The sequence below is a fragment of the Lithobates pipiens genome, unplaced genomic scaffold (genome assembly GCF_037356315.1).
Source record: "Lithobates pipiens isolate NorthernLeopardFrog02 unplaced genomic scaffold, aLitPip1_a1.2 Scaffold_83, whole genome shotgun sequence".
NCBI lineage: Eukaryota > Metazoa > Chordata > Amphibia > Anura > Ranidae > Lithobates > Lithobates pipiens.
In genome coordinates this window covers 805806-949984 of record NW_027507907.1, presented here as the reverse complement: position 1 = coordinate 949984, position 144179 = coordinate 805806, and the positions used below count along the sequence as shown (strand labels likewise).

At 47.1% G+C, this 144179-nt stretch overlaps 1 protein-coding gene, 1 long non-coding RNA gene, 4 other non-coding genes and 19 pseudogenes across 9 annotated transcripts in view; 1 reads left to right on the top strand and 24 right to left on the bottom strand.

The window, feature by feature from the left end:
• LOC143973507 (uncharacterized) overlaps nt 1–1303 on the bottom strand; it is a 3167-nt gene extending 1864 nt beyond the window's left edge. The window contains exon 1 of the long non-coding RNA XR_013272066.1: nt 1240–1303. This is a non-coding gene — a long non-coding RNA (uncharacterized LOC143973507). The remainder of the gene's footprint in view (nt 1–1239) is intronic.
• A 27264-nt stretch (nt 1304–28567) lies between these two features.
• LOC143973506 (uncharacterized) lies at nt 28568–135707 on the bottom strand. 4 transcript variants are annotated; one of them, XM_077474425.1, is made up of 9 exons: nt 135412–135707; nt 119396–119579; nt 118222–118323; nt 117558–117765; nt 113706–113836; nt 66038–66203; nt 59638–59898; nt 51212–51479; nt 28568–29066 (listed from the first exon to the last, which is right to left on the bottom strand). In XM_077474425.1, the coding sequence occupies exons 1-9, from the start codon at nt 135498–135500 to the stop codon at nt 28952–28954; spliced, it is 1524 nt and encodes a 507-aa protein (XP_077330551.1). In that variant the 5' UTR covers nt 135501–135707; the 3' UTR covers nt 28568–28951. The 4 variants fall into 4 exon arrangements, 2 of the variants coding, with proteins under 2 accessions (XP_077330551.1, XP_077330552.1); XR_013272064.1 differs by lacking the exon at nt 28568–29066 and adding an exon at nt 53021–53170 and having other exon boundaries at nt 51333–51479; XR_013272065.1 differs by lacking the exon at nt 28568–29066 and adding an exon at nt 53021–53170 and having other exon boundaries at nt 51333–51479; nt 59806–59898; nt 135412–135706.
• Nucleotides 67469–67587, bottom strand: LOC143973543 (5S ribosomal RNA). The gene has a single exon (XR_013272078.1). It is a non-coding gene; the product is annotated as a 5S ribosomal RNA (ribosomal RNA).
• LOC143973528 (5S ribosomal RNA) lies at nt 67697–67815 on the bottom strand. The gene has a single exon (XR_013272072.1). It is a non-coding gene; the product is annotated as a 5S ribosomal RNA (ribosomal RNA).
• LOC143973555 (5S ribosomal RNA) lies at nt 67925–68043 on the bottom strand. The gene has a single exon (XR_013272080.1). It is a non-coding gene; the product is annotated as a 5S ribosomal RNA (ribosomal RNA).
• Nucleotides 68153–68271, bottom strand: LOC143973570 (5S ribosomal RNA; annotated as a pseudogene).
• On the bottom strand, nt 68381–68499 carry LOC143973553 (5S ribosomal RNA; annotated as a pseudogene).
• On the bottom strand, nt 68609–68727 carry LOC143973544 (5S ribosomal RNA; annotated as a pseudogene).
• LOC143973579 (5S ribosomal RNA) lies at nt 68837–68955 on the bottom strand (annotated as a pseudogene).
• LOC143973542 (5S ribosomal RNA) lies at nt 69065–69183 on the bottom strand (annotated as a pseudogene).
• LOC143973577 (5S ribosomal RNA) lies at nt 69521–69639 on the bottom strand (annotated as a pseudogene).
• On the bottom strand, nt 69749–69867 carry LOC143973578 (5S ribosomal RNA; annotated as a pseudogene).
• Nucleotides 69977–70095, bottom strand: LOC143973558 (5S ribosomal RNA; annotated as a pseudogene).
• On the bottom strand, nt 70422–70540 carry LOC143973557 (5S ribosomal RNA; annotated as a pseudogene).
• On the bottom strand, nt 77206–77324 carry LOC143973576 (5S ribosomal RNA; annotated as a pseudogene).
• On the bottom strand, nt 77434–77552 carry LOC143973580 (5S ribosomal RNA). The gene has a single exon (XR_013272085.1). It is a non-coding gene; the product is annotated as a 5S ribosomal RNA (ribosomal RNA).
• Nucleotides 77879–77997, bottom strand: LOC143973556 (5S ribosomal RNA; annotated as a pseudogene).
• Nucleotides 78107–78225, bottom strand: LOC143973550 (5S ribosomal RNA; annotated as a pseudogene).
• On the bottom strand, nt 78335–78453 carry LOC143973572 (5S ribosomal RNA; annotated as a pseudogene).
• Nucleotides 78780–78898, bottom strand: LOC143973552 (5S ribosomal RNA; annotated as a pseudogene).
• On the bottom strand, nt 79442–79560 carry LOC143973581 (5S ribosomal RNA; annotated as a pseudogene).
• LOC143973545 (5S ribosomal RNA) lies at nt 79670–79788 on the bottom strand (annotated as a pseudogene).
• LOC143973536 (5S ribosomal RNA) lies at nt 80356–80474 on the bottom strand (annotated as a pseudogene).
• On the bottom strand, nt 80584–80702 carry LOC143973582 (5S ribosomal RNA; annotated as a pseudogene).
• On the top strand, nt 95547–112089 carry LOC143973505 (uncharacterized; annotated as a pseudogene).
• Nucleotides 135708–144179: the final 8472 nt, after the last annotated feature.

The following is a 144179-nucleotide window of genomic DNA, read 5'->3' as shown; positions in this document are numbered from 1 at the left end:
TTTTCAGTGTATACTGTGTGTGTGTGTGTGTATACTGTGTGGCCATAATCTATTACCTGGGGGCCCCATAATCTCCTATTGCCCGGGAGGCCCCTTAATCTCCTATTGCCCAGGGGCCCCTTAATCTCCTATTGCCCGGAGGGCCCCATAATCTCCTATTGCCCGGGGGCCACCTAAATCCCCTATTGCCTGGGGGCCCCATAATCTCCTATTACCCGGGGGCCCCATAATCTCCTATTGCCAGGGGGGCCGTTAATCTCCTATTGCCTGGGGGGGCCCTTAATCTCCTACTGCCTGAGGGCCCCATAAACTCCTATTGCCCGGGGGCCCCATAATCTTCTCCTATTGCCTGGGGGCCCCATAATCTCCTCCTATTGCCTGGGGGCCCCATAATCTCCTATTGATCGGGGTCCCCAAAATCTCCTATTGCCCGGGGGCCCCATGAGTTTTCAGTGTATACTGTGTGTGTGTGTTTATACTGTGTGGCCATATTCTATTACCTGGGGGCTCCATAATCTCCTATTGCCCGGGAGGCCCCTTAATCTCCTATTGCCCAGGGGCCACCTAAATCCCCTATTGCCTGGGGACCCCATAATCTCCTATTGCCTGGGGGCCCCATAATCTCCTATTGCCCGGGGGGCCCCATAATCTCCTATTGCCCGGGGACCCCATAATCTTCTCCTATTGCCGGGGGCCCCATAATCTTCTCCTATTGCCTGGGGGGCCCCGTAATCTCCTATTGCCCGGGGGGCCCATAATCTCCTATTGCCCGGGTGGGGGCCCATAATCTCATATTGCCTGGGGGCCCCATAATCTCCTATTGCCCAGAGGCCCCATAATCTTCTATTGCCGGGGCCCCATAATCTTCTCCTATTGCCTGGGGGCCCCATAATCTCCTATTGCCCGGGGGCCCCATGAGTTTTCAGTCTGCCCCTGGCACCAAGTGAGATTAATTACCACCTTAATCAGCCCCAGAACCCGTGTAATTAATATGTGTTCAGAGGGATGAGGTGGCAACCCTACCCTGGTTCATACCAGTGCTTCTAACAGAAGTGCGACCTGCACCAGAATGCCTCAAAACGCATGAAAACGCACCAAAGTGCACATTGTCCTAATGAAAATAAAATGTTTTTAAGTCTCAAAACCCCAAAAAATAAAAAGAGGAAAAAAAATGCCACTGGAACTCTTAAAAACGCATCACGAAAACCCAAAACCTATTGAAGACTTCTAGAAACTCACCGGAAAAGAGATGGGGAATCATCAAGAAGACGGTGACCCGGATGTTGATGGAGAAGGCCATGCCAAAGCAGAGGAAGAAGCCCATGGCGATGGTGGAGTAGATGCCGAAATAGATGTTGTAGCTCTCGTAGAAGATCACCAGATAGCCGTAGATGCTGGTGATGACCAAGCCCATCAGAAACGCAAAGAAGCTGGATAGGAATTTGGCCCACCGGCCCCTCTCCTTCAGCCCTCCGGCTCTTTGATAGGTGCGGCTCATTTTTTTGGTCAGCTGTGCCTGCTCTGTGATGTCACTAGTGGGAGGAACCAATCACTGCGCAGGGAGACAGAGAGACAAGGTTGCTATAGCAACAGTGGCAATCGGGAGCTCCGAATATGAATCTGGCGAAAAACAAAACAAAAACAAAAAACATTAATCCCCTTCCTGTCCACAACAAATCTTTTCACTTTTCAAACACTTGTTCAATTCTGCAATTTTTTAAATAGAAAATAATATATTATGAAGTGTTCACCACTCACTGTTATCTCACATGTATATTATTATTTATTATTATTATTATTATTATTAAGTGTTCTTATAAAGCAGGCATGTCCAAAGTCCGGCCCAGCGGTCCGGTTTTGAACGGCCCGGCCGGTGTGCTGGGATGAGGCTGTCAGATGAGAGATCCCGGCACTGAGTGGAGTGCGGAGGAGTGCGCTGTGCTCTCTGCTTCCCCCTACAGTGCAGTACCAGCTGAATGAGGAAGCCGGAAGGTAGAGTACTGTGCTACAAGCTACATTTGTTTTAAAACGGCTTTATTTATGTGTGTATGTATGTCTGTATGTATGTGCATGCATGTATGTCTGTATGTATGTGTGTGTGCGCATGTATGTCTCTATGTATGTATGTCTGTATGTGTGTGTGCATGTATGTCTCTATGTATGTCTGTATGTAGGTATGTCTGTATGCATGTATGTATTTCTGTATGTATGTCTGTATGTATGTGCATGCATGTATGTCTGTATGTATGTGTGTGTGCGCATGTATGTCTCTATGTATGTATGTCTGTATGTGTGTGTGCATGTATGTCTGTATGTAGGTATGTCTGTATGCATGTATGTATTTCTGTATGTATGTCTGTATGCCTGTATGTATGTGTGTGCACGTATGTCTGTATGTATGTGTGTGTACGTATATATGCCTGTACATGTATGTCTGTATGTCTGTCTGTGCATGCATGTCTGTATGTACGTGTATGCATGTGTCTGTATGTATGTGTGTGTGCACATGTGTCTGTATGTATGTGTCTGTGTGTGCATGTATGTATGTGTATGCATGTGTCTGCATGTATGTATGTGCATGTGTCTGTATGTATGTGTGTACATGTGTCTGTATGTATGTCTGTATATATGTGTGTGCATGTGTCTGCATGTATGTGTGTGCATGTGTCTGTATGTATGTCTGTATGTATGTGTGTGCATGTGTCTGTATGTATGTCTGTATGTATGTGTGTGCATGTGTCTGTATGTATGTCTGTATATATGTGTGTGCATGTGTCTGTATGTATGTATGTATGTGTATGTGTAATTCCTGCCTCAAGTGGGATTGGTTCAGTCCTGGCAAGGGTTCCCCAGAAAATTGGTTCCGGAGTAGTGTTATAAGTAGTGTGATAATTAGGGGGCGGGGCATGCGGTTATAGGTGTGGCATAGAAAAAGGTAAAAATGTGTGGCATAGAAAAAGGTAAAAATGTGGCATCGCGTGCAGCGGCAAAATATGGGCGTGGTCTATGTGAAATAGTGGGCGTGGCTTGCATGGGGCGTGGCTCAAAGGGGTGTGGTTAGAGTCTGAGATGAATGCGGGATGGAGAGGTAAAGGGGGGGTGGAGAGACAGCAGCCCCCCGATCCTACACCACAATAGCAATATGTGTTTTCCAGAGTTTGACAATCAGCAGATAAAGATACTCCAAATACCCGGTGTTAGGGCTTCAATCATCCTGGCGCCATGATTGTTATGGTGTCAGGATGACTGAAGCGCATTATTTCTATTATTACATTGTAATATAAAATGAAATCATTCAACTCACCATAATGCAGAATCAGTGGGAGCCCTGAGCGCGTCACTAGCCACGTTGCCTGCCACCAGATGCCATCAGGTTTCCCAATTGGAGTCTGTCCTTACATCAGGTGCCCCATCAGAGGTACAGTGCCTTGCGAAAGTATTCGGCCCCCTTGAACTTTTCAACCTTTTGCCACATTTCAGGCTTCAAACATAAAGATATAACATTTTTATTGTTTGTGAAGAATCACCAACAAGTGGGACACAATTGTGAAGTGGAATGAAATCTATTGGATTTTTGAAACTTTTTTAACTAATAAAAAAAAGAAAAGTGGGGCGTGCAAAATTATGCGGCCCCCTTGCGTTAATACTTTGTAGAGCCACCTTTTGCTGCAATTACAGCTGCAAGTCGCTTGGGGTATGTCTCTATCAGTTTTGCACAGCGAGAGACTGAAATTCTTGCCCATTCTTCCTTGCAAAACAGCTGGAGCTCAGTGAGGTTGGATGGAGAGCGTTTGTGAACAGCACTTTTCAGCTCTTTCCACAGATTCTCGATTGGATTCAGGTCTGGAATTTGACTTGGCCATTCTAACACCTGGATACGTTGATTTGTGAACCATTCCTTTGTAGATTTTGCTGTATGTTTGGGATCATTGTCTTGTTGGAAGATAAATCTCCGTCCCAGTTTCAGGTCTTTTGCAGACTCCAACAGGTTTTCATCCAGAATGGTCCTGTATTTGGCTGCATCCATCTTCCCCTCAATTGTAACCATCTTCCCTGTCCCTGCTTAAGAAAAGCAGGCCCAAACCATGATGCTGCCACCACCATGTGTGACAGTGGGGATGGTGTGTTGAGGGGGATGAGCTGTGTTGCTTTTACGCCAAACATATCGTTTTGCATTGTGGGCAAAAAGTTTGATGTTGGTTTCATCTGACCAGAGCACCTTCTTCCACATGTTTGGTGTGTCTCCCAGGTGGCTTGTGGCAAACTTTAGACGAGACTTTTTATGGATATCTTTGAGAAATGGCTTTCTTCTTGCCACTCTTCCATAAAGGCCAGATTTGTGCAGTGTACGACTGATTGTTGTCCTATGGACAGACTCTCCCACCTCAGCTGTAGTTCTCTGCAGTTCATCCAGAGTGATCATGGGCCTCTTGGCTGCATCTCTGATCAGTCTTCTCCTTGTCTGAGCTGAAAGTTTAGAGGGACGGCCAGGTCTTGGTGGTAGATTTGCAGTGGTCTGATACTCCTTCCATTTCAAAATGATCGCTTGCACAGTGCTCCTTGGGATTTTTAAAGCTTGGGAAATCTTTTTGTATCCAAATCCGGCTTTAAACTTCTCCACAACAGTATTACGGACCTGCCTGGTGTGTTCCTTGGTCTTCATGATGCTCTCTGCGCTTTCAACAGAACCCTGAGACTATTACAGAGCAGGTGCATTTATACAGAGACTTGATTACACACAGGTGGATTCTATTTATCACCATCAGTCATTTAGGACAACATTGGATCATTCAGAGATCCTCGCTGAACTTCTGGAGCGTTTGCTGCACTGAAAGCAAAGGGGCCAAATAATTTTGCACGCACCACTATTCAGTTTTTTATTTGCTAAAAAAGTTTTAAAATATCCAATAGATTTCGTTCCACTTCACAATTGTGTCCCACTTGTTGGTGATTCTTCACAAAAAAATAACATTTTATATCTTTATGTTTGAAGCCTGAAATGTGGCAAAAGGTTGAAAAGTTCAAGGGGGCCGAATACTTTCGCAAGGCACTGTACCTTCCTCTCATCTGTGTCCATCAGCGGAGCCCCTCCTTACATCTGGTGCCCCTCTGACATCCACAGACCGCCCCCCCCACATCCACAGACTGGCCCCCACATACTCCAGACTGGCCCCCACATCTCCAGACCGCCCCCCCACATCCATAGACTGGCCCCCACATCCACAGACTGGCCCCCACATACTGCACAGACTGGCCCCCACACCCTGCACAAACTGCCCCCCACATCCACAGACTGGCCCCCACATACGGCCCCCACATCTCCAGACTGGCCCCCACATACTGCACAGACTGGCCACCACATCTCCAGACTGACCCCCACATACTGGCCCCCAACATTCAGACTGGCCCCCGACATCCAAAGACCGGCCCCCACATACTGCACAGACTGGCCCCCGACATCCACAGACTGGCCCCCGACATACCACTGGCCCTCGACATACCACTGGCTCCTGACATCTACGGACTGGCCCCTGACATCCACAGACTGGCCCCCACATCCACAGACTGGCCCCCACATACTGCACAGACTGGCCCCCACATACTGCACAGACTGGCCCCCAACATTCAGACTGGCCCCCGACATCCACAGACAGGCCCCCGACATACCACTGGCCCCCGACATCCCCAGACTGGCCCCCGACATCCCCAGACTGGCCCCCACATCCACAGACTGGCCCCCACATCCACAGACTGGACCCCACATCTCCAGACTGGCCCCCACATCCACAGACTGGCCCCCACATACTGCACAGACTGGCCCCCAACATTCAGACTGGCCCCCGACATCCACAGACTGACCCCTACATACTGCACAGACTGGCCCCCGACATCCACAGACTGGCCCCCGACATCCACAGACTGGCCCCCGACATACTACTGGTCCCCGACATCCACGGACTGGCCCCCGACATCCCCAGACTGGCCCCCACATCTCCAGACTGCCCCCCACATCCACAGACTGGCCCCCGACATCCCCAGACTGGCCCCTAACATACCACTGGCCCCCCACATCCACAGACTGGCCCCCAACATACCGCTGGCCCCCGACATCCACAGACTGGCCCCCGACATGCCGTCGTTGCCGCGCGGAGACTTTGAACTGTGGCGCCGCCCACTGCACTTCACACACACACACACACACACACACACACACACACTGGCAGCGGGGGTGGGCGGCTTTCTCTATTGAAGACCAACTTCTGGTCTTCTTAAAAATGGCAGCCGCCACGGATCTCTAGCGGCTAGTGGTGAAAAATGGGAAATTTGAATTTCCCGGGACAAGCCGAATTTCCCGGGACAAAATTAATTTGGGACAGATGTCCTAATCCCGGGAATGTCCTGGGAAATTTGGGACCATTGGCAACTATGTTCCTACCTCAAGTGGGATTGGTTCAGTCCTGGCAAGGGTTCCCCAGAAAATTGGTTCCTGCCTCATCCATTTGTGGTAGGAACCAATTTTCTGGGAAACCCCTGCCAGGACTGGGGAGGATGCATTTGTATATAATTTTTCTATGCGTGGCGGAAAACGAACCCATCCCCACCGTGAAACATGGTGGTGGCAGCATCATGTGGTGGGGATTCCTTTCTTCAGCAGGGACAGGGAAGCTGGAAGTTGATGGGAAGATGGATGGCGCCAAATACAGGGCAATCTTGGAACAAAATCTGTTAAAATCTGCAAAAGACTTGAGACTGGGGTGGAGGTTCATTTTATGCCACCTCTCAGTGCCCACCAGTGCCACCTCATCAGTTGTTACTTGTCCTGGGGGGAGGGGAGATTTTCATGAACTTACAACATGGGGATTACAGACACTATAATATTTATTATAATGAGATCTCCCCGGATTTCTCCCCCACAACTCTCCTCCCTCCGCTTCCTCTGAGCCCGATCCGTGTCAAATATAACGCAAGAAATACAGAAATTCATAAAGCAGCGGTCTACTTTTACTGACCCCCCCCCCCCCCCCGATCCCTTAGGGTTGGGTGTAGGATTGGGATATAGAGGACTCTCTGCCAGTCACTGATTTTCTATGGCAGAAATCCCCACACTGCCCCCTATAGTGCTGGGAACATACTGCAGCTTTCTTCAAGCCAAACCCGAATATTTTCACGGCGCATGGCAATTTTTTTTGTAGTACACGCTATAGGATTGTAAAATACCTTGGGTTACCCAAAAAGAGTAGTAATGAAGTGTGCTACAGTGTACAGTTGCTATAGCCCAGGGGTGTCCAAACTTTTTTCAAAGAGGGCCAGATTTGATGAACATGCGCGATGGCCGACCATTTTGCCTGACATTCTTTGAATCATTAAAATTCGGTCTAAGTGTGCTCGTTCGAACACTAATACACGGCCCAACAAGAATTCTCTTGCCTTTTTGGCTGTGTGTGATGACGAGATGAGCTCAGGCGTGTTATTTGGGTATACTGTATTTATTGCCGAATAAGAGGGAAGTTTCAGGAAAAAACCTTAAAATTTTAAATAAAAAACTGTGAAGCAAAATAAGGGTCAGTGCCCATCTGCGTGCCCACCATTGCTGGGAATGCAGCCCCCAGGATTGCCAGCAATGCACCCACCATTGCAAGGAATGCACCCACCATTAGCCAGGAATCAGTGACGTAACTAGAACCTTCAGGGCCCCGATGCAAGAAACCATGAAGGGCCCCCCTGAACTCCAGTCAGAGCCCTTCCCTCCGAGTCCGGCGGTGTAACTCCAGGACGTGGTCACAGGTATGACCTTTGTGAGCCCTGTAGTTCCACCACTGGTATCAGTAGTTTTTTTTAATTATTTTTCTTTACATTTTTAGGTGCCCCATTGGGGGACTGTCCCTAGGCAGGATGGGGTCCCCGTCCCCAGAAGAGATGAGGTCCTTTTCTCCAGGGCAGATGAAGTTACTGCCCCCAGGTGAGAAGGGGTCCCTGTCCCCAGGGGAGATGGGGGTCCCTGTCCCCATGTGAGAAGGGGGTCCCTGTCCCCAGGGGGAGATGGAGGGGGTATGTAATGGTATGTGGGGGATGGGGTCCTCTCACTCACCATGACCAAGCTGTAGGCCGCGCACTCATCCATGTTGGCCTGGGCTCCATCCAGTGTGCTGGACGGGTGATCAGCATATCTCCCAGAAAGACCTTTCATCATCTCTGTATGACGGGGGAGGAGGGGGGCTGGCAGACAAGCCTGCAGTGTCCTCCGGGGAGCCGGCTCTCATAGAGCTGCACTGCATCTGTGTGCTTAAAGTTTGTTTACCCGGGAGAAGTATGCAGTGCAGTGTGGGCCGGACTCGGGGGGGGGGGCGGTACTCTGGCTGGGGAGAAAAGACATCGGACTGAGCGGCAATGCATGGAGCAGGAGAGGGGTACTCTGAGGAGCCGGCCGAGGACACAGGTCATGCGGGGAATGCACAACTAAAGAGCAGACAGTGCGATAGTCGAGCATGGAGCTCTGCTAGTCACCAGCCACCCGTGTGCATGGTGCACTGGTACCCCTAGCTGCCTATACGGCTTCCGGCCATATGTAGAGGAGGCTGCATGGGCCCCCTGCATCACTGGGCCCAGTTGCAGTCGCGACTGCTGCACCCCCTATAGTTGCGCCCCTGCCAGGAATGCAGCCAACATTAGCCAGGAATGCAGCCGCCATTAGCCAGGATTTCACTCACTATTAGCCAGGAATGCAGCCACCATTAGTCAGGAATGCAGCCACCATTAGCCAGGAATGTACTTACCATTGCCATCAGTGCAGCCTTGGAGGGGACATGGAGGGGGCTGGACGAGCGCCAAAGAACAGGAGAATCTCCTGTTTACACAGTGGCCTCTTTAAGAGAAAGTCCCGCCTCCTTTGATGGACAGAACAGTCGTCCAATGGAGGAGATGGGACTTCCTATTACAGAGGCTGCCGTGTAAACAGGAAATACTCCTGTGTGCATGGCACTCGTACAGCCTCCTATCTCCAATGCAGCCAGACTATATATCTTTTGTGGCCCCCGGCACTGGGAGATCATTGGGGGCCACAAAAGATATATATGTTTAGATTACCAGGCAGGCCATTCAGAACCGGACTGCGGGCGGCGATTGGCCCGCGGGCCGGACTTTGGACATGCCTGCTATAGCCAAATTGCATTAAAAGTGGGGGAACTTAAAGGGGCATGATTAAATAAAACAAAAGCATTTAGTGTACCCATGAAATATGATTCGATTAATAAAAGAAATGTCAGTGAAAATAGCCTACCTTAAAAGTGGACACTGTCAGCCAGTAGAGCAGTGGACGGTGTCAGTAGGGCAGTAAATGGTGTCAGTAGGGCAGTGGACAGTGTCAGTAGAGCAGTAAATGGTGTCAGTAGGGCAGTGGACAGTGTCAGTAAGGCAGTAAATGGTGACAGTAGGGCAGTAAATGGTGTCATTAGAGCAGTGGACAGTGTCAGTAGAACAGTAAATGGTGTCAGTAGAGCAGTGGACAGTGTCAGTAGAACAGTAAATGGTGTCAGTAGAGCAGTGGACAGTGTCAGTAGAACAGTAAATGGTGTCAGTAGGGCAGTAAATGGTGTCAGTAGGGCAGTAAATGGTGTCAGTAGAGCAGTGGACAGTGTCAGTAGAGCAGTAACTGGTGTCAGTAGGGCAGTGGACAGTAAAAAAAATAAAAAATAAAAGTGCAGCGCTTAACCTCTGAATATAAATGTGACTTATTAAGAAAATTTATAAATTTTAGTAAAAAACTTAAATAATGGGGATCTAAATATTGTGAATCTAAATAATGTGAAAATCATTTAGTGAAAAATGCTTTAAAAAATCAATCATCAAATAAAAGACATTTGTCTGTGACTCAGATGTCTAATAAATTTGAAAAACAAAAACCAAAAATCAAAAAGTCAAAAGATGTATAATGGTGCAACACAGTGTAGAAGATATCCCATGTGAATGTACAACAAAAGTGTAGTGGATCTTGTTTGTTCAAACAAAAATAGTGCTTGACCACGTGGACCCTTCACCTCTGTAAATCAATAGTGAATGGAGGCTTACCAGATCACCGGTCGGTATGCGCAGATACGGACACATAGACGTTTCGATGCGGAAAGCCGGAAAACGACCCACTACTTCGAATATCTTGTAATCACCGAATCAGCTCGGATCCTCTCGTAAGTCGGTCTGCGCGGATGCGAACACGTAGGAGTTTCGATACAGGAAGCCGGAAGACAACCCACTCCTTCGAATGCCTCGTAGTCACCAAATCAGCTCTGATCCTCTCATAAAAAATAAAAAATAAAGGAATGCTAAAGCACAAAGGGTGAGCGTGGGTAGCCACGCTCACCCTTTGTGCTTTAGCATTAGTTTATTTTTTATTTTTTTTCTAGCAATTTGTTCATTTTTAACGATACGTTTACTTTCGTACGACTCGGTGGAGTCATTTTTTAGCGCTTAAACCATTCGGTTGAATAAGAATAAATTTGTTCAAACCTTACTACACGATTTGGCGCACTTTATTTTTTGTTTTTTGGTGATATGATGCTTCGAGGCTTATGAGAGGATCAGAGCTGATTTGGTGACTACAAGGCATCCGAAGGAGTGGGTTGTCTTCCGGCTTCCTGTATCGAAACTCCTACGTGTTCGCATCCTGCGCAGACCGGCTTACGGGAGGATCCGAGCTGATTCGGTGATTACGAGATATTCGAAGTATTGGGTCGTTTTCCGGCTTTCCGCATCGAAACGTCTATGTGTCCGTATCTGCGCATACCGACCGGTGATCTGGTAAGCCTCCATTCACTATTGATTTACAGAGATGAAGGGTCCACGTGGTCAAGCACTATTTTTGTTTGAACAAACAAGATCCACTACACTTTTGTTGTACATTCACATGGGATATCTTCTACACTGTGTTGCACTATTGTACATCTTTTGACATTTTGATTTTTGGTTTTTGGTTTTCAAATTTATTGGACATCTGAGTCACAGACAAATGTTTTTTATTCGATGATTGATTTTTTAAAGCATTTTTCACTAAATGATTTTCACATTATTTAGATTCACAATATTTAGATCCCCATTATTTAAGTTTTTTACTAAAATTTATAAATTTTCTTAATAAGTCACATTTATATTCAGAGGCGCTGCACTTTTATTTTTTCTGTTTCGTTGTGCCCAGTATCCTGGTTATAGTGTTCAGCTGCTGATTTTTAATTACATTTTTTTACTAAGCGCAGATTTTCTACTTCTTTCTAGGGCAGTGGACAGTGTCAGTAGAGCAGAGGACGGTGTCAGTAGAGCAGTAAATGGTGTCAGTAGGGCAGTGGACAGTGTCAGTAGGGCAGTGGACGGTGTCAGTAGGGCAGTGGACGGTGTCAGTAGAGCAGTGGACGGTGTCAGTAGAGCAGTAAATGGTGTCAGTAGGGCAGTGGACAGTGTCAGTAGAGCAGTGGACGGTGTCAGTAGAGCAGTGGACGGTGTCAGTAGGTAAGAGGACGGTGTCAGTAGAGCAGATGACGGTGTCAGTAGGCCAGTGGACAGTGCCAGTAGAGCAGTAAATAGTGTCAGTAGGGCAGTGGACAGTGTCAGTAGAACAGTGGACAGTGTCAGTAGAACAGTAAATGGTGTCAGTAGGGCAGTGGACAGTGTCAGTAAGGCAGTAAATGGTGTCAGTAGGGCAGTAAATGGTGTCAGTAGAGCAGTGGACAGTGCCAGTAGAGCAGTGAATGGTGTCAGTAGGGCAGTGGACAGTGTCAGTAGAGCAGAGGATGGTGTCAGTAGGGCAGAGGACAGTGTCAGTAGGGCAGAGAATGGTGTCAGTAGGGCAGAGGACGGTGTCAGTAGGGCAGAGGACGGTGTCAGTAGAGCAGTAAACGTTGTCAGTAGGGCAGTAAACGGTGTCAGTAGGGCAGAAAGCGGTGTCAGTAGGGCAGAAAACGGTGTCAGTAGACCAGAGGATGGTGTCAGTAGGACAGTGGATGGTGTCAGCAGGGCAGAGGACGGTGTCAGCAGGGCAGAGGACGTTGTCACCTGGTGAGAACTGTATATATGGATGCTGTCTGGGGAGTGGAGAACAGTATATATGGGGGGACTGTATATATGGATAGTGTATGGAGGAGGGTGTATGTATAGTGTATGGTGGGGGGAGGGGTGTGTGTAAATGGTGTCAGTAGAGCATTGGACGGTGTCAGTAGAGCAGTAAACAGTGTCAGTAGGGCAGTAAATGGTGTCAGTAGGGCAGTAAATGGTGTCAGTAGGGCAGTAAATGGTGTCAGTAGGGCAGTGGACGGTGTCAGTAGGGCAGTGGACGGTGTCAGTAGGGCAGTGGACGGTGTCAGTAGGGCAATGGACGGTGTCAGTAGGGCAGAGGACGGTGTCAGTAGGGCAGTGGACGGTGTCAGTAGGGCAGAGGACGGTGTTAGTAGGGCAGAGGACGGTGTAGGGCAGAGGACGGTGTCAGTAGGGCAGTGGACGGTGTCAGTAGGGCAGAGGACGCTGTCAGTAGGGAAGAGGACGGTGTCAGTAGAACAGTGGACAGTGTCAGTAGAACAGTAAATGGTGTCAGTGGGGCAGTGGACAGTGTCAGTAAGGCAGTAAATGGTGTCAGTAGGGCAGTAAATGGTGTCAGTAGAGCAGTGGACAGTGCCAGTAGAGCAGTAAATGGTGTCAGTAGGGCAGTGGACAGTGTCAGTAGAGCAGAGGACGGTGTCAGTAGGGCACAGGACGGTGTCAGTAGAGCAGTAAACGGAGTCAGTAGGGCAGGAAACGGTGTCAGTAGGGCAGAAAGCGGTGTCAGTAGGGCAGAAAACAGTGTCAGTAGACCAGAGGATGGTGTCAGTAGGACAGTGGACGGTGTCAGTACGGCAGAGGACGGTGTCAGTACGGCAGAGGACGGTGTCACCTGGTGAGAACTGTATATATGGATGCTGTCTGGGGAGTGGAGAACAGTATATATGGGGGGACTGTATATATGGATAGTGTATGGAGGAGGGTGTATGTATAGTGTATGGTGGGGGGAGGGGTGTGTGTAAATGGTGTCAGTAGAGCAGTGGACGGTGTCAGTAGAGCAGTAAACAGTGTCAGTAGGGCAGTAAATGGTGTCAGTAGGGCAGTAAATGGTGTCAGTAGAGCAGTAAAGGTTATCAGTAGGGCAGTGGACGGTGTCAGTAGGGCAGTGGACGGTGTCAGTAGGGCAGTGGAAGCTGTCAGTAGGGCAGAGGACGGTGTCAGTAGGGCAGAGGATGGTGTCAGTAGGGCAGTGGACGGTGTCAGTAGGGCAGAGGACGCTGTCAGTAGGGCAGAGGACGGTGTTAGTAGGGCAGAGGACGGTGTAGGGCAGTGGACGGTGTCTGTAGGGCACTGGACGGTGTCAGTAGGGCAGTGGACGGTGTCAGTAGGGCAGAGGACGCTGTCAGTAGGGCAGAGGACGCTGTCAGTAGGGCAGAGGACGGTGTCAGTAGGGCAGTGGGCGGTGTCAGTAGGGCAGTGGACGGTGTCAGTAGGACAGAGGACAGTGTCAGTAGGGCAGTGGACGGTGTCAGTTGGGCAGTGAACGGTATCAGTAGGGCAGAGGACGGTGCTAGTAGGGCAGAGGACGGTGTCAGTAGGGCAGAGGACAGTGTCAGTAGAGCAGTGGACGGTGTCAGTAGGGCAGTGGATGGTGTCAGTAGAGCAGTGGATGGTGTCAGTAGAGCAGTGGATGTTGTCAGTAGAGCAGTGGACGGTGTCAGTAGGGCAGTGGACGGTGTCAGTAGGGCAGAGGACGTTGTCAGTAGGTCAGAAAATGGTGTCAGTAGGGCAGAAAATGTTGTCAGTAGGGCAGAGGACGGTGTCAGTAGGGCAGAGGACGGTGTCAGGGTGTCAGTAGAGCAGAGGATGGTGTCAGTAGAGCAGTAAATGGTGTCAGTAGGGTAGAAAATGGTGACAGTAGGGCAGAAAATGGTGTCAGTAGACCAGAGGACCGTGTCAGTAGGGCAGAGGACCGTGTCAGTAGAGCAGAGGACGGTGGCAGTAGGGTAGTGGACGGTGTCAGTAGAGCAGAGGACGGTGTCAGTAGGGCAGTAAATGGTGTCAGTAGAGCAGAGGACGGTGTCCGTAGGGCAGAGGACGTGTCAGTAGAGCAGAGGACGGTGTCAGTAGGGCAGTGGACGGTGTCAGTAGGGCAGAGGATGGTGTCAGTAGGGCAGAGGACGGTGTCAGTAGGGCAGTGGACGGTGTCAGTGGGGCAGAGGATGGTGTCAGTGGGGCAGAGGACGGTGTCAGTAGGGCAGTGGACGGTGTCAGTAGACCAGAGGACAGTGTCAGTAGGGCAGAGGACGGTGTCAGTAGAGCAGAGGACGGTGGCAGTAGGGCAGTGGACGGTATCAGTAGAGCAGAGGATGGTGGCAGTAGGGCAGTAAATGGTGTCAGTAGAGCAGAGGACGGTGTCCGTAGGGCAGAGGACGTGTCAGTAGAGCAGAGGACAGTGTCAGTAGGGCAGAGGACGGTGTCAGTAGGTCAGTGGACGGTGTCAGTAGGGCAGTGGACGGTGTCAGTAGGGCAGAGGACGGTGTCAGTAGGGCAGAGGACGGTGTCAGTAGAGCAGTAAATGGTGTCAGTAGGGCAGAGGACGGTGTCAGTAGGGCAGAGGACGGTGTCAGTAGGGCAGTAAATGGTGTCAGTAGGGCAGAGGACGGTGTCAGTAGGGCAGTGGACGGTGTCAGTAGGGCAGAGGACGGTGTCAGTAGGGCAGTGGACGGTGTCAGTAGGGCAGTGGACGGTGTCAGTAGGGCAGAGGACGGTGTCAGTAGGGCAGAGGATGGTGTAAGTAGGGCAGTGGACGGTGTCAGTAGGGCAGAGGACGGTGTCAGTAGGGCATAGGACGGTGTCAGTAGGGCAGAGGACGGTGTCAGTAGGGCAGAGGACGGTGTCAGTAGAGCAGTAAATGGTGTCGGTGGGGCATAGGATGGTGTCATTAGAGCAGTAAATGGTGTCAGTAGGGCAGAGGACGGTGTCAGTAGGGCAGTAAATGGTGTCAGTAGGGCAGAGGACGGTGTCAGTAGGGCAGTGGACGGTGTCAGTAGGTCAGTGGACGGTGTCAGTAGGGCAGTGGATGGTGTCAGTAGGGCAGAGGACGGTGTCAGTAGGGCAGAGGACGGTGTCAGTAGAGCAGTAAATGGTGTCAGTAGGGCAGAGGACGGTGTCAGTAGGGCAGAGGACGGTGTCAGTAGGGCAGTAAATGGTGTCAGTAGAGCAGTGGACGGTGTCAGTAGGGCAGTGGACGGTGTCAGTAGGGCAGAGGAAGGTGTCAGTAGGGCAGAGGAAGGTGTCAGTAGGGCAGTGGACGGTGTCAGTAGGGCAGAGGACGGTGTCAGTAGGGCAGTAAATGGTGTCAGTAGGGCAGAGGACGGTGTCAGTAGGGCAGTCAATGGTGTCAGGGCAGTCAATGGTGTTAGTAGGGCAGAGGACGGTGTCAGTAGAGCAGTAAATGGTGTCGGTGGGGCATAGGATGGTGTCATTAGAGCAGTAAATGGTGTCAGTAGGGCAGAGGACGGTGTCAGTAGGGCAGTAAATGGTGTCAGTAGGGCAGAGGACGGTGTCAGTAGGGCAGAGGACGGTGTCAGTAGGGCAGTGGACGGTGTCAGTAGGGCAGAGGACGGTGTCAGTAGGGCAGTGGACGGTGTCAGTAGGGCAGTGGACGGTGTCAGTAGGGCAGTGGACGGTGTCAGTAGGGCATAGGACGGTGTCAGTAGGGCATAGGACGGTGTCAGTAGGGCATAGGACGGTGTCAGTAGGGCAGTGGACGGTGTCAGTAGGGCAGAGGGGTGTGTGTATAGTGCAGGCATCACTAAATGGCGGACCGCAGTCCGGTTCCGGCCCCAGCAGCCATATTTCCGGACCGCAGCCTCACCAAATAGTGTGTCCTCTCCCCGCCGCCGACTCGCCTGCCTGCCTTGTGCTCCTATGTTCACAGCATGGCAGGTGCAGCGTGCACGGTCTGTCCCTTCAGTATCGGATCGCTGCCCTGCCCCCTCCTCACACTGCCTGTCTTATACACAAAAGATGAGAAGCGCAGCGGCTCTGCAAAGTGTTTGGCACTTTTTAAGTTAAGAAGCAGGTGATTGGTTGCTACGCAGCGGGGAGGTCTCAGCAATCAATCACTCACCTATAATGTGAAAAGTCCCACCCATTGTCCATGGCTGCCGTGCTTTCTGTTTTGTGTTATTAAGGTAGGGCTCTGTGGGGAGGGGAGAGTGCTGTGCAGGACAGGAGTCTGCTATCGATCGGATGGGGGTCTGTGATGGGGTGTCAGTCTCTAATGGGGTGTCAGTATTTGATATGGGGGCCAGTCTGTGATGGGGCCAGTCTGTGATGGGGTCAGTCTGTGATGGGGGCCAGTCTGTGATGGGGGTCAGTCTGTGATTGGGGTCAGTCTGTGATTGGGGTCAGTCTGTGACGGGGGTCAGTCTTTGATATGGGGGTCAGTCTGTGATGGGGGTCAGTCTGTGATGGGGGGTCAGTCTGTGATGGGGGGTCAGTCTGTGATGGGGGTCAGTCTGTGACGGGGGTCAGTCTTTGATATGGGGGTCAGTCTGTGATGGGGGTCAGTCTGTGATGGGGGGTCAGTCTGTGATGGGGGGTCAGTCTGTGATGGGGGGGTCAGTCTGTGACGGGGGTCAGTCTGTGACGGGGGTCAGTCTTTGATATGGGGGTCAGTCTGTGATGGGGGTCAGTCTGTGATGGGGGGTCAGTCTGTGATGGGGGGTCAGTCTGTGATGGGGGTCAGTCTGTGACGGGGGTCAGTCTTTGATATGGGGGTCAGTCTGTGATGGGGGTCAGTCTGTGATGGGGGTCAGTCTGTGATGGGGGGTCAGTCTGTGATGGGGGTCAGTCTGTGATGGGGCCAGTCTGTGATGGGGGTCAGTCTTTGATATGGGGTTCAGTCTGTGATGGGGGTCAGTCTGTGATGGGGGGTCAGTCTGTGATGGGGGGCCAGTCTGTGATGGGGGGCCAGTCTGTGATGGGGGCCTAGTCTGTGACGGGGGTCAGTCTTTGATATGGGGGTGAGTCTGTGATTGGGGTCAGTCTGTAATGAGGTCAGTCTGTGACGGGGGTCAGTCTGTGATATGGGGGTCAGTCTGTTACGGGGGTCAGTCTGTGATGCGGGGGTCAGTCTGTGATGGGGGGCCAGTCTGTGATGGGGGGGTCAGTCTGTGATGGGGGGGTCAGTCTGTGATGGGGGGCCAGTCTGTGATGGGGGTCAGTCTGTTACGGGGGCCAGTCTGTTACGGGGGCCAGTCTGTAATGAGGCCAGTCTGTGATGGGGGGCCAGTCTGTGATGGGGGTCAGTCTGTTATGGGGGCCAGTCTGTAATGAGGCCAGTCTGTGATGGGGGCCAGTCTGTAAAGGCGGGTGAGCCGATGAATGATGGGATAAGTCTGTGATGAGGGTCAGTTTTTTTATGGGGGGTTTGTGAATAAGGAGCCTGTGATGTGGAGGATATCATGTGGATTCATAGCACCAATATGACACTCGGACCCCCGCTAGAAGAACATTTTTGTGACCGGACCCCCGTGAAGTTTAATTCACTACCCCTGGTATAGTGTATGGTGGGGGAGTCTGCAGCACATCTACCCAGAGGCACTAGGAAAGGCCTGCTGAATGCGGATTATAAATGACGTATTTTTGGTGACTGAGCACCTTCTCCTCATCTTCTCACTGGGGGCCAGTCTGTGATGGGGGTCAGTCTGTTATGGGGGCCAGTCTGTAATGAGGCCAGTCTGTGATGGGGGGCCAGTCTGTGATGGAGGTCAGTCTGTAGTGAGGTCAGTCTGTGATGGGGGCCAGTCTGTGATGGGGGTCAGTCTGTAATGAGGTCAGTCTGTGATGGGGGGCCAGTCTGTGATGGGGGGCCAGTCTGTGATGGGGGTCAGTCTGTGATGCGGGGGTCAGTCTGTGATGCGGGGGTCAGTCTGTGATGGGGGGCCAGTCTGTGATGGGGGGCCAGTCTGTGATGGGGGTCTGTCTGTGATGGGGGGCCTGTCTGTAAAGGCGGGTCAGCCGATGAATGATGGGATAAGTCTGTGATGGGGGGCCAGTCTGTGATGGGGGCCAGTCTGTGATGGGGTCAGTCTGTGATGGGGGGTCAGTCTGTAATGAGGGGCCAGTCTGTGATGGGGGTCAGTCTGTAATGAGGTCAGTCTGTAATGAGGGGCCAGTCTGTGATGGGGGGCCAGTCTGTGATGGGGGTCAGTCTGTAATGGGCGTCAGTCTGTGACGGGGGTCAGTCTGTGATACGGGGGTCAGTCTGTGATACGGGGGCCAGTCTGTGACGGGGGGCCAGTCTGTTACTGGGGGGCCAGTCTGTTACTGGGGGGCCAGTCTGTGATGGGGGGCCTGTCTGTAAAGGCGGGTCAGCCGATGAATGATGGGATAAGTCTGTGATGAGGGTCAGTTTTTTTATGGGGGGGTTTGTGAATAAGGAGCCTGTGATGTGGAGGATATCATGTGGATTCATAGCACCAATATGACACTCGGACCCCCGCTAGAAGAAAATTTTTGTGACCGGACCCCCGTGAAGTTTAATTCACTACCCCGGTATAGTGTATGGTGGGGGAGTCTGCAGCACATCTACCCAGAGGCACTAGGAAAGGCCTGCTGAATGCGGATTATAAATGACGTATTTTTGGTGACTGAGCACCTTCTCCTCATCTTCTCACCACACATCACACTATAATATAGAGACATAGACCCCTCCTCCTCTGTACCTGGGCGAAGTTATTATGGAGAATTTCCATTCAAATCCTGGCCAACGCGATAGTTCCCCAAAATGGTCTCCTCCTACTACGCATTTGTCAGATTCTCGGGCGACGCATGCGTAGTAGAGCCCTGAAAAACTGGCCTCGTACGCAGTAGCGTTGCGAAAAACGGCTAGTGCGCATGCGTCGGATTTCCGGGCGACGCATGCGCAGTAGAGTCCTATCACAGCGTCCCCATCACATAGCGGCCGTTCAAAACTGCGCATGCGCAGTACGCATTACAACACATCACATACCACTCTCCGGAAATTGCCGAAAATAAACAGCTGATCATTCACGCATGCGCACTTCTCATTAAATCGCCTCACAACCACCCGCACGTTCACGAGGCTCGTACAATCTACAAAAGGGGCATGGTTTTGGGCGGTTATGCACGCTCCATTATGTAATGCACAGTGTGTAGGGCGGTGAAGAGGGCGGATACTACATGCTTTCTAACACTTCTAAGGGCCAGTGTGTGGGACGGTGAGAAACAAACGTGATGCATGCGCACTTCGCAACGGACACTTTCTGATAGCCTATGTGGGACGGTGGCAAACAAACGTGACGCATGCGCACTTCGTAACGGACACTTTCTGATAGCCATGCAGTGTGGTAGGTGATAAGGGCACATGACGCATTCGCAGTTCCAAACGGACACTTTCTGATAGCCATGCAGTGTGGGCGGTGATGAGGATGGGACTTCCTATTGTCTGTCTTTCTGTGGTGCGGTGAGAATCAAGAAAAACAAACGAATGCGGCGCATGCGTAATTCACACCGGACACTTTTCAATAGCCATAGTTTTTGACAAAAAAATAATAATAACGGCAGGGCCAGTGTGTGGGGCGGTTATAAGGGGGATGCTTCTATGTTCTTATAACAACCTGTCACTACACAACAATGCCTCCTGCTATTGAGTCATAATCCTATATTTTATGTTTTTAACATATTTCACATTTGTTCTAAATTATTATTGATTTTGTTATATATTCCCCTATGTGTGCCTATATAACAATGCGTCCTGCTATTTAATCCTAATCTTTCTTTTTTTTCTTTTTAATATTTGTTATTTATTCCCAATCTTTCATTTTTTTATATATTACCCTATATGTGCCTACCGTATTTATCGGCGTATAACACACACTTTTTTCCCCTTAAAATAGGGGGAAAATCATGGGTGCGTGTTATACGCCGATCCCCCCCGCCGACTGTGGAGCGCCGCCAACATTTACCGAGCTGAGCCCAGTGTACTGTGTACTCGGCTCCGCTCTCAGTCACGCCCAGTCCCGCCTCCTAGCCTTTACGTCCCACCATTGGCCCGGTGTTGTGTCCATCACAGGAGCCAGGACAAGGGACGGGGCGTTACTGCGAGCAGAGCCGAGTAGACGAGTACCCTCGGCTCGGCTCGGTCTATGTCGGCGGCGGGAGGAGCCGAAGATCTCGATGGCGGCGGCGGGAGGAGCCGAAGATGGCGGCGGCCGGGGCGGTAAATTTAAAACTAACCATACTGCAATTTTGTGTAGGGCTGCAGGGGGACAGTGTAGGGCTGCAGGGGGACAGTGTAGGGCTGCAGGGGGACAGTGTAGGGCTGCAGGGGGACAGTGGAAGGCTGCAGGGGGACAGTGGAAGGCTGCAGGGGGACAGTGGAAGGCTACATTGAAAGGCATTTAAAATGTAAGGTTTTTTCCTTAAACTTGGGGTGCGTGTTATACGCCCATAAATACGGTATATAAAAATGCGTCCTGCTATTTATTCATTATATTATCTATATACACACACACACACTACTGAAAACACATATCATTATCTGTAAACATACGTCACCTCATTACTAGGGGTGCAACGGATCAAAAAACTCATGGATGGGATCGTTCCTCGGATCGGAGTCACATATCGGATACATTTTCAGATCAGCAAATAATAATTGAATTTGCAAAAACCTGTGCAAATTCCACCAAAATATAGTCCCCACTGTAATAGCCACGTCATCTCCCCCACTGTAATATTGGCTGAAAATGGATGGGTATGGCTGTGTATTGCCTAGTATGGCTGGGTATTACCCAGTATTGCAGGGTATGGCAGGGTATTGGCTGAGTATGAAGGGATGTCTGTGAGACTGCAATTGTCACAGAGCAGCGCTGTGGGCACTACAGATGCATCTCACAGCACTGCTGCCATCCGATTTCTACCCTCCTCTGTACAGAGAGGAGAGAGAGGAACCAACGTCATCATGACGCTAGTTTTTTTTTTAACAGGTGTTCGCTCCGTCATTTGATGGAGCAATCACATTCTAAATGCCGACAGGTGCACTAAGATGCCCGGCCCGCTCCAGAACTAGGCCGAAGCTGCAGCCTTTCCTAAGGCCAAGACCGCATAGCGCTCCAAAGAATCACGGTGTGTGTGTGTGCCGATCCAAACGTGGTGACCCGTTTGGATCATGGATCAGTGCCGATCCGTTGCACCCTACTCATTACTCAGGTTCACACATGTAGGCTTGGCCTCAAACTTTTGAACCAGGCCTCCAGGCCTATTTACCACCAGTGCATCACTCAATCCATAACCTACCATGCCATGCCCCTAAACATGCCCTAAAAAAACACATGAAACATCCCGGAAATGTCTTATGCACAAGAAATTTACAATCATATTGTGACGGGAGGGCACACGGAACCCAGAAGTCCTTGTCTAAGTCACCCTGTGCCATCCTGGTACTGATTACCTCCGGAGATGTACTGTCTGGTGGTGAAGGAAGCCTATACTCTATTGCCGCGTACAGACGAGAGGGATTAAGTCTGACAGAGTTCCGCCGGAGTTCCCGACAGAGTTCTGGCGGACTTTTCGACCGAGCGGACTTGGCCACACACAATCACTCCAAACTCCGACGGAGTCGAACGTGATGACGTACGACTGGATTCGACACAGGAAGTTCATAGACAGTAGCCAATAGCTGCCCTAGCGTCAGTTTTAGTCCGTCGGAGTAGCACACACACGATCGAATTTTTCGAAGGGACCGGGTCCGGCGGAGTTCCGACGGGAAAATTTGAAGCATGCTTCATTTCTAAAGTCCGTCAGACTTTAGTGAAGCTAAAGTCCGTTGCAGCCCACACATGATCGAATAGTCTGACGGACTCAGTCCGTCAGACTTTGGATGTCGAAAAGTCCTCTCGTGTGTACGGGGCTTTAGAAGGATCTAGCTGGAGGAATATCTTCAATCCAATGGACTGTTGCACTTATTTTTCTTTCTTTTGAGAGCACTTTATTGGGCACGTTTGCTTATTTTTTATTGATGTTTGCACGTTTCTCTCTTTAACCACTTGCTTACTGGGCACTTAAACACCCTTCCTGACCAGACCAATTTTCAGCTTTTGGTGCTCTCACACTTTGAATGACAATTACTCAGTCATGCAACACTGTACCCAAATGAATTTTGTGTCCTTTTTTTCCCACAAATAGAGCTTTCTTTTGGTGGTATTTGATCACCTCTGGGGTTTTTATTTTTTGCGCTATAAATGAAAAAAGACCGAAAATTTTGAAAAAAAACGCATATTTCTTTGTTTCTGTGATAAAATTTTGCAAATTATAATTTTTTTTCATAAATTTTGGCCACAATTTATACTGCTACATATCTTTGGTAAAAATAACCCAAATTAGTGGATATTATTTGGTCTTTGTGAAAGTTAGAGAGTCTACAAGCTGTGGTGCGAATCGCACAAAATTGATCACACCTGATGTACTGGTGGCCTATCTCATTTCTTGCGACCCGAACAAGTCAGGAAAGTACAAATACCCCCCAAATGACCCCTTTTTTGAAAGTAGACATTCCAAGGTATTTACTAAGATGCATGGTGAGGTTTTTGATGTCATCTTTTTCCCACAATTCTTTGCAAAATTAAGTTTTTTTTTTCTCACAAAATTTTCAATGTAATAGGTTATTTCTCTCACATGGCATGTGTATACCACAAATGACACCCCAAAATACGTTCTGCTACTCCTTCTGAGTATTACGATACTAAATGTGTGAGACTTTTACACAGCCTGACCACATACAGAGGCCCAATATTGAAATAGCACCATCAGGCGTTCTAGGAGCATAAATTACACATTTCATTTCTCAACCACCTATTACACTTTTGAAGGCCCTGGAGCACCAGGACAATGGAAATGCCCACAAAGTGACCCCACGTGGCGCTGACGACACGTGGCACTGACAGATGGCACTGGAGGCAGATGGCGCTGGAGGCAGATGGGGCTGACAGATGGGGCTGGCACTGGCAGATGGCGCTGGCAGATGGTGCTGGCTATTTGCTCTGGCTAATTGCTCTGGCAAATGGGGCTGGCAGATGGCACTGCGGCTGGCAGATGGCACTGGCAATGGCAGGTGGCACTGGCTGGCGGCACTGGGGCTGATGGATGGCGCTGGCAGGTGGCACTGGCAGGTGGCACTGGGGCTGGCGGCACTGGGGCTGATGGATGGCACTGGCAGGTGGCACTGGCAAGTGGCACTGACGGCACTGGTGTTGGCAGGTGGCACTGGCGGCACTGGGGCTGACGGATGGCACTGGCAGGTGGCACTGACGGCACTGGGGCTGACGGATGGCACTGGCAGGTGGCACTGGTGCTTGCAGGTGGCACTGGGGCTGACGGACGGCACTGGGGCTGACGGGCGGAATTGGGGCTGACGGGCGGCACGGGCTGATGGCACTGGGGCTGACGGCAGGCGCTGGCAGGTGGCACTGGCACTACTGGCAGATGGCACTGGGCTGACAGATGGCACTGGGCTGACAGATGGCACTGGCACTGGGGCTGACAGATGGCACTGGGGCTGACACAGGCACTGGGGCTGGCACTGGGGCTTGGGCTGGCACTGGGGCTGACAGATCGCTCTCCCTCCTCACACGCTGTCTCTGTGTGAGGAGGGAGAGACACGGCAATGGGAGATGATCTCATATGTTTACATATGAGATCATCTCCCATTGGCAGATGCGATCGCGCTGTGAACGGCCGCTTTGATTGGCCGTTCACGGCGATCTGTATTCGCCTGTCTCCGGGAGACACGGCAAATACAATACTTCCGCGATGCGCGCCCACGGCGGCGCGCATTGCGGAAGTAAACACCAGGCCGTCCAGGGACGGCCAGGCGAAGGAAGCCGCCCGCTCTAAGGCCGTCATTCGGCCATAGGGCGGGTGGGAAGCGGTTAAGCACTGTATGAGTTTATTTATTATATGAGTTATATTTATGTTTATATTATGCTTATATTTATTTATTTGACATTTCAATGAATTTGTCCATCTATTTTTTTTATTTGATATTTAATATTTATTCAATAATTTGAGTGAAATTATTTATACACTGTATACGTATTAATTTTGTATATGTATCACGATTGATTTTTTATTTGCTTCTTATTATTTTTCTTATTTTAGTAGTCGCATTGGATGGTGGTTGAATTTTGCTATAGTTTATCCTATGGGAGAGCGCGGTTGTCATTTTTATCTTACCGTGCTCTCTACCCCTGTTCTTATTGCCCCCCCCCAGTGCTCTCAAGTTTCCCCCCCAGCACTCTCTGCTCCCCACCCCTGTGATCTCCACCCCCCCTCGCTCTTTGCCCCCACCCATGTGTTTTCCAACTCCGCCAGTACTCTTTGCTCCCCCTTCTCTCCAACTCCCACCCAGTGCTCTCCACTTCCCCAGGATTAGAGGACAGACTGACTGAGGCTGGAAAAAGAGGACAGCTGAAGGTCCAGGTGGCCAGGGACCACTTCATCTCACAGCAAACAGATCCTCTGGAAGGAGCACCGTCCCCATCCAAAACGAGAACAGACCCTGCCAGCATCAATAAAACATCTCAATGCCAAGCTGCTGTTTCCAAAGCGAGCAAAGTCCTTTCTTGTATTAAGAGAGGTATGGACTCCAGAGAGAGAGAGATATCATTTTGCCCCTGTTCAAATCATTAGTAAGACCTCATCTGGAATATGCCGTTCAGTTTTGGGCACCAGTTCTCAAAAAGGATATCGGGGAACTGGAGAAAGTGCAGAGAAGGGCAACCAAACTGATAAGAGGCATGGAGGAGCTCAGCTATGAGGAAAGATTAGAGGAACTGAATTTATTCACTCTTGAGAAGAGGAGAATAAGGGGGATATGATCAACATGTGCAAATATATTAAGGGTCCATATAGTGAACTTGGTGTTGAGTTGTTCTCTGTACGGTCAACCCAGAGGACAAGGGGGCACTCTTTATGTCTAGAGGAAAAGAGATTTCATCTTCAAGTACGGAAAGGTTTCTTCACAGTTAGAGCTGTGAAAATGTTGAATAGACTCCTGCCAGAGGTGGTTCTGGCCAGCTCAGTAGATTGCTTTAAGAAAGGCCTGGATACTTTCCTGAATGTACATAATATAACCGGGTACTAACATAGGTAAAGTTGATCCAGGGAAAATCCGATTGCCTCTTGGTGGATCAGGAAGGAATTTTTTTCCCCTGCTGTAGCAAATTGGAGCATGCTCTGCTGGGGTTTATATTTCGCCTTCCCCTGGATCAATTGTGGGCATAAAATTGGGTATTTGGATTGTACGATTATTTTCTATTTTATTTATTTGTTTTTAAGGTTGAACTGGATGGACTTGTGTATTTTTTTCAACCTGACTAACTATGTAACTATGTAACCTTCCCACAGACAGGGACTGCAGACTGGGACATGGGGCACAGGAGGGGCTGCAATGATGGACACAGTGAGGCTGCATTCACGGCACAGTAAAGCTGCATTTGATGGACACAGTGAGGCTGCATTTGATGGACACAGTGAGGCTGCATTTGATGGACACAGTGAGGCTGCATTTGATGGACACAGTGAGGCTGCATTGGTGGGCACAGTGAGGCTGCATTTGATGGGCACTGGTGAGGCTGCATTGAGCTCTTGCATCAAGTCTGCAGTCTCTGACCATCTCCTGTAGCTTGTCTGCAGTCTCTGAGGGAGTCTGGAGAGGAGTCAAGAGTGGGAGCGCCACCGGGATGGGGGTCATGGGAGAAGTCAGACTTGTGTGGACTGTGGACAGGAGACTATAGGATAAAACCAGAGCCACAAAGCTGGAGCCGACTGACTGAGCCCTGCACAGTGCACCTGAGAGTGAAAGCACCGCCAGGCCAGTCGGGGGGGGAGGGGTCACTCATGTAAGGGGGGAGTGAATACGATAATGTAAGGGGCACTGATATAAAGGGTTTCCTCCTTATATTAGTAACCCACCCCCCTTACCTTAGAGTATTCTTTCTGCAGAAGGTGGTCCCCCCCACGTTCTGAGTTCCTGAGGTCCCCCTTGATGATTGATCACTTACCACTATTAACTGGTAAAATGTTTGGTTTTCCCTTTCATGAACAAGAAAATAATGACGTTATGCTGTTGGGCTGGTATAATAATGCTGTGAGACAGGTATGACATTTTTTCCAGGGCTGGTTTTTGAAAGCATGGGCGTCCGCAAGGTTACTCAGGTGGCTGCGTAACATGCCCATATAGCCTAGAGAATGTACATCTTTTTACATTGCAATACATCTGTTTTTGCCATATTTTTATCTTGATAAAAACAGCCTATACAGTGACAGTATGAGATCAAAATATGGCCACAGCAGATGTATTGCAATGTAAAAAGATGTACATTCTCTAGGCTATATGGGCATGGAACACAGCTGCCAGAGTAACTTCCAATACAAAGTGAAGTTGAATTATCTGTTATATAACACATATGTATTACCAGTGGAAAGATTTTCATGAGATTGTCAAAAAGGGGCGGAGCATGAGTGGCCTTAAAATGATGCCCCTCCTTGGAAAAAGTTCTGCGGACGCCCATGGCTATCCCCTCTTCAGTCTATCATGAATGCTGCTGCCAGACTTATCCACCTTACCAAACGCTCAGTGTTTTCCAACCCTCCCCTCCAATCCCTATTGCCCAGCGAAGTTCAAAATACTAACCACAACATACAAAGCCATTCACAACTCTGCCCCGAGCTACATCACTAATCTTGTCTCCAGATATCACCCAAACCGTCCTCTCCGCTCTTCTCAAGACCTCCTACTCTCAAGCTCCCTTGTCTCCTCCTCCCATGCTCATCTCCAGGACTTCTCCAGAGCCTCTGCCATCCTTTGGAACTCTGTACCTCAATCTGTCCGGCTATCCTGTATAATAATAGTCTCCTACCTTGGCTGCCTTCAGACGATCCCTGAAAACTCATGTCTTCAGGGAAGCCTAATGCCACGTACACGTAGCGGACTATCCAGCGGACTCAGTCCGGTCCACAACAGACCCTTGTCCAAGCACACTACCCGGCCGGCCAGGAAAGGGGGGGACGAGCGAGCGCCCCCCCCCTCCTGAGTCGTACCAGGCCGCGTGCCCTCAACATGGGGGGTGCCTTGGGGAAGGGGGGGCACGCGGCCATGTTGATGAGGACAAGGGCCTCTTCCCGACAACCCTGGCCGTTGGGAGCTAGAAGAAGGCGCGGTGGCCCGGCAGAAGAACCGAAGAGGGGGACAAGACCCCCGAAGTCGGAAGAAGAGGCCGGCGGCGAGGAAGAAAGCTGGGCTCCTCCGCTAGTAAAAGAGCTAGCAGAAGATAGCGGAGGAGTCTGGCGAGAAGACCCCCGAAGACGGAGGACCCCCGGAGCTGTGCAATAAACTATTTTAACCCTGTGTTGTGTTTTTTTTGTACTTTTTTTCACAGGTGAATGGGTAGAGGTACATTGTACCCCATACTCATTCACATAGGGTGGGGGGCCCCCTTATTAAAGGGGGCTCCCGGATTCCGATAAGCCCCCCGCCCGCAGACCCTGACAACCAACGGCCAGGGTTGTCGGGAAGAGGCCCTTGTCCTCATCAACATGGAGACAAGGTGCTTTGGAGTGGGGGGGCCGCGTGCCCCCCCTTCCCCAAGGCACCCCCCCCATGTTGAGGGCACGCGGCCTGGTGCGGCTCAGGAGGGGGGGTGATCGCTCGTCCTCCCCTTTCCTGGCCGGCCGGGTAGCGTGCTCGGACAAGGGTTTGATGTGGACCTGGGGGGGACCCCACGCTGATTTTTTTCAGCTTTGGGGTTCCCCTTTAAGTCCATACCAGGTGGCGGGGCCAGCGACGTCTCTTTCACGGGCCCCGCCTACCTGGAGACGTGCTCAAAATGAGCAGACTTTTAAGCCCCTGTACACACGGTCGGAGATTCCAGACGGAATGTGTCCGATCGGACCGTTTTGTCGGATATTCCGACTGTGTGTGGTCTCCATCAGACTGTTTCCGTCGGATACTCCGACGGACCAAGTTTTCCAACAAAATGCTCCGATCGGACATACTCCGATCATGTGTAGAGAATTCCGATTGGACAAAGTGCCACGCATGCTCAGATCAAATTCCTACACCAAAGCTATTGGCTACTAGCGTGAACGTAGTCCCATCGTAATGAAGTAACGTCATCACGTCGGATTTTCCGCCAACTTTGTCCGACCGTGTGTATGCAACAGTTTCGGACAAAATCCGTCAAACAAAATCCGACGGATTTGGTTGTCGGAATGTCCGACCGTGTGTACAAGGGCTTACGGCTTCCATAAGCTCATTCCCAACAGTTACAACCTTTTGTACGACCTGCCCCGCCCTATTAGATTGTAAGCTCTTCTGAGCAGGGCCCTCTTAACCCTATTTTATTTTTATTTTATTGTATTGTAACTGTATTGTCTCACTTTTTTCTTTTGTAAAGCGCTGTGTAAACTGTTGGTGCTGTGTAATAGTAATAAAAATAATAATATGCACATTCCAGTCTGGTTTTTATATTTGCCCGGAGGTCTTTAATTGTAGTACAAATGTAACATTTACACATTAAGGAAAGGCAGCAGCAATATGGGAGGAAAATTGGAAGATGAGCGATCTATGATGATGTCATCGACCTATACTCAGCAGATCCAACAGTCAAGGAGATCCAGTAGGTAATAAGGCATCGGCATTTATGGAGAGGTGGAATCTTCACTTACAGAAATATAAAGGAAAACTATCACAAAAAAATCATTAAAACAATGGTTTAGGCCTAATCACTTTAGTACAACTAATTCATGCAGTTAAAAAACATATATATGGCAAAATGTTATTTATAAAAAGCTCTACTTAAAAAAAATATATATATATAAGTTGTTTTATAAATGTCTTTTTTTATGTTTTTTTTTTTGTTAATAGAGTTATGTGATAAAAATGAACATGAAAGACATTATCAATACACACTATAGTGCCAGCCCAACAATGTTCTGTGTTAGCGCTGCCTTGGAATCTGAAAAAAAAAAAAAAAAAGGAAAAATAATATTCATACATTTAGAAGGAACTTAAACCAAAAATGTTGCTTAATTCATTTTTATTAATCAATGCAAACCCCCCCCCCCCCCCCATCCATCCATCCATCCATGTCTCCAGGCTTTATTTTGCTGAGGAGAAATCACATTAAAAAATATCCCCCTAGCATTTTTGCCCATCTTGAGTAAGGGCATATGATTTATGTAGCCTTTACATCTTGGAATCCATCTGCCCTTAGCTCAATCTGGAGGGTGTGCTTAAAGAGAAGCTCCAGGCTCCTTCAGAATTTTTTTTTTCAAAGTCAGCAGCTACAAATGCTGTAGCTGCTGACTTTTAATATAAGGACACTTGCCTGTCCAGGAATCCCACAATGTCCTCGCCCAAGCCGATTCTTCAATCGGCTTCGTGTGCAAACACCGGTGTTCCATCAGAATCGGCGACCCATCAGATTAGGTAACGGAAGGGACGTGCTGCCAGCTGCGCATGCGTTCCGCTGATACCAGGTTTGCTCCTCTGACAGAGCACCTGCAGTCAGAAGAAGGTAGTGGACAACCTGGATGGGCAGACTAGCATCATTTAACCACTTAAGCCCCGGACCAATTTGCAGCCAAAGGACCAGGCCCCTTTTTGCGATTCGGCACTGTGTCGCTTTAACTGACAATTGCGCGGTCGTGCTACATGGCTCCCAAACAAAATTGGCGTCCTTTTTTTCCCACAAATAGAGCTTTCTTTTGGTGGTATTTGATCACCTCTGCGGTTTTTATTTTTTGCGCTATAAACAAAAATAGAGCAACAATTTTGAAAAAAATTCTATTTTTTTTACTTTTTGCTATAATAAATATCCCCCAAAAATATCTAAAAAAAAATGTTTTCCTCAGTTTAGGCCAATATGTATTCTTCTACATATTTTTGGTAAAAAAAAAACGCAATTAGCGATTATTGATTGGTTTGCGCAAAAGTTATAGTGTTTACAAAATAGGGGATAGTTTTATAGCATTTTTATTAATATATTTTTTTACTAGTAATGGCGGCGATCAGCGATTTTTTTTTTTTTATTGTGACTGCGACATTATGGCGGACACATCGGACAATTTTGACACATTTTTGGGACCATTGTCATTACGGCAATCAGTGCTATTTAAATGCACTGATTCCTGTGTAAATGACACTGGCAGTGAAGGAGTTAACCACTAGGGGGCAGTGTAGGGGTTAAGTGTGTGTGTGTGTGTTTTTTTAACTGTAGGGTGGCATGGTTTGGCATCTGACGTCACTGATCGTCTTTCCCTTTAACAGGGAACAGACGATCAGTGACAGGCTCAGTAGGAAGCACGAGGAGAGGTTTGTTTACACAGACCTCTCCTCGTTCTTCAGCTCTGTGACCTGATCGCGGGACACCAGCGGTCCCACAGTCACGGAGTTTGGGACGGGGTCGGGCTCGCAACCCACGGCTGGGCAGTTAAAGAGCAACGTACAGGTACGTGCTTGTGCCCAGCCGTGCCATTCTGCTGACGTATATGTGCAGGAGGCGGTCCTTAAGCGGTTAAGATGTCGATCTTACCGCAAATCGTATACATATTTAGAGCACTTCCAATCCCCTTCCCACCACACTTTCTCAAATCCATGTCCACTCTAATGTGGACATTCATATGGGGTGCAAAGAAGGCAAGATGCTCACCAAATAACCTGATTCCACAAAAACAAGTTGGAGGAGTGGGGCTAGTAGACATCCTCGATTACATGTAGGCAACTAGACTAGACCAAGTCAAATGTTGGCTTACAGACACTAATACCCCACTCTGGGTTGAAATTGAAAGGGCCTTATCTCCGTTGGAGGAGCGGGACTAGTAGACATCCTCAATTACATGTAGGCAACTAGACTAGACCAAGTCAAATGCTGGCTTACTAACACTAATACCCCACTCTGGGTTGAAATTGAAAGGGCCTTTGCTCCGACATCCGACCTCACAGCTCTCCTAATGGGTGACATCTGGATTCCATGGGACTCTAGAAATATCCCTCCTACTATTCAGGCATCTCTACAAGCATGGAGATTTCTCCTCAACCAAAACCACAAAAAGTGCCCTATAAACAATTACCAATTTCCCTTAAGCCTATTAGAGGCAAAAATACCAATGTTATCTTTGAAACTATTCCCAAAACACGGGATCCGGTTTGTACAGGACCTAATCAAAAATGACAAACCCCTACCGTTTGAAGACCCATTGACCACATATAAACTACCAAACCACATGCTCTTCACATGCATCAGGATTACACACTTCCTAAAAGCCAATGCCATTCCGACAATTAAGATACCACCCACAGCCTGGAAATACCTCACACTAAAAAAGCCAAAATGTAAGGGTATATCAGTATTTTACGACCTCCTACAGAAGTGGTCCTCAACCCTGTCCTCAAGGCCCACTAACAGGCCAGGTTTGCAAGATAACTGAAATACATCACAGGTGATGATATCATTTGCTGCTCAGTGATTGCAGTATTCTAGTCTGCATCTTCCCCAAGGTAATACATAAAATCTGGCCTGTTAGTGGGCCCTGAGGACAGGGTTGATGATCACTGTCCTACAGGACAAAAGAGCCTTCAGGAAAACTATGAACACGAGGAGATGGGAAACAGATTTAGATATCACAATCACAGACGACCAGTGGCAGAAAGCGTTTCATACAATCCAAAAATCATCCCATTGTGTAAGCCATTGGGAAATGACTGCTTATGCCCCGTACACACGTTCGGAAATTCCGCTATTAAAAGACCGATGAGAGCTTTTGGTCGGAAAATGCGACCATGTGTAATGCTCCACCAGACTTTTGCTGGCGGAATTCCTGCCAACAAAAGATTGAGAGCAGGTTCTCTATTTTTCGGTTGAAAAAAAGTTCCGATCGTCTGTAGCAATTCCGATGCGTAAAATTCCTACGCATGCTCGGAAACAATTTGACGAATGCCGGAAGCTTTGAACTTCGTTTTCTCTGCTTGTCGTAGTGTTGTACATCACCGAGTTCTTGGCGGTCGAAAGTTCAGAGAACTGTTGTGTGACCGTGTGTATGCAAGCCAAGCTTGAGTGGAATTCCTTCGGAAAAAAACATCCAAGATTTTTCGAACGGAAATTCCGCTCGTGTGTACGGGGCATTAGGGTGTCAAACAGATGGCAATACACCCCCTGCAGACTGACAAAATTCTTCCGAAACACTTATATTGGCGGAATTGTGCCCACCGGGGCCACCACCTACATATGTTCTGGGAATGCCCATGCTTAACTAGCTTCTGGAACCAAGTATTCCAGTTGATATCCTCAATCACTGGCATAATTACAACCTGTAATCCCGCACTAGCAATACTCCACATAGGAATAGAAAACATTCCATATGAGATGAGGTCAGTTGTATCACATATCCTCTTATGCCACGTACACACGACCGGACTTTTCAATGGACTTGGTCCGGCGGACTGGAATCCGTCGGACAATTCGATCGTGTGTGGGCTCTAGCGGACCTTTTCTTCCCAAAAGTCTGGCAGACCTAAAAATAAAACATGTTTCAAATCTTTCCGACGGACTCGAGTCCAGTCGAAAAAATCCGCTGGTCTGTGTGCTAGTCCGACGGACTAAAACCGATGCTAGGGCAGCTATTGGCTACTGGCTATGAACTTCCTTATTCTACGTCATCACGTTAGAATCCGTCTGACTTTTGTGAGTGATCGTGTGTGGCCAAGTCCGTTCGTTTGAAAGTCAGGCGGACCTCAGCTGCAAAGTCCGTCGGATTGTCCGCCGGACCAAGTCCGTCAAAAAAAGTCCAGTCGTGCGTACGCGGCATTAGTTGCATGCTCCCTAGTACTTTGCGCCTGGAAAAATGCCCCAACTGCAAACATTACTGATGTAACCAGATTAGTCCAGCAATGCTACTCCCTTGAACGCATACTAGCCATCAACTCTGTAAGCCCTTGTACACACGGTCGGACATTCCGACGGAAAATGTCCGATTGGACTGTGTTGTCGGATAACCCGACCGTGTGTGGGCTCCATCGGCCTTTTTCCGTCGGAATGTCCGACCAACAAAGTTTGAGAGCTGGATATAAAAATTTTCCGACAACATGGTCCGATCGAACTTTGTCCGATCGTTTGTAGAGAATTCCGATCGGACAAAGTGCCACGCATGCTCAGATCGTAGACCCGTCGTAGCTAAATAACGTCATCACGTTACGTACGATCTGATTTTCCAACAACTTTGTCCGACTGTGTGTATGCAACACCAGTTTCGATGGATTTTGTTGTCGGAATGTCCGACCGTGTGTACAAGGGCTAAAATGTGACAAATTCGATAAAATCTGGAGTATATGGACAGCCAAATATAAGAGTTCATAATTACCTGATAAGTGTACTTTGATAAATCCAAATGAAAATGGTGTGTACGGAAAATTTAAAAATATTTTTTCTTTTTGACATATAATTTTACTGTGGTGCCTGTATTATCCTCCTCTTCCTCTATAATTGTATTATTTATTTCTCTCTCCAATTGACCTTTTGGCTTTATATTTGATGTTTTTTTTTCTTATACTGGCTCTTTCTGCCATTAATTCATGGTCACCCACTTTGTAGAGGAAGAGGAGGGCAGCTGCTCATTATTTATATATCCCCTATGCTTATTTTAGTATGGGCTCAGATTTTTTTTTTTTGGTTTTAGTGCCTTTGAGATAATCAACCTCTGCGGCGGGGTTGTCCAGGGTGGGTACAATGCACCCCCCTTTTTACTTCGATAGGAGAACTAAATCTCCTACCGGGGTTTGACTGCAGCGTCCCTTTAGGGCCGCTTTGGGATTTTTCCCTTCCTATTTTATTTATTGTATACATTACTAATTTTTTTTTGTCTTGAATTGCTATTTTATATAATGCATATTCTGATGTTCTTTTATTTTTTTCCTCTTTTTCTAGCTCTATTCTCTCTTTACCTTCTTCTTCCCCCCTTTTCATCCTCTCTTTCTTACCCTTCCCATTCTACCCACATCCTCCTTCCTATCTCCCTTGTACAGGATCAGGGCCTGGTTGGATTCTCCTCGTTTTTTTTCCACAAGCATTTCTTCAGAAAAACGGGTGTCATCTCCTATCTGCCAGGGATCACCACAAAGACAGGTACTCCTTTCGCACATAGCATGAACTCTTCCATGCTCTTCCCTTGATCTCTACCTCACCGGTACAATCTAATCTCCGTATAATGTCCAATAATGTTCAAGGCCTTAATTCCCCAGTGAAAAGGCGTAAAATTATGCAACAATTTCATGCGCTCAAAGCTGATGTTATCTTGATGCAGGAGATGCACTTCCCCATTTCTTATAACCCCATTTTCCTACACAAAAACTTTTCTCAATTTTATCTAGCTAATGCTCCCAATAAAACAAGAGGGGTTGCGATTTGCTTTGCCAACAAAGTTCATTTTCATCATTCCAAAACGATTAGAGACCCAGAAGGCCGATACATCCTGGTCTCTGGGACAATTAATACAGTAACTTACACGTTTGTTTCCTACTATGCTCCAAACTCCCGCCAGGACCATTTTTTTGAAAAGACTCTCATGATGCTGAAATCCCATCTGAAGGGAATTATTATACTGGCGGGAGATTCGAACATTCCATTTGACCTTTCCTCAGACAGATCTAATCCTACAAAGCCAATGCCCAAAAGACCTCCTAAATGCAGTCTTAGGGTTGCACATTCCATACAATCAGCAGGCCTAATAGACATATGGAGAGAAATGAATCCCCGATCCAAAGACTACACTCACTTTTCTATCCCTCATAATACATTAACCAGAATGGACCATATCTTTATTCCTCCACATTTCACCTCTTTGGTCGAATCCTCCAAAATGTATGATTCCTCTCTCTCTGACCATTCCATCGTTTCTTTAATTATTCGTGGGGGAGGAGGAGATAAACGACCATTCCAATGGCGGCTTAATGAGTCTCTACTAAACAATCAAGCTCACTGTGCGGTATTAAACTCAGCCCTTTCGGACTACTTTACAGATAACAATACAGACTCAATTTCGCCAGGCTCCCTGTGGGTGGCACACAAGGCGGTTATGCGGGGTAAAATAATTCAACTCTCAGCCCGTCTCAAAAAGGAACACTCTGCAGAGCTTATACGACTCAAAGAGGAATTCCAAACACTTAGCAAAAGTCACAAACGACATCCTACCCCAGAGAGCCTGGCTGAACTTGATAGGGCACGCATCGAACTTAATCTTTTACTCACTACCTCAGCAGAAAAACATCTGCGATGGACAGGAGCTCGCTTCTATTACCAAAAGGATAAAATAGGTGCCAAACTCGCGAGTAAATTGTGTCCTCGAACTTGTACCGCGGTCTTCCCTAAATTTAGACAATCTTCGGGTACCCTCACACAAAATCCGGTAGAAATTTTGAAATCATTTCATGATTATTATGAAAACCTCTACACTAAGACTCACTGTAACTCATACACATTCCAAAGCAAGGAATCAGTTCCTCGATCACCTCGATCTACCTTACATACATCAAACTCATAAAGAACTAATGGATGAATCCTTTTCCCCTGCCGAAATACTTGACGTCTTTAAAACCCTTAAATCTGAATCAGCACCGGGCCCCGGCGGTTTCTCCGTCAGATATTACAAGACTTTTGGATCAAAATTAGCTCCCTACATGGCCCGGTTCTTTAATTCTCTCCGGGATGGAGCCCCCCTCCCGAATGATTCTAATACCGCATTTATCTCTGTTATACCGAAACCTGGTAAAGATACTAATGAACTGTAAAATTACAGACCCATCTCGCTGATCAATAATGATCTTAAAATTATGACTAAGATATTAGCCAACAGAATGTCCAGTTTTATATCTAACTATATTCATAAGGATCAGGTGGGCTTCATCCCGGGGAGACAGGGAACGGATCATTTGAGAAGGGCAATTGACTTAATATCACTATTGAATTCGCAATGGGACGGGGGCCCGGCACAAGAAGGCCTTCTGCTGTCTTTGGACTTGCAGAAGGCATTTGATTCTGTTTCATGGCCATATCTTTTTGAAATTCTCACCAAATGGGGTTTCGGGGCAAATTTTATGAACATTCTAAAATCCCTATATTCAACCCCCTCTGCTCAAGTACGTCTATTAGGCCACCTTTCTCAACCATTAGATATCTGTAGAGGTACTAGACAGGGTTGTCCCTTGTCACCGTTAATGTTTATTATAGCTAGAGAAACTCTAGCCATCGCCATTAGAGCAGACACAAATATTAAAGGTGTTCGCTGTGGTTTAGAAGAGCATAAATGTGCTCTCTTTGCTGATGATATGCTTATATTTCTGACCTCACCCCTAATCTCCACCCCCAACTTACTTCATCTCCTTCGGGACTTTGGAACTATCTCAGGTCTCCAAGTTAACACTTCCAAGTCAGTTGCTCTTAATATTTCAGTTCCCTCATTAACCATCTCCCGACTTGCGCCCTTCTTTCCCTTCTCCTGGGCTACAGATAGGATTCCCTATTTGGGTATTTCTCTCACCAAATGTGTCAGTAATTTATACAATGCTAATTACCCACCCGCCTTCAGATCTTTAGAAGCAGATTTAACTAAATGGTCTAAAGAAGGATTGTCTTGGCTGGGCAGGCTCAATGCATTCAAGATGAACTTATTTCCTCGAATTTTGTACTTATTTAGAGCCCTTCCCATACCTATTAAAAAGTCGACCCTCAACAAATTCCAATCAAAAGTGGTTGGATTTGTTTGGGGAAAACAGGGACATAGACTGACGCGTGACATCCTGTTCCGCCGGACAACCCAAGGTGGTTTAGGACTTCCTAACCTCTTTTTATATTATCAAGCAGCACAACTAGCACAATTTTCAGCAATATATACTAAAACTAATAGCCCAGACTGGGTTTCTATTGAGAACCAGGCAGTACCTGACTACACATTAGATCATCTATTATGGAGACCAACAAAACAAAGACCTGCCATATTGTCCCCCACGCTTTCTCAATCCCTAGCACTATGTGACAGACTATACAAAAACGAACACCTGATTTCCCCACTGAAACCTCTCGTACATTTATTCCATAACCCTGATTTCCCTCCTGGCCTGAACACCCAAGATTTTCAATGGTGGTTGAACAAGGGCCTTTTCAGAATTGGACATTTCATTTCACCAAATGGACCCATTTCAATGGGACACTGCTACTCCAAACTAGAGATGCCCGATTCAGAACAATTGAGACTTTCACAGATTAAACGTTTTATACATTCTCTTGAACTTGACAAATCAAATAGTTACAATGCTAGGATTTACGAGCAATGGTGCTTAAAACAAGGTCACCGCAAAGGAGGTATTTCCCTCATCTACTCGTCCCTGGCAGATAGGAGTGACAAACCGACATATGCTCGTTCTTGGGAGGAAGACTTGGACATCCAACTAGATACGGAAATGTGGTTTCAAGTTTTTAGACGTTCTTCCAAAGGTATTTTGAATATTTCCTTAATCGAAGCTAATGTCAAAATTCTAACAAAATGGTATTATGTTCCTGTGAGACTTTCAAAGATGTATTCAGAGATTTCACCGCTCTATTTCAGAGGATGTGGTCTTTTAGGTACAATGTTACATATATGGTGGACATGTCCCCGCATACAAAATTTTTGGAATAACTTTATACATCTAGTGAGGAAGGTCTCGAAAGCCCCAATCCCACAAGATCCTTCATATATCCTTCTGAACCGCAGGCTACACAATACCCCTAAACATACTCAACAACTAATGTTTTTTATGTGCTTGGGAGCCAAGATCACTTTAGCAAAAGCTTGGAAAACTTCTAGGGTTTCTCTTGTGGCTACCAGGCACAAAATCTCCTGGATTATGGTTCAAGAACAAATAGTAGCTAAATTACGGAATACCACTCAACAATTTGAATTGACATGGGATCCATGGGCCCAACACATCAAAGTACAATTGTTTCCAGGACACCTTCTGTCTTAAATTTTACATGGATGGAGCCAGGACCCTGAATCCTATACATCTCTCCCTTCCTTACCCTCCCTCTTCTCTCCTGAATTCAATTTCTACTTCTCCCTTTTTTTTTGCTTTTCTTTACGCAGGATTTTTCATATTTAGTTATGGATTTGATGTTGCCTTATTCTACTACATTCTTCCTCAGTTAACCTTTGTGGTTCTGACCGGAGTTTACTAGTTCTAAAGAGGTTATTTGGAATTGAATTGGGAATTTTGAAGTTTGGCAGTCCGCTTCCCTCCGGGGAGCACAATTTCTGGGTGCTGTCCGGGGGTTTAAAGGGACGTAGATGGGGGGTTCTTCGGTGGGAGTTCCCCGAGCTATCCCACTCCACAGTGTGAGCCCATTGGGGTGGAGTGGTGACCTTGGGGGTCTCCTTAGAAGTTGCTGATATGTTTATGACTTAAATCTTCTACACCTCCCAATTAAGCCTTAATCAAATCCTTTTTTTTCCTATTTCCCTTTTCTCTATATATATATGTGTATATATATATATATATATATATATATATTTTTTTTTTTTCTTTTTTTTGTCCCTTTTTTTATATATCATTAATATAAATTTTAAATGAAGTGGATCCTTACATTCCAAGTCTTTCATGACATATAATAGTCCCAAATATATCTGTATAAGACACCTTGTATAACTTGTCTTTTTCTGATTGATGAATCCTGCCTTATTTGAACTCTCTGTCTTTTATGTTATGTTTTTGCTTTATACCTATTTTTTGATTATAATAAATTCAATAAAAATTATTGAAAGAGAAAATGGTGTGTACGAACATGTGTGCTTACTGTTACTTTATATATTTTTTTGTTTTTTACTTCCTTGTCTTATTTTCTTTACTGTTGATAAAATTTAATAAAAAATCTTAATGAGAAAAAAAAAAAAGAAGTCAGCGGACATCTTACTACACCTAGCTACGTCTTGAATTTAAAGCGGAGTTCCAGGCTTTTTTTTAGTTTATTAAAAGTCAGCAGCTACAAAAAGTGTAGCTGCTGACTTTTAATAAACACAGCGATGCTGTCGCCCGAAGCCTCGCTTCTCTCCCCCCTCCTCTCCGCGCCGCCGCCATAGAAACTGTTGGCACCTGGTCCGTGACAGCTTATGGCTTCACAGCCGGGGGCACACTGCGCATGCGTGAGTCGTTGCTGCGCATTCGCGAGTCGTGCTGCGCTCTTCCAAGTGGACAGGCAATCTTCTGGGCCGCCTAGGAGGAGAGGAGGAGTCGCCTGGGCTGCCTGAAGTCAGAAAAGCAGGAAGTGGAACAGGAAGTACCACTCAAAACTAGGCACCCCCCCAAAAAAAAATGACTTGCCAAATGTGAGGGGGCGAGGAGTGCTTAAAGCGGAAGTTCCACTTTTGGGTGGAACTTCGCTTTAACAATAATTTTAGCAATGAAGTGAGTGTATATAAATAAATATAGTATATTCATAGCTCCCAACTGTCCCTGATTTGGAGCAATGTCCCTCTGTCCCTCTTCCCCCTCATTTGTCCCTCATTTTGGCCTGATCTATATAGTTGTTATATAAAATGCACTTTTTTTTCTTTCTAAAAGTGTTTCCCAGAGCTAAACCTTTCATCTGATTCCTAAATTACTGCATTTGTAAATTCCATAAGCCAATATAAAGGAATAGTAGTGGTAAAAAAAAAGCACTTGTGGGTTCAACCAATCTTGTTTTTTTTGTACAATTCTCCTTTAACCACTTTCAGCCCCGGACCATTTTGCTGGTTTAAGACCGACCGCTTTTTTGGCGATTTGGCATTGCGTCGCTTTAACTGACAATTGCGCAGTCGTGCGACGTGGCTCCCAAACAAAATGTACATCCTTTTTTCCCCACAAATAGAGCTTTCTTTTGGTGGTATTTGATCACCCCTGCGGTTTTTATTTTTTGCGCTATAAAGAAAAATAGAGCGACAATTTTGAAAAAAACGCAATATTTTTTTACTTTTTGTTATAATAAATATCCCCCAAAAATATATAAAAAAAACATTTTTTTCCTCAGTTTAGGCCGATACGTATTCTTCTACATATTTTTGGTAAAAAAATCGCAATAAGTGATCATTGATTGGTTTGCGCAAAAGTTATAGCGTTTACAAAATAGGGGATAGTTGTATGGCATTTTTATTAATAATTTTTTTTTTTACTAGTAATGGCGGCGATTGGCGATTTTTATTGTGAGTGCGACACTATGGCTGCATTTTTGACACATTTTTGGGACCATTGTCATTTATACAGCGATCAGTGCTATACAAATGCACTGATTCCTGTGTAAATGGCTCATGGGGGTCCTGAACGGCATGCGAGCGCGCCGGGCGGCATATAGAAATGGACGTACCTGTACGCCAATATGCCTGCCCGTGCCATTCTGCCGACCTACATCAGCGTGCGCCGTTGGGAACTGGTTAAGGGGGCGTGGCAAAGGGGTGTGTCCTATGCCTGCATACTTTTGCTGATAGGTGTCCCTCATTCCCATCTCAAAAAGTTGGGAGGTATGGATAAATGACTTTTTAACTCAGTGCTTCTCGCTACTTTGTTGTCCCCCATGATGACTTGTTTCAGTATGTATAGATCTGCTAGAGCAGCCTTTCAACACAGAGGAACCCTTGAAATAGTTCTCCGTTCTTGAGGAACCCCTGCTAAAAATTAGAACTCTATAACTCATGATACATTAGTGTGATGGTCAGTGGGAAGAATGGTCCTTACACTTGTGGTCATTGGGAAGAATTACTCCTTACAGATAGCTAAAAAGATCAATGGTGTCAGTGGGAACTTATCTGAGAGGCAGAAATTGCCCAATGCTGAAGGAACCCCTAGCAACCTCTGGAGGAACCCTAGTGTTCCACGGAACCCTGGTTGAGAATCATTGTGCTAGAGTAATGTCTTGTATCACTATGCAGTAACTATTTTTTTACATGTGCTGAGTGTATAGACCACTCGTTCATAACCTTTTCACCCTAGAGCAGGGGTCTCCAAACTTTTCAAGTATGAGAGCCACTTGGTGAATTTCACAAATATTTTATGGGCAAAAAAAAAAAAAAAATCTGTCTTTTAAAGAGTCCCACCTTACATCCCAAAGAACCCATCATAGTCCCCCTCCTACATCCAAATGGCATCAGGTCCATGGACAAGCCTGTTTGATTTGGAAATGAGTGGATGACTAGTTTACTTTAACCACTTCAGCCCTGGAAGGATTTGCCCCCTTACTGACCAGGCCATTTTTTTTGCAATGCGTCGCTTTAACTGGCAATTGCGCGTTCGTGCGACGGTGTACCCGAACAAAATTGGCATTCTTTTTTCCCACAAATAGAGATTTCTTTTGAGGGGTATTTGATTACATCTGCGGTATCCTTCCAGACCCTGTGGAGCAGCTCTGTGACATCAAATGATAGTGGACTTTAGCCTGCAATAAGCTGGCTCTGGGTCACAGGACAGGCCCGCCAGGCCTTGTCTTGTGGCCCTTGCACACAGTCTTGCCCCCTAAGCATGGAAGAACTCCATTCCAAGACCTCCAGCTCTCACTCCGTGCTGTCACTTGTAAACACAGGGGTTGAGGTTGCATACTGTGCATAGTGCACCCCTAAACCCTGCACTCTCTACACAGCACACTCCTGAAGTCTGTACACAGCACATCCCTGAACCCTGCACTGTGTATGTAACGCACTCCTGAACCCTGCACTCTGTGCATAGGGCACCTCTGGAACTGCACTCTGTACGTAATGCACCACTGGACCCTACACTCTGTACATAGTGTAATCCTGAACCCTGCACTCTGCACATAGCGTAATCCTAAACCCTGCACTCTGTATGTAACACACTCCTGAACCCTGCACTCTGTACATAGAGCACCCCTGAACCCTGTACTCTGTACATAGCATAATCCTGAACCCTGCACTCTGTATGTAATGCACTCCTGAATAGTGATGGACGAACTTTCCGACGGGACGTTTCGCGAACGTGAACCGCGAACGCGGCCGATAGTTCGCGAACCGGACCGTTCGCGGCGGGCCCCATTGACTTCAATGGGAGGCGAACTTCGCAAACCTATAGGTCAAATTTGCAGCCACAAAATAATTATTAGCTGGGCAAACATAGTCCCACCACATGGCCAATGACATAACACATGTATGAGGTGAATCTGGGATCGACAACTACAAGCATTCTTTTTTTATATGGGAAATTGTTGTGACAATTCAGGACTGTGGAACGCATGAAGGCAATGGAGGAGAGGGAAGGTCAGGGACCAGGGTAGGCAAAGAAGAGGGTGCAGGAGATGATCACCAGCAGCGTGACATACAGCAATGACACCTGCACCGTGATAGAGTCATCTGACAACAGCACCGTGGTAGAGAGCACTGACATCAGCAGCGTGACATACAGCAATGACACCTGCACCGTGATAGAGTCATCTGACAACAGCACCGTGATAGAGAGCACTGACATCAGCAGCGTGACATAAATCACTCACACCAGCACCGTGATGTACAGCACTGACAGCTGCACCGTGATAGAGAGCACTGACATCAGAAGCGTAACATACAGCACTGACATCAGCACCGTGATATACAGCACTGACAGCAGCATAGTGATAGAGAGCACTGACATCAGCAGCGTGACATTAAGCACTCACACCCGCACCGTGATATACAGCACTGACAGCAGCACCGTGATAGAGAGCACTGACATCAGCAGCGTGACATTAAGCACTCACACCAGCACAGTGATATACAGTACTGACAGCAGCACCGTGAGCAGCCCCAGGAGGAAGTCAGAACAGCACAGGGATGGTGTGATCCCCTCATAATAAAAACCCCCAGGAGTAAGTCAGCACAGCACAGGGATGGTGTGATCCCCTCATAATAAGCAGGCCCAGGAGAAAATCAGCACAGCACAGGGATGGTGTGATCCCCTCATAATAAGCAGGCCCAGGAGAAAATCAGCACAGCACAGGGATGGTGTGATCCCCTCATAATAAGAACCCCCAGGAGTAAGTCAGCACAGCACAGGGATGGTGTGATCCCCTCATAATAAGCAGGGCCAGGAGAAAATCAGCACAGCACAGGGATGGTGTGCTCCCCTCATAATAAGCAGGCCCAGGAGAAAATCAGCACAGCACAGGGATGGTGTGATCCCCTCATAATAAGAACCCCCAGGAGTAAGTCAGCACAGCACATGGATGGTGTGATCCCCTCATAATAAGCAGGCCCAGGAGAAAATCAGCACAGCACAGGGATGGTGTGATCCCCTCATAATAAGAACCCCCAGGAGGAAGTCAGCACAGCACAGGGATGGTGTGATCTCCTCATAATAAGAACCCCCAGGAGTAAGTCAGCACAGCACAGGGATGGTGTGATCCCCTCATAATAAGCAGGCCCAGGAGAAAATCAGCACAGCACAGGGATGGTGTGATCCCCTCATAATAAGCAGGCCCAGGAGAAAATCAGCACAGCCAGGGATGGTGTGATCCCCTCATAATAAGCAGGCCCAGGAGAAAATCAGCACAGCACAGGGATGGTGTGATCCCCTCATAATAAGAACCCCCAGGAGTAAGTCAGCACAGCACAGGGATGGTGTGATCCCCTCATAATAAGCAGGCCCAGGAGAAAATCAGCACAGCACAGGGATGGTGTGATCCCCTCATAATAAGCAGGCCCAGGAGAAAATCAGCACAGCACAGGGATGGTGTGATCCCCTCATAATAAGAACCCCCAGGAGTAAGTCAGCACAGCACAGGGATGGTGTGATCCCCTCATAATAAGCAGGGCCAGGAGAAAATCAGCACAGCACAGGGATGGTGTGCTCCCCTCATAATAAGCAGGCCCAGGAGAAAATCAGCACAGCACAGGGATGGTGTGATCCCCTCATAATAAGAACCCCCAGGAGTAAGTCAGCACAGCACAGGGATGGTGTGATCCCCTCATAATAAGCAGGCCCAGGAGAAAATCAGCACAGCACAGGGATGGTGTGATCCCCTCATAATAAGAACCCCCAGGAGGAAGTCAGCACAGCACAGGGATGGTGTGATCTCCTCATAATAAGAACCCCCAGGAGTAAGTCAGCACAGCACAGGGATGGTGTGATCCCCTCATAATAAGCAGGCCCAGGAGAAAATCAGCACAGCACAGGGATGGTGTGATCCCCTCATAATAAGCAGGCCCAGGAGAAAATCAGCACAGCCAGGGATGGTGTGATCCCCTCATAATAAGCAGGCCCAGGAGAAAATCAGCACAGCACAGGGATGGTGTGATCCCCTCATAATAAGAACCCCCAGGAGGAAGTCAGCACAGCACAGGGATGGTGTGATCCCCTCATAATAAGAACCCCCAGGAGGAAGTCAGCACAGCACAGGGATGGCGTGATCCCCTCATAATAAGCAGGCCCAGGAGAAAATCAGCACAGGACAGGGATGGTGTGATCCCCTCATAATAAGCAGGCCCAGGAGTAAATCAGCACAGGACAGGGATGGTGTGATCCCCTCATAACAAGAACCCCCAGGAGGAAGTCAGCACAGCACAGGGATGGTGTGATCCCCTCATAAGCAGCCCCAGTAGAAATATGACACCGCTCAACCTCTTCAAAGAGGAGGGTAAGGGCATATAGTACGGTGTGCTTTTTTGGGACAAGGAAGTGAGCCAAATGAAGAAAGAATGTCTGTGTGCTTGATTAAAAAAATTGTTTATAGACATATACATGGTCTACTGGTCACATGTGTTGAATTCCTCCGAGATCCATGCCTCATTCATTTTTAGAAATGTGAAGTAGTTAACACTGTCGTGAGCTAGGCGAGTACGCTTATCGGTCACGATCCCCCCTGCTGCGCTGAACGTCCTTTCGGACAGGACACTGGATGAGGGGCAAGCCAACAGTTCGATTGCAAATTGGGCAAGCTCTGGCCAGAGGTCAAGCCTGCCCACCCAGTAGTCCAGGGGTTCATCACTCCTCAGAGCGTCCACATCGGCCGTTAACCCAATGTAGTCGGACACCTGATGGTCTAGGCGTTCCCTGATGCTGGATCCGGATGACACCTGTCGATGGGTCGGCTGAAAGAATGACCTCATATCCGAAGTCACCAACACATCTTTAAACCGGCCTCTTCTTGCAGGCGCTGTTGGATTGGTACCCGCAACTCCTTCTCTGGGAGTGGGAATTGCTCCTCTGCCAGCGCATGCAAAAGCAGAATGCAGCATTTCTCGAAGCAAGGCCTGGAAGTGCTGCATTCTGTTTTTGTACCGGGGGTCTAAGTACGTTGCCACCCAGTACTGGTCCTTGACCCTCATGCTTTTTATACGGGGGTCCCTATTAAAACACTGGAGCATGAAGGCCCCCATTTGCACTAAAGTGGAAGCGGTGTGGTGGCCTGGCTCCTGCTCATCATCCAGGATAATGTCGTCCTCTTCATTCTCCTCTCCCCATCCACGCACAACAGGGATCCCAGAAAGGTTTAAAGCATGCTCTTCTTGCTCCTCCTCATCCGCCCCGACACCATCGTCCTCTGACTCCTCTTCAGACTCCTGTTGTTGACTTGTCTCAGATAGATTAGCCCCCCCTGGAAATTCATCCAGCATTGCGACTTCCTCATCTTCCCGCTCCTCCACAGCTTGATCAATGACACAACGCAATGCACGCTCCATAAAGAAGGCATAAGGTACCATGTCACTGATGGCGCCATGGCTGCGACTGACCAGTTTGGTGATCTCCTCAAATGGCCGCAGAAGTCTGCATGAGCAGCCACTGGCGCGGTGAAAAAAACCCCAGCTCCCCAGAACCGTTTCTGCCGCAGAGTTCATACAGGTAGACGTTAACTGCATGTTTCTGCTGGAGCAGCCTATCAAGCATATAGAAGGTTGAGTTCCATCGCGTTGGGCAATCGCAAATAAGACGTCTGACTGGCAGATTGTGTCGCCGCTGAATGTCAGCAAGGCGAGCCATGGCCGTGTAAGATCTTCTGAAATGGGCCGAGATTTTCCTTGCCTGCCGCAAGATGTCCTGGACCCCAGGGTATTTGACAACGAATCACTGCACGACCAAGTTTAAGACGTGTGTCATGCATGGCACGTGCGTGATTTTGCCCTGTTTCAATGCGCTAAGCAGATTGGCACCGTTGTCACACACCACTTTACCAACTGTCAAATTGAGCGGTGTTAGCCACTGATCTGCCTGTGAAAGCAAAGCTGAAAGGAGTGCTGGGCCAGTGTGGCTCTTGGCTTCCAGGCACAACAGACGCAGCACGGCATGGCAACGTCTCACCTGGCATGTGGAATAGGTTCTGGGGAGCTTGGGCGGTGCAGCGGAAGAGACGCTAGCAGCGGAAAAGGAGGAGGCAGCTGAGGAGGAGAGGGAGGAGGATGGAGTAGGAGGAGGAGGAGAAGAAGAAGAGTCAGGCCTGCATGCAATCCGTGGCGGTAAAACCAAATCTACACGGGTGCCACGGGTTACTTGCTTGACGGCCGTCAGAAGGTTCACCCAGTGGGCAGTAAAAGTGATATACCTTCCCTGCCCGTGTTTGCTAGACCACGTGTCTGTGGTCAGATGTATCTTGGCACCGACACTGTGTGCCAGAGATACATTCACTTTTTTGCTGAACATGGCCATATAGCTCTGGGATGCCCTTCTCTGAGAAATACTTCCTTCCTGGGACCTTCCATTGTGGAGTTCCAATGGCCACAAATTTGCGAAAGGCCTCCGAGTCCACCAGTTTATATGGCAGTAGTTGGCGGGCTATGAGTTCTGACAAGCCAGCCGTCAATCGTTGGGCAAGAGGGTTATCCGGCATCATCATTTTTTTACGCTCGAACATTAGGCCCACGGAAGCCTGCCCTTTTGCAGAAAAAATGTGAGCTTGGCGTGATGGAAGGTGGAGTGGAGGACAATTGTGAGGAGAAGGAGAAGTAGAAGACGAGGCTGGACGGTGAGAGCCTGCAGTGTGGCTTTGTGTGTTCCGTTGCTCCCACTCGGCTCGGTGATGGCTGCCCATGTGCCTTCTTAAGGCGGTCGTCCCTAGGTGAGTGTTGGGCTTACTGCGACTAATGCGTTGACTGCAAAGATTGCAGATGGCAACGCTAGTGTCAGCAGCGGACACGTTAAAAAAAGCCCACACTGCGGAGCCATGTGCCGGTGTCATGGGAGCGCCAGATGTAACCGTACATGGTCGATGACTCGCTCCTGATACATTTGCAGTCTGCTTTGTCCCTCCTGTGCAATGTAAGTTATTCCTGCTTCTCCTCCCTATCTGCTGGTCCATATCTCCCTCTGAACTCCCCTCCTCATCCTCTCTTGTGGGCACCCACGTGACATCACTAGACACGTCATCATCAACGTCACCTTCCCCACCGCTATAAGTAGAGATCTCGGAGTAGGCAGCAACACCGGGGACCAACCTCCTCCTTGGGCTGATCTGGGTACTGTCGTCAGACTGCTGAGTAGTGGTTGTTGCTACCTCCTCTTCCTGATCCAATACCAAGAGTGGCTGCGCATCAGAAATGTCCTCTTGATATGGATCGGAAAATAATTCCTGTGACTCAAGCAGAAGGTATGTGGTGGTGGTGGTGGTGTTGTTGGTGGTAGTGTCTTTGGGGGTGCACATAGCAGAGAGTGAAGAAGAGGGTGCAGATCGAGAGGATGAGGAGGGTGCAGAAGAGTAAGGCTGAGTGAGCCACTCAACCAAGTCTGGTGCGTCCTTTAAAGTAATTGAACGCACCTTCTGCAACTTCCCACTTTGGCTCAAGGCTGTTGCTCCTGCCCTACCCCTACCACCCCTGCGGAAGGGCCTGCCTCTTCCTCTGCCTGTCATTTTTTAAATGACCCTGTGACAAAACTCTTAGTCCCTATACCGATGAAGGACTGCTGCAGTATAGGGCAGCGGTCAGCAGTGGTGCACCTCAACCCTATGTATTGTGGACCGATACCGGTCCTTACAGAACAGCAGACTGTACCTCACTCAACCCTATGTACTGTAGCACCCTACACCAAGTTACCAGTCCTTATAAGGACCTTTGTGGACCAAGTAGGTTGTGTGTGACTGATTAGCAGACTGTACGTCAGTCCCTATACTGCTGAAGGACTGCTGCAGTATAGGGCAGCGGTCAGCAGTGGTGCACCTCAACCCTATCTATTGTGGACCGATACAGGTCCTTACAGAACAGCAGACTGTACCTCACTCAACCCTATGTACTTTAGCACCCTGGACCTTACCAGTCCTTATAAGGACCTTTGTGGACCAAGTAGGTTGTGTGTGACTGATTAGCAGACTGTATGTCAGTCCCTATACTGCTGAAGGACTGCTGCAGTATAGGGCAGCGGTCAGCAGTGGTGCACCTCAACCCTATGTATTGTGGACCGATACCGGTCCTTACAGAACAGCAGACTGTACCTCACTCAACCCTATGTACTGTAGCACCCTACACCAAGTTACCAGTCCTTATAAGGACCTTTGTGGACCAAGTAGGATGTGTGTGACTGATTAGCAGACTGTACGTCAGTCCCTATACTGCTGAAGGACTGCTGCAGTATAGGGCAGCGGTCAGCAGTGGTGCACCTCAACCCTATGTATTGTGGACCGATACCGGTCCTTACAGAACAGCAGACTGTACCTCACTCAACCCTATGTACTGTAGCACCCTACACCAAGTTACCAGTCCTTATAAGGACCTTTGTGGACCAAGTAGGATGTGTGTGACTGATTAGCAGACTGTACGTCAGTCCCTATACTGCTGAAGGACTGCTGCAGTATAGGGCAGCGGTCAGCAGTGGTGCACCTCAACCCTATGTATTGTGGACCGATACCGGTCCTTACAGAACAGCAGACTGTACCTCACTCAACCCTATGTACTGTAGCACCCTACACCAAGTTACCAGTCCTTATAAGGACCTTTGTGGACCAAGTAGGTTGTGTGTGACTGATTAGCAGACTGTACGTCAGTCCCTATACTGCTGAAGGACTGCTGCAGTATAGGGCAGCGGTCAGCAGTGGTGCACCTCAACCCTATGTATTGTGGACCGATACCGGTCCTTACAGAACAGCAGACTGTACCTCACTCAACCCTATGTACTTTAGCACCCTGGACCTTACCAGTCCTTATAAGGACCTTTGTGGACCAAGTAGGTTGTGTGTGACTGATTAGCAGACTGTACGTCAGTCCCTATACTGCTGAAGGACTGCTGCAGTATAGGGCAGCGGTCAGCAGTGGTGCACCTCAACCCTATGTATTGTGGGCCGATACCGGTCCTTACAGAACAGCAGACTGTACCTCACTCAACCCTATGTACTGTAGCACCCTACACCAAGTTACCAATCCTTATAAGGACCTTTGTGGACCAAGTAGGTTGTGTGTGACTGATTAGCAGACTGTACGTCAGTCCCTATACTGCTGAAGGACTGCTGCAGTATAGGGCAGCGGTCAGCAGTGGTGCACCTCAACCCTATCTATTGTGGACCGATACCGGTCCTTACAGAACAGCAGACTGTACCTCACTCAACCCTATGTACTGTAGCATATGTACTGTATGCACTGTACATAGAGCACCCATGAACCCTACACTCTGTACATAGCATAATCCTTAACCCTGCACTCTGTACGCAATGCACTCCTGAACCCTACACTCTGTACATAGTGTAATCCTGAACTCTGCACTGTGTACATAACGTACTCCTGAACCCTTCACTCTGTATATAGGGCACCACTGGAACTGCACTCCCTAGAAAGTGTACCCCTGAACCCTACACTCTGTACATAGCGTAATCCTGAACCCCACACTCTGTACGTAACGTACTCCTGAACCCTGCACTCTGTGCAAAGGGCACCACTGAAACTGCACTTTGTACATAGCGCACCCCTGAACCCTACACTCTATACATAGTGTAATCCTGAACCCTACACTCTGTACATAACGCACCCTGGACCCTACACTCTGTACAAAGCGAAATCCTGAGCCCTGCACTCTGTGCATAAGGCACTGCTGGAACTGTGCTCTGTACATAGCACACCCCTGAACCCTACACTCTATACATAGTGTAATCCTGATCCCTGCACTATGTATGTAATGCACTCCTAAACCCTACAATCTGTATAGGGCACCACTGGAACTGCACTCTCTAAATAGTGTACCCCTGAACCCTACACTCTGCTGGAACTGTGCTCTGTACATATCGCTAGATATGTGCGATTCGTTTCATACGAATCTCAAATTCGTACAAATTTCCCAAAATTCGAGGATCCGAAATACGAATTGCCGTGCGTCCGAATTCTGTACGGAATACGAACTTTTGTTTACGAATTCTGGATTTCGGATGACGACTCAGTCATTATGCTTATTGTTAATGTCAGTGCTCTCTAGAGGTCGACCGAAAAAAAAGGGCCAACTTGCGTCTGAAAGACCTCTGCGCAAATACCGCGTCACATAAAATATTGCAACAACCGCTATTTTATTCCCTAGGGTCTCTGCTAAAAAATACATATAATTTTTGGGGCTTCTGAGTGATTTTCTAGCAGAAAATACTGGATTTTTACTTGTAAGCAGCAAGTGTCAGAAAAGATTTAGTCTTTAAATGGTTAAACTGAGAACTTCTACACAGGGAGTTCAGTCCATTGAAGAAGAAACAATTATATCACTTTGGTCTTTTCTTGGCAGCCTGCCCAGAGAGGAGGAAAGTCCTTCACTGATGTCTTCAGGCAACTTACATTGACTTCTATTACAGAAGTCGTTTGCAAGTCATAATAAACTAACCTAACGACAATTTGTATTTCGTATGAAACAGAACGGAATTTTGGACACGAAATACGAAGTACGAATTAATTTCATTACGAATCGAAACGGAACAGAAAGAAACAAATTTATTGACGGAGCCCATGTCTACATAGCGCACCCCTGAACCTTACACTCTGTACGTAGTGCAATCCTGATCTCTACACTCTGTATGTAACGCACTCCTGAACCCTGCACTCTGTGTGTAGCATAATCCCGAATTCTGCACGAACGGCTCTTTGTAGGAAACTATACTGCTGATGCAGCAGTCAATAAAATTGGAGTTTGACACCCTTGCTTTATACTATCTCCCAGCTCTTGATATATACTTACTTTTTAGATTCATTTCTTGGCTTTTCTTTGTCACAGCTCGTTTTAGGTGTCACAGCACAGTAATATTTCCCAGAACGTTTTCCGGCCGGAATTGTGCTTTGATTAGCCAAGCTGAATCTCTGAATGATCTGTCCATCTTTGTAGATCCCATACAACAGTTCTGTTTTCAGTTTGTATTTCGAGGCAGTTGCCTGACATTTTAGAGTCACGTTATAACCTGCTTTTGCTGGATTTGGGGTCACGCTGATTACAGGGACTGTGAACAGTTCTGTAAAAACACAAATGTCACAGGGTAATTGGTCGTTCTTTTATGAAGGAAAAAAACAGAGCCATGAGCAAGAATGGCTGCCAACCATGTACATATTTAATTACCTACTATATATATAGAAACAGGGTTTTGAAACACAGACTGATACAGTTATTTACATTAAAGTGGTTGTAAAACCTTCCACATACCCAGTAAATTGACTGACCTCAAGTGACACACGGAGATGAAACAAATCCCCCTACATAAGTTGTACCTGTTTAGCTGCAGGATTTATAAAGCTTATCTGAGCTGTCAGTAAAAGGGGTGTGGAGAGGTGAAGTTACACTCTGCAGAGCTCAGTGAGGGGAGCTGATTGGAGGGAAGGGACACACCCAGGGGCGGACTAACCATTGGGCCACTCGGGAACTGCCCGAGGTCCCCGAGCCACAAGGGGGCCCCATCAGGGTTGCCAGCCTCAGTAAAACCAGGGACAGTATGTAAAAATCTGTGTTTTTTTTTTACATTTGTCTCTGAAATGTCCCTTACCGACATACTTTGGTCTAAAAATCCCAAGATTATAGCTGCCCCACCTCTCCAGTACCTTCTCAGCCAATAGAAACATGTCTGTGTATACTGTGTGATTGTATACTGTGTGTGTGTATACTGTGTGGCCCCATAAACCCAGATTGCCTGGGGGCCCCATAATCTCCTATTGCCCGGGGGCCCCATTAGTTGTCAGTCCACCCCTGGACACACCCCCTTACACACAACACACAAGAACAGTGCTGAGGCTGTCAATCGTATTCTGTGTGCTGGAGATCCCTCCCCGTCACCTTTTTTTCTCTTGGTGTCATGAAAACTTGTCAGAAGTGACTCGTGCTGATAGCAGAGGAATGGGGCTGCATATAGAAATGGCACGTAGTGCTCTGAGACAAGTAAACACTATACTGTAGAGGGATATGCTTTGTTCCTATTAAATGCCTGAGGTTTACAACCACTTATAGCATCTCCATTATACATGTACAATATATATGCAGTGCCTTGAAATAGTATTCCTACCCCTTGTAATTCCCCACGTTTTTTCATGTTACAATCAAAAACATCCATGTACTTTCTTTGGATTCTATGTGATAGACCAACACAAAGTGCCACATAATTGTGAAGTGGAAGGAAAATTATAAATTGCTTTCAATTTTTATTACAAATAAATATTTGAAAAGTGTGGCATTCATTTGTATTCAGCCCCCCCCTTTACTCTGATACCCCTAACTACATTCTAGTGAAACTAATTGCCTTCAGAAGTCACCTAAAAAGTAAATAGAGTCCACCTGTATGTAATGTAATCTCAGTATAAATACAGCTGTTCTGTGAAGCCGTCAGAGGTGTGTTAGAGTACAAACAGCATGATGAAGGCCAAGGAACACACCAGACATGTCAGGGAAAAAAGTTGTGGAGAAGTTTAAAGCAGGGTTAGGTTATAACAAAGTATCCCAAGCTTTGAACATCTCTGGGAGCACTGTTCAATCCATCATGGAAAGAGTATGGCACAACTACAAACTTACCAAGACATGGCCGTCCACCTAAACTGACCGGCCGGGCAAGGAGAGCATTCATCGGAGAAGCAGCCAAGAGGCCCATGGTAACTCTGGAGGAGCTGCAGAGATCCACAGCTCGGGTGGGAGAATCTGTCCACAGGACAACTATTAGTCATGCTGTCCACAAAAAAAAGACATGGTTAGAGGAAAGCCATAAGAAGTCCTGTTTGCAGTTTGTGAGAAGCAATGTGGGGGACTCAGCAAACATGTGGAAGAAGGTGCCCTGGTCAATTGAGACAAAAATTAAATTTTTTGGCCTAAAAGCAATACGATATGCGTGGCGGAAAACTAACACTGAACTTCACCCTGAACACATCATCCCCACTGTGAAACATGGTGGTGGCAGGATCATGTTGTGGGGATGCTTTTCTTCATCAGGGACAGGGAAGCTGGTCAGAGTTGATGGAAAGATGGATGGAGCCAAATACAGGGCAATCTTATAAGAAAACCTGTTATGCCGCACACAGAGGTCCGGACTTTCCGGCAGACTAGGTTCGACGTTCTTCCCAACGGACATTCGGCGGAGTAACGTTGGACTTTGCGAATGAACAAACTTGGCTGCACACGAACAGACTAAGTCCATTTGAAACTCCGTTCATTTTGAACGTGATGACGTAAGACGGGACTAAAATAGAAAGATCAATAGCCAGTGGCCAATAGCTGCCCTTGCGTCGTATTGGTCCGTCGGACCAGCACACAGACAAACAGTTTTCCCGATGGGAATTGAGTCCGTCGGACAGATTTGAAACATGTTCTATTTCAAGGACCGTCTGATTTTTTAACGAAAAAGGATCGGATTATCCCACACACGATCGGATTGGCCCACACACGATCGGCACTGGAGCTGCTGGCTTGTCTGAATCACTTTGCTTCCACCTCAGTGGATGGCATGCGTTCCACTGGCCGTGTACAGCAACCAGAGGGACCGGAAGTGCCGTGGGGTAACGTGACCAGGTACCGCCGCCGACGTACGTTTTGTCGGTTACGTCTTCTCCCGAAGGCGTAACCGACGAAACGTACGTCGGCGGCAGTACCTGGTCACATTATCTCATGCCACTTCTGGTCCCTCTGGTACACGGCCAGTGGAACGCACGCCATTCACGGAGGTGCGTGTCTTGGTGAAGGAATAAACATTCATCAATATCACACAGCAAGAAATTTCTGTCACTGGATGTTCAAGATTGCTTATACTTTGTTGGGACTATTTTGATATTTTTTTGTTTTTCACATATGTGCATTTTACTAGCATAAAATGGCCTACAGCTGTGACCATAAAATAATGAATATTTTACACAGCTGCAATGATTTTTAATATCTGCATAGGGTTGTTCTGTGGAAAAGGTGAACGTAGCCTGTAACCCCTCCTCTTCCCTTAGCCGAAATAAAGCTATAGCGTGGGATTAATTTGCCGGTAGGGCGTATATTGTGGTCGATCGCGCTGCCCCCTGCGGTGTGCTCTGTGATCACTAAATCCTTTGGACTTAGCTGATCACAGATCGGGGTAAAGGGCCAATCACAGCAGCCCTTTACCACGCAATCAGCTGTGTCCAATGACAGCTGATCACAGAAGCAAACACAAGCCGTTTGTCAGCTTTTCTTTCCTCATGCTGAGGAGAGAGAAAAAAAGAGCCAACAACCGGCTTGTGTTGAAGGGACATCAGTGATCAGGGATTATCAGTGCAGTCTCAACAGTGCCCACCAGTGCTACCAATCAGTGCCCAGTGACCTGTCATTAGTGGTATCATTGGGATGAATAGAGCTACATCATTAGTATCAGTGGGAGGAATCATGCCCCATCATTGGCATCAGTGGGAAGGATAGTGTTCCGCTGTTGGTGTCAATGGGGGAAATAATGCCCCATCGTTGGCATAAAATGAGGGAATAGTGCCCCATCATTGGTGTAAGTGGGAGGAATAATTCCCCATTGCTGATGTCAGTGGGAGGAATAATATTCCATCATTGGTGTCAATGGTAGAAATAGTGCCCCACCATTGGTATCAGTGGGAAGAATAGTGCGCCATCGTTGGTGTCAGTGGAATAAATAGCACCCCATCATTAGTATCAGTGTGAGGAATAGTGCCCCATTATTGGTATCAGTTTGAGGAATAGTGCCCCATTATTGGTATCAGTGTGAGGAATAGTGCCCCATCATTGGTGTCAATGGGAGAAATAGTGTCCCATCATTGGTGTCAGTGGTAGGGATAGCGTTCCATTATTGGTACTAGTTGGAGGAATAGTGCCCCATCATTGGTATTAAAATGGAGCCCCATTGCTGGTAGATAGTTACCGTACATAGATAGTTAGTAAGTTTGAACAAAGACACCAGTCCATCCAGAGTGAGTGTCTCAATTGTCCCTATCCCTGTACATTGCACACTCACATCGGTCTCTACCCTCAAGGAGTCCACAATCCAAGGTGGTCCCCATTCCTATACTAGGGCTAATTTTGGACACAAGCCAATTGAAGCCAGTCTCAACAGTGCCCACCAGTGCCCAGTGACCTGTCATTGCCCAGTGACCATCATATCTTTGGAGTGTGGGAGGAAACCAGAGGTAGAGTTTTGGTTGGGATTCGAAACAGCGACCCTTCTGTACTGCTAGGCGAGAGTGCTACCCACCACACCACTGTGCCCCCCATGCTGCCCTGGTGTCAGTGGGAGGAGTAGTGGTAAGAATGGTGCCACTGCTTTCAACAAACTGCTAGCAGGCTTCAGTATGTATCAGTAAACTTCAGCATTACTCGAAGCCTGTTAAAAGCCTAATGAAGTCTGCTAACAGTTTGTTTGAAGGACAGTCAGCTCTACCATTAAGAGCTGTGTTCAACTTCCCAATACTGGAGCTGAAGTTGGCTTTAAAGACTTCAACATGAAGCTTGATGACTTTGCAAATATTCCGTTACACATTTCTTTTTCACTTAGTGAAGCTTGTATGTACAAACCCTCCTGGTGTTTCCCATCTACTGTATATTAGTTCTATCCTGTTCCCAAGTATTACCATGACCACTATTCAATTGGCCAAGTGTCGGAGTGTGTCCCACACTGTGTGCCAGCTGCTAACACCCTATTGCAGAAACATAAGAAAGACTTTTGGCATCAGTCATGGAGCGGCTGAAGGAAAAATAGTTTGCATGGAAACAAACAAGGAGCTCTCAAATTGCAGGAACTATCATGTGAGTCATTCATCCTTAATGGCCAATTTCCTACTCATTTCAGGGAACGGGACTGGAATTCCAAAAGGGCTGCAAATTTCAATCTTTATGGAAGCAACAGATGGCTTGTCAAGGTTTGAAAGAACAAGCAATATGTTACCCTACTATGTCCAAAGACAAGAATAGAGAAAAAATTGATTACAATTGATTAAAGGAAGGGGTCTATGGAACATTTTTTGTAGACTGTGCAGCTTCACAAGGTCCTTTCAGGACTTAGGGACCCATTTACACTAGATGTGTGTGTTGGCGGGTTCTGGGACCCCTTCTACTGTTAGCCCTTGTACACACGGTCGGAGTTTCCGACGGAATGTGTCCTATCGGACCGTTTTGTCGGATATTCCGACTGTGTGTGGTCTCCATCGGACTGTTTCCGTCGGAGTATCCGACGGACCAAGTTTTCCAACTTGTCCATAAAATTTTCCGACAAAATGCTCCGATCAGACATACTCCGATCATGTGTAGCCTACTCCCACGGACAAAGTGCCACGCATGCTCAGATCAAATTCCTAGACCAAAGCTATTGGCTACTAGCCTAAACGTAGTCCCGTCGTAACGAAATAACGTCATCACGTTATGTACAATCGGATTTTCCGACAACTTCGTCCGACTGTGTGTATGCAACAGTTTCGGACAAAATCCAACGGATTTGGTTGACAGAATGTCCGACCGTATGTACAAGGGCTAACATAGACCCAGAGGCTTTCTTCATAATGCTGCAGTCTATCTATCTATCTATCTATCTATCTATCTATCCATCCATCTATCTATCTATCTACGCTATATTGTCAAAGTATTCGGACACCTGCCTTTACACACATGACCTTTAATGGCACCCCCGTTTTAGTCTGTAGGGTATCAATATTGACCCACCCCTTGCAGCTATAACAGCTTCAACTCTTCTGGGAAGGCCGTCTACAAGGTTTAGGAGTCTATGGGAATGTTTGACCATTCTTCCAGAAGAGCATTTGTGAGGTCCGGCACTGATGTTAGACAAGAAAGCCTGGCTCGCAGTTTCCGCTCTAATTCATCTTAAAGGTGTTCTATCGGGTTGAAATCAGGACTGTGTGTAGGCCAGTGAAGTTCCTCCACCCCCAAACTCGCTCATCCATGTCTTTATGGACTTTGCTTTGTACACTGGTGCGCAGTCATGTTGGAACAGGAAGGGGCCATCCCCAAACTGTTCCCACAAAGTTGGCAGCATGAAATTGTCCAAAATGTCTACCTCTCCTCCTTTCATCCTTATTATTGTGCCTCTCTAACTGCCCGTGCCATGATTCCACACATCCATGTTAACAGTTCTTTCCAGGATCGGCTTGCAATATGGTCGTATGGAGCGCATGGCATCCTGCGGCTCATCTCGCACATGTCCCATACGATTCTACATTTGTCCGTATTAAAAAAAAAAAAGCAAGATCACGGGGGAAGGCTTTTTTTTTTTAAACAAATGAATGTAATATCATAAGGCACAGGCACAAGATGAGCAGTATGAGGTTATGAGCTCACGTAACGCTCAATACAACAATACTGCAAGGTTTTACCAATTACGTAGGAGATCTCCCTAAAGGCACTGGTGATGTTGCCTTCTCAGGGGGCATTCATTTGGTCGGAGCTACATCATCAGTGCCTTCAAGAAAACCAAAAAGTTGACACAAGGCTTTACGATTACTTTAAATTTGATGGTTCTTCCTATAGTGATGGACAGGGGCAGGCTGAGCCGGGGGAAAGGGGGGGCAATTTCCCCCAGGCTGCCCTAACTTATGTTGAAGGCGGCTGCTGCCCACTGACATTTTTTTCCTTCTCTAGGAAGCTGGGCTGGGGGTACGGCTGCCACGGCCGTCCGCTTTTGCTTTCTGGGAGTTGTAGTCTGCGCCCAAACACAGAGGAGACTACAACTGTAGTCTTTGATGTGGGGAGCGCCAGGGAGTCGAGACTCGTGGCTGGCTCAGTGCTGGCAGCAACTTTACCCCAGGACCAGGAGAATCACCCCCCCAGGAGGACAAGGCATGCAAGGACCTACTGAGCTGAGATGCCAGGTTTGAGACCCTGACACCCCCAGCTGACCCCCACATCCCATCTCCCCCCCTATACGCTGCGTTTGCCCTGCCCCAGTAATCAGGCTGCATTGGGTAGACACTAGTTAGGCTGCATTTATGGACAATGGTGAGGCTGCATTGATGGGCACTGATCAGGCAGCTTTGATCAGGCTGCATTGATGGGCACTGATGAGGCTGAGCTAATGGGCACTAGTGAGGCTGCATTGAAAAAAAAGGTGGGCATGGATGGTGTGCTGATTCGGTGGCTCAATGGGCCACTTGACTGGACTTGCCCCCCCAGGCCTAAGGCTGCCAGCCCTCCCCTGGTGATGGAGAGCATCACAGATGGTGGAGCACATGATTTTTAGGACCATAGGACACTATCGTGAGAGACTACCTTGGATGTTGATTATTACTGTTCAGGGCTGGACTGGGACAGAAATTTGGCCCTGGACTTCATCCAGACCGGCCCACTTACAGTTTGAGTGTTCCATCAGCACTCCCTTTCATCAGAGTGTCCCATCACCACCCCCCTTTCAACAGAGTATCCCATCACCAGCCCCCTTTTTAACTGAGTGTCCCATCAGCACCCCTTACATTAGAGTGTCCCATTATCAGCCCCCTTACATCAGAGTGTCCCATGAGCAGCCCCCTTACATCAGAGTGTCCCATGAGCAGCCCCCTTACATCAGAGTGTCTTATCAGCACCTCCTTTCATCAGAGTGTCCCATCAGCACCTCCTTACATCAGAGTGTCCCATGAGCAGCCCTCTTACATCAGAGTGTCCCATGAGCAGCCCCCTTACATCAGAGTGTCCCATGAGCAGCCCCCTTACATCAGAGTGGCCCATCACCAGCCCCCTTACATCAGAGTGTCCCATCAGCACCTCCTTACATCAGAGTGTCCCATCAGCACCTCCTTACATCAGAGTGGCCCATCACCAGCCCCCTTACATCAGAGTGGCCCACTGAGCCATCAGCCCACCGGGAAACTCCCGGTAGTCCCAATGGCCAGTACATGCCTGTTACTGTTATTCGATCACTTGATGTATATGTTTATTGGATGTTTTCTTTTTTCTTTCTTCTATTTATCTTTTAACTGTTTGTATATCTCATAATGTAGATTTTGGAATTTCCATTGTTCACAGTTTTTTTTTTTCTTTCACATCCCTGCCACTGTCACCCACTCCTTGATGGCTTCTCCAATCACTGCGGAGCTTCTGAGTGACAGTGCTATCCCACCACAAAGCTTAATACAGACCAAATCGTTAAAGCTCTGGGCATAAATAGGAGAACTGCAAGCGATAAAGACCCGCTCATCCCAAATTCAGCATTCAGACCTTACCTTTGACTTTTATGGTGGCATACACTGTGGACTGAGAGCTCCAGGAACCCCAAGATAACTCTTTTATACAGCTGTACAAACCAGATGCATTCATGGTAATGTCTGACACCATAAACAGAGGATCATTATTCAAATTAATTAATTCAGCTTTATTTTTGTAAAATTTACTCTGTGATCCAGTAATTCCAGGATTGTGGTGACATTTCAGAATCAAACGATCACCTTCGTGAATATAGAGTGCTGTCTGCAGGATCAACTGGCCTGAAATACAGAATCATATAAGTTGTGTATTAGAGCAAGGGTAACTCAAGAGTGACCAGTGCCTGATAGACAGGCCCACTTGGCCCAAGCCCAGCGCTGGTTATCTTTTTCACCATACTGTTCCGCTCCTCTCTCATTGGCCATTATAGGATGTGGTGACTAAGGCCGCGTACACACGGGGGGACTGTTCGCTCAACCTTGTCCGCTGAACAGTGTTTCAGTGGACAGTCCGCTCGTGTGTGGGGCTTCAGCGGACAGTTTCAGCGGACAGTCTCCTGAACAAGGTTTTTCGGAAATTCCGAAAAACTGTCCGCTGAAACTTTGTTTGAGCGAACAGTTGCCGCGTGTGTGGGCTTGTTCGCTCAACTTTTGAAATGAGCACTTTTCCCGCACGGAGAAAAGTCCGCCCATTTCGAGCGCATGGACAGGTAGGCGGGGCCCGCGAAGGAGACGTAGCGGGCACCGCCGCCTGGAATGAACTTAAAGGGACACCCAACGCCGAAAAAAATCGGCGTGGGGGTTCCCCCAAAGTCCACAACAGACCCTTGTCCGAGCACGCTACCCGGCCGGCCAGGAAAGGGGGGGCGAGCGAGCGCGCACCCCCCCCCAGCCGTACCAGGCCGCGTGCCCTCAACATGGGGGGTGCCTTGGGGAAGGGGGGGCCGCGCGGCCCCCCCACCCCAAAGCACCTTGTCCCCATGTTGATGAGGACAAGGGCCTCTTCCCGACAACCCTGGCCGTTGGTTGTCGGGGTCTGCGGGCGGGGGGGCTTATCGGAATCCGGGAGCCCCCTTTAAGAAGGGGGCCCCAGGATACCGGCCCCCCACCCTATGTGAATGAGTATGGGGTACAATGTACCCCTACCCATTCACCTGTGAAAAAAAGTACAAAAAAAAACACAACACAGGGTTAAAATATTTTATTGCACAGCTCCGGGGGTCTTCCGTCTTCGGGGGTCTTCTCCGGACTCCTCCGCTATCTTCTTGTAGCTCTTTTGGTAGCGGAGGAGTCCGGCTTTCTTCCTCCCTGCCGCCGGCCTCTTCTCCCGACTTCGGGGGTCTTGTCCCCCTCTTCGGTTCTTCTGCCGGGCCACCGCGCCTTCTTATAGCTCTTTTAGAGGCGGTGGCCCGGTCTTCTGTCGCCGCTGCCTTCCGTTCTTCTTCTTCTTCTTCTTCTTCTCCAGGAGATGTTGACACGTCGCTCTCTCCGGCCGGAATGCCAGAGCCGCCCAACGCTGCCACTTATATAGTGCCAATGGGGCGGTGTCACATGGTATATGTCACATGGGTTGGTCACATGGGTTGATGTCACATGGTGACCCCGCCCCCTTACGATGTCATAGTCCCCATGTGACATCAACCCATGTGACCAACCCATGTGACATATACCATGTGACACCGCCCCATTGGCACTATATAAGTGGCAGCGCAGGGCGGCTCTGGCATTCCGGCCGGAGAGAGCGTCGTGTCAACATCTCCTGGAGAAGAAGAAGAAGAAGAAGAAGAAGAAGAAGAAGAAGAACGGAAGGCGGCGGCGACAGCGGCGACAGAAGACCGGGCCACCGCCTCTAAAAGAGCTATAAGAAGGCGCGGTGGCCCGGCAGAAGAACCGAAGAGGGGGACAAGACCCCCGAAGTCGGAAGAAGAGGCCGGCGGCGGGGAGGAAGAAAGCCGGACTCCTCCGCTACCAAAAGAGCTACAAGAAGATAGCGGAGGAGTCCGGAGAAGACCCCCGAAGACGGAAGACCCCCGGAGCTGTGCAATAAAATATTTTAACCCTGTGTTGTGTTTTTTTTTGTACTTTTTTTCACAGGTGAATGGGTAGGGGTACATTGTACCCCATACTCATTCACATAGGGTGGGGGGCCGGTATCCGGGGGCCCCCTTCTTAAAGGGGGCTCCCGGATTCCGATAAGCCCCCCGCCCGCAGACCCTGACAACCAACGGCCAGGGTTGTCGGGAAGAGGCCCTTGTCCTCATCAACATGGGGACAAGGTGCTTTGGGGTAGGGGGGCCGCGCGGCCCCCCCTTCCCCAAGGCACCCCCCATGTTGAGGGCACGCGGCCTGGTACGGCTCAGGAGGGGGGGCGCGCTCGCTCGCTCCCCCTTTCCTGACCGGCCGGGTAGCGTGCTCGGACAAGGGTCTGTTGTGGACTTTGGGGGAACCCCCACGCCGATTTTTTTCGGCGTTGGGTGTCCCTTTAAGTTCATTCCAGGCAGCGGGTCCAGCGAAGTCTCCGTCGCCGGCCCCGCCTACCTGTACACGCGCTCGAAATGGGCGGACTTGCCTCCGCCTTATGTGGGCGAGTCCGTTCATTTCAAAAGTTGAGCGAACTGTTTGGCAAACAGTTCGCTGAAACAGTCCGCTCAAAAAGTGCCGTGTGTAGGCAAGTCCGCTCATGCAAATTTTGAGCGGACTGTTGCGGCAACTGTTTGACGAACAAAGTTTCAGCGAACAGTCCCCGCGTGTGTACGCGGCCTTAGGATCAATCTACCAAAAGTTGCTATTTTAACCACTTCAATACCGGGCACTTTTACCCCCTTCCTGCCCAGGTCAATATTCTGCTTTCAGCGCCGCCGCACTTTGAATGACAATTGGGCGGTCATCCAACACTGTACCCTTATGAGCTTTTTTAACACAATAGAGCTTTCATTTGGCGGTATTTAATCACCACTGTGTGTTTTATTTTTTGATAAATAAACTTTAAAAAAAATGTATAATTATAAAATGTTACGAATAAATAATCTTCATAAGTTTAAAGAGGAAGGATGAGTTTACTTCCTGAGTTTACTTCCTCTTTCATTCCCTGCAAAGGCAAAGCATAGTAGCCCATTATGTGTCACTTATCTGACACAGGAGCCAGCGAAGTCGCCGCTGTCCCCTGAAGTCCGCCGCATCCATCTTGTTGGTGGTGTCTCGCAGCTCCGCCGCTGTCATTCGGCGAAGCCGCGATGACGTCACTCCCGCGCATGCGCACGGGAGCCAACACGCGCGGCAGCTCTGTCGCTGAGAATGCCGCGCTCAGTGCCTGGTTTCGGGCAAATATCTCCTAAACCATATAGGTTTAGGAGATATTGCTTGGACCTACAGGTAAGCCTTAATCTAGGCTTACCTGTAGGTCAAAGTGGTTTGTAAGGGTTTACAACCACTTTAAGCCAAACTGAATTCTGCTACATTTCTTTGGTGAAAATAACCCAAATCAGTCTATTACTTAGTCTTTCGAAAAGTTATAGAGTCCACAAACTACGGTATATATTTGGTATAGATACTGTATCTGAAAATGGATCATTCCTGATGTACCGATGGCCTATCTCATTTCTTGAGGCCCGAAAATGCCATAACAGTACAAATTCCCCCTAAATGACTCCTTTTTGGAAAGTAAAAAGAGGTTCCCCGAAGAGGATTGGGACTTTGAAGGCAACTAGATATAGGAACAAAAAAACAATTTTATGGTAAAATGATTTATTGAATATTATCATTAAAAAGTCAATGTATGCATAACACTACAATGTAGTAAGCATAGGAGGTGCCTGAGAAATTTCTAAAAAATGTGATCCTGGTGGTTGGATTCAAACAGTGGTGGCCCATCCATAAGGGGCGTAACAGGTGCTGCCCCCCTCATCCCTGCCCCTAATATACATGCAGGGTGTTGGATGCATGGATTCCAATAGGGGGGGTGTTTTTTTTTTGCAGCACGTGATTAGAGCTAGGCTTTAATAGGCTTCAAAATAGGGTGGGCTCGGGGCACAGAGCACTCCGCCCAAAGCCCACCCAGTTGTGCAACAATAGCGAATGAATATTGAATACTTAGTCTGTCGAAAAGTTAGAGAGCCCACAAACTATGGCATATATTTGGTATAGATACTGTATATGAAAAATGATCATTCCTGATGTACTGATGGCCTATCTGAGGGAGGAGACACAGGGGAAGCCGGTCGCCCGGAGGGAAGCCAGAGGAGAAGCTACTCTGGCCGCTGGGAGGAGACACGAGGAGAGGAGACTCAGGGGAAACAGGTCTCCTGGAGGGAAGCCAGAGGAGAAGCTATGCTGGACACTGGGAGAAGGAGGGAGGAGACGCAGGGGAAGCCGGTCGACCGGAGGGAAGCCAGAGGAGAAGCTACTCTGGCCACTGGAAGGAGACACGAGTAGAGGAGACTCAGGGGAAACAGGTCTCCTGGAGGGAAGCCAGAGGAGAAGCTACGCTGGACACTGGGAGAAGGAGGGAGGAGACGCAGTGGAAGCCGGTCGCCCAGAAAGAAGCCAGAAGAGAAACTACTCTGGCCGCTGGGAGGAGACACGAGGAGAGGAGACTCAGGGGAAACAGGTCTCCTGGAGGGAAGCCAGAGGAGAAGCTACGCTGGACGCTGGAAGGAGGAGGGAGGAGATGCAGGGGAAGCCGGTCGCCCGGAGGGAAGCCAGAGGAGAAGCTACTCTGGCCACTGGAAGGAGACACGAGGAGAGGAGACTCAGGGGAAATAGGTCTCCTGGAGGGAAGCCAGAGGAGACGCTACGCTGGACACTGGGAGAAGGAGGGAGGAGACGCAGGGGAAGCCGGTCGCCCGGAGGGAAGCCAGAGGAGAAGCTACTCTGGCCGCTCTAAGGAGACACGAGTAGAGGAGACTCAGGGGAAACAGGTCTCCTGGAGGGAAGCCAGAGGAGAAGCTACGCTGGACACTGGGAGAAGGAGGGAGGAGACGCAGGGGAAGCCGGTCGCCCAGAAAGAAGCCAGAAGAGAAACTACTCTGGCCGCTGGGAGGAGACACGAGGAGAGGAGACTCAGGGGAAACAGGTCTCCTGGAGGGAAGCCAGAGGAGAAGCTACGCTGGGAGGAGGAGGGAGGAGATGCAGGGGAAGCCGGTCGCCCGGAGGGAAGCCAGAGGAGAAGCTACTCTGGCCGCTGGAAGGAGACACGAGGAGAGGAGACTCAGGGGAAACAGGTCTCCTGGAGGGAAGCCAGAGGAGACGCTACGCTGGACACTGGGAGAAGGAGGGAGGAGACGCAGGGGAAGCCAGAGGAGAAACTACTCTGGCCGCTGGGAGGAGACACGAGGAGAGGAGACTCAGGGGAAGCCGGCCAGAGGAGAGGCTACGCTGGCCACTGGGAAGAAGGTGGGGGGGATGCAAGGCGAGAAGATGCAGGGGAAGCCGGTTGCCCTGAGGAAAGCCAGAGGAAAAGCAACGTTGGCCACCGGGTGGTGGAGACACGAGGAGAGGAGACACAGGAAATCCTGGGGTATGTATTGTGGCCGGGTGAATGGTTGGTAAAAGTCACAATGGTAACTTCATCTAATAAAAAAGGATTGTCTATGGTATTGTTAGCGTTGAAGCTATGTTGTTCATTGGATATTGAATTTCTTTAGCGTACTGCACAATCTCTGAGTAATGTACAAATCCTCTACACACTTATTTTAATACGTTCTTAATACATGTACTTGAGGTGCTTCATTTGAGTGTTTTTTGTTTTTTGTTATTAGGTATTTTTCCTTTTATACTTTTTTGTTATTGTTTGATTGCCTATTGTCTTTTAAATATCTGGGTAATAAAAATTACCTGATTAAAAAAAAAAGTAATATCATACAGCAGCATATTCTATCGGTCAACGACAGATTAAAGTTATCAGCAACAATATATAACCACCAAGTAGCACTTCTGTAGTACTGGCCGGCAACATGAAATAGTAACTTTTCAGGTGGCTCCAGACTTTCATCATGAGTGGTGTAGCCAGTATGGCCTAAACTTAGGGCCGAGACAAGGGGTGGACGGGAGGGGTGGCTGTCCTGGGTGCAGTGGTTTACTGTAGGGATGGAGGCGCCTTCCTTCTGTTTCAACGCTGACAAGAGTAGTGACAGCAGCAGCACTACTCCTGTCAGCCCAGTGCAGAGAGCAGTGAGGAGAGAAGCGGTGCAGACTGTGCTCTCTCGCTTTCTGCCACTGCCTGAACTCATTATGCTTTTATGGCTTTTGGCTAAGGTTGGCCTTGCACAGCTGTCCCTGAGACAAGAAACGGGGGTACACCTTGTTACCCTCTGCTCAGGCAGAGCTCAGGGTTTCCTCCGCCCCTGAAGATGTATCTCTGCGACATAGCAGTATGTTAGTGACAACTAGTACAGTAAGCCATTGGCTTGTTGGATTAGCTCACCTTCAGTCACATTCAGTGTGACCATCTCACTTTTGCTACCATCTGGGGTCTGACAGTGGTAATTTCCGCTCTGCATGACGTTAGCACTTGGAATTTCGTATATATTCCCTTTATTCCCTCCAATCTTCTCATTGTTAAAGAACCAGGCGTATTCCATCTCCTTAGGCTGGGAATCACAGGTCATTTTAATTTTCTCTCCTTTGAAGATCGTACTATAGTTTGGGCTGAATTTCAACACAGGCCTTGCTGCAGATCCTACAAAACAGCACATCAGATGGGTCATTTATCAAGACGACATTGCAGTAAAATATTTTTAAGCAGATATAATCAATAGAGATCTGGAAACATTTGACCAGGGAGGCCAACGCAACCAAATGGCCCTTTGATGGCAGGGTCTGAATGGGGAGCAGAAAGTAATACACCACCCATGAGGCTGCCCCTGACTGCAGGTTCCAGAGTGACGTCTGAATGGGAGAGGATCACCAGCCCAACATGCAGTTTTTTTACTGTCTTGGAAGCAAAAAAAACACCTAACCCCCAGCCTAGTCATTCCCTAGCATACAGTGCCTTGCAAAAGTATTCATACCCCTTGAAATTATCCACATTATGTCATGGCACAACCAAAAATGTAAATGTATTTTATTGAGATTTTATGTGATAGACCAAGACAAAGTCACACATAATTATGAAGTGGAAGGAAAATTATACATTTTTAAATTTTTTTTTTACAAATAAATATGTAAAAAGTGGGGGGTACATTTGTATTGAGCCCCCTTCATTCTGATACCCCTTACTAAAATCTAGTGGAACCAATCGCCTTCAGAAGTCACCTGATTAGTACATAAAGTCCACTTGTGTGTAATTTAATTTCAGTATAAATACAGCTGTTCTGTGAAGCCCTCAGAGGTTTGTTATGCCACGTACACTCGACCAGACTTTTCGAGGGACTAGGTCCGATGGTCTTTCCAAAGGACTTTCGGCGGAGTTCCAACGGACTTTCCGAATGAACGAACTTGGCCACACACAATCACACCGAAGTCCGACGGATTTGAACGTGATGACGTACGACCGGACTAGAATAAGGAAGTTCATAGCCAGTAGCCAATAGCTGCCCTAGCGTCACTTTTTTGTCCGTCGGACTAGCATACACACGAACGGATTTCTCAGTCCGGCGGAGTTCCGGTGGAAAAATTTAAAACATGTGCTGTTTCTAAAGTCCGCCGGACTTTTGGCAAGCAAAGGTCCGATGTAGCCCACACACGATCGAATTGTCAGACGTCGGACCTTTGCGGTCTGGCGGACAATTCGGTCGTGTGTACACGGCATTAGGGTCCTTTCACACATGCTTTCCAATCAGGTCTGCCTGTCATTTTTGCAGATGGACAGGATCAGACCTTGCAGGTCGCCCAAGCAAACAACAGGCTGGGAAAAAGCCTACAGCACCTGGTATTCCCAGGTGGTCTCCCATCCAGGTACTAACCAGGCCCGACCCTGCTTAGCATCCGAGATCAGACGAGATCGGGCGCATTCAGGGTGATGTGTCCGTAGGTGATCAGGTACCCTACTTTCAACTCTCTTGACAAAAGCCAAGGTGCTCACCTCGGGCAAACAAGCGGAAAAGTACAACAGGTCGCCCAAGCAAACAACCGGCTGGGAAAAAGCCTACGGCACCTGGTATTCCCGGGCGGTGTCCCATCCAGGTACTAACCAGGCCCGACCCTGCTTAGCATCCGAGATCAGACGAGATCGGGTGCATTCAGGGTGATGTGGCCGTAGGTGATTATGTACCCTACTTTCAACTCTCTTGACAAAAGCCAAGGTGCTCACCTCGGGCAAACAAGCGGAAAAATACAATAGGTTGCCCAAGCAAACAACAGGCTGGGAAAAGGCCTATGGCACCTGGTATTCCCAGGTGGTCTCCCACCCAAGTACTAACCAGGCCTGACCCTGCTTAGCGTCCGAGATCAGACAAGATCGGGTGCATTCAGGGTGATGTGGCCGTAGGCGATCAAGCAACCTACTTTCAACTCTCTTGACAAAAGCCAAGGTGCTCACCTCGGGGCTACAAGCGGAAAAATACTACAGGTCGCCCAAGCAAATAACAGGCTGGGAAAAAGCCTACGGCACCTGTTATTCCCAGGTGGTCTCCCATCCAGGTACTAACCAGGCCTGACCCTGCTTAGCTTCCGAGACCAGACGAGATTAGGCGCATTCAGGGTGATGTGGCTATAGGGGATTGTGCACCCTACTTTCAACTCTCTTGACAAAAGCCAAGGTGCTCACCTCGGGCAAACAAGCGAAAAAATACAACAGGTCGCCCAAGCAAACAACAGGCTGGGAAAAAGCCTACGGCACCTGGTATTCCCAGGTGGTCTCCCATCCAGGCACTAAGCAGGCCCGACCCTGCTTAGCATCCAAGATAAGATGATATCGGGCGCATTCAGGGGGATGTGGCCGTAGGCAAACAGGCATCCTAATTTCAACTCTCTTGACAAAAGCCAAGGTGCTCACCTCGGGCAAACAAGCGCAAAAATACAACAGGTCGCCCAAGCAAACAACAGGCTGGGAAAAAGCCTACGGCACCTGGTATTGCCAGGCGGTCTCCCATCCAGGTACTAACCAGGCCTGACCCTGCTTAGCATCCGAGATCAGACGAGATCAGGCGCATTCAGGGTGATGTGGCCGTAGGCGATCATGCACCCTACTTTCAACTCTCTTGACAAAAGCCAAGGTGCTCACCTCGGGCAAACAAGCAGAAAAATACAACAGGTCGCCCAAGCAAACAACAGGCTGGGTAAAAGCCTACAGCACCTGGTAGTCCCAGGTGGTCTCCCATCCAGGTACTAACCAGTCCCGACCTTGCTCAGCATCTGAGATCAGACGAAATCGGGTGCATTCAGGGTGATGTGGCCGTTGGTGATTGTGCACCCTACTTTCAACTCTCTTGACAAAAGCCAAGGTGCTCACCTCGGGCAAACAAGCGGAAAAATACAACAGGTCGCCCATGCAAACAACAGGCTGGGAAAAAGCCTACGGCACCTGGTATTCCCAGGCGGTCTCCCATCCAGGTACTAACCAGGCCCGACCCTGCTTGGCATCCGTGATCAGACGAGATCGGGTGCATTCAGGGTGACGTGGCCATAGGTGATCGTGCACCCTACTTTCAACTCTCTTGACAAAAGCCAAGGTGCTCACCTCGTTCAAACAAGCGGAAAAATACAACAGGTCGCCCAAGCAAACAACAGGCTGGGAAAAAGCCTACGTTACCCGGTATTCCCAGGCGGTCTCCCATTCAGGTACCAATCAGGTCTGACCCTCCATAGCATCCGAGATCAGACGAGATTGAGTGCATTCAGGGTGATGTGGCCGTAGGCGATTGTGCGCCCTACTTTCAACTCTCTTGACAAAAGCCAAGGTGCTCACCTCGGGCAAACAAGCGGAAAAATACAACAGGTCGCCCATGCAAACAACAGGCTGGGAAAAAACCTACGGCACCTGGTATTCCCAGGCGGTCTCCCATCCAGGCACTAACCAGGCCCGACCCTTCTTAGCATCTGAGATCAGACGAGATTGGGCGCATTCAGGGTGTGGTGGCTGTAGGTGGTCATTCACCCTACTTTCAACTCTCTTGACAAAAGCCAAGGTGCTCATCTCGTTCAAACAAGCGGAAATATACAACAGGTCGCCCAAGCAAACAACAGGCTGGGAAAAAGCGTACAGCACCTGGTATTCCCAGGTGGTCTCCCATACAGGTACTAACCAGTCCTGACCTTGCTTAGCATCTGAGATCAGACGAGATAAGGTGCATTCAGGGTGATGTGGCTGTAGGTGATTGTGCACCCTACTTTCAACTCTCTTGACAAAAGCCAAGGTGCTCACCTCGGGCAAACAAGCGGAAAAATACAACAGGTCGCCCAAGCAAACAACAGGCTGGGAAAAAGCCTACGGCACCTGGTTTTCCCAGGCGGTCTCCCATCCAGGTACTAACCTGGCCCGACCCTGGTTAGCATCAGAGATCAGACAAGAGCGGGCGCATTCAGGGTGATGTGACCGTAGGCGATCAGGCACCCTACTTTCAACTCTCTTGACAAAAGCCAAATTGCTCACCTCGGGCAAACAAGCGGAAAAATACAACAGGTCGCCCAAGCAAACAACAGGCTGGAAAAAAGCCTATGGCACCTGGTATTCCCAGGCGGTCTCCCATCCAGGCCCGACCCTGCTTAGCATTCGAAATCAGACGAGATCGCGCGCATTCAGGATAATGTGGCCGTAAACAATTATGCTTTCTACTTTCAACTCTCTTGACAAAAGCCAAGGTGCTCACCTCGGGCAAACAAGCGGAAAAATAGAACAGGTCGCCCAAGCACACAACAGGATGGGACAAAGCCTACGGCAGCTGGTATTCCCAGGCGGTCTCCCATCCAGGTACTAACCAGGCCTGACCCCGCTTAGCATCCGAGATCAGACGAGATCGGGCGCATTCAGGGTGATGTGGCTGTAGGCAATAGCGCACCCTACTTTCAACTCTCTTAACAAAAGCCAAGGTGCTCACCTCGGGCAAACAAGCGGAAAAATACAACAGGTCGCCCAAGCAAACAACAGGCTGGGAAAAAGCCTATGGCACCTGGTATTCCCAGGCGGTCTCCCATCTAGATACTAACCAGTAGTGATGGCCGAACGGTTCGCCCGGCGGTCGTTTCGTGGCGAATTTCGGTCGATCGTGGTCCGCTCGTTTCGCGGACTATTGGCGTCGTTCGCCCCGGCGGACTTACGTGTTTAATGTGTAAAAGAACTTTGACCTATGATGACACATCCATCATGGGGTACAGGACAGCCAATTGAGACATGACAGCACATGAACACTTGGACATTCCCCCTAACTTATAAATACACCCGATCCGGCGGCCATTTTGCATTCTTTCTTCTGTCACTGTAGGGAAAGGTTGCTGTTTGGAGCAGAGACAGATAAACTGCTAGCTATTTGGTACACAAAAGTTCTTTTCAGGACTGGTATAGGTGTTAGGTGTATATAGGTTTGCTGTGCTACTGATTGTTGCAGCAGCCTGAGTGTCTTTTGTCAGTTTAGAGAAAGGGACAGAGCGCTGTGTCTGCTGCTATTTTAGCGATAGCCAGATTAGTCATCATCATCATCATCATTAGCTGTTACTATCAGGTCCACAAAAGAGCTATTCCAGTAACCAGTAATTGTTCCAGTCTCCTCTGTTTTGCCAGTTTGTATAGGGAAAGGAAGGAAGCAGTGTGTTAGGCAGTGAGGGTCAGTTTAAAGAGTTGCTGTTACTATTAGTTCCTCAAAGGTTCTGGACTGGTATCAGTGGTACGGTAATAGGCTTGTACACGTATAATATTCTTTCTTCCAAATATAGAAAGAATATTATACTTGACTGCTGCTCATCTGCTGCAGTCTGCTAATCAGTCACAACTCACTTGTTCCACAAAGCTCTTTATCAGGACTGGTAACTTGGTCTGTGTAGGGTGCTACAGTACATAGGGTTGAGTGCGGTACAGTCTGCTGTTCTGTAAGGACCACTACCGGTCCACAATAGATAGGGTTGAGGTGCACCACTGCTGACCGCTGCCCTATACTGCAGCAGTCCTTCAGCAGTATAGGGACTGACGTACAGTCTGCTAATCAGTCACACACAACCTACTTGGTCCACAAAGGTCCTTATAAGGACTGGTAACTTGGTGTAGGGTGCTACAGTACATAGGGTTGAGTGAGGTACAGTCTGCTGTTCTGTAAGGACCGGTATCGGTCCACAATACATAGGGTTGAGGTGCACCACTGCTGACCGCTGCCCTATACTGCAGCAGTCCTTCATCGGTATAGGGACTAAGAGATTTGTCACAGGGTCATTTAAAAAATGACAGGCAGAGGAAGAGGCAGGCCCTTCCGCAGGGGTGGTAGGGGTAGGGCAGGAGCAACAGCCTTGAGCCAAAGTGGGAAGTTGCAGAAGGTGCGTTCAATTACTTTAAAGGACGCACCAGACTTGGTTGAGTGGCTCACTCAGCCTTACTCTTCTGCACCCTCCTCATCCTCTCGATCTGCACCCTCTTCTTCACTCTCTGCTATGTGCACCCCCAAAGACACTACCACCAACAACACCACCACCACCACCACATACCTTCTGCTTGAGTCACAGGAATTATTTTCCGATCCATATCAAGAGGACATTTCTGATGCGCAGCCACTCTTGGTATTGGATCAGGAAGAGGAGGTAGCAACAACCACTACTCAGCAGTCTGACGACAGTACCCAGATCAGCCCAAGGAGGAGGTTGGTCCCCGGTGTTGCTGCCTACTCCGAGATCTCTACTTATAGCGGTGGGGAAGGTGACGTTGATGATGACGTGTCTAGTGATGTCACGTGGGTGCCCACAAGAGAGGATGAGGAGGGGAGTTCAGAGGGAGATATGGACCAGCAGATAGGGAGGAGAAGCAGGAATAACTTACATTGCACAGGAGGGACAAAGCAGACTGCAAATGTATCAGGAGCGAGTCATCGACCATGTACGGTTACATCTGGCACTCCCATGACACCGGCACATGGCTCCGCAGTGTGGGCTTTTTTTAACGTGTCCGCTGCTGACAATAGCGTTGCCATCTGCAATCTTTGCAGTCAACGCATTAGTCGCGGTAAGCCCAACACTCACCTAGGGACGACCGCCTTAAGAAGGCACATGGGCAGCCATCACCGAGCCGAGTGGGAGCAACGGAACACACAAAGCCACACTGCAGGCTCTCACCGTCCAGCCTCGTCTTCTACTTCTCCTTCTCCTCACAATTGTCCTCCACTCCACCTTCCATCACGCCAAGCTCACGTTTTTCTGCAAAAAGGCAGGCTTCTGTGGGCCTAATGTTCGAGCGTAAAAAAATTATGACGCCGGATAACCCTCTTGCCCAACGATTGACGGCTGGCTTGTCAGAACTCATAGCCCACCAACTACTGCCATATAAACTGGTGGACTCGGAGGCCTTTCGCAAATTTGTGGCCATTGGAACACCACAATGGAAGGTCCCAGGAAGGAAGTATTTCTCAGAGAAGGGCATCCCAGAGCTATATGGCCATGTTCAGCGGCAAGTGAATGTATCTCTGGCACACAGTGTCGGTGCCAAGATCCATCAGACCACAGACACGTGGTCTAGCAAACACGGGCAGGGAAGGTATATCACTTTTACTGCCCACTGGGTGAACCTTCTGACGGCCGTCAAGCATGTAACCCGTGGCACCCGTGTAGATTTGGTTTTACCGCCACGGATTGCATGCAGGCCTGACTCTTCTTCTCCTCCTCCTCCTACTCCATCCTCCTCCCTCTCCTCCTCAGCTGCCTCCTCCTTTTCTGCTGCTAGCGTCTCTTCCGCTGCACCGCCCAAGCTCCCCAGAACCTATTCCACATGCCAGGTGAGACGTTGCCATGCCGTGCTGCGTCTGTTGTGCCTGGAAGCCAAGAGCCACACTGGCCCGGCACTCCTTTCAGCTTTGCGTTCACAGGCAGATCAGTGGCTAACACCACTCAATTTGACAGTTGGTAAAGTGGTGTGTGACAACGGTGCCAATCTGCTTAGCGCATTGAAACAGGGCAAAATCACGCATGTGCCATGCATGGCACACGTCTTAAACTTGGTCGTGCAGCGATTCCTTGTCAAATACCCTGGGGTCCAGGACATCTTGCGGCAGGCAAGGAAAATCTCGGCCCATTTCAGAAGATCTTACACGGCCATGGCTCGCCTTGCTGACATTCAGCGGCGACACAATCTGCCGGTCGGACGTCTTATTTGCGATTGCCCGACGCGATGGAACTCAACCTTCTATATGCTTGATAGGCTGCTCCAGCAGAAACGTGCAGTTAACGTCTACCTGTATGAACTCTGCAAAAGAAACGGTTCTGGGGAGCTGGGGTTTTTTTCACCACGCCAGTGGCAGCTCATGCGCGACACATGCAGACTTCTGCGGCCATTTGAGGAGATCACCAAACTGGTCAGTCGCAGCCATGGCGCCATCAGTGACATGGTACCTTATGCCTTCTTTATGGAGCGTGCATTGCGTCGTGTCATTGATCAGGCTGTGGAGGAGCAGGAGCGGGAAGATGAGGAAGTCGCAATGCTGGATGAATTCCCAGGGGGGGCTACTCTATCTGAGACAAGTCAACAACAGGAGTCTGAAGAGGAGTCAGAGGAGGATGGTGCCGGGGTGGATGAGGAGGAGCATGAAGAGCGTGCTTTAAACCTTTCTGGGATCCCTGTTGTGCGTGGATGGGGAGAGGAGAATGAAGAGGACGACATTATCCTGGATGATGAGCAGGAGCCAGGCCACCACACCGCTTCCACTTTAGTGCAAATGGGGGCCTTCATGCTCCAGTGTTTTAATAGGGACCCCCATATAAAAAGCATGAGGGTCAAGGACCAGTACTGGGTGGCAACGTACTTAGACCCCTGGTACAAACACAAAATGGCGGAAATGTTACTGCCGTCGCAGAGGGCTGTCAGAATGCAGCACTTCCAGGCCTTGCTTCGAGAAATGCTGCATTCTGCTTTTGCATGCGCTGGCAGAGGAGCAATTCCCACTCCCAGAGAAGGATTTGCGGGCACCAATCTAACAGCGCCTGCAAGAAGAGGCCGGTTTGAAGATGTGTTGGTGACTTCGGATATGAGGTCATTCTTTCAGCTGACCCATCGACAGGTGTCATCCGGATCCAGCATCAGGGAACGCCTAGACCATCAGGTGTCCGACTACATCGGGTTAACGGCCGATGTGGACGCTCTGAGGAGTGATGAACCCCTGGACTACTGGGTGGGCAGGCTTGACCTCTGGCCAGAGCTTGCCCAATTTGCAATCGAACTGTTGGCTTGCCCCTCATCCAGTGTCCTGTCCGAAAGGACGTTCAGCGCAGCAGGGGGGATCGTGACCGATAAGCGTACTCGCCTAGCTCACGACAGTGTTAACTACCTCACATTTCTAAAAATGAACGAGGCATGGATCTCGGAGGAATTCAACACATGTGACCAGTAGGCCATGTATATGTCTATAAACATTTTTTTTTAATCAAGCACACAGACCTTCTTTCTTCATTTGGCTCACTTCCTTGTCCCAGAAAAGCACACCGTACTATATGCCCCTACCCTCCTCTTTGAAGAGGTTGAGCGGTGTCATATTTCTACTGGGGCTGCTTATGAGGGGATCACACCATCCCTGTGCTGTGCTGACTTCCTCCTGGGGGTTCTTATTATGAGGGGATCACACCATCCCTGTGCTGTGCTGACTTCCTCCTGGGGGTTCTTATTATGAGGGGATCTGTCAGGAAGATCCTCCTCACGGACGTCCAAGCGGCGAAAGTCGCAGAAGATCTTTTGCCCAGTTTCAGGAGCGTTACCGCGATCGGCGGTGCGCGCGCGCGCGTGCGCGCGGGAGCGCGCGCGGCCGTTTGACGCAAATTGGCGCCAATAGCGCTATTTAGACTGGATCCATGCTTCTCTGCCTTGCTGCCTGATCAACAGCGTTCCTGTGCTTCCTGGTTGATCCGTATCTGAACCTGAAACCTGTATCTGTATCCTGATCCGTATCGAACCCGGCTTGTTCCCGATTCTGCTGTTTGCTGCCTGCCCCCCGACTTTGGCTTTGTACCCGACTACTCTTCTGGATTCCGTTTCTGTACCTGATCTGCCCGCCTGTGCCTGACCTGGACTGTTACACCATCCGTCAACTGTAAGTCGCTTGTTTACCGCTGTTGTACTACAGGACACCTCCCAGTCCTCCACAATATCTGGCTGTTACTTCCTCCACGGTTGTAGCCTTCCACCTTTGGCTGTAGACTATTGGACTCTTGCACTTCCGCAACATTACCTTTGCACCTGCATCCGCTGTCGGACTACAATACCCCTCCGTTGTTTGCTATTCCCTGCGACCACTTGTATAGCGTTGCTGGACTACAGGAATCCTTCTGCTGTCTGCTGAACCCTACCTCACCTTTACCTGCATTCTGACACCGGACTACAATACACCTCCTCGGTCTGCTGCTTCTTCCACCTGCTATCCAGTCAGGCACTTGTGCCCCTCTGTGCTCCCGAGCCCCTGTCATCTCTACCAGGGTCTCTCGAGTCAGAGGTCTACGAGAGGCCACTCCCTGCACTCCGGGCTCTGCCTTAAGGTACGTGACAGGATCACACCATCCCTGTGCTGTGCTGACTTCCTCCTGGGGGTTCTTATTATGAGGGGATCACACCATCCCTGTGCTGTGCTGACTTCCTCCTGGGGCTGCTTACGGTGCTGCTGTCAGTGCTGTATATCACGGTGCTGGTGTGAGTGCTTAATGTCACGCTTCTTATGTCAGTGCTCTCTGTCACGGTGCTGCTGTCAGTGCTGTATGTCACGCTTCTGATGTCAGTGCTCTCTGTCACGGTGCTGCTGTCAGTGCTGTATATCACGGTGCTGATGTCAGTGCTGTATGTCACGCTTCTGATGTCAGTGCTCTCTATCATGGTGTTGCTGTCAATGCTGTATGTCACGGTGCTGGTGTTAATACTTTATGTCACGCTGCTGATGTCAGTGCTCTGGATCACGGTGCTATTGTCAGATGCCTCTATCACGGTGCATGTGTCATTGCTGTATGTCACGCTGCTGGTGATCATCTCCTGCACCCTCTTCTTTGCCTACCCTGGTCCCTGACCTTCCCTCTCCTCCATTGCCTTCATGCGCTCCACAGTCCTGAATTGTCAGAACAATTTCCCATATAAAAAAAGAATGCTTGTAGTTATCGATCCCAAATTCACCTCATACATGTGTTATGTCATTGGCCATGTGGTGGGACTATGTTTGCCCAGCTAATAATTATCCTGTGGCTGCAAATTCGACCTAAATGTTTGAGAAGTTCGCCTCCCATTGAAGTCAATGGGGCCGGCCACGAACGTTCGGCTTCGCGAACGGTCGGCCTCGTTCGCGAAACGTCCCATCGGAAGTTCGTCCATCACTACTAACCAGGCTCGACCCTGCTTAGCATCTGAGATCAGACGAGAATGGGTGCATTCAGGGTGATATGGCCGTAGGTGATCGGGCACCCTACTTTCAACTCTCTTGACAAAAGCCAAGGTGCTCACCTCAGGCAACAAGCGGAAAAATACAACAGGTCGCCCAAACAAACAACAGGCTGGGAAAAAGCCTACAGCATCTGGTATTCCCAGGCGGTCTCCCATCCAGGTACTAACCAAGCCTGACCCTGCTTAGCATCCAAGATCAGTCGAGATCGGGCTTATTCAGGGTGAAGTGGCCATAGGCGTTAGGGCATCCTACTTTCAACTCTCTTGACAAAAGCCAAGGTGCTCACCTCGGGCAAACAAGTGGAAAAATACAACAGGTCGCCCAAGCACACAACAGGCTGGGAAAAAGCCTACGGCACCTGGTATTCTCAGGCGGACTCCCATCCAGGTACTAACCAGGCCCGACCCTGCTTAGCATCCGAGATCAGACGAGATCGGGCACATTCAGGGTGTTGTGGCCGTAGGCAGTTATGCACCCTACTTTCAACTCTCTTGACAAAAGCCAAGTTGATCACCTCGGTCAAAAAAGCAGAAAATTACAACAGGTTGCCCAAGCAAACAACAGGCTGGGAAAAAGCCTACGGCACCTGGTATTCCCAGGTGGTCTCCCATCCAGGTACGACCATGCTTAGCATCTGAGATCAGACGACATCGGACGCATTCAGGGTGTTGTGGCAGTAGGCAATTGTGCACCCTACTTTCAACTCCCTTGACAAAAGCCAAGGTGCTCACCTCGGGCAAACAAGTGGAAAAATACAACAGGTCGCCCAAGCAAACAACAGGCTGGGAAAAAGCCTACGGCACCTGATATTCCCAGGCGGGCTCCCATCCAGGTACTAACCAGGCCCGACCCTGCTTAGCATCCGAGATCAGACGAGATAGGGCACATTCAGGGTGATGTGGCCGTATGCAATGATAAACCCTACTTTCAACTTTCTTGACAAAAGCCAAGGTGCTCACCTCGGGCAAACAAGCGGAAAAATACAACAGGTCGCCCAAGCAAACAACAGGCTGGGAAAAAGCCTACGGCACCAGGTATTCCCAGGCGGGCTCCCATCCAGGTACTAACAAGGCCCAACCCTGCTTAGCATCCGAGATCAGACGAGGTCGGGCGCATTCAGAGTGATGTGGCCGCAGGCGATCGTGTGCCCTACTTTCAACTCTCTTGACAAAAGCCAAGGTGCTCACCTCGGGCAAACAAGCGGAAAAATACAACAGGTCGCCCAAGCAAACAACAGGCTGGGAAAAAGCCTATGGCACTTGGTATTCCCAGGCGGTCTCCCTTCCAGGTACTAACCAGGCCCGACCCTGCTTAGCATCCGAGATCAGACAAGATTGGGAGCATTCAGGGTGATGTGGCTGTAGGCGACTGTGCACCCTACTTTCAACCTTCTTGACAAAAGCCAAGTTGCTCACCTCTGTCAAAAAAGCGGAAAAATACAGCAGGTCGCCCAAGCAAACAACAGGCTGGGAAAAAGCTTACGGCACCTGGTATTTCCAGGCGGTCTCCCATCCAGGTACGACCATGCTTAGCATCTGAGATCAGACGACATTGGACGCATTCAGGGTGTTGTGGCCGTAGGCAATTGTGCACCCTACTTTCAACTCTCTTGACAAAAGCCAAGGTGCTCACCTCGGGCAAACAAGTGGAAAAATACAACAGGTCGCCCAAGCAAACAACAGGCTGGGAAAAAGCCTACGGCACTTGGTATTCCCAGGCGGTCTCCCTTCCAGGTACTAACCAGGCCCGACCCTGCTTAGCATCCGAGATCAGACAAGATCGGGAGCATTCAGGGTGATGTGGCTGTAGGCGACTGTGCACCCTACTTTCAACCTTCTTGACAAAAGCCAAGTTGCTCACCTCTGTCAAAAAAGCAGAAAAATACAGCAGGTCGCCCAAGCAAACAACAGGCTGGGAAAAAGCTTACGGCACCTGGTATTCCCAGGCGGTCTCCCATCCAGGTACGACCATGCTTAGCATCTGAGATCAGACGACATTGGACGCATTCAGGGTGTTGTGGCCGTAGGCAATTGTGCACCCTACTTTCAACTCTCTTAACAAAAGCCAAGTTGATCACCTCGGTCAAAAAAGCAGAAAATTACAACAGGTCGCCCAAGCAAACAACAGGCTGGGAAAAAGCCTACGGCACCTGGTATTCCCAGGTGGTCTCCCATCCAGGTACGACCATGCTTAGCATCTGAGATCAGACGACATCGGACGCATTCAGGGTGTTGTGGCAGTAGGCAATCGTGCACCCTACTTTCAACTCTCTTGACAAAAGCCAAGGTGCTCACCTCGGGAAAACAAGTGGAAAAATACAACAGGTCGCCCAAGCAAACAACAGGCTGGGAAAAAGCCTACGGCACCTGATATTCCCAGGCGGACTCCCATCCAGGTACTAACCAGGCCCGAACCTGCTTAGCATCCGAGATCAGACGAAATAGGGCACATTCAGGGTGATGTGGTTGTATGCAATGATAACCCCTACTTTCAACTTTCTTGACAAAAGCCAAGGTGCTCACCTCGGGCAAACAAGCGGAAAAATACAACAGGTCGCCCAAGCAAACAACAGGCTGGGAAAAAGCCTACGGCACCAGGTATTCCCAGGCGGGCTCCCATCCAGGTACTAACAAGGCCCAACCCTGCTTAGCATCCGAGATCAGACGAGGTCGGGCGCATTCAGGGTGATGTGGCCGCAGGCGATCGTGTGCCCTACTTTCAACTCTCTTGACAAAAGCCAAGGTGCTCACCTCGGGCAAACAAGCGGAAAAATACAACAGGTCGCCCAAGCAAACAACAGGCTGGGAAAAAGCCTATGGCACTTGGTATTCCCAGGCTGTATTCCCAGGCGGTCTCCCTTCCAGGTACTAACCAGGCCCGACCCTGCTTAGCATCCGAGATCAGACAAGATTTGGAGCATTCAGGGTGATGTGGCTGTAGGCGACTGTGCACCCTACTTTCAACCTTCTTGACAAAAGCCAAGTTGCTCACCTCTGTCAAAAAAGCGGAAAAATACAGCAGGTCGCCCAAGCAAACAACAGGCTGGGAAAAAGCTTACGGCACCTGGTATTCCCAGGCGGTCTCCCATCCAGGTACGACCATGCTTAGCATCTGAGATCAGACGACATTGGACGCATTCAGGGTGTTGTGGCCGTAGGCAATTGTGCACCCTACTTTCAACTCTCTTGACAAAAGCCAAGGTGCTCACCTCGGGCAAACAAGTGGAAAAATACAACAGGTCGCCCAAGCAAACAACAGGCTGGGAAAAAGCCTACGGCACTTGGTATTCCCAGGCGGTCTCCCTTCCAGGTACTAACCAGGCCCGACCCTGCTTAGCATCCGAGATCAGACGAGATCGGGAGCATTCAGGGTGATGTGGCTGTAGGCGCCTGTGCACCCTACTTTCAACTCTCTTGACAAAAGCCAAGGTGCCCACCTCGGGCAAACAAGCGGAAAAATACAACAGGTCGCCCAAGCAAACAACAGGCTGGGAAAAAGCCTACGGCACCTGGTATTTCCAGGCGGTCTCCCATCCAGGTACTAACCAGGCCCGACCCTGCTTAGCATCTGAAATCTGACAATATCGGACACATTCAGGGTGATGTGGCTGTAGGCGATTGTGCATCCTACTTTCAACTCTCTTGACAAAAGCCAAGGTACTCACCTTGGGCAAACAAGCGGAAAAATACAACAGGTCGCCCAAGCAAACAACAGGCTGGGAAAAAGCCTACAGCACCTGGTATTCCCAGGCGGTCTCCCATCCAGGTACTAACCAGGCCCGACCCTGCTTAGCATCTAGAAGTGGGAATGTTCTGTACTCTGGGGTACTTATGCACTAACAATGGACTCTCCCTTCAACTGAATTCATAAGTAATGACAGAAGCACACAACTGTATTTTCATGCAATTAAAATCTATTAACTGGGTGACTTTATTACACAGCACCAGTTCTACTCTACTCTGCGCTGCTCTGCTCTACTCTACTATGTTCTACTCTACTCAGTGCTGCTCTTCTCTACTCTACTATGTTCTACTCTATTCTGCGCTGCTCTTCTCTACTCTACTATGTTCTACTCTACTCTGCGCTGCTCTTCACTACTATGTTCTACTCTACTCTGCTCTTCTCTACTATGTTCTACTCTGCGCTGCTCTTCACTATTATGTTCTACTCTACTCTGCGCTGCTCTTCTCTAATATGCTCTACTCTACTCTGCGCTGCTCTTCTCTACTCTACTGTACTCTGCTCTACTTTACTCATACACTTTTTGCAAACTTTGCATTGAAACAGGGATTTTCCTCTACTGTACTCTGCTCTACTCTACTCATACATTCCTTTGCAAACTTTGCATTAAAACAGGGATTTTTTTGTTCTCATACATTGCAATACATGTTTAAGCTGGCCAAGTGCATCAAAGTAATCCCTCTTTGGCGAGTCCCTACACTACTCTACCCTACTATGCACTGCTCTACTCTACACTTCTCTGCTCTGTGCTGCTCTTCTCTACTCTACTCTACTGCGTTCTTCTCTTCTCTATACTACTCTGTTCTACTTTGCTCTGCACTGCTCTTCTCTACTGTACTGTACTCTACTCATACACTCATTGCAAACTTTGCATTAAAACAGGGATTTTTTTTGTTCTCATAAATTGCAATACATGTTTAAGCTGGCCAAGTGCATCAAAGTATACAGTAATTGTCCTAATAATAAAAGTCAGCAGCTACAGAATTTGTAGCTGCTGACATTTAATTTTTTTTATGGGGAGGAGTAGAAGAGCCCTTTTCATTCATAGCTGGAGCTTAGTGCTGTTGATCCTCCTGCGGCCTTTTTTCCACCACTTCAACATTCCAATAATGGCTGCATGGCATTTCCCAGGGCTGGATTACTCATGGTGACAACAGTGGATCATGCCTACGGGCATGACTGCTTATACCAGCCTTTGTCAACCTTTTCAACACAGAGGAACCCTTGTAATACATTTCTGGTCCCAGGGAACCTTTGCTGAAAATTACTATATCTACAACTCATGATAAATTAGTGTGATGGGGAAGGGATCTCACCACTCCAGGAGCACACATGCAGGCTGTAAACTGTCTCTTCGGCTGGGAAGCCACAGGTCCTGGCTATTACCACTAGCAACAGACGAAAAACAAGCTCTGGACTGCCGCACTCTTCAGAAGACCACTTTCTTTTATTGGAAAATCACATCACAGCTCAACAAACACAGTGAACAAGGAAAAATTGCTGACGTTTCGCACTAGCTGTAGTGCTTATTCATCATGTTCGCTGTGTTTGTTGAGCTGTGATGTGATTTTCCAATAAAAGAAAGTGGGCTTCTGAAGAGTGTGGCAGTCCAGAGTTTATTTTTCGTCTGTTACATTAGTGTGATGGTCAGTGGGAAGTATGCTCCTTACACTTGTGGTCATTGGGAAGAATTACCCCCGACAGATCTCTAAAAAGAAGATCAATGGTGTCAGAGGGAACTTATCTGAGAGACAGAAATTGTTCATTGCTCAAGGAACCCCTAACAACCTCTGGAGCAACCCTAGTTGAGAAACACTGGCTTATACTGGGAGCGTTGTGACAGGGTGACAACACAGTCATACTACTGATTGATGGACACTGAGTTGTCACCCGATAACAGGATGTGCCCCGCACATGGGCCTTTATGGCAGGATCACTGGAGTTTACTACAGATTATTAAATAAATGTTTCTGAAATGGCAGTAACAGGTTAAAGAATGTGAGATTTTAGTGATTGGGTTTATAACTGCTATCTATTTGGATAAACTCTTGAAACACATGCCTTTTGCCTTTAAATTTTGGATTTCCTTTTTTATGAACGTAGTTATAGTATCCCATTCAGCAATTTCCCTTTATATCAATTGAACACGTGTGCCCTATCTGTTCTTTAATCTCTAGCACCATCTTGTGGTTGTAATACATAATACATGCAAAGTATTTAATCTGCTTCCTTCCGTCAGCCAGGAGAAGTCGCATTGAACTGAAACTTGTTCTGTAATGTTATGGATGTTTCATAACTTCTTAAGTTCCAAAAAAATCTAGTCCAGTTGAATGCGATTGACTTTTATCAGCTACGACCTGGATAAATGAGAATCATCACCTTCACCTTTTTTCCTTTTTTTTCAGTCTTTTATAATCTTCTTCCTTTTTTTTCTTTTTTTTAGGAGCATCGGTGTAATTACATATATTCTGTAAGTATTTTTTTTAGTACAATTCAAAGCACTATTTGTAACCAAGATGAGGATTGTTCGGGCTTTATATACTTTACTGTGCGGTTTGTTCATTGTCACATTGCCAATATACAAAAGGGATGGCCTTGTGATATAGCAATGCAATGCCAATACTGCATGGGGTATATTTTTACATATTATTTTTTATAAAATGATGTGGTAAATCAACAAACTCGATTTTTCTTTAAATTTATATAATATTTAATTTCCTGTATTATTGTGTAAAAAAATAAAACGTAGGGTCATAGATAGAGCATCCTGGGTGGTGGCCACCTTAAGTCACGGGAGTTGTCAACAAAGTATCTGCTCACCAGTGATAGACAGTGCAACAGGGAGAGGAAAGAGGAGAACCCTGATTGGCTGCATTGGCAGCTGAAGTTTGGCCCTGCCCATTGGCAAGAAGGATAGTGCTGGGGAAAGAAGAGGACCCTGATTGGCTGCATTGGCAGCTAGACCTTTTTACTGCCCCTTTGCAAGGAGGAGATGATGGGGAATAAGTAGGACCCTGATTGGCTGCAATGGCAGCTGGACTTTGGCCCTGCCCACTGGTAAGAAGGCTACGAGGACCCCAATTGGCTGCATTGCCAGCTAGACCTTTTCACTGCCCCTTTGCAAGGAGGAGATGATGGGGAATAAGTAGGACCCTGATTGGCTGCAATGGCAGCTGGACTTTGGCCTTACCCACTGGCGAGGAGGAAGTCCTATGAAAGAAGGACCCTGATTGGCTTCATTGGGAGTTGTACTTTGGCCTTGCCCACTGGCAAGAAGGAAGTACTGGGGAAAGAGGAGGACCATGCATTGCCAGCAAGACTTTTGCCCTGCCCATTTGCAAGGAGGAAGTGCTGGGGAATAAGTAGGACCCTGATTGGCTGCATTGACAACTGTAGTTTGGCCTTGCCCACTGGCGAAGAGGAAGGCCCATGATAGAAGGAGGACCCTGATTGGCTTCATTGGCAGCTATACTTTGTCCTTGCCCACTGGCAAGGAGGAAGTCCTATGAAAAGAGAAGGACGCTGATTGGCTGCTGTAGTTTGGCATTGCCCACTGGCAAGAAGTAAGTTGCGAGGAGAGAGGAGGACCCGGATTGGCTGCATTGCCAGCTAGACTTTTGCCCTGTCCATTTGCAAGGAGGGAGTGCTGGGGAATAAGTATGACCCTGATTGGTTGCATTGGCAGCTGGTCTTGCCCACTGGCAAGGAGGAAGTCCTATGAAAGGAGGAGGAACCTAATTGGCCCCTGACTTCATTGGCAGCTGGACTTTGGTCTAGAAGGAAGTCCCGGGGAAAGAAGAGGACCCTAATTGGCTGCATTGTCGGCTGGACGTTGACCCTGCCCACTGTCAAGGAAGAAATGCTGGGGAAAGAGGAACACCCCGATTGGCTTCATTGGCAGCTGGCCTTTAGCACTGCCTACTGGAGGAAGTGCTGGGGACAATGTGGGGTGCTGGAGGTGATCAGTGTCACCTGCAGCAGGTAAAGAGAGTTCTGGGAGACTGCACAGAGAACAGACAACACAGCTAAATCATCCAGGAGGTCGAAAGCCACGTGACCACGCTGACCAATTTAGAACTTCTTCTGAGCCCCATTCTTCTGGGATGGAATGTCAGAGGCAAGAAGAGATCCCTCATTGGTCAGCACAGTCACGTGGCCTCGCTGACCAATAACTGCTTGCCATTGCAAGCATTATGATGCTTATGGACTCCAGGGTTACTAGTTGCAGTGTATAGTGTACGGATCATCTAACCCAGTGGTCCTCAACTCCTATCCTCAGGACCCACTAACAGGCCACCTCCTCTGAGAGTGATGCAGTGGAAGTGTTGAACATAGAGGACATGGAGGCCTCAGTAGTGTGGTGGAACTTCTATAGTCCATCTGCCAAGCAGGGGACACAGGAAGCTGCAAAGCCTCTATAGTAAACAGTGATGTCACCCTCGTACCTAGACAGTGGATCACAAGACTGGCTGAACAGGATTACGGAACTTTATGGTGGTAAAGCAAATCACTTAGAAATTATTATAGCACCTTGAATTATCGAGAATGGCGCAGGTTGGGGATACAGCCAAACTACAAACCGCAGGTTGGGGATACGCCAAACTGTGGGGGGGGGGGTGTAGGATTATATTTAAAAAGGCCATAGGTCCAAAAATATCTGTGGCATCTCCTCAATGAGACGGAAGAGCCAACTAAGTGTAGTATATAGGAAACTACTTGATTTATTTTGTAGCTCTTTGGCTGGAGTTACTCTTAAAATGTTGGGCCAACTCAACCCTTCTATTCTCTCATTTTCAGCGGAATGTCGCCATTCCAAGGTGAAACTGACGCAGAAACGTTAACAAACGTAGTCGTGGGGAATTACGAATTTGAAGATCGCTTCTTTAAAGAAACCAGTGAAATGGCCAAAGACTTCATTCGACAGCTGCTGCTCAAAGATCCCAGGTTTGTCATCCAGACTGAACGCCATTATCGCCCTGCTGACCACGCACGGGGCGGGGTGGGCTTTTTATGGTCACACACCACACATATGCATCTACGGGGACTGAGGCGTCTGTGCCCGCTTTGCGCTCCCAGCACAGGGACTGAGCTGTCGTAGACAGCTTATGGCCTTAGTTTATGATCGGGAGCCGGTGGGACGGGGTCCCGATCATGTTATCACTGTGACAGTCAATCACAGTGATCATGTGGTCTGCCCCCCCCCCCCCCTTCCAGCATTAAAGTGGTTGTAAACCATTCCAGTAAATAAACACATTTTCCATGCTGTCCTGCTTAACCACTTGCCTACTGGGCACTAGACATGTGCACTGCCGAAAAATTTGTTTTCGTTTCATTTGTTGATTTTTTTTATTTATTTTTTTCATTTTTTGGATCATTTGTTCTGATCGAAATTCGTTATTTTGAATAAATTCCTAAAAATCCAAAATGTTAAAATCCGAAAATTCGAAATCTGAAAATAAGAACGAAAATCTGAAAATACAAAAATTCGAAAGAACGAAAATTCGAAAATCCAAACTATCTAACTAATAATAACTAACTATTAAATTATAGGTATTGGAAATTTCTTTGAAACTTGGCTGTTAGTGAACATAAGGAATACAAATTTATCCGAAGTTAGGAATTATCCGAAATAACAAATGCTGCATGTAAATGAATGCAACGTAACAAAATAATAATAATAAATAATAATAATAAAGTATCATTATTATTTATTATTATTATTATTATTATTATTATTAATAATTTGTTACGTTACATTCCTTTAGATTCGGCTTTTGTTATTTTGGACAATTTGTAACCTCGGATAAATTCCGTTACGTTCACGAACAGCCAAATTTGAAAGGAAATTCTAATAACTATAATTTAATAGGCAGTAATAGTTATTTAATAGTTCGTTCTTATTTTTGGATTTTCGTTACCACTTGAAGCCCACCCTATAGCCGAAAGACAGCTACAGCGCAGGCTTAACCACTTCAGACCAGAGCATTATTTTTGCGATTCGGCACTGTGTCGCTTTAACTGACAATTGCACGGTCGTGCGAGGTTGCACCCAAACAAAATTGACATCCTTTGTTCCCCACAAAAAACAGAGCTTTCTTTTAGTGGTATTTGATAACCCCTGCGGTTTTTATTTTTTGTGATATAAATAAAAAAAGAGCGACAATTTTGAAAAAACAAAAAAAACACAATATTTTGTACTTTTTGCTATAATAAATATCCCCATTTTTTTTTAAAAAAAAGCTAAATTTTTCTCAGTTTAAGCCGATATGTATTTTTCTACATATTTTTGGTAAAAGAAAAAAAAAATCGCCATAAGCGTATATTGATTGGTTTGCGCAAAAGTTCTAGCGTCTACAAAATAGGGGATAGATTTATAGCAAATTTATTTTTTTTTTTTTACTAGTAATGGGGGCGATCTGCGATCCTTGACTGCGACATTATGGTGGACGCATTGGACAATTTTGACATGTTTTTGGGACCACTGGCATTGATACAGCAATCAGTGGTATAAAAATGCACCGACTTCTGTATAAATGTCACTGGCATTGAAGGGGTTAACCACTAGGGGCGATCAAGGGGTTAACTGTGTTCCCTGGGAGGTGATTCTAACTGAAGGGGGGAGGGGACTGACTAGAGGAAGTGACAGATCGTGGTTCCTAGCTCATAGGAACACACGATCTGTCACTCCTGTCAGAACAGAGATTTGTGTGTTTACGCACACTTGTCCCTGATCTGTGTCTCCTGCTCACAATCGCTCGTGGCTGGCGGTCACCTCGACCGTCGTGCCACGAGCATCGGCACCCCCAGCTGTGCAGCGGGCGAGCGCGCGCCTGCTATCCTGCCCCCGCGGTAGGGTTGCCACCTGTCCAGGATTCACCCGGACAGTTCGGGTTTGGAATCATGCGTCCGGGTTTCAGACTGCCTGAAACCCGGACACATTATTTAGACTGGACTATGGCTTCCCAGCAAGGTTGCTAGCAGCAGTTGTCTAAGCTGAGGGTGTCTGGTACTATTTTTACAGCGTCTAAAGCCAGCATTAACAAACCTTGCCCCCCCCCAAAACACACACACAGACGGGAGAGGAGAGAGGGCTAAATCTGCACCTCTTCCCCCCACCCCTACTCCTCTGTGTCTGCCCACACTCCAAATTTCTAGCCCTAACTTTCCTTTTCTGAGGCACAGCGCTGGGGATTGTTGTCCAGCAGCCTCAGATATATCTAGATGAGAGGTGCTGACTGCCAAGGGGTGAGTGAGCTCACCATCCATCCCTGTCTGTGACTCAAGTCTCCCCTCATCTCTTTCCTACCTCTGAGTAAGCACACTAAGGTATTTCAGGGTTCTCAGAGCACCCTTTACATCAGAGTTCCCCTTTAAACCAGAGGCCACAGTGTTTCCCCTTACATCAGAGTCTTCTCCGTACATCAGAGTTCTCAGTGTTACCCCTTAAATCAGGGTTCCCAGAGCATCCTTTATGTTAGAAGCCCCAGAGTTCTTCCTTGCATCAGAGTCTGCAGAGTTCCCCCTTACAGTGAAAGAGAACTCTGCAAGTTCAGATGTAAAAGGGGAACTCTGTGGATCCAGATGTAAAGGGGGACTCTTGTTATTAACTTCAAATGATTAGAAAATGTTATTTAATAGCAAAATATATGTATAGTTTATACTATAAAAAAAAAAAAAATGCTGTGCGCCGCTAAAGTGTTCGGGTTTGACTTGAAGAAAAGGTGGCAACCCTAGCCCGCGGGCCGACATATAGCTGTGACGGTTCACGCAAGGGAGCCAACCTGCCACAGTGTAACTGTGGTGGCTGGTCGGGAAGCAGTTAATTTGCCGGGAGGGCGTCCATAGACGTGCTGCCCGCGTGCCCCGCTCCGTGATCATTGGTCCCGGCCCTTTACCATGTGATCAGCTATCAGCCAATGATCGCCCCTGATGTTAACCCCTTCCCTACTAGTGTCATTAGTACAGTAACAGTGCGTTTTTTTAAGCACTGATCAATGTAATAATGTGACTGGTTCCCCAAAAAAGTGCCAGAAGTGTGTTAGGTGTCCAATTTGTCCGCTGCAATGTCGCAGTCACACTAAAAAAAACACTGATTGCTGCCATTACTAGTAAAAGAAAAACAGCCATAAAAATATCGTTTGTAGACGCGATAACTTTTGCACAAACGAATCAATATATTGCGATTTTTTTTTTCTGTTTTACCAAAAATATATAGAATACATATCAGCCTAAACTGAGGAAAAATTAGCTTTTTTAAAAAAAAAAAAAATGGGATATTTATTATAGCACAAAGTACAAAATATTGTGTTTTTTTCAAAATCGTCGCTATTTTTTTGTTTATAGTGCAAAAAAACCCCAAAAAAACGCTGGTGATCAAATACCAAGAAAGCTCGTAGGAAAAAAGATAAAAGGAGATCAATTTTATTTGGGTGCAACATTTCACAACCTCGCAATTGCCAGTTAAAGTAACGCAGTGCTGTATCAAAAAAAAAAATGGCTTGGTCATTGAAGGGAGGTAAACCTTCCGGGGGCTAAAAGAATCGGCCGCAATGCAACTCAACACCCAAAAAATATGTAGGCTGGTGTTTGTTGCAGCTCAGTGCGCTGCAATTGAGGTGCATGGAGGAGGGTGGTGCATTGCAGTGCAGATTTGTTGTTGCGATGCACTGAGTGCACCAATGCAATTCATCAATCAGGGCTCTGTTATGCAGAGCCGGTACAAGAGGTGGGTGCGAGGGACGGGTGCCCTGGGCGGCAGAGCCGGTAGAAGGGGTGGGCGAGAGGGAGGGATGGGTGCCCTGGGCAGCAGAGCTGGTACAAGGGGTGGGTGGGAGGGACTGGTGCCCTGGGCGGCAGAGCCGGTACAAGGGGTGAGCGGGTGCCCTGGGCAAAGTGTGAGAGGGGCAATATCAGGGCCGTCTTTAATGCAGGGCAAAAGCAGCTGCCCCTGAAGCCCACGCTGCCTTAGAATAGTTCTCCTAAGGGTAGAGGTCACGAACAAAGCTGTTCTGTCCTCGCCGTTTGCTCTCCCGGCTGGGTTAACACAAGCTACCACACTGACGGGAGAAGAGATGCGGGTTGTGTGTGTGTAAGAGTTGACTCATCTTGCTTCTCCCTCTGTCAGGAGCTGCAGGATCAGAGTGGCTGGCCTGTGATAGGGAGAGAGGCAGATCGGTGGTCCGGGGGTATACAGAGGAGGCTATGGAAGGGGGGTGGTATACAGAGGAGGCTACAGACAGGGGAGTATACAGAGGTGACTATGGAAGGGGGGTGTACAGAGGTGGCTGTGGACAGGGGGTTATACAGAGGAGGCTATGGAAGGGGAGGTATACAGAGGAGGCTATGGAGGGGGTATACAGAGGTGGCTGTGGACAGGGGGGTATACAGAGGAGGCTATATAAGGGGGTTATACATAGGTGGCTGTGGACAGGGGGTTATACAGAGGTGGTTATAGAAGGGGGGTATACATAGGTGGCTGTGGACAGGGGGTTATACAGAGGAGGCTATGGAAGGGGGGTATACAAAGGAAGCTATGGAAGGGGGGGTATACAGAGGAGGCTATGGAAGGGGGGTATACAGAGGAGGCTATGGAAGGGGGGTATACAGAGGAGGCTATGGAAGGGGGGTGTACAGAGGAGGCTATGGAAGGGGGGTGTACAGAGGAGGCTATGGAAGGGGGGTGTACAGAGGAGGCTATGGAAGGGGGGTGTACAGAAGAGGCTATGGAAGGGGGGTGTACAGAGGAGGCTATGGAAGGGGGGTATACAGAGGAGGCTATGGAAGGGGGTGTACAGAGGAGGCTATGGAAGGGGGAACAGAGGAGTCTATGGAAGGGGGTGTACAGAGGAGGCTATGGAAGGGGGGTGTTCAGAGGTGGATGTGGAAGGGGGGTATACAAAGATGGCTGTGGACGGGGGGGGTGTATACAGAGGTGGATGTGGAAGGGGGGTGTACAGAGGTGGCTATGGAAGGGGGGTATATAGAGGAGGCTGTGGACAGGGGGGGGCACAGAATTGGCTGTGGACAGGAGGGATACAGACGTAGGCGGGGGGTAGAGAGGTGGATGGGGAGTACAGAGGTGGCTGTGGATGGTGGGGTACAGAGGTGGCTGTGGATGGGGGGGTACAGAGGTGGCTGTGGATGGGGGGTACAGAGGTGGCTGTGGATGGGGGGGTACAGACGTGGGCGGAGGGTAGAGAGCTGGACGGGGGGGTACAGAGGTGTCCGTGGACAGGGGGGCTATACAGAGTGTATGTTTTTTTGGGATGTTGGGGTGAAGAGCAAAATTGCATGGGGGGGGAGCCCAGGAAAATGCTTGCCCAGGGTCCAAACAATATTAAAGACAGCCCTGGGCGGGTTGTTAACAGGCATAAGAGTAACAATAGTGTGTGTGGGGGGGGTCATGTAAAGGGTGAAATACTGTGTGTAGGGTGATAATTGAATTTGTAGTGTTTTAAGTATATTCTTGTTTTGAAAAGACATTGATTCTTTCTTAAAAACGGGGGGTGGGGGCGCAGATTGTCATCTTCGCCCTGGGCACCAAATGGCCTTGTCCCAGCACTGCCGTCATGAAGGGGCCCTAAGGGCCACAATAATTCTACTTACTCCTTAGCGGTTCTCTGACGCGCTCCACGATCTCGATGGTCTGATTCATGACCACTTGCACACCACAGGCGCTGGAATTCGTGACCCGCTGAACGTTCTCCAACACGTTGGCAGCTGGTCCGTTCATGGCCATGGAAAGGATGATGAGCAGGATGATGGTCCTCGCGTATCCTAAGAGAGAGAGAGAGAGAATTTTTTTTTTTTAATTAATACAAGACATTTTTTAGAACAAGAACTGGATTGCATGAAACGTCTGCACCATGCGACTGGGCATGCGACCTGCATTGGAGGCGTCATTAACTTAACATTGACCCCGTTGCCTTCTGGGATACACATGTCCCAAAAGGCAACGGGGCCGCTCAGCGAAGAGGAGGAACTCGGAATAGGAAGAGGCAGATTAGGAAGACTGCTTAGCAACAGCGTTTCAGGTAAGTGAATTATTTTTCTTTTTTATTTTATTATTATTATTTTTTTTTATTATTTTATCAATTAATTATTATTTTTTTTTTGGGTGGCCCTCCACTTTAAGGTGTCAAAATAAAAAAATAAAAAAGAGGAAGAAACGCACAAGTATGCATTGAAAATGTATAAAAATGAGCGTGAAAGTACATGGAAAAAATGCGTCGGTAATGCAGAAACTGCAGCGTGAAAAAGCCCCGAGTGTGGTAACGTACTGTCTTTGGGTTCATCTACACCAGGTGCTTTCCAGTGCGTTTCTGAAATCGCTTCTGGAACACATGTGCGGTGTTCGCTGTGTATTTATATGGCCCTGAAGGATAACGACGCCCAAAACAGACAGTGATCACCATGTATTGCAATGGCCCTTTGTACTAGAGTTGCCACCTCATCCCTTTAAACCCGAACACATATGAATTACACGGGTTCCGAGGCTAATTTAATGCAGATAAGGCACCAAGCAGGGGCAGACTCACAATTCACCAAGGGGCCCCATCAGGGTTGCCAGCCTCAATAAAACTAGGGACAGTATGTAAAAATCTGCATTTTTTAAAAAAATCCCAAGATTATAGCTGCCCCGCCTCTCCAGTACCTTTTCAGTGTGTGTCTATGTGTATTCTGTGTGTGTGTGTATATACTGTGTGGCCATAATCTATTGCCCGGGGGCCCCATAATCTCCTATTGCCTGGGGGCCCCATAATCTCCTATTGCCCAGGGGGGGGCCCATAATCTCCTATTGCCCAGGGGGGAGCCCATAATCTCCTATTGCCCAGGGGGGGGGCATAATCTCCTATTGCCCAGGGGGGGCCCATAATCTCCTATTGCCCAGGGGGGGCCCATAATCTCCTATTGCCCGGGGGCCCCATGAGTTTTCAGTCTGCCCCTGGCACCAAGTGAGTTTAATTACCACCTTAAACAGCCCCAGAACCCGTGTAATTAATATGTGTTCGGAGGGATGAGGTGGCAACCCTACCCTGGTTCATACCAGTGCTTCTAACAGAAGTGCGACCTGCACCAGAATGCTTCAAAAGCATGAAAATGCACCAAAGTGCACATTGTCCTAATGAAAATAAAGTGTTTTTAAGTCTCAAAACCCAAAAAAATAAAAAGAGGAAAAAAAATGCCACTGGAACTCTTAAAAACGCATCACGAAAACCCAAAACCTATTGGAGACCTCTAGAAACTCACCGGAAAAGAGATGGGACATCATCAAGAAGACGGTGACCCGGATGTTGATGGAGAAGGCCATGCCGATGCAGAGGAAGAAGCCCATGGCGATGGTGGAGTAGATGCAGAAGTAGATGTTGTAGTTCTCGTAGAAGATCACCAGATAGCCGTAGATGCTGATGAGGACCAAGCCCATCAGGAACGCAAAGAAGCTGGATAGGAATTTGGCCCACCGGCCCCTCTCCTTCAGCCCTCCGGCTCTTTTGTCGTCGTCGTCGAAATGGTCAAGCCCTGTGATCTGAGTGGGGTCCTTCAGATCGGCGGCCCTGGGGCACCAATCCGGGCAGCAGTCCCGGTCACAGATCTCGGAACACTGGCAACATTGCGAACAGGTGCCGCAGCAGGCCCGGAACGCAATGCACGGGTTGACGTAGGAGCAGAACGTCCTACAACACCCGCCCACATACTCACGAGGGCTCTGATAGGTGCGGCTCATTTTTTTTGTATCTTTGGTAAATTACCAATAAAAATACTAAAGATCGCAAAAAAAAGCAAAGTACTACTGGTTATCACCAGGTACAAATATCAGTTACTTCCGCTGAGATTTCCCAAAAAAACTTGAGAATTCCAAAGAATTATGAGAGCGTCACAAAGACACAACCTCACTCTTCCAGCCGTAGCACTAACTGACACTGACAGCCTGCAACCGCTAAAGGTTATCTGTGCCTGCTCTGATGTCACTAGTGGGAGGAGCCAATCACTGCGCAGGAAAACAGAGACACTGTTGCCATAGCAACAGTGGCAGTTGGGAGCTCAGAATATGAATCTGGCAGATAGAAAAAAAAACTTAACCCCTTCCTGTCCACAACAAATCTTTTCACCTTTCAAACACTTGTTCAATTCTGCAATTTTTTAAATAGAAAATAATATATTATGACGTGTTCACCACTCACTGTTATCTCACATGTATATTATTATTTATTATTATTAAGTGTTCTTATAAAGCAGGCATGTCCAAAGTCCGGCCCCACGATCCGGTTTTGAACGGCCCGGCCGGTGTTCTGGGATGAGAGCGACCGCGCAATTGTCAGTTAAAGCGACTCAGTGCCGAATCGCAAAAAAGGGGGTAAATCCCTCCAGGGTTGAAATGGTTAAATAAAGAGTGGGGGGGTCACACAGTGACGTCACGTGTCATCAAAAGCGGCCTTACTGTGACGACAACGATCCACCGCGAAATTCAACCTAATTTCCGGTCGGAAGTCCCACCGAGTTCTCCTCCACGCCATGTTAAAGTGGTTGTAAACCCTTACAAACCACTTTGACCTACAGGTAAGCCTAGATTAAGGCTTACCTGTAGATCCAAGCAATATCTCCTAAACCTATATGGTTTAGGAGATATTTGCCCGAAAATGGGCACCGCTGTCTACGGCGCATGCGCCGTAGACAGCGGCGCGCAGGCGCACTAAACGCGGCAGTTCCAAGAATGGAGCTGCCGCATTTGTCGACTCCCGTGCGCATGCGCGGGAGTTACGTCATCGCGGCTTCGCCGAATGACAGCGGCGGAGCTGCGAGACGCGACTCCCGTGCGCATGCGCGGGAGTGACGTCATCGCGGCTTCGCCGCTGTCATTCGGCGGAGCTGGGAGACGCCACCAGCAAGATGGATGCGGCGGACTACAGGGGACAGCGGCGACTTCGCTGGCTCCTGTGTCAGGTAAGTGACACATAATGGGCTACTATGCGATGCATAGTAGTCCATTATGCTTTACCTTTGCAGGGAAAAAAAGAGGAAGTAAACTCATGAGGGTTTACTTCCTCTTTAAACAAGCTATAGAAAGCCCGAGCGTGAGCGTTGGCGCTACTGCGCATGGGCGATGTTGGCCGTATGTGGGCGCGGCCCCGCAGTGCATGATGGGAGTTGTAGTGCCGGAGGCCGGCGTCACGTTGCTCAGGGCTGGTGAGCGGGAGGAGGAGGAGGCGGCGGCGGTAGTAGCGGTAGCCATAATGTCTCTGGTGACTTACGCTACCAGTGAGGACATCGGCTCGGACTCGGAGACGGCACAGGAGCCACGGAAGGAGACTTCACTCCCCCCTCCTCCGGCTCAGGCAGAAGCCGTGGCCTATCCTGCGCCCTACAGCCACCAGGGGGAGCAGCAGCACAGCCCCGGGTACTATGGGCCGCCAGGAGGGGTGTACGGCCTGCCCTACCTGCCTGGATACGGGCCCCCTCCTAACTATGGCCCTGCGGCCTATGGGGCCCCCGCATACCCTGCCAGCCCGGGTCCCCCGGAGTATGGGGCCTATAACAGCCAGGGGCCTGGGGCTGCCAGCTACCCCAATATGGGGTACAGTCCTGCAGGGTACCCCCACCTGGCATGAACCTGCCTCCACCACAGGGGGCAAGATGCCCCCAGCTCATGGAGGGCCACCAGGGATGAACTTGCCACCCCCGCAGGGGGCAGCAAGCATGAGCCTTCCACCTCAAGGGGCATCGGGGATGAACCTGCCCCCGCCACAGGGGTCATCGGGGATGAACCTGCCCCCACTACAAGGGTCGTCTGGGATGAACCTCCCCCCGCCACAAGGGGCATAGGGGATGAACCTCCCCCCGCCACAGGGGTCATCGGGGATGAACCTGCCCCCACTACAAGGGTCGTCTGGGATGAACCTCCCCCCGCCACAAGGGGCATAGGGGATGAACCTCCCCCCGCCGCAGGGGTCGTCGGGGATGAACTTGCAACCGCCACAAGGTTCATCAGGAATGAACCTTCCCCCACAGCAGGGGGCATCGGGCATGAACCTACACCCGCCCCAAGCTGACCAGACTATGAACTTGCCCCCATCCCAGGGGTTCACAGAAATGAACCTCCACCCCTCCCACAGCGGGCCTGGTATGCCCCCTCCCCCTGGCAGCCCAAATATGAACCTCCCACCCCGGCACGGCACTTCAGGACTGAATTTGCCACCACCCCAGGGTGGCTCCGGACTACACATGCCCCCTCCCCAGAACGCACATGGGATGAGCCACCCTTCCCAGCAAGGCGGGCACGGAATGAATCTCCCTCCCCCGCATTCTGGTCTCAAGTTGCCTCCCCCGATGGGCGGTCACGCTTTGAACCTTCCACCTCTGCAGGCCGGGTTGGGCCTGCCGCCGGCAATGAACATTCCCCCTCCACAGCTGAGCCCGACGTCCGGAGCAGAGCCGCGTATGCCGACTTCCAAACCCCCCCCAGCCACGGGCTGAACCTTGCACCCCCGGAGAGCGAGAGCTTGGGTAACTCCAAGCCGAGGAAGCGATCAGAGCCAGTCAGGATCAGCGTCCCGGAGCTCCGCGGTGGAGATGTGAGTATTCCGATATAGATTGGCGGTGTCGAACCAATGAGGCTTCAGATATCAGTGGGCGGTGTGAGCTTTATTTTTATTTTTTTCCTTTAACAGTAAGTGCACCGAGAAAAACGTTGACGGTAGGGATGAGCTCAGGGGTGTTCAGAGTCCCGACCTGCCAAAATAATTGTCTCTGTGGACAGTCAATCGTAAGTGGAGGAGGCATTCAGGTATTCGCACCCCTTGTACATGTGTGGCATCGGGGTGGGAAATGCATCAGCCACTTATGATTGGCTGCCTGCAGTGACCGTTTCCTAAGACGTCTCAGGACTGAGCTCAACATGGGTTTGTTTACTAGCAAACCTCATGTGATCACCAACTCGCAGATGGCCTGGTGATCACATGATCTGGAGCAGTAATGGGGAACCTTGGCAGTGGCACCCCAGATGTTTTGGAACTACATTTCCCATGATGCTCCTGCACTCTGCAGTGTATTTGAGTTTCATGGAAAATGTGGTTCCAAAACATCTGGGGTGCCAAGGTTCTCCATCACTGATCTAGAGTCCTGCTGATTGGATTCTAACTAGTCCACCCGATCTCATGATCTGGTTGGTTAGTAGAGACCAGGAGCTTTTGGGGAGTCGCACGTTCTCGTGGTTGGCAGTGTGCACTCTTAGCATGATGGGGAGAATGAACTTTGGCTCTCCACAGCGAGAGCCAACCTATCGTACGTGGTGGAGGCTTTCAGGTAGACACGTCCTGCTCCCTGGCAGGATAGCTCAGGCGGGTTGGGATTCGTATCTGAACACTACTGAGCTCAACCATGGTTGACAGCTGGAACACAAAACGATCTCCTGCACCCAGGAACCTAGTCCATAAGTATGTGGTGTAGCCAACCCTTTGGACTAAATGTGGAAAGTCAAAGGTCTTGATGCCCTCCTCAGAACAATGGGTGTCCTTGGAGCTGAAACGTATAGGAAGGGCACACCGACCTTGTGCATTACCAGAGAGAAAATGTATTTAATTAGTAAAAACAAAAGTCGTGCTCACAAAGAAATGTTTAAAAGAGGCTTGACATTGCTCAAAGAGTTTTGAAGCTGTGTCTTGTAGACATCCTTCAACCTGGACCGGGTGTATAGGAGGATCCAGATGGTATCTCAAGTGGCTGACACATTACGAGGGAGTACCCTCTTTATCAGAGCCTTAGCAGTGGTCTCAACTAGAACAAATGGGTTTGTTTACCAACCAAGCTCATGTGTTCACCAAGTCATAGCTCACCTGGTGGTCGTATGATCTAGAGTGGAGGTCTCCAACCTGCGGCCCTTTGCTAGCCTTTATCCTACCCTTGGAGCACTATGCCCTTCCAATGATATGAGGCAATATTCCTCTCACTGGCACCAACAATGAGGCACTATATCGCACACTGATACCAATGATGGGGTACTATTACTACCACTAATGCTAATGGCGGGGCACTACTGATCATAAACCCAGAGGCCATGTTTATTCTCATTGATGTTGGCCTGGGTCATTTTCCACCTCCACTGGCCACAATCCGGCCCCCCCCTTATGTCTGAAGGACAGTAAACTGGCCCTTTGTTTGAAAAGTTTGGAGACCCCTGTCCTGGTCTAGAGCCATGCTGATTGGTTTCTAACTAACCCACCAGATCGCATGACCTGGTTTAGAGATTAGGAACTTTTGGGGGCCAGCGCACTCTCACGTCAGCGGTGTGGACAGCTGTACGCTCTTAGTATAGCATGAAAGGGAACGTCAATTTGGTTAGGTTTATACTACATTCTGTTTTTCTCTGCAGGTAGTGATTGCACTATTGGCAAAGGAACCAGTAGATAATCTTGTTACACCCACTGGTGTTTTTGCATTTTACATGTATTTATAACAGTAAAGTGAGTTTCTATAGTGAAATAAAGGACTTACAACTCCGTCTGACGACTTAGATCTTGAATTTTAAAAGCAGTGGCAACCCCGCTCATCTCACAGGTTCACTGCTTTTAAAATTCAACATCTAAGCAGTCAGAAGGAGTTCTAAGTACCGTATTTCACTATAGAAACTCCTTTACTGTTTATAAATAAGTCTTAAATTCAAAACTCCGGTGGGTGTAACAACATCTCCACTTCCCCCTTTTTGGTGTATCCTTACTGTGGATGAGTGTGGGGTGTAGCAAGATGGCGGCAACTGAACGTCACTTCCATAGCAAACTGTGATGGGTCGCCGATTATGTCCTTACAGCTGCATGGGATCAAGCAATTTCTGAAGAGAGGAGGATCTCAGCTGGACAGCACTGGATACATGACCAGCTATGCAGGGGCTTTAAAGCGCACCCCCCCCTTCCAATTTGAGTCCTGATTACCTGAAGGTGGTATCTGCACATTTTCAGATACTCGCCCATCCAGTGGATCCAGCATTGTACGGACGGGCGCTTCTTCAGCACCTAGCTTGCTACAGCACCAATGGAGAGCGAAAGTGGATAGTGCCAGAAGAGGAGGCAAGTGATCTTTCTGTGCAATATCGTTGCACAGAGCAAAAAAGTCTTATCTGGATTATTATTACAAAACCAAAAAAGACCTCACAATCACTTTTTAACATTTTTACAATAAGTTTGCAAAGTTTGTGTGTTGCATTGCCAAGAAATGCTGACGTGCTGCATTTTTATGCACTGCATACCTACAGACTTGTTTGATGTGACAAGGGCCCATAGAGAGCAATTGCTTTCTCAGTGTCCATGTGTAGAGCTTGCATTGATCGATTTTTCACCCGGTGTGATTGAGCCCTACTTAGCTGTGCATGCTCCTGCCAGGTCCATACTGTAGGAGCTATACAGCCACGGCTGCTAATTCTCCTGTCCGGTCCCTCCTAATTTTTCTGGGCATGTGTGAAGAAAATCTCAACCATTGCTAACGTGAGACAGAAGTACAGTTATCCATTAAAAAGTCAGCTGGTTAATGTGAATATACTTGGGACCGCCTGTGCCAACTACATTGACCCTTCAGCCTCGCCAATGTAATTTTTGTGTTTTGGAAAGTCATTGCGTGTTATGTTTCTGCTACAAGGCTTAATCTGATGTTCTCAGTAATTTCGTTCTTTTTGTCATTTTATTTTGCAGTCCGACTCGGAGGAAGATGAACCATTCCGGAAGAAAGCAGCAAGTCGGGTAAGATTCCGTCGAGTGACCGTTAAAGGGATCCAGCTGATGATAGAGCAGCGCAACAAAGCAAGACCAATTCAAGAAAATGGGGCGCACATCAATGACATCTCGGAGAAACCAACTTCCAGCAAATAAATTTCAGCATGCTTAGCAAGCCTTCCATCTTATTTGCATTCCCAACGCATTTCACCCATGACAGGGCTTAATCATAGAGGCACTGTGATTAAAAGTGAAGTGTTCATAAATCACACTTCCCTAGGTGGATGCAGCATCTGTCCCTCGCTGCCTCTAAGAACAAGAACTGAGCGATCTAAGACCGCTAATTGCTCAGTTCTTCACCGAGCAGAGAGCGGTGTCAGTCATGGGTTCTCTGCTCTACCCCTCCAGCACTCATTGGAACACCGGGCTGTGCAGGGGGACAGGAGCAGCTGGCTTGGGCTGCCACTCAGGAATCTGGGTGGATCCCTCCAGTGTGGAGGGGGCTGAGGGACGTCGGCTGACAGGAAACTTTAGCCACAGGAGTGCACAAAAGTGCCTTCCTGAGGTGCATAGGAGAAGTAGGGCCAAATGAGCTTTGACCCTACTTCTCCTTTAAGCCCTGTTACCCCTGAAACTTGTTGGGTGTGTAGCTACAGGTGGAAGGCTTTCAGGGTGTTCTAGAAGTTATTTGGTTGCTCAGTAAAACAATTTGGGTTCTTCAGCATGTCATTGGGATTTGTGGCTTTGTTTTATTTTTATCTTTTTTTTTTTTTTTTTTTTTTTTTTTGAAGTTTGGTGTGGAACGTGGTTGGGTGGGCTCCTGGACTTTAGCACCTGGCTGGTCCACAAAACTGAGGACAAAAGCAGTTTCTGTAGTGGTGGGATGAGCTGTGATGGCAACAAAGTAGTCGCCGCATATTGTCTGAGGGTATCGTCCATCTAGGAATTTCCTGATCCTACGTATACAGCGCAGAGGCCTCGCTTAGAGTTTGGCTTTGCCAAGTTGAAGCTGAAGTTGTTCCTATTTACATCTTATGTCCTGTGTTTTCAGGCACCCTGGACACACAGATCACTATTTGGCTAACCAATTAACGACCGCTACAGGGCGGCCGCTGTGCGCAGGATTGTGTGTGTGTATATCGAGTAGGGGGCAGTGATAGGGGATCTTGATTGTTCATTCCCTGCTGTGGCCACCCCTCCCCTCTGCTGCCCATTCTGTGCATTTGTATTTTGGGAATGAGTTCACATAATACAAAGGCTTCTGTGAATGGGCATAGTAGTTTCAGTGACTTTGCACTTGAAGGGGCTCTGAAAGTTTATCTTCTTGGAGCACAATATACCTGTCGGGTGTAAATAATAGAGAGAAGTCTATGAGGCAGCAGACACCTCGTTGGACTCCTAAAGGCTCCTGTTTATTTAAAAAAAAAAATCATACTTGCCTCCACTGTGCAGCTTGTTTTGCACAGAGTGACCCCGAACCTTGTCTTCTGGGGTCCCCCCCGGCGACTCTCTCGGCGCCCCCCCCCCTCCCCCAGAGAAGTGCACTCCGGAGTCCAGCATTCTGCATCTATAGACACAAATGCCGGACTCCGCAGCGCACGGTCAAAAGGTGAATGGACGTAAGTTAGTGTCGATTCGTCCAGGGGAGCCGACTGCGGCGGCTGGTTAGCAAGCGGTTAATGTTGTTTACAAGCCTTGTGAATACTAGTTGGCAGTCAATGCCCATTGAACAGATAAAGAAGTTTTCGTAAACATTACACTACTTTAACTAAACCTCTTTCCTGTGCTTGGGCCTGTTTGTAGGTATCCAAAGAAGGGTTTGGTTTGTCGTCCTTACTCCCTGAACCGAAGAATGCCCGTGTCGGGGACTCCAAGCGCACTCTCCTCCCTTACATCTTCACAAAGAAACAATCTGACTCTTCCGATGAATTAAAACTTCCCAAGCAGATGTCCAAGCCCAAGCTCACCGCCAGCTCCGAGGTGTCCCACACACCGTCCCCATCGGCCATCAAAGTGGCAGCCAAGAACGCCGCCCTGCAGGTGACCAAGCAGATCACGCAGGAGGAGGAAGAGGAGAGCGACGAAGAGTTCCAACAGGGTAACTTCTTCTCATTGACGGACAGCAACGAGGCTGCTATGGCTCCTGACGAGAGCTATACATATCCGCTTCCACCAGTGAATGATGATGGCCCCCCCGGGGGTCGATCCTGGTCAGTTACAGAACGATGCATCGAATGCTCCATTGGAGTTCAAGACAGCAGCTGGCCCACAATAGTGGTCAGCCATGTCTACAGAAGACTACGGCGGCCAGGAGTACAGCCAGTATCAGGAGTATAGCAACCCACAAGCTGCTGCATACTATCAGGTAGGTTAATGAGCCGTATTCACAAAAGTATCGCTTTTGGTATCGGTGGAGCCTGTTGGGCTGAGTCAGTCCCTGTGTGCTTGTATGCCTTGGATACTCAAACAGTGCAATCTCTATCATAATTCCCAGTATTGCTGTCCACCTGGGAGAATTGGCTGTCCCTGTCCTCGTTTGTGTGTTCCAGATCCCTTCTTGTCCTGTATTTCAGATCCCTCCACCCCCCATTCCAGCAGAGATGGTGGGAGCTGCTCATTTATAGGCACAGCTAGTGTGCAGTCTTAAAGCGGTTCTTCACCCTAAAGGGGAAGTTCTGCTAATCTGATCCCTCCCCCCCTCCGGTGCCACAATCGGCACCTTTCAGGGGGGAGGGGGGTGCAGTTACCTGGATAATCCAGGTAACTGCATCCACTTCCGGCCAGACGCCCCGCCCCCCCGCTGTGTTCTGGGAAACACACAGTTCCCAGAGACACAGCGAGGGACCATAAGAGACGTGCAGCACGACTCGCGCATGCGCAGTAGTGAACCGGGTAGTGAAGCCGTCATGCTTCACTTCCCGATTCCCTGACAGAGGATGGCGGCGGTGGCAGCATCGAGACGAGCGATCGCTCGTCATCTGCCGCCGACATCGCTGGAACCTGGGACAGGTAAGTGTGATTTTATTAAAAGTCAGCAACTGCACTATTAGTAGCTGCTGGCTTTTAATATTTTTTTTTTTAGGTGCAGCTCCTCTTTAAGAGCTCAGCACAGAGACCTCAATAATAGTCTGAAGAATAAGGTCATATAAAGTCCTATGTTTGCTTCTCTTCCTCGTTTGTATTGCATATAGGGATGGAGGCATATTACCATATTGCCTCATATAAAATCCCAACCTTTCTTGTCCCTCCTCATTGCTAAAGAAACTAGATCTTTAACCTTTTCGCGCCGGCGCCTCCCGACCCTTTAAGAAATTTATAATGCCGGTGGTGGGGCTTAAGATCACGTGATCCAAAAATTCCTGATCGCTAGCAGTGGTAGGGAGCTTTCGATTGGGTGTCAGCCACTGCCAGGAGCATGCAGCATGTTCGCTCTCAGCACCATTCTAGCTAGTGACAGCAATTTACGCAAATATGGGGTCTCTCAACACCAACACAAAGGACCAGGCGCTGGGAGGCTGCATATTTTCTTGCAGCTGGCGTCAAGGGATTAACGACTTGAAAACCAGGCCTTTTCTGGCACATTTTGTTAAAGCGGACTTCCGTTTAATTTTATTTTATGTTTTTTTTAAAAGTCAGCAGCTACAAACACTACAGCTGCGGGTTTTTAAAATAAGGACACTTGCCTGTCCTGGGTGCCCGCGATGTCGACTCGGCTTTTGGGGGTGGAGGCGCCGCCATCTTCGGTATGGGAATCGGGAAGTAAAGCCTTGTGGCTTCACCTCCTGGTTCCCTACTGTGCATGCGCAACCCCACTGGTCCCTGCTGTCTTTTGGGACCTGTGTGTCTCCCAGAAGACAGCGGGGGGCGGAGAAGGCGCCAGAAGTGGCGTAGAGACCCGCGGGTGGCTCAGCTATCAATGCCTGTAAGTGGGAGCAAAATACCTGGATTAGACGGGTATCTGCTCCCCCCTGAAAGGTGCCAAATGTGACACCGGAGGAGGAGGGATGTGAAAAGCAGAAATTCCATTTTTGGGTGGAACTCCCCTTTTAAATTTAAAATGTCCCCTCCTACCGCTACTTCTGAAGGCGATAACATCGGCTGATAAACCTCTCAGACCGCTTTATAAGCCAGCTGAAGACAAAAATACCGGGGTTATGGCTGGTAGCTTCATCTATAACTGGGTATAGTGGTAAACCACTTGCAAACTACAACATATATAAACGTATTGTGGTCGGAGCGTAGATGCCTCCATTCCAGCAATGAGGTGTCCAGGAGCTGCCTGCCGGCCACTGACTTCTTCAGTAGGTCTTGCGGGCCGATTCACGTTGTATACGATGGCAGACATCTGTCATTATAAGGACACTTAGGAAACGATCAGTTCCTGTGTGTCTCATTCACGCTTCAACGTGGCATATAGCCTCACTAGAATGCAGATAATGCTGCGTTTTATCGCATCGCACCGTGCCGAATAACGGTCGCTGAATCACGCACCACACGCCCCCCCCCCCCCCCCCTTCCGACAGTTACTGTGTGAATACAGACTCTGTGTTGTGACGTTTTGTTTGGCCGGGCCAAGATGTCACGTGTGTAGGGGCTTCAGGCATCTTGACAGGTGGCAAAATCTTACACCGCGCTGTACAGTGCAAACAGGCAGGCAAGAAATCTTTTACTGCAGAAGGGACGTGGGGGAGATTTACTAAAACCGTCAAGTCGCAAAAGTGTGAGTGGAGCCCAACTAAAACCGGTGCACACAGAATCTGGTGCAGCTCTGCATAGTAACCAGTCAGCTTCCAGTGTTTGTTTGTTTTTGTTTTTTTTTACCACTTGCTTACTGGGCACCTAACCACCCATACAAAACTATTTTATATTTTGTTAATAAATTTTGCAAACAGCTAATTTTTCCTCCTTCATTGATGTAAGCTGATAGGCGGCATTGATGGGCACTGGTAGGTGACTTTGATAGGCAGCACTGGTGGGCACTGATTGCTGGCACTTGCTACTGTGGGCACTGATTTGTGGCACTGGCAGGTGGTACCTGTGGGCACATATGAGGCAGCTTCGCCTCTTCGGGACCGATGTCCCTTCAGAGGCCAGCAATCGGCTTATTTTCCTCTCACGCTGTCGGTGTGAGAAGAAAAATTACAGATCCTCTGTCTACATCATTGGCTGACAGCTGATCGTGTGGTAAGGGGTCGGGATTGGATCTGTGACCAGCCGCGTCTCATTGACTCGGGTAATCGCAGCGCGTGTGAGGTGCCCCCTTCGGGGGGGGGGGTTTGGGCGGCCAGCTTTGAAAGGGGAGGACGTCAATAGACGTTCTCCCGGCAAAGCAGATCCACGCTGTAGCTGTCATTCCGCATCTGAACAAGTTGAAGCTTAATTAAACAAGCTGTTAGCAGCTGATTGGTTACTATGCACAGCTGCAACAGATTCTGTGTGCGCCAGTTTTAGTCGGGGTCCACTCACGCTTTTGTAACTGTGAACACACGGGGCTTGATTTACTAAAACTGGAGAGTGCAAAATCTGGTGCAGCTGTGCATGGTAGCCAATCGGCTTCTAACTTCATCTACTACGGCAGAGCGGCTTGGCTGCATGAAACGACGTACCTGGTCTGGGGCGTACCGCTGGTGACCCGCTGATGGCCTCCCGCGATCGTTCGGGGGGAATGACCGAAAGGTGCTCTGCCAATTTTAAACAAAGCAGACCATTGTTTGGTCACAGGAACGGAAAGATCTGTGATTCCTGCCAATCAGGAACACCAATCTCTCTATTCCTGCAATCGGTCCATCCCCCACACAGTTGGTAAGCACACTTGGGCTCGATTCACATCTGTAAATGTTGCTTTTGAGTGTTTCTGCAGTGCTTTTTGCTGTGCTTTCCACGCTTGTTGCATTTTTTTTTTTTTTGCGGTATAAAATACGCTACTTGCTTTTCTGCAGCTTCTTCGTTGAAGTCTATTGAACCAAAAAAAGCACAGCTTTTGCGATTAACCACTTGACCACTGGGCACTTAAACACCCTTCATAACAGACCAATTTTCAGCTTTCGGTGCTCTCACATTTTGAATGACAATTACTCAGTCACGCAACACTGGACCTATATGAAATTTTTGTCATTTTTTTCACACAAATAGAGCTTTCTTTTGATGGTATTTAATCACCGCTCTTTTTTTTATTTTTTGTGCTATAAAAGAAAAAATACAGAAAATTCTGTAAAACAATGAATTTTTCTTTGTTTCTGTTATAAAATTTAGCAGATTAGTAATTTTTTTCTTCATAAATTTTGGCCAAAATTTATACTACTACATATCTTTGGTAAAAATAAGTACAAATTGTTGGATATTATTTGGTCTTTGTGAAAGTTATAGAGTCCACAAGCTATGGATATACATATATATATGTTTTTTTTAACAAACACCCTGGAGAATACAATGGTGGTCGTTGCAACTTTTTATCTTGCACGGTATTTGCGCAGCAATTTTTCTAATGCTTTTCTTTGGGAAAAAAACAGTTTTGTGCTTAAAAAAAAAAGAAAAAAAAAAACAGTAAAGTTAGCCCAATTTTGACATAATGTGAAAGATGAAGTTACGCTGAGTAAATAGATACCTAACCTGTCACTCTTCAAAATTGCACACGCTCGTGGAATGGCGCCAAACGTCGCTACTTAAAAATCCCCATAGGCGACGATTACATTTTTTTTTTTTCTGGTTACATGTTTTGAGTTAGAGGTTGTCTAGGGCTAGAATTATTGCTCTCGCTCTAACGTTCGCAGCGATACCTCACATGTGTGGTTTGAACACCGTTTTCATATGTGGGTGGGACTTGCGTACGTGTTCGCTTCTGCATGCAGGCACATGGGGACAGGGGCGCTTTAAAAAAAATAATAATAATTTTTATTGTTCATTTTACTTTATTTTAGTTTGACTTTTTTTTTCCCCAAAAATATTTTTTTTGATCACTTTTATTCCTATTACAAGGACTGTAAACATCCCTTGTAATAGGAATATGGCATGACAGGTCCTCTTTACAGTGAGATATGGGGTCAATAGGACCCCGCATCTCACCTCTAAGCTGGGAAGCCTGAAAAAAAAAATAAAAAGGATTCTGGCTTTGATTGTATTGGCAAGTCGGTACTAGCACCTGGGACTGACAGGAAGGAAGGGGGGCTGGCGGGGAGCAGCTGCACCATTAGCAGTATTATTATCGGCATCACAGCATGTGATACAGCCGCTGCAAGTGGCCTCTCATGTGGCCCAGCCTGGCCCCTAATGGCGTTGGGCCCCCGGGCGGTGTCCGAGTGACCGACCAGTCAGTCCGCCCCTGGTGAGAGACAATGTGAAGCAACTGGAGGCACTGTCAGCAACCCAATCTACTATCGCCTGTACTTGTCCTGGCCTCTACATTCGTAGAGCCGCATTAGGCCCGACCAAATACCGCTGCAGGATCTGTGGCCTACTCCCACCTGAGGAAGGGGTTTCACTTGTGCGTGTAGCTGGCACAGATCGACCACGTCCTCTCCCTGCAGCAGGAGCTGCACCACGACCGGGGCCACGTCCCTTATTTGACGTTCTCCTCATATTTCTCAAATTTAGGATCTTGCCCTAAATGGATGTTTTTTTGAATAGCAGAATATAGCAACAGTATCTAAATCAGGGGTAGGGAACCTTTTTGGCTGAGAGAGCCATGAACGCCACGTATTTTAAAATGTAATTCCATGAGAGCCATACAATATGTTTAAAACGAAATACAAGTAAATGTGTGCATTTTATGTAAGACCAACACTTTTAATGTACAACATGTCTCTGAATTAAACAATCAGGTGTTCTTTATCAAGGGATAAATCACAGAACAAAGAAATACGGCAAAGTTGCCGAACATGACATGACCTCTGAATTCTTTACAATAACGTTGTTATGCTGTTGCTAATCTATGATGAATAAATTACTTCTTACCATTAATCAGGGGTCAAGTCCTGAGGAAAAAAGTGTGGGAACTCCCACCCAAGATCCACTCCCCCACCAAAAAAAAAAAGATACTCTCATATGCCCGAACGCTTCAAAAGTGGTATTTTTCATCCAATTTTCATATTGTGTGTATGAAGTAGTGATGAGCCAAACACCCCCCCCCCTCCCCGGTTCGGTTCGCACCAGAACTTTCGAACCGACCACAAATTCGTAACGAACGTTAGAACCCCATTGAAGTCTATGGGACTCAAACGTTCGAAATGAAAAGTGCTAATTTTAACGGCTAATATGCAAGATACTGTCCTAAAAAGGGTTTGGGGACCTGAATCCTGCCACAGGGGACATGGGTCAAGGCCTAAAATATTTTTAAAAAAGGCAGTTTTTTCGGGAGCACTGATTTTAATGACGATTAAAGTGAAAAAAAGTGAAATATTCCTTTAAATATGGTGCCTGGGGGGTGTCTGTAGTATGCCTGTGAAGTGCCACGTGTTTCCCGTGTTTAGAACAGTCCCTGCACAAAATGACATTTAACAGAAAAAAAGTCATTTCAAACTGCTTGCGCTTTTAATGTTATATCTGGTTCCGGCAATATGGATAAAAATCATTGAGAAAAATGGCATGGGTAGCCCTCCCTGCCCATTACCAGCCCCTTTTGGGTCTTGTACGGATATTAAGGGGAACCCCGTACCCATATTAAAAAAAGGAAATGTGTGTGTGGCCCCCAGGCCCTATATACTCAGAACAGCAGTATACAGGCGGTGCAAAGAAGACAGGGACTGTGTAGGTTTGTTGTGTTAAGTTGAATCTGTTTGTAATTTTCAACTGGTACATTTTTAAAGTGTAGCTCCAGTCAAAAAAACTATTTTTAAGCTTTTTGGAAAACATAGGGAAGGGTTATCACTCCTGTATAATTTGTTTTGTCGTCCATCTTTTTTCATCTCACTTGCTGCTGTCTCCTTGCGTTTGCAAGTAGGAGATGTTTGTAAATTGGATGTTTGAAAGTAGGGGCCTGCCCTATATGCTCTGCAGAAATGGCGGAACAAGGTGTTGGTTTTGCCACAACATTGTAAGCCCTCAAAGTGACTCTTGGTGGGCGCTGGAGCGCCCTGCTGTGAACGATTATATCAAGAATTGGAATTACATGCCATTGTTGAACAGTGGTAGAAAAATTGGGCCTTTGGTGGTTGTGGTGCTGGTGCCACAACACTATAAGTCCTTACAGTTACTCTGGATGGGCACAGGAACGGGCCTGAAGTAACTGATCAATTCAATCTATTATTGTTATTATCAGTTATGTATTCCTTTGTCTAGTCCCTATAGTTCAGCTAGTCTACCAATACGCCAAGCACATGTTATCGTTAATATCACAATACTATCACCCTTGGCTATGAAATCAATACATGGTCTAAGATCAATCAAATCTCATTTATTTCCCAAGGAAATAAGAAAGCGTGCATAAGGTATCAATAGAAGTTACAATTAGGGATGCACCGAATGGGTTTTTTTGGTGCCGAAACCGATACCGAAAATGAAAAATACACTAGGCCGAAAACCGAAACCGATACCGAAAATGAAAAATACACTAGGCCGAAAACTGATACCGAAAATGACTGTTTTAAAAAAAAATTTTTATACAGGAGGTGGTCAGAGACTGGGGACATGGTACAGGAGGTGGTCAGAGACTGGGGACATGGTACAGGAGGTGGTCAGAGACTGGGGACATGGTACAGGAGGTGGTCAGAGACTGGGGACATGGTACAGGAGGTGGTCAGAGACTGGGGACACGGTACAGGAGGTGGTCAGAGACTGGGGACACGGTACAGGAGGTGGTCAGAGACTGGGGACACGGTACAGGAGGTGGTCAGAGACTGGGGACACGGTACAGGAGGTGGTCAGAGACTGGGGACACGGTACAGGAGGTGGTCAGAGACTGGGGACACGGTACAGGAGGTGGTCAGAGACTGGGGACACGGTACAGGAGGTGGTCAGAGACTGGGGACACGGTACAGGAGGTGGTCAGAGACTGGGGACACGGTACAGGAGGTGGTCAGAGACTGGGGACACGGTACAGGAGGTGGTCAGAGACTGGGGACACGGTACAGGAGATGGTCAGAGACTGGGGACACGGTACAGGAGATGGTCAGACTGGGGACATGGTACAGGAGATGGTCAGAGACAGAGGAAGTGGTACAGGAGGCATCCCCCATTGCAGCCAGTGTGTCCCCATTGCAGCCAGTGTGTCCCCATTGCAGCCAGCCTGTGCACTGTGTGCAGGGAAGAGAGCCGCCTCCGCCGCCTGTTTGATAACAGCGCCGGGAACATCACAGCTTTCATTTCAATTGCTGTGTGTTCCCGGCCGTGCGCCGTCACACGCAGCCCCTCCCCCTTGTCCGGGCACTTTGATAGACAGATCACCCGTCCAATCCTGCGGATGATCTGTCTATCTAAGTGCCCGGACAAGGGGGAGGGGCTGCGTGTGACGGCGCACGGCCGGGAACACACAGCAATTGAAATGAAAGCTGTGATGTTCCCGGCGCTGTTATCAAAAAGGTGGCGGAGGTGGCTCTCCTGCGCTATGATGGGCGTCACCAGGGGCGGGGGGCAGAGCCCCGCCCCCACCCAGGCCACACCCCATTTTCGGCTCCATTATCGGCCGTTTTTCTCTTTCGGCAAATTGCCGAAAAGGGCATTTTCGGCCGATATGTTTCGGCGGCCGAAATTTCGGTGCATCACTAGTTACAATAATACATAGCATACAATCAAAGTACAATATAAGCCTTATACTTATCCGACCTTCGCAGCTAAGCCTCATGATGGAAGTGAGAGGCCAAACTCATTGTTGCAACCCTTTTTGTTTAACATACCTCAGCCATACCACACCCTACTGCCAGTCCCATTTGCTTTGGACCAATCAGTGTTCACATGACAGCCCTCCTAAAATTACTGACTGTCCTGCCATACTTGGCTTCTGTGGCCAGTATTGCAGTCGATGTGCCCTGGGCCGTCTTCGTCATCAATCTCTTTGAAGCTTTGTGCATACCAGGTGGGCTGAAGATAACTCCTTTGCTATGCAGATTCTGCCACATTCCTCTACACATTCTAAACATGTGGGACTGCAAACATCAATATGGCTATTATATATATATATATATATATATATATATATATATATATATATATATATATATATATATATATATATATATATATATATATAGTTATATAGTTCAGTTGTACCAACAGATGTGTAGAACTTTAGATATATAACGTTACTTCTTGTTCACTTCCAACAATTACACGGGTTCTGGGGCTGATTAAGGTGGTAATTAAACTCACTTGGTGCCAGGGGCAGACTGAAAACTCATGGGGCCTCCCTCTGGGCAATAGGAGATTATGGGCCCCCCCGGGCAATAGGAGGTTATGGGCCCCCCCCGGGCAATAGGAGATTATGCCCCCCCCCCCTGGGCAATAGGAGATTATGGGGCCCCCGGGCAATAAATTATGGCCACACAGTATATACACACACACACACAGAATACACATATACACACACTGAAAAGGTACTGGAGAGGCGGGGCAGCTATAATCTTGGGATTTTTTTTAAAAATGCAGATTTTTACATACTGTCCCTGGTTTTATTGAGGCTGGCAACCCTGATGGGGCCCCTTGGTGAATTGTGAGTCTGCCCCTGCTTGGTGCCTTATCTGCATTAAATTAGCCTCGGAACCCGTGTAATTCATATGTGTTCGGGTTTAAAGGGATGAGGTGGCAACTCTAGTACAAAGGGCCATTGCAATACATGGTGATCACTGTCTGTTTTGGGCGTCGTTATCCTTCAGGGCCATATGAATACACAGCGAACACCGCACATGTGTTCCAGAAGTGATTTCAGAAACGCACTGGAAAGCACCTGGTGTAGATGAACCCAAAGACAGTACGTTACCACACTCTGGGCTTTTTCACGCTGCAGTTTCTGCATTACCGACGCATTTTTTCCATGTACTTTCACGCTCATTTTTATACGTTTTCAATGCATACTTGTGCGTTTCTTCCTCTTTTTTTATTTTTTTATTTTGACACCTTAAAGTGGAGGGCCACCCAAAAAAATAATAATTAATTGATAAAATAATAATAAAATAAAAAAGAAAAAAAATTCACTTACCTGAAACGCTGTTGCTAAGCAGTCTTCCTAATCTGCCTCTTCCTATTCCGCGGCGGTTCCTCCTCTTCGTTGAGCGGCCCCGTTGCCTTTTGGGACATGTGTATCCCAGAAGACAACGGGGTCAATGTTAAGTTAATGACGCCTCCAATGCAGGTCGCATGCCCAGTCGCATGGTGCAGACGTTGCATGCAATCCAGTTCTTGTTCTAAAAAATGTCTTGTATTAATTAAAAAAAAAAAATTCTCTCTCTTTCTCTCTCTTAGGATACGCGAGGACCATCATCCTGCTCATCATCCTTTCCATGGCCATGAACGGACCAGCTGCCAACGTGTTGGAGAACGTTCAGCAGGTCACGAATTCCAGCGTCTGTGGTGTGCAAGTGGTCATGAATCAGACCATCGAGATCGCGGAGCGCGTCAAAGAACCGCTAAGGAGTAAGTAGAATTATTGTGGCCCTTAGGGCCCCTTCATGACGGCAGTGCTGGGACAAGGCCATTTGGTGCCCAGGGCGAAGATGACAATCTGCGCCCCCACCCCCCCGTTTTTAAGAAAGAATCAATGTCTTTTCAAAACAAGAATATACTTAAAACACTACAAATTCAATTATCACCATACACACAGTATTTCACCCTTTACATGACCCCCCCCCCCCACACACACTATTGTTACTCTTATGCCTGTTAACAACCCGCCCAGGGCTGTCTTTAATATTGTTTGGACCCTGGGCAAGCATTTTCCTGGGCTCCCCCCCATGCAATTTTGCTCTTCATCCCAAAAAAAGTACACACACTCTGTATAGCCCCCCTGTCCACGGACACCTCTGTACCCCCCCTGTCCACCTCTCTACCCTCCGACCACGTCTGTACCCCCCCATCCACCATCCACAGCCACCTCTGTACCCCACCATCCACAGCCACCTCTACTCCCCATCCACCTCTCTACCCCCCGCCTACGTCTGTATCCCTCCTGTCCACAGCCAATTCTGTACCCCCCCCCCCCCCTGTCCACAGCCTCCTCTATATACCCCCACTTCCATAGCCACCTCTGCACATCCCCCTTCCACATCCACCTCTGTACACCCCCCTTCCATAGCCTCCTCTGTATACCCCCCCTTCCATAGCCTCCTCTGTATACCCCCCTTCCATAGCCTCCTCTGTATACCCCCCCTCCATAGCCTCCTCTGTATACCCCCCCTCCATAGCCTCCTCTGTATACCCCCCCTCCATAGCCTCCTCTGTATACCCCCCCTTCCATAGACGTAGTCCCGGAAATTGAGATCCGCGCTATACACGTCATTTTACTATAGCGCGGATCTCAAGTGGTTAAGCCTTAAAAACCATTTAGCTCACTATGTAAAACGACTTGCTTTTTATGCACTGCAATACAAATACTATGCAACTGTATCTATGTTGCAGATAAAGATAAAGTCACACAAAATGTAAGCCTCCCCTTAGGAAAAAATACATACCAACAAATTTCCGAAACATGTCGGGATGAATGCTACAAATCTTCATGGACTGACCTCAGCTTGACTCTCGCAGTGCCTGGATTATTAGCTTTGGTTTTGAAAAATGTATCAACTGGTTCATTGGTATACCTTTTATATTTTAATGTTACGGTTAATGTCTAACATGTATTACATATTGAGTACCCAAAAAAAGTGGCACTTTGCTGCCTTTTACCTACTCCTATTTTACCCCTTAAAGTTCACTGCTGCACTTGTTGCATTTTTCCTCTCTTCATGTTTTAAGGATGTTAGCAGTCCATACATTCAATTCCCATAAATATTTTTTCTACCCAAATTACACAATTTTAACTAGAAAACCTGTTTACCATAATGCAAAATAGCCTGCATTTTCTTATTTATTTGATCAGTTTTTATCCTACTTACCTTGGATTTTGCAGAAGCTGCATACTAGGAATTATCAAATAAAGCAGGGGATCATGGATATGATTGCCTTTCAAAAAAATAGTTCTCACCAAGTAACAATATATTTAAAATGCTCCAGTACAAGTTAGTGACATGTTACATCAGCTTCCGATTTATCTGGGCCTTACCTCTTGATAGCCATCTTGATAATAAGATCCTTTGTGTCCTCCTCTGCCTCGACCTCTATCCTTACGCATCATCATCTTCTTATGAGGACCACCTCCCCGACTATAGTAATACCCTTTTTGTTGCTGCTCCCCTACAAACCAATAAAAAGCATTTGTAAATACACAAGTGTGAACAAATTTTAAAAGTTTTATAAAACCTATATTGATGCAAAAACCATTTAACGTAACTATTTACCATTTAACTAGCTAAAAAAAAATTGTATTGACTACCAACACATTATAAATTGAAGTTCTTCAATATAAGGAAAATCATGTGCATGTACCTTTTCATTTTTTATTCCCTACTAAATACAGTCTTTTCTTGCCATAAAACCCCTATTTTAATTAACTTCTTGCTTCTCAGCTCACGCCTCAAAGATGGCAGATTTTTGGACGATATTATTGCATGGTGGTGGCAGAGCTCATCTGTCACTCTTGTGTAGTGAACTCGCCTGTTGCGAGTTTGTGATGTACGCCTGTGTGGCATAGGCATAGGTGACATCATCCAAAAATGTACTTCTCCAAACCAACAGTTGAGAAATACAAGTTTCTATAATAAAGGCAACGACCAGCTGTCGGTGCCCCCACAACACCAATCCTGATGGTCTCCCCAACCCTTTTTAAAAATATACTTTGTCTCCATTCCTAAGAAACACATGATAGATATACAGTAGGTGACATTGATGTATGTAGAAAAAAGAAGAAGATGGCAACAGGTGGTCTCCCTGCAAAATATTCTGCATACTGGCTTATCTTCTCCTGAGAATTTTGAATATATTGAGTCTACCTCCGACAAGTAACAACAAGTCCTGAAGTCTCATCGGTGTCTATTGTACTCCCCTGGGTCCTCTCTTACATAAGCATGCACTTTTTCTTCAAGTGTCACTAACCCCAGGAGCCTGCATTCACCATATCTGGTATCCCACAGTACACAGAACATGGAAATGCAATTTTTTTATACTAAATATAAACTGCTAAATACCTTTTCCCATTAGCAGTTAGAGAAGTCTTGTGATTTCTATCAGTGTCCAGCCAAGCACTGATTAAAGCTTGTAGGAGTTTTCTGACTGTCCTATGAGACTGCAAGACTAGTCTAGACCCTCTGTCTGGACAGTGCTGATTGGCCCTGTGCTGATCACATGCACTCTTTCAAGAAAACATAAAACCTCTCTAGCAATACACACCAAACTGAGCGTGTGCAGCCTGAATCCATAGAGCCTGTCTTATCAGGAAATTATCAGGGGGCAGTGGAAGGGGGGGAGCATGTTTTACTGCATATACACACTGATATGGTACATATGGGTTCATTCAGGAAAATTAAATGTTTCAGCTTCATATTTTGGTAACTTTCATATAAATAACATTACACAAAGGGGGTGGGTTTGGAGGATTTACAATTTTATTTTACTTTAGATTTAGTTCAGCAAGACTATAGTACCTGATAGGCCAAATATTGCTCATTTTTTCGCTTTTGTTCTTTGGTCTTGTGTGTCCTTTTAATGTTATTTTATTTTTTATTGTTGTACCACTGCAAATAAGTGCAGTTATAAAAACAATAAAAAAAAAACCTGTCTGAACATTATATATACATGCAAATTTATATATATATATGGCATTTGCATATATATATATATATACACACACACACACACACACACACACACATATATACACATAGACACATACAGTATCTCACAAAATTGAATACAGCCCTCACATTTTTGTGAATATTATATACAGTTGTGCTCATAAGTTTACATACCCTGGCAGAATTTATGATTTCTTGGCCATTATTCAGAGAATATAAATAACACAAAAACTTTTTTCTCTCATGGTTAGTGTTTGGCTGAAGCCATTTTATTATCAATCAGCTGTGTTTACGCTTATTAAATCATAACCACAACAGAAACTACCCAAATGGCCCTGATCAAAAGTTTACATACCCCATTTCTTAATACCTTGTATTGCCCCCTTTAATATCAATGACAGCTTGAAGTCTTTTGTGGTATTTGTGGATGAGGCTCTTTATCTTCTCAGATGGTAAAGCTGCCCATTCCTCTTAGCAAAAAGCCTCCAGTTCCTGTAAATTGTTGGGCTGTTGCGCATGAACGGCACGTTTGAGATCTCCCCAGAGTGGCTCAATGATATTGAGGTCAGGAGACTGAGATGGCCACTCCAGAACCTTAATTTTATTCTGCTGTAGCCAATGACAGGTCGACTTGGCCTTCTGTTTTGGATCATTGTCATGTTGGAATGTCCAAGTACGTCCCATGTGCAGCTTCCTGGCTGATGAATGCAAATGTTCCTCCAGTATTTTTTTGATAACATACTGCATTCATCTTGTCATCAGTTTTGACCGAATTTTCTGTGCCTTTGTAGCTCACACATCCCCAAAACATCAGCGATCCACCTCCGTGTTTCACAGTAGGAATGGTGGACCTTTCATCATAGGCCTTGCTGACTCTTCTCCAAATGTAGTGTTTATAGTTGTGGCCAAAAAGCTAAATTTTGGTCTCATCACTCCAGATGACTTTGTGCCAGAAGGTTTGAGGCTGCTCTGTGATGTTTGGCATATTGTAAGCGGGATACTTTGTTGCATTTGCATAGTAATGGCTTTCTTCTGGCGACTCGAACATGCAGCCCATCTTTCTTCAAGTGCCTCCTTATTGTGCATCTTGAAACAGCCACATCACATGTTTTCAGAGAGTCCTGTATTTCATCTGAAGTTATTTGTGTTTTATTTTTTTCGCATCCTGAACAATTTTCCTGGCCGTTGTGGATGAAATTTTAGTTGTTCTACCTGACCTTATTTTCCACTTCTTGATTAGAGTTTGAACACTGCTGATTGGCATTCTCAACTCCTTCTCTATCTTTTTATATCCTTTCCCTGTTTTATAAAGTTCAATTACCTTTTCCCACAGATCCTTTGACAATTCTTTTGCGTTCCCCATGACTCAGAATCCAGAAACATCAGTGCAGCACTGGATGAAAGATGCAAGGGTCTGTCAGGAGTCCAGAAACCCACTGACCTTTTTTTTTTTTTTTTTTTTTTTTTTTTAAACAAACACACTAATTACAAGCAAACATTGTAGCAAAGTGTAATTTCTTCAGTGTTGTCACATGAAAAGCTATATATTTACAAAAATGTGAGGGGTGTACTCACTTTTGTGAGATACTGTGTGTGTATGTATATATATATATATATATATATATATATATATACATACATTGTATATTTATTTTAACAGCTGGTCAAACACTCTGGTCAATAAAAGCTGTTGTGCTGGCGGTGTGAATACTAAGAAGAATCCAACATTCACATAGAGGATAATAAATTGCTACAAAGCACTCTGATCTAGTATCTAGAACTGGAAGCCTCAAAATGCACTAGTTGTTTATAGATGATAGTGAACTCAGGAAAGGTTGTTTTGTAGAGGAACTGAATTAAACAATGCTTTACAGCTCAGGTATTCAACATCTATCATCTGCCACTTGATAGGCTGTACTATTCAATAGGAACACTGTATGCAAAGCACACACTACAGTGTAATGACACTAAGCAATCAGATAGAGCAGAATGGAAGGGTAGTATCATTCACAGCTATGAGTGTGCAGCCACCAAGAATTCTAATGAACCCCAAGCCATATAAGGCTAATCCTCTTTAGATGAAGACAACTGCAACAGCAAATGACTCAGTTAGAAAGACTAGAATGTGAAGAGAAAGGTAACAGAGTCAACGTCAATGAGCTGGTAACGCAGAAAAGTAACCAGTTCCTGTTTGTGAATTAATTTAGTAATTTGAAAATGTTTACCTAGTTCTCCCCCTTTCATACCCATCTTTTTATAAGGGGGTTCTCCCATGTTCGGACTTTCCTTTGCTTGTCTGTAGTGTTTCAGCTGTTCTGCATAGTCCTCCTCATCTTCTTCATTGTAGTTCCCATCACTGTAATTACTGTAGTCATCATAACTGGGGGTACTTTTCTTGTGGGGTCCTATGTAACTCCCGGGTCCATGGCCGCGCTGTAAGATAGTTTACATTACCAATGTTAATAAAATCTGTGTTTCTTCCAATTAAAATACCCAACATAATAAGTAGTTAGAACCTCTGTCAGGTTTTAAATGAGGACATTTGTTATTGCTGCCTGCACCTCTGTAGGGAAGGACTTCTCTTTGCTTCCTGTTCTGCCTGAAACCCAACAAAAAGACTGGAAGGAGTATCTTCCAAATGAGGACACAAGCAGCAATAAAAAGCTGAGATATGAACTCTTCCAAACTCTAAATGGACAATTAAGGATTAAGGGAAACCATAATGGAGTTTTGTCAATTTTACTCTTTTAGCATCGACATGATCTTCATTTTATTAATAAAAACTTATCTGGTTTTAATATGTTGTGTTCCCTGGGGTGCTAAGAAAATCCAAAACATATTTCGAACAGTCTCTTTTGCTTTGACATGTTGTTTAAACGTAAGCCTTACCTGCGAATAATGGGAATCATAGTCTCTGTACATGGGAGGTTTGTGGGGCCTCTCTGAATGTTCATCTGAATCATAGCTGTAAACTGAACTGTTGTCACTATGCTGCAACACAAAAACATAAAAATCAAAGACCATAATGTAATAGTGGCAAAATAGCTGAGAAAGTGTAAAAAAACATTTTATCAACACAAACTATTTTGCATCAACTTTGGTACCTCAGCTTAGATCTTGTCTTCTCATAACAATAAAAAAAAATCTACCCTATATAAAATCTAATGCCCTGTACACACTACTGGTTTCCCCTGTTGGAATAAACTCTGAAGGGCCAAGGTTCAACCGTCAAGAACGCGGTAACTTACAACATATACGATGGGACTAGAAAACGGAAGTTCAATAGCCAGTAGTCAGTAGCCAATAGCCTCCGTCTCGTACTTGCTTCAGAGCATGCCTCATTTTTGGTACGTCGAAACAGCATACAGACGAGTGGTTTTTCCTGATAGGAATTGGTTCCGTCAGAAATATTTAGAACATGTTCTATTTCTAGGTCCGTCAGAATTTTTGATGTAAAAAGTCTGATGGGGCATACACACGATCGGAATACACGATGAAAAGCTCCCGTCTGACTTTTTCTGTCGGACATTCCGCTCGTGTGTACACGGCATAAGAAATAAATAAAACTGTTTTCAGGTATGAAATGGATATTCCTGATGGCTGCTGAGGTAGCTAATGATAGTGATGGGCCAGTAGAAATAAGCGAAGGGTGGGAGAGAGCAGGCAATCTTTATCACAAACAGAAAGTGTCAAAAACTGTTCTTATTCAGATGGGTGCTGGCACCCGACCTGTGTGCACGTGGTCTGCATTCAGGTTCATGCACCCACTCCTGGATACGTTCTAGATTTTGACATACAGCTGTGTCCACGCAGCCACTGCATCCACTTCTATAGGCTGCCTCAACGCAGCTCAGGGCAGATGCAGATATGAAAAATATGGCTCATGCATGGAGGGCGGGTAACAGCACCCAACTGAATGAGCACTTAGAATGTTCTAGCATGGGTGTGTAACCACACAGGTGTGTAAGCTGCTGCATACAAGTTACTATATATTTTACATAACCAAGTGTATTAGCATAGCTTCCCGTCACCCTTTCATTTTTAATTAGTACACATTTCTCACCTTGTGCTTCTCTCTACGCCTGCGTTTCTTCTTCTCCCTCTTACGTTTTCTTGACTTCTTGTGTGTCTTCTCACTAGGGGGCTTCTCCTCTTCTTCCTTGGGTTCTTCCTTTACTTCTTCTGGCTCAGGCTCCTCTTCAAATCCACCATCCTCTATTTCACCGTCCTCCAGCTCTCCCTCCTTTCTGTAGGAAGAAAAATAATTTCACATTAGGAGAAAGCCCATCAAGAAAAATATTTTTTGGTGAGGACAGATTAATTCTATTTTTTTGCGATGAGAGATTTCAAATATCACAAATTCAAAAAATAAGGGATGACTCCCTCCTGTTAGGATAGTAGGACCCATGCAAATGTGGTTTAGTGGAGGTTTTTTGATCCATTTAGGCCATCTTTAAATAACTTGTCCAGTTATATCAATGGCTCCCACTGCTGCCTCTCTGTCCAGTGAGGAGAGAGAAGGAGAGAGAGAGAGAGAGAAGGAGAGAGAGAAAGAGAGAGAAGGAGAGAGAGAAAGAGAGAGAAGGAGAGAGAGAAAGAGAGAGAAGGAGAGAGAGAAAGAGAGAGAGAAAGAGAGAGAGAAAGAGAGAGAGAAAGAGAGAGTGAAGGAGAGAGAGAAGGAGAGAGAGAAGGAGAGAGAGAAGGAGAGAGAGAAGGAGAGAGAGAGAGAGAGAGAGAGAGAGAGAGAGAAGGAGAGAGAGAGAGAGAGAGAGAGAGAGAGAGAGAGAGAGAAGACAGAGCCGCTGATCTCAGGCACATTGCTGGATCGAGATCGGGTATCATAACTGATCACACATGCAGCACCATGGCAGTTGCAGATCAAACAGATGCTTAGAGAGCAGCTTTCTTGGCTGAAAAGGACAGGAGGGTTTAGTTCCACTTTAAAGTGATACTGAAGTCTCATTTTATTTTTTAATGAAAAATAACAAACATGTTATACTTACCTGCTCTGTGTAGTGAATTAGCACAGAGCAGCACCGATCCTCTTCTTCTCGGATCCTTCGGCAGCACTCCTGGCCCCGCCCTTCTGCCAAATGCCTCCACAGCAAGCAGCTTGCTATTAGGGCACCCAAGCCGATCTGCTGCTCGGTGTGCCCATTCAGACATGGAGCCACAGTTCGGCCCCGCCCCCCACTGGCTCACTGACTTTCATTAACAGCAGTGGGAGCCAATGGCGCCCCGCTGCTGTCTCAGCCAATAAAGAGGGAGAGACTCTTGTGAAACATTGTTGGATCGAGATGGGCTCAGGTAAGTATTAGGGGGCCTGCTGCACACAAAAGTATTTTTTTTTTTATCTTAATGCATAATGAAAAAATAAAAATAAAAAAACCTTCTGCCTTTAGAACCACTTTAAGTGATCGGTTTACATAAACAGTTATGAATAGAGATAAAGCAAAACCTCAACATAACCAGAAACACTCATCAGCTACAAAGCACAGCTAGAGTACCAACCCCAACTATAATACTATGGTAATTATATGTTCATTTTGATGTTCACAGAAAAAGTACTTTCCAGAATACTTTGTCACAGAAAAACAAATTGTCAGTAACACACGGACACCAAACATTTCTTTCACGCAAAGCAAAATCTGGTGCCAACATGCAAAGCAATACATTTTAAATTTGAATTAAACAATCAAGGAAATCTCTCCATGTCCTCTCACATTTTATCATTCATTTAAACAAAAAAAAAAAAAAAAACACTTGTTTTCTGTCTTTGCTGCAACAGAAAATGGCAGAAAATGTATACTTCAAAAGCCAAACCAGAATATTAAATTCTAATTAAAGCAGTTCTAATCTAACTTAGGGATAATTCACACCAGCCGCTGAGTTACAACACAGGGGCGTGTGTGTGGTGCTGTACAATAGGATCACTGCAATGTTGATATGCCGATCGCAGTGTATCGCATCGTTCACTTTATTTTTTTTTAACCAACATTTTAGAAACGTCAATCAGTAACATTTCATTAAGTGTGAGCCGGTGGTCTGCTTTGCATAATGCTGTAGTGAAAAAAGTACTGCCTGCCGTACCTCTTTTTTCACCATAAACGGGTGGTGTGAACTGGGCACATAGGAGACAAGGAATTTTCCCTTAAAGCAGAAGTAAACCCCATCCATTTACCAGTTTCAAAAACTGTAACACTCCCATTGGCTGTGCTCTCAACCAAACTGAGAAACCATCCAATGGCTGGTGTCATAACTGATCACATGTGCAGCATCATGGCAGTTGTAGAGGCAAAGAAGGCAGCTTCCTTGGCTGAAAACAATAGGAGGGTTTACTTACACTTTAAACAAACCCTAAAGCTGCCTTTCTTAACCAGGGTTCCCTCTGAGGTTGCTGTGGTAATGTGCTATGTGCTATGGTGGACTGATCTCCACTGACCACTAATGTTAGGGGACAACAGTTCTCACTGCATTACTTTATCATTTGTTTCATTCCAAGATTGTTTCTGAAAATAGCGTAGTCATATATAGCAGGAGGTGGGGGCGGACTGACAACTCATGGGGCCCCCGGGCAATAGGAGATTATGGGGGCCCCCCAAGTATACAAAAACACACAGTATACAATCACACAGTATACACAGACATGTTTCTATTGGCTGAGAAGGTACTGGAGAGGTGGGGCAGCTATAATCTCAGGATTTTTAGATGAAAAGGATGTAGGTAAGAGACATTTCAGAGACAGATGTAAAAAAATAAAATAAAAAAAAAACACCGATTTTTACATAGGCCTGGGTTTACTGAGGCTGGCAACCCTGGTGGGGCCCCCTAGTGGCCCAGGGGCCCTCGGGCAATGCTCTAGATACACAACATTCTTTATTCTCTTAAATACTACAACTTAAAGAGGTCCTTCAGCCTCAGCCCCCCCCCTTTTTTTTTGTATTCCCAGCTTACCGGGAGGCTTTCTCTGCACAATTCGGATTCTCACCCAGCCACTGGATCCAGCGTTGTCCTATTGACATCATTCTCTTAACAGACATCGCTCTGTCACATGCTGTCATCTTACTTCCACTTGTCCGCTTACATCTTACTTTTAGTAATTTAGAGTCCCATCGGCTCTTCCAAGTTCAGTTGGCAGGGCCTTGCATTGATGCTCTGCTAGGTCCCCCCTCCCCCTCCCCAGCTGAAAGACTAAAGGCCTCCTGGGATATGTGATGAGCATATCCCAGGTGGCCCAGCAAGCAGTATACACAGGGCGGCACAATTTGTTTAAAAAACAAAAAAAGTAAAAAAACAAACAAAAACAAAACAAACACTGCCCTATTGCTATAGAAGAGGGAAGTCAACACATAGATTCAAGATCCATGTAAATATGCTGTGGCTATAATCATTTGTAGTAGGGTTCCCTGAGATCTAGGCTGAACTAGATGATAGTTTGCTAAAGCACGGTGTAGCAAATGATTTTCTTTCATTAAATGCTTTTTTTTATTATTTATTTTTTTGAAACTTCAGTGCTGATGATCTCCCAGCCTTTTTGGGTCATTCAATGCTTACAGCCGTGGCCAAAAATTTTGAGAATGACACAAATATTAAATTTTCACAAAGTCTGCTGCTTCAGTGTTTTTAGATCTTTTTGTCAGATGTTACTATGGTATACTGAAGTATAATTACAACCATTTATAATTACAAAGGCTTTTGTTAATTACATGAAGTTTATGCAGCGAGTCAATGTTTCTGGTATTGACCGTTCTTTTAAAAGACCTCTGCAATTCACCCTGGCATGTTGTCAGTCAACTTCTGGGCCACATCCTAAATGATGGCTCCCCATTCTTGTCAGACTTTGTGGGGTCTTTTTTGTTCACCCGCCTCTTGAGGATTGACCTGAAGTTCTCAATGGGATTAAGGTCTGGGGAGTTTCCTGGCCATGGACCCAATATTTCAATGTTTTGTTCCCCAAACCATTTAGCCATGACTTTTTCCTTATGACAAGGTGCTCCATCGTGCTGGAAAAGGCATTGATCCTCACCAAACTGTTCTTGGATGGTTGGGGGAAGTTGCTCTCGGAGGATGTTTTTATATCATTCTTTATTCATGGCTGTGAGCACACTCCCATGGCTGAGAAGCAACCCCACACATGAATGGTCTCCTGTGTCATGCTTTTTTGTTGGCATGACACAGGACTGATGGTAGAGCTCACCTTTTCTTCCCCGGACAAAGTTTTTGGTGGGTGCCCCAAACAATTGGAAAAGGGATTTATCAGAGAAAATGACTTTACCCGAGTCCTCAGCAGTCCAATTCCTGTACCTTTTGCAGAATATCCGTCTGTCCTTGATGTTTGTCCTGGAGAGAAGTGGCTTCTTTGCTGCCCTTCTTGACCTTCACTTCACACCGACCTGCTTTCATTCCTGAGAAAGCTCTGCACTGGTGGTGCCCCATCCCCACAGCTGAATCAACTGTAGAAGACGGTCCTGTTGCTTGCTGGACTTTCTTGGGCACCCTGAAGTCTTTTTCACAACAATTGAACTTCTTTCCTTGAAGTTCTTGATGATCCAATAAACTGTTGATTTAGGTGAAATCTTAGTAGCAGCAATATCCTTGCCATGCGAATCCCTTTTTGTGCAAAGCAATGATGACTTCATGTTTCCTTGCAGGTAACCATGGTTAACAGATGAAGAACAATGATTTTGAGCACCACTCTCCCTTTAAATCTTCCAGTCTGTTATTCTAGCTCAATCAGCATTACAGAGTGATTTCCAGCCTTGTCCTCCTCAACACTGACACCTGTCTTAAAGCGGGAGTCCGCCGGGACTCCGGCGTTTTTTGTTTTTTTTAAAAGCCAGCAGCTACAAATACTGCAGCTGCTGACTTTTAAAATAGTGACATTTACCTGTCCAGTGCGCCCGCGATGTCGGCACCCGAAGCCGATCTCTAGATCGTCTCTCGGGTGCTGCCGCCGCCATCTTGGGTATGGGAATCAGGAAATGGAGCCTTTCGGCTTCATTTCCCGGTTCCCTACTGCACATGCGCGAGTCGCGCTGCGCAATAAGGATGGTCCGCGCTGCCTCTGGGATCTGTGTGTTTCCCAGCAGGCAGCGGGGCACTTGCGGAAAGGGACGGGCACTTGCGCAAAGGGGCGTAATCTATGCCCCTTTCCGCAGAGAGCTATCCCGGAAGTGGGTGCAGATACCTGTACTGTACAGGTATCTGCACCCCCCTCCCCCCTGAAAGGTGCCAATTGTGGCGCCGGAGGGGGGAAGGGTTCCGATGAGAGGAAGGTCCACTTTAGGGTGGACCTCCGCTTTAACGAGAGAATCACTGACATGTCAGCTAGTCCTTTCGTGGTAGGGCTGAAATGCAGTGTTTTTTTGGGGGGGGAATAATTTGATTTTTATGGCAAAGAGAGACTTGCCAATTCATCTGATCACTCTTCATACAATTCTGGAGTATATGCAAATTGCCATCATAAAAACTGAAGCAGCAGATTTTGCTGAAAAGAATATTTGTTTCATTCTCAAAACACTTTGGCCAGGACTGTACATGAACGAGCTCCGGCTCATCATGGCTGGGGTCTGGTTGATAGTGAGGACTATGAAAAACCCCTTTGCAATGGGGTTGATTTCCTAAAGGAGAACAGACTGTAGCAATGTGACTGTTCACTGAGCTTGGTAAAAAAAAAAAAAAAAGGTCCCCAGTAGTGTCCATAAAATCAGACAAGTGTCTCAGTGCCTGTCAATCACCAAAATCATTTCCTGCTATAGTGGTTCCACTAGTCAGGTATCAGAGACAGGTAGAATAAAAACAAGAGGCTACAGATGGTGCTGGAGCCTTGTGGAGGGCAGCCAATAGTGCAGGAGAAAGAAAAGAAAAGTTCTTAGCTAACAAACACTAAAACCATTCCTTGGCAATGCTACTGTTGCACTACTTCTTTATACGCAGATTCACACACCCCTTTCCAAAACATTACCCATCAACTATTTGTTTATAAACGGCCGCATAAAAATACAGTTCAAGGCTTTATTCACACGGACAATGACTTACATGCATTTATACAACATTTCTAAATGCATATAATGATTTTAAATGGTCAAAATCAATCTGCGCATGTATGTTAAGGTGCATTCCATTCACCTGCATTTAGAAAACACAGACATCTGTGTGTCCGGGGGGAGGATTATATGCTGTGAACATGGCACTGAGGCCCGTACACCATGAATAGGCAATTTGTTCATGTGGTTGGAGCTGGTAGGTCTAAGCACACCCTCCTACATGCACGCCTGAGCTAAGGGCAGATGGATTCCAGAAAGAAAATGCTACACGAATCATCTGCCCTAGCGCAAAAAGGCCATGGCTAGAAATGCAAGAGGGGCATTTTTCAAAGTGATTTCTCAGAAAAATAAAGCATGGAGACATGGATGGATGAGTTTGCACTGAATATTAAAAATGAATTACAGTGTAAGCTTACCTTTATCCTGCTCTGCCAGGGACCAGAACGCTGCTTCACCAGTCCGGGAAATTGAGATTCCTGCGGCTTAATCTTCCATACCTCTCAGCGTGTACAGACAAGAGGCATCCCTACTTGGTCAGTACTGTCACATGGACAACGCTGACCAATCAGAATCTGTCTAGCCCATCCTGTCAGCGTTGCAGGGAGAGGAGAAGAGAAGAAATGAGAGAAAGCCAGGAGGATTTCAAATCCCCAGGCCGGTGAAGCGACATTCTGGTCCCTGACAGAGCAGGATCGCGGGACTACAGTACAGCGGGGGAGGGGGTACAGTGTAAAGTCACCTTACAGATTTTCTGTAGAGGTGAACTTACACTTTAAATAGTATTTTTGTTTTGTGGTGCTCAGATGCAGAGTAGTTCTGCTATAATGCCCACGTAAATTAGGCCTTAAAAAGAGAAGAACATGATCTGGGATGTTTAAAGTGGAACTTCACATAAAAGGGGAAGTTTGGCTCTTCCTCCCCCCATTTACATTTGCCACTTTTTTTGGGGGGTGGGAGAAAGTACCTGATTTTGACAGGTCCCCCTTCCCCACATCCGGTCGGATCACAGCCCACAGAAGACTGTGGGACCAATCACAACGCACAAGTTCAGTGGGAAGCCGGCTGTGAAGCTGCAGGGCTTCTCTGCCAGTTTCCCTTAGTCAAGATGCCGGCGCCTGGACCCAAAGCCAATTGAAGAATCAGGTTGGGCGAGGACAGCTCTGGATCCAGGACAGGGGAGTGCCCTTATATGAAAAGTCAGCAGCTACAGTATTTGTAGCTGCTGCTTTTTAATTTTTTTGGGGGGAGACTGGAGCTCCTCTTTAAGTTTTTTTATAATTCTTAAATCAACTTTTTTCTGCATTTTAAATAAAGCAAACCTTGAAGTCCCGTGTGAATGAGCGAGACGGAATACACTGTATTTAAAACAGATGCATAAATTACAGGAAAATCCAATTATAACTAAAAGCTTGCTTTCGTAATTCAACAGAGAACGCGGCCTTTCACTGCAAATGTCATTTTTCAGATGCACTGCCTTCTAGAAATTGAAAATGATGACATCATAATGATTTATCCCACATTTGCTCAAATCTGCATATTTTACACATCAGAACAAAAGACATATCCTCACACCGATTTTAATAGCTACAGATATGAATTCCCTGCCTGATCAAACCAGGAAAATCTGATAACGCAGAGCAGGTTACATACAACACCTTTTCATGGAGTACACACTTTACACACAGCTAACAAATATTTTCTAGGTTCAGTGAACTAGGAGCAAACACTGGCAGGCTGAACTCTCCACTGGCTTCTTGCCTCTCCCAGGAATGGCAGTAGTAACATCTCTCCAATAGAGATTATCGTTATACAGAATTTCTATAGCACCTACAGTTTGTGCAACAGACAGTACAGTTACAATACAATTCAATATAGGTGGAATCAGAGGGCGCTGATTGTTAGAGCTTACAATCGATCTTCATTCTAAAGCCGCCATCAAGGAGTCCTATATCACTTCTGCTACACTCAGTCTAATGGAAGGGGGGGGGGGGGAATGAAGGTGGCATTCATCTGCCACATCCATCATAATGAGGTCTCGTGCTCCGCTTGAGGAGTCCCAAGAAATTAGAAGAAGTTGCTGGAGAGAGAAGGCCTTATCTGCATTGCACCTGAGCTATGCCTCCAAAGACAAGAGCCGCAACATGTCAGCATGTATCTGACAGCTTCCATTATAAAGAAGCAGTCCTATAGACTTCAGCCTCACACTTGCAGTGTCAAACCTGCATTTATAGGACTTTTCCAAATGCATATAAAGCAGATAATGCTTTTTCAATGGTGACAATTATACTCAGTATTTATGTACGGCTAGTTAACAGAGTTTGGAAAAAACTGAAATCTATCAGAGAGTCTAAGAAACGCTTTTGAATTCCAGCGTGCCTCCAGAAACGTTGGCATAGGCGAGTTTCATGGGGTACACTCGGAATGTGGAGGCGCACTGAGGCTGGAGTGTCCATACAGACTCCCCCAGTACAATTGTACTTCCTCCCTGCTGCTGCACCTGACAGACAGCACTGCGGTGGGGAGATTTGTACTGGGGTGGGGGGTGCAGAGCCTGATGGGGATTCACAGACACCGGTGCCCCATCAAGTCCATTCCCCTTGTGACTGATGACAAGCAGTGGGGGGATCGTTACTTAGAAGACAGCCTGCTATTGGTTATAGAATCCCAACACTGCCTTCTGTCAATGAGGAACGAGTGTCTCCACTTCCACATCAGGCTAGCGTCTTTAAAGTGTAAGTTCACCTTTACAGAAAAATGTGTAAGGTGAACTTACACAAGACCCCCTCAGATCTCCCGTTCTGAGCCCCGGTATAACCACCTCGCAGCTCTGCTGAGAGGATGGGCTACACAGGTTCTGATTGGTCTGTGCAACCCATGTGACGGCACGGACCAATTTGAATTAGGGTTGCGCCGATACTAGTATCGGTGCCGTTACCGAGTATTTGCACGAGTATCGGTACTCGTATAAACGCACCGATACCTGAAACTGATACTTTCAGGCTCGGCTCTTTGAGCTGTCAGCGGGTCTCCCCTGTGTTAAAGAAGTTCGATAATTGGAGCTGTCAAAAAAAAAAAAAAAAAAAAGGGAACCGGTGTTCTGGCACATTCAGTCCGGCCATCATATAGCGTCCGCCCCGTACTGTGCATGTGCAGTACGGGGCAGAAAAAGCTTTGTAAAATTTCCGAAGTTGAAAGGCGCCTGCGCTGTGAGTGGAGGTGGTAGCCCCACCATCCAAGCGGACATAGGGTTGTGAAAATGAGATGGCGCCTCGCCACGCTTCGGGCTCGGCTCTTTTTTATTCCTACTCTATGTCCACTTGGATGGTGGGGCTAGAACCTGGACTCAGTGCGCAGGCGCCGTTCATCCTCGGCTATTTTTGGAATCTGTAGTGCTGTGCGCACTACACAGCGGACGCTATGTGATGGGGGACCTTATATGATAAAACACCGGCAAAGTTTATTACCAACATTGCTCAGCCCCCAAACATTAAAATAAAAAGAAACATTGTTTCTTTTTGTATATTTCTGTTTCTTCATCTTCAAATCAAAAGGGCTGGACAAATGTTCCTCTGTTTAACCCCTTATTAACCCTTAATTTACTTTAATCAGCCTTAACTCCCTATTCTCCTCCACTCTATTATTTTCCTGCTTTTTTCTTTTGTTCACATCTATTTTAAAAACGATAAACAGTTAAAACTTTTTTTTTTTTGCTTACTTTGTTAGTGAATATTTTTACAAATATATATTAACATATATTTACACATTTCACATTGAAAAAGCACTAAATTAAAAAAAAAATCAATTCACTTGATTCATAAATAACTTTTCAATGCTTTGCACCATTGCTGACAGCGGAAGTGAAAACAAAACAGTTCCGGTAGGTATAATTGATATCGTCGAGGACAAAAAAAAATAAAAAAAAAAATAAAAAAAAAATAAACAACGACTGGTACTTATACTCATTGTAAAAAAAAAAAATGGTATCGGTGCATCCCTAATTAGAATGCTCCTAACGTACCTCCTGAAGGGGTACATTAAGGAGATTACGCTTCGGGGATTTCTAAGCCCCAGGGCCACAAGGCGGCTCAGAGAGGGAGGACGCCGCATTCCAGGTCGGTGGGACGGGAGGGGGGGGGTACTGTGTAAGTTCACCTTACAAAATTTTCTGTAAAAGTGAACTTACCCTTTAACAACCAGCTACAGGGAGAGGGTAACGGTGGCAAACAATCTGCTCTGGTACACTGCGTACAGAGAAAGGCACTCTGCCTGTCTTTATAAACCAACTTACAGCAGGCCCTAATTACCTCCCGTTTCCTTATCTACAAAGTGAAGATAATTATTTAATTCAGTGCTATAACACCACCACTTTGTAAATGTGGAGCTATTAAGAATCACATGAATCTGCCACAAGTCAGTAAACTACAGTCCATAACTAACTATATCAGAAAAAATGATTCAATTTATTGACATTCTGTTAGGAAAAAAATATGGGAGTTGCCATTACCGACTTGCTTTAAAGAATAAGTTCACCTTCAGGAAAATGTTACATGTTCCACCCATTTTTGAGGAGTAATAAATAAGATATTCCAGCTCCTGCAGCCACTCAGCGATCCGCTGTTTCTGTGTGACAGCAGTACAGGGAGAAGTTCCCTCTACCAGCAGTCACTTTTTAAAAAGAGCGCGGCTCTGCCCACATCATTCATGCACAGAGTTCTGAACTACAAGTACCAACATCCTTTGCGGCTGTCAGCTTGTAGATCTCAATAAACTACCATGGCGCTGTTGAACGCTGTGGTAGGTCATTGATTTTTTCCTGTTATTGTGTAACTGCCTGCCGGTACGAGGTAAAATATATGGGGCAGACAGCTTACATTGACAGTCTGCAGGAGACCTGCGTGGCATCAATGATCTGCTGATAAAAATAATAAATGCACATTTTTTTGCCAGAAAAAAAAATGTGCATTACTTTTTTTTTTTAAAGGTGAACTTATCCTTTAAAAGAGTCTTCTTCAATATGACACCCTGGCCCCGGCTTCACTAATCAGAAAATGAATTGATGATGAACAAGCTTCCAATAAGTAAAAATCGGAAAAGTCAAAATATAAGACCCTTTTGACACGGGAGTCATCTGTTAAGTCACACTTTTACCAAGAAAATAATGGATTCAGTTTACATCCATCGTCATCCGTGTTTGCATCTCTTATTTAATTGTTGCAGAGATGACAATTGCATAAACAAATGTTTCTTGCCCAAAACTGGACATAAACAGAACAGACGTACACAAACACCCTCTGTTTACATCCATTCCTTTTCAATGGAACTAGGACGTTGGATGTTCCGTACAAAAACCTGGACAGATGTGAACGGATGATCCATCAATAGATGGATGAAAGACAGACAGACAGAACGTTCATGTAAAAAAAAAAAAAAAAAAAAAAATGGGCCTCTAACCCAATATTACAATTAACATTCATGAAATAACAGCAGTTACATTTGCTTTCAAAGGTAAATTGCTTTTTCAGCTAAACGTTAAGTAGATTTACTAATGATGCAAGTACAGCTTCCTGTAAATACTGGCACATCTACTCCAACATCACACCAAATGTAAATATTGGCTTGCGAGTATATAATTGTAATTCTATTATTCAATATGTAGAATGGTTTGCCTTTTAACTTTATGAAATATATAATGAAATATCATAAAACATTTTATTTTATTTTACAATATACAGTAGAGCTGCATGATTTTGGATAAAATGAGAATCACTATTTTTTTTTTCTTAGACTAAAGATCACAATTCTCGGTGTGACATATTTTACATTATACAATAAAAATGGGCTAACTAAACTTTTTTTTGTTTGTTTTTAATTAATTGAAGAGCATTTCTTCCCAAAAAATTGTATTTGAAGGACCGTTGCACAAATAGTGTAACATAAAATATTGCAATGACCGCCATTTTATTCTCCAGGGTTCTGCTAAAAAATATATACAGAATGTTTGGGGATTCCAACTAATTTTCTAGCAAAAATACCGATCCTAACTTGTAAGCAACAAGCGTCAGAAAAAGGCTTAGTCTTTAAGTTGTTAAACTGCCCTCATCTACAGGGAAAAGTTCATGCCTTTGATCTAAAAGAACCAATCGATACAATGTTTCTTTTTATCTGAGCAATGTTGTCATGAACTTTGAAAGCTGCTCTTTTTTTTTTTTTTTACAGCTTTGAGCAGAAAACTGCTCTTCACTTATTACATGAATCATGGAAATGCCAGATTAAGATTGTGAGGGGGGGCTGAATCGAGATTGCGGATTTTTTTTAATGATCATGCAGCTCTAATATACAGTATAAAATATATAAAAAATACAGTTGTACTAAATTCATTTAATTTCTACTACATTAACAATGTATTATGAACACAACTTATAAATATATTTGACTATATAATATTAAGTATATATAATTTTTTATATATATATATATATATATATATATATATATATATATATATATATATATGTATGTATATATATATATTAAGTTAAAATGTAGTTTTCTATTTTTTAAAGAGTAGGAAAGGGTTAAAACCCTTCCGGTAATTTTTTTTCTTTGGGGGGGGGGGGGGCTGGGACGACTGTATCCCAACGTAAGGGCCAGTTTACACCTGAACTGCACAGGTTTGTGATCCATGCTCCTGTGCTATTCAATACGGTGTGATTTTCAACCCATCCATTTTAATGGGCTGAAATCACACTGGATCGCACCAAACCAAATCACATGGTAGTATGGTACCATGCAACCTGGTGCAGGCAAATAGATTGCGTTTTCAGTGTTTGCAGTGTTGTTAAGAATATATTGACACTGCAGCAGACTGCACAGGCAGTCTGTTTTGAACACAGTGCATAAAACCTGCTTGGAATGCAACTTTCCAGGACCGCATTCTGGTGTGAAGCGGCCCTCAGGTCAATGTGCTCTTAAAAACAGTTGTCACCAGAACAAGTGTAACTATTGAAGATTGCTATTCCTGGTCTAATGACAACTCAAAACGTAGGATTTTCTATCTCTATCTCTTAGTATTGGTTATAATCGTCAAAGAGAAGCAAAAAAATGCTGAGGAAAAAAAAAAAATGGTATTACATGGTCAATTGTTGATTCTCAAACTAAAATAGCTGCTATTTAGAGCATCATACCAAGTATTTATATTTATGGCTACACACAAATATAATACAGGTGTGTTTTAGGTAAAAAAAAAAATAGTGCTGGAACTTTTCTATATATTTATAAAATATTTTCTATAAAAAGCAATGTAGGTGTCAAAAGATTTTAGAAATAAAAATATTGTTTAGACAACCCTCGAATGCTTCTAGTAATATTTTAAGTCCAAATAATCATGCAAATATTGCAAGACCGTGCCCTAAAAAAGTAAATGGTATTACTGTTACTGTTGATTACAGACAGAAATTGTATCTATAGCATTCTACTGAGCATGTATATTTATGTGCACAGAAGAACATATTGAAAAATCTATTTAAAAAAAAAGTGCTGCTACTTCCACATAAACAATACATAAACTAGCACCAGTTAAAAAAAAAAAGAAAGAAAATTTATATATATATATATATATATATATATATATATATATATATATATATATAGAAATAAAAAAAAATAAAAAAATAGGGATGGTATTTCTGTTGTAGATTGTCATCCTACTGAGAATGCAAAAATAATGTTTAAAAAAAGTATTGAAAAATTGTTTCTATATAAATTAGAAAACAATGCCGGTACCTTTATATAAAATTAAAAAATAGTACCGGTACTTTTCCATATAAAATAGAGCTAGAGACAAATTCTATCATATATGTATATACACACACACACACAGAAAAACAATGGCACTACTTTTATATCAAATTATAAAATAGTGCCAGCACCTTCCTATAAATGGCCAAGTTGATATTAAATGATTATGGAAAAAAAATAAAGATTTAGACAATCTTTTAATCAGTTGTAGAGTCCCATTCTACCGTGTGTGTGTGTGTAAAAATAATAATGCCAATAATTTTCTATAGCTGCCAATGTGGATTTTAAAAGGTATCAGCAATAAAAATATTTTCAGACAATCTTCTAACTATCCCTGTGATATCAAAGTCAATATAATCATGCAAATATTGCATAATGGTGCCCTACAAATATAACAAAAATTCCAACACTATTCACAGCGCTGATAAGAGAAACAGGATGACGCTGAGATAAGAAAACAATCTTGTAATGCTGTAGTTGATTCTCATGCTACCGAGTGTATATATCTATGTGCACACGCAAAAATATATTAATTTTAAAAAAGTTTAAAAAAATAGTACCGGTACTTATTTATACACTGTGCATCTATATATATATATATATATATATTTGGTACTTTTGTATAAAATTTAAAAATAGTGCCTGCACCTTTCTATAAATGGCAATGTGAATATTAAATTATTACTAAATTAATTATTTTTAGACAATCTTTTAATACTGTTGTAGATTCTCATTCTACCAAGCATATACGCACGCATGCAAAAATATGTAATTTTTTTTTTTTTTACTTATTCAAAAAATAGTTTTGGTAAATATATATAAAAAAAACTGTGCGAATACTTTTATATAAAAATAGTGCCAACGCCTTTCTATAACTGCCAATGTGGATATTAAAAGATTTCGGTAATAAAAATATTTTCAGACAATCTTGTAACTATCCCAGTGATGTGAATATAATCATGCAAATATTGCATAATGGTTCCCTAGAAATATAAAAAAAATTGCACCACTATTCACAGCGCTTATACACTGTGTTCGTGTATGTATATATATATATATATATATATATATATATATATATATATATATATATATATATATATATATAGAGAGAGAGAGAGAGATATATTTATTTTATTTTTATATGCAGGTACTTCTATATAAAATTAAAAAAAATAGTGCCTGCACTTTTCTATAAATGGCTATGTGGATATTAAATGATTACGAAATAATTTTTAGACAATCTTTTAATACTGTTAGATTCTCATTCTACCAAGTGCATATGTGCCCATGCAAAAATATGCAATATGTTTTTTTTTTTTTAACTGAGTTATAAATAGTTCTGGTACATATATTTAAAAACAATGCCGATACTTTTATATAAAAATAGTGCCAATAACTTTCTATAACTACCAATGTGGATATTAAAAGATTTCGGTAATAAAAATATTTTCAGACAATCTTGTAACTATCCCAGCGACATTAAAGTCCATATAATCATGAAAATATTTGCATAATGTAAAAATTAAAACAAAATTTGCACCACCAATCACAGCGCTGATAAAGAGAAACGGGATGACGCCGAGATAAGAAAACAAATGGAGTTACACCATCACTGTTGTAGATTCTCATTCTACTGAGCATGTATATTTAAAAAAAAAAATATGTCTATTTATAGGTTTACGTGTATGTACATGGGCTCATACAAAAACAATATACTACAAAAAAAGAATTTAAAACGGTTCCAGTATTTTTCTATAGAATTATAAAATAGTGCCGGTACTTTGATATAACTAGCGCTGGTATATTTCGTTATCATAATAAAACGCCAGCACCTCCCTATATACGGCAATGTGGATATTTAAAAATGTATGTCGTAAAAAAAAATATATATATATATTTCCAGGCAATGCCAGCGATTGTCCAGCCCATATCATGCAAATATTGCGATATTGTGCCGTAGAAAAGCCGAATGCGATCACCAGGCACAGCAACTAGGCCCCAGCAATACACAGAATGCAATGGTCACTGTATACGATGTATATATATATAGATATAAGATATATACATCCAGTTGGTGATCAGACAGATGAGAAGACAGTGGGATCACAATGGCCCAGGATGAGGCCCTCTCTCCCCCCCTCCCCCACCCCCATATAAATACATGATGAGCACAGAATGAGCATCAATTCATCAGAAATCAGAAGAATGAGAAGAGAAGGTAATATTACTCGACCTTTCGTCCCCTGCATGCTGACACTCTGTCATGTGGGTGTCTAGTAGGGCAGAGTTGGGGGGTCTGGAGAACAGGCTCTCAAAGGCCATGTCTGCACTACACACACTCTCTCAGTTTCTCTATTATTAGACTGTTTTAGCTTATTCTCTTTTTTTTTTTTTTTTTTACACCGAAACCAGGAGGGAACCGTGTACAGCAGACATCCCAGCTGCGCGGCCGGAGCCGAGAGAGCAGCGTCTAACGCCACCGAGTAAACGAGTGAATACGGTGACCCGGAAGCAGTATGGGAGAAGCGTAGCAACTACTTCCGGGCGAGGCGCAGGTGAGCGATGGGCCAATGACGGCGCGGCTTTTCTGATAAGCGCGGGGTGGAGAAAAGACGCGCCGTGAGTGGTTGCTAGGAGAGCCGCGTGACTCCCAAAGGAACCAGTCCCTCCCTCTGTACCGGATCTAATTTTAGAGGCTCGCGGGGAGGATGTGACGAGAGCGATGATTGGATGGGTTCTTTAGCTATGCCGCGCCTCGCCGTAGAGAGCTCTGGGAGTTGTAGTTTTTTTATTTCCATTTCGGTGCTGAGGGGCGCGAAGTGCGTCTATATTGCGCAAAATGCATTCCCTACAAGGATGACGCTTCTAGGGAATTTGCACTTTGTTTAGATTAAAGCAAAGCTCTAACAAAAGTAACAAATATAAAAGTAAAACTCCCAGAAAAATAACAAAGTGATAATAGATGGCCCATTAACCACTTCAGCTCCACAGACATTTTTGTTTACACGTTAAAAATAAAACATATCTATATTTTCTCTGACAAAATGACATTAAGTAAGGCCCTTTCACGCTGAGGCGGTTTTCAGGCACTACAGCGCTAAAAATAGCGCCTGAAAAAAACCGGCCCCTTTCACTCCAGTGTGGGCCGGAGGGCTTTCACATTGGAGTGATGCGCTAGCAGGACGGTGTAAAAAGTCCTGCTAGCAGCATCTTTGGAGCGGCGAATACACCGCTCCAAAGAGGAGATCAATGGGGCAGTGCGGCTATACCGCTGGCAAAGCGCCGCTACAGCGGCACTTTGCGGGCGGTTTTAACCCTTTTTCGGCCATTAGCGGGGGTTAAAACCGCCCCGCTAGCGGCTGAATACCGCCACTAAAATGACATTAAAACAGCGCTAAAATAGAGCCGCTTTACCGCCAACGCCACTCGCGGGAGTGGCGTTGGCGGTAAAGCGGCTCTACTTTAGCGTGCTAAAGGCACATTCACGCCAAAAACTGCACATAACAGCGTGTTTTTGTCGGCATGTTTATATGACTGTGAGTTAGGGACGTTAGATTGTAAGCTCCTTGAGGGTAGGGACCGATGTGAATGTACAATGTATATGTAAAGCACTGCATAAAATGAAGGCACTATATAAGTACCTAAAATAATAATAATAATGTTTACATGCATTAGAAGCATGTTTGACATACACTTATGCCACGTACACACGACTAGTGATGGACGAACTTCCGACGGGACGTTTCGCGAACGCGAAATGCGAACGGACCCAAACGTTCGCGAAACCGACCGTTCGCCGCGGGCCCCATTGACTTCAATGGGAGGCGAACTTTGCAAACCTTCATGTCGAATTTGCGGCCACGTGGTAATTATTAGGGGGTAAAACGTAGTCCCACCATCTGGACAATGACATAATACATGTATGAGGTGAATTTGGGATCGATAACTACAAGCATTTTTATTTTATTTGGGAAATTGTTCTAACAATTCAGGACTATGGAGCTAATGAAGGCAATGGAGGAGAGGGAAGGTCAGGGACCAGGGTAGGCAAAGAAGAGGGTGCAGGAGATGATCACCAGCAGCGTGACATACCGGAATGACACATGCACCGTGATAGAGGCATCTGACAGCAGCACCGTAATACAGAGCACTGACAGCAGCACCGTGACATACAGCGCTGACAGCAGCACCGTGACATACAGCGCTGACAGCAGCACCGTGACATACAGCGCTGACAGCAGCACCGTGACATACAGCGCTGACAGCAGCACCGTGACATACAGCGCTGACAGCAGCACCGTGACATACAGCGCTGACAGCAGCACCGTGACATACAGCGCTGACAGCAGCACCGTGACATACAGCGCTGACAGCAGCACCGTGACATACAGCGCTGACAGCAGCACCGTGACATACAGCGCTGACAGCAGCACCGTGACATACAGCGCTGACAGCAGCACCGTGACATACAGCACTGACAGCAGCACCGTAAGCAGCCCCAGGAGGAAGTCAGCACAGCACAGGGATGGTGTGATCCCCTCATAATAAGAACCCCCAGGAGGAAGTCAGCACAGCACAGGGATAGTGTGATCCCTTCATAATAAGAACCCCCAGGAGGAAGTCAGCACAGCACAGGGATATCATAAGCAGCCCCAGTAGAAATATGACACCGCTCAACCTCTTCAAAGAGGAGGGTAGGGGCATATAGTACGGTGTGCTTTTTTGGGTCAAGGAAGTGAGCCAAATGAATTAAGAAGGTCTGTGTGCTTGATTAAAAAAATAGTTTATAGACATATACATGGTCTACTGGTCACATGTGTTGAATTCCTCCGAGATCCATGCCTCATTCATTTTTAGAAATGTGAGGTAGTTAACACTGTGGTGAGCTAGGCGAGTACGCTTATCGGTCACAATCCCCCCTGCTGCGCTGAACGTCCTTTCGGACAGGACACTGGATGAGGGGCAAGCCAACAGTTCGATTGCAAATTGGGCAAGCTCTGGCCAGAGGTCAAGCCTGCCCACCCAGTAGTCTAGGGGTTCATCACTCCTCAGAGCGTCCACATCGGCCGTTAACCCAATGTAGTCGGACACCTGACGGTCTAGGCGTTCCCTGATGCTGGATCCGGATGACACCTGTCGATGGGTCGGCTGAAAGAATGACCTCATATCCGAAGTCACCAACACATCTTCAAACCGGCCTCTTCTTGCAGGCGCTGTTGGATTGGTACCCGCAAATCCTTCTCTGGGAGTGGGAATTGCTCCTCTGCCAGCGCACGCAAAAGCAGAATGCAGCATTTCTCGAAGCAAGGCCTGGAAGTGCTGCATTCTGACAGCCCTCTGCGACGGCGGTAACATTTCCGCCATTTTGTGTTTGTACCGGGGGTCTAAGTACGTTGCCACCCAGTACTGGTCCTTGACCCTCATGCTTTTTATACGGGGGTCCCTATTAAAACACTGGAGCATGAAGGCCCCCATTTGCACTAAAGTGGAAGCGGTGTGGTGGCCTGGCTCCTGCTCATCATCCAGGATAATGTCGTCCTCTTCATTCTCCTCTCCCCATCCTCGCACAACAGGGATCCCAGAAAGGTTTAAAGCATGCTCTTCTTGCTCCTGCTCATCCGCCCCGGCACCATCCTCCTCTGACTCCTCATCAGACTCCTGTTGTTGACTTGTCTCAGATAGAGTAGCCCCCCCTGGGAATTCATCCAGCATTGCGACTTCCTCATCTTCCCGCTCCTGCTCCTCCACAGCCTGATCAATGACACGACGCAATGCACGCTCCAGAAAGAAGGCATAAGGTACCATGTCACTGATGGCGCCATGGCTGCGACTGACCAGTTTGGTGATCTCCTCAAATGGCCGCAGAAGTCTGCATGTGTCGCGCATGAGCAGCCACTGGCGCGGTGAAAAAAAACCCAGCTCCCCAGAACCGTTTCTTTCGCAGAGTTCATACAGGTAGACGTTAACTGCACGTTTCTGCTGGAGCAGCCTATCAAGCATATAGAAGGTTGAGTTCCATCGCGTCGGGCAATCGCAAATAAGACGTCTGACCGGCAGATGGTGTCGCCGCTGAATGTCAGCAAGGCGAGCCATGGCCGTGTAAGATCTTCTGAAATGGGCCGAGATTTTCCTTGCCTGCCGCAAGATGTCCTGGACCCCAGGGTATTTGACAAGGAATCGCTGCACGACCAAGTTTAAGACGTGTGCCATGCACGGCACGTGCGTGATTTTGCCCTGTTTCAATGCGCTAAGCAGATTGGCACCGTTGTCACACACCACTTTACCAACTGTCAAATTGAGCGGTGTTAGCCACTCATCTGCCTGTGAACGCAAAGCTGAAAGGAGTGCCGGGCCAGTGTGGCTCTTTGCTTCCAGGCACAACAGACGCAGCACGGCATGGCAACGTCTCACCTGGCATGTGGAATAGGTTCTGGGGAGCTTGGGCGGTGCAGTGGAAGAGACGCTAGCAGCGGAAAAGGAGGAGGCAGCTGAGGAGGAGAGGGAGGAGGATGGAGTAGGAGGAGGAGAAGAAGAGTCAGGCCTGCATGCAATCCGTGGCGGTAAAACCAAATCTACACGGGTGCCACGGGTTACATGCTTGACGGCCGTCAGAAGGTTCACCCAGTGGGCAGTAAAACTGATATACCTTCCCTGCCCGTGTTTGCTAGACCACGTGTCTGTGGTCAGATGTATCTTGGCACCGACACTGTGTGCCAGAGATACATTCACTTGCCGCTGAACATGGCCATATAGCTCTGGGATGCCCTTCTCTGAGAAATACTTCCTTCCTGGGACCTTCCATTGTGGTGTTCCAATGGCCACAAATTTGCGAAAGGCCTCCGAGTCCACCAGTTTATATGGCAGTAGTTGGCGGGCTATGAGTTCTGACAAGCCAGCCGCCAACCGTTGGGCAAGAGGGTTATCCGGCATCATCATTTTTTTACGCTCAAACATTAGGCCCACGGAAGCCTGCCTTTTTGCAGAAAAATGTGAGCTTGGCGTGATGGAAGGTGGAGTGGAGGACAATTGTGAGGAGAGAGGAGAAGGAGAAGTAGAAGACGAGGCTGGACGGTGAGAGCCTGCAGTGTGGCTTTGTGTGTTCCGTTGCTCCCACTGGGCTCGGTGATGGCTGCTCATGTGCCTTCTTAAGGCGGTCGTCCCTAGGTGAGTATTGGGCTTACCGCGACTAACGCGTTGACTGCAAAGATTGCAGATGGCAACGCTATTGTCAGCAGCGGACACGTTAAAAAAAGCCCACACTGCGGAGCCATGTGCCGGTGTCCTGGGAGCGCCAGATGTGACCGTACATGGTCGATGACTCGCTCCTGATACATTTGCAGTCTGCTTTGTCCCTGCTGTGCAATGTAAGTCATTGCTGCTTCTCCTCCCTATCTGCTGGTCCATATCTCCCTCTGAACTCCCCTCCTCTTCCTCTCTTGTGGGCACCCACGTGACATCACTAGACACGTCATCATCAACGTCACCTTCCCCACCGCTATAAGTAGAGATCTCGGAGTAGGCAGCAACACCGGGGACCAACCTCCTCCTTGGGCTGATCTGGGTACTGGCGTCAGACTGCTGAGTAGCGCTTGTTGCTACCTCCTCTTCCTGATCCAATACCAAGAGTGGCTGCGCATCAGAAATGTCCTCTTGATATGGATCGGAAAATAATTCCAGTGACTCAAGCGGAAGGTATGTGGTGGTGGTGGTGGTGGTCGTGTTGTTGGTGGTAGTGTCTTTGGGGGTGCACATAGCAGAGAGTGAAGAAGAGGGTGCAGATCGAGAGGATGAGGAGGGTGCAGAAGAGTAAGGCTGAGCGAGCCACTCAACCAAGTCTGGTGCATCCTTTAAAGTAATTGAACGCACCTTCTGCAACTTCCCACTTTGGCTCAAGCCTGTTGCTCCTGCCCTACCCCTACCACCCCTGCGGAAGGGCCTGCCTCTTCCTCTGCATGTCATTTTTTAAATGACCCTGTGACAAAACTCTTAGTCCCTATACCGCTGAAGGACTGCTGCAGTATAGGTGAGCGGTCAGCAGTGGTGCACGTCAACCCTATCTATTGTGGACCTATAGCGGTCCTTACAGAACAGCAGACTGTACCGCACTCAAGCCTATGTACCGTAGCACCCTATACCAAGTTACCAGTCCTTATAAGAACTTTTGTGGACCAAGCAGGTTGTGTATTAGTGTTTAGCAGACTGTACGTCAGTCCCTATACCGCTGAAGGACTGCTGCAGTATAGGGCAGCGGTCAGCAGTGGTGCACGTCAACCCTATCTATTGTGGACCGATAGCGGTCCTTACAGAACAGCAGACTGTACCGCACTCAAGCCTATGTACCGTAGCACCCTATACCAAGTTACCAGTCCTTATAAGAACTTTTGTGGACCAAGCAGGTTGTGTATTAGTGTTTAGCAGACTGTACGTCAGTCCCTATACCGCTGAAGGACTGCTGCAGTATAGGGCAGCGGTCAGCAGTGGTGCACGTCAACCCTATCTATTGTGGACCGATAGCGGTCCTTACAGAACAGCAGACTGTACCGCACTCAAGCCTATGTACCGTAGCACCCTATACCAAGTTACCAGTCCTTATAAGAACTTTTGTGGAACAAGCAGGTTGTGTGTTAGTGATTAGCAGACTGTACGTCAGTCCCTATACCGCTGAAGGACTGCTGCAGTATAGGTGAGCGGTCAGCAGTGGTGCACGTCAACCCTATCTATTGTGGACCGATAGCGGTCCTTACAGAACAGCAGACTGTACCGCACTCAAGCCTATGTACCGTAGCACCCTATACCAAGTTACCAGTCCTTATAAGAACTTTTGTGGAACAAGCAGGTTGTGTGTTAGTGATTAGCAGACTGTACGTCAGTCCCTATACCGCTGAAGGACTGCTGCAGTATAGGTGAGCGGTCAGCAGTGGTGCACGTCAACCCTATCTATTGTGGACCGATAGCGGTCCTTACAGAACAGCAGACTGTACCGCACTCAAGCCTATGTACCGTAGCACCCTATACCAAGTTACCAGTCCTTATAAGAACTTTTGTGGACCAAGCAGGTTGTGTATTAGTGTTTAGCAGACTGTACGTCAGTCCCTATACCGCTGAAGGACTGCTGCAGTATAGGGCAGCGGTCAGCAGTGGTGCACGTCAACCCTATCTATTGTGGACCGATAGCGGTCCTTACAGAACAGCAGACTGTACCGCACTCAAGCCTATGTACCGTAGCACCCTATACCAAGTTACCAGTCCTTATAAGAACTTTTGTGGACCAAGCAGGTTGTGTATTAGTGTTTAGCAGACTGTACGTCAGTCCCTATACCGCTGAAGGACTGCTGCAGTATAGGGCAGCGGTCAGCAGTGGTGCACGTCAACCCTATCTATTGTGGACCGATAGCGGTCCTTACAGAACAGCAGACTGTACCGCACTCAAGCCTATGTACCGTAGCACCCTATACCAAGTTACCAGTCCTTATAAGAACTTTTGTGGAACAAGCAGGTTGTGTGTTAGTGATTAGCAGACTGTACGTCAGTCCCTATACCGCTGAAGGACTGCTGCAGTATAGGTGAGCGGTCAGCAGTGGTGCACGTCAACCCTATCTATTGTGGACCGATAGCGGTCCTTACAGAACAGCAGACTGTACCGCACTCAAGCCTATGTACCGTAGCACCCTATACCAAGTTACCAGTCCTTATAAGAACTTTTGTGGACCAAGCAGGTTGTGTATTAGTGTTTAGCAGACTGTACGTCAGTCCCTATACCGCTGAAGGACTGCTGCAGTATAGGGCAGCGGTCAGCAGTGGTGCACGTCAACCCTATCTATTGTGGACCGATAGCGGTCCTTACAGAACAGCAGACTGTACCGCACTCAAGCCTATGTACCGTAGCACCCTATACCAAGTTACCAGTCCTTATAAGAACTTTTGTGGAACAAGCAGGTTGTGTATTAGTGTTTAGCAGACTGTACGTCAGTCCCTATACCGCTGAAGGACTGCTGCAGTATAGGTGAGCGGTCAGCAGTGGTGCACGTCAACCCTATCTATTGTGGACCGATAGCGGTCCTTACAGAACAGCAGACTGTACCGCACTCAAGCCTATGTACCGTAGCACCCTATACCAAGTTACCAGTCCTTATAAGAACTTTTGTGGAACAAGCAGGTTGTGTGTTAGTGATTAGCAGACTGTACGTCAGTCCCTATACCGCTGAAGGACTGCTGCAGTATAGGTGAGCGGTCAGCAGTGGTGCACGTCAACCCTATCTATTGTGGACCGATAGCGGTCCTTACAGAACAGCAGACTGTACCGCACTCAAGCCTATGTACCGTAGCACCCTATACCAAGTTACCAGTCCTTATAAGAACTTTTGTGGAACAAGCAGGTTGTGTATTAGTGTTTAGCAGACTGTACGTCAGTCCCTATACCGCTGAAGGACTGCTGCAGTATAGGTGAGCGGTCAGCAGTGGTGCACGTCAACCCTATCTATTGTGGACCGATAGCGGTCCTTACAGAACAGCAGACTGTACCGCACTCAAGCCTATGTACCGTAGCACCCTATACCAAGTTACCAGTCCTTATAAGAACTTTTGTGGAACAAGCAGGTTGTGTGTTAGTGATTAGCAGACTGTACGTCAGTCCCTATACCGCTGAAGGACTGCTGCAGTATAGGTGAGCGGTCAGCAGTGGTGCACGTCAACCCTATCTATTGTGGACCGATAGCGGTCCTTACAGAACAGCAGACTGTACCGCACTCAAGCCTATGTACCGTAGCACCCTATACCAAGTTACCAGTCCTTATAAGAACTTTTGTGGAACAAGCAGGTTGTGTATTAGTGTTTAGCAGACTGTACGTCAGTCCCTATACCGCTGAAGGACTGCTGCAGTATAGGTGAGCGGTCAGCAGTGGTGCACGTCAACCCTATCTATTGTGGACCGATAGCGGTCCTTACAGAACAGCAGACTGTACCGCACTCAAGCCTATGTACCGTAGCACCCTATACCAAGTT

Coding starts and splice junctions, on each gene's coding strand:
- LOC143973506 (XM_077474425.1), bottom strand. CDS start 135,500: ATGGCCTTTGAGAGCCTGTTCTCCAGACCCCCCAACTCTGCCCTACTA. Junction 51,480..59,637: donor TGCCACCATAAAAGTCAAAG/GTAAGGTCTGAA, acceptor GTGTTTTTACAG/AACTGTTCACAGTCCCTGTA. Junction 29,067..51,211: donor CCAAGAAATGAATCTAAAAA/GTAAGTATATAT, acceptor TTTTTTTTTCAG/ATTCCAAGGCAGCGCTAACA.